Below are 140,844 nucleotides of genomic sequence, written 5' to 3'. Positions count from 1 at the left end.
CCCAGCCGGGGCAGGCCCACGTGTGATGCTGACGACGACAGTGTCACCAGCTGGGGGGGCCTCTGGCTGCCTGGACCCCTGAATGACCGTGTGGCACCGGCCCCCTGCACAGGCTCCCAGGGTAGGGCTGCTGCTGCTAAGTCGCTTCAGTTGTGTCCGACTCTGTGTAACCCCATAGACAGCAGCCCACCATGCTCCCGCGTCCCTGGGATTCTCCAGGCAGGAACACAGGATAGGGCTGGCGGCCCCTGTTTCCACAGATCCCCCACTGCAGACCGTCACCAGGAGGCCACTCTTCCAACAGAGGGCACGGGCAGCCACGGGGAGACCAGGTCAGGTGCATATGTGCGCAGGGGATCACCCACACATGACTCTCCCTCACCGTGAGCAGAGCCCCAGACCAGGCCCCCCAGGCGTGCTGACTCAGACCTGCCAACAAGGGGCCAAGTTCAGAATCGTATTCCACCCCTCCTCCACCCAACAGCAGCTTCCTTCAAGGCCTGTCCAGTTAGAGCCAGACATGACACAACGGACTGGTTCCTTATTGGGAAAGGAGTATGTCAAGGCTGCATATTGTCACCTGCTTATTTAACTTATATGCAGAGTACATTGTGCAAAATGCTGGGCTGGTTGAAGCACAAGCCAGAATCAAGATTGCTAGGATTAACATCCATAATCTCAGCTATGCAGATGACACCACCGTTATGGCACAAAGCGAACGGGAACTAAAGAGCCTCTTGATGAAAGTGAAAGAAGAGAGTGAAAAAGCTGGCTTAAAACATGACATTCAAAAGACTAAGATCATGGCATCCGGAACCATCAGTCCAGTTCAGTTCAGTTGCTCAGTCGTGTCTGGCTCTTTGCGACCCCATGGACAGCAGCATTCCAGGACTTCCTGTCATTCACCAACTCCCAGAGTTAACTCAAACTCATGTCATTTGAGTCGGTAATGCCATCCAACCATCTCATCCTCTGTCATCGCCTTCTCCTCCTGCCTTCAATTTTTCCCAGGTTGAGGGTCTTTCAAATGAGTCAGCTCTTTGCATCAGGTGGCCAAAGTATTGGACTTTCAGCTTCCACATCAGTCCTCCCAATGAATAGTCAGGACTGATTTCCTTTAGGATGGTCTGGTTGGATCTGCTTACAGTCCAAGGGACTTTCAAGAGTCTTCTCCAACACCACAGTTCAAAAGCATCAATTCTTCTGCACTCAGCTTTCTTTATAATCCAACTTTCACATCCATACATGACCACAGGAAAAACCATAGCCTTGACTAGATGGACCTTTGTTGGCAAAGTAGTGTCTCTGCTTTTTCATATACTGTCTAGCTTAGTCATAACTTTTCTTCCAAGGAGTAAACATCTTTTAATTTCCAGGCTGCAGTCACTGGTCCCATCACTCATGGCAAATCGATGGGGAAACAATGGAAACGGTGACAGACTTTATTTTCTTGGGCTCTACAATCACTGTAGATGGTGACTGCAGCTGTGAAATTAAAAGACATTTGCTCCTTGAAAGAAAAGCTATGACCAACCTAGACAGCATATGAAAAAGCAGAGACATTACTTTGCCAACAAAGGTCCATCTAGTCAAAGCTATGGTTTTTCTAGCAGTCATGTATGGATGTGAGAGTCGGATCATAAAGAAAGCTGAGCACCAAAGAATTCATGCTTTTGAAGTGTGATGATGAGAAGACTCTTGAGAGTCCCTTGAACTGCAAGGACATCCAACCAGTCCATCCTAAAGGAAATCAGTCCTGAATATTCATTGGAATAACTGATTCTGAGGTTGAAGCTCCAACACTTTAGCCCCTTGATGCTAAGAGTTAGTTCTTTTCTGGGAAAGATTGAAGTCAGGAGGAGAAAGAGACAACAGAGGATGAGATAGTTGGATGGCATCACCGACTCCATGGAAATGAGTTTGAGCAAGCTCTGGGATTTGGTGATGGACAGGGAAGCCTGGCACACTGCAGTCCGTGGGGTCACAAAGAGTCAGACACGACTGAGTGACTGATCTGGTCCTGAGAAGGCCTGCCTGGGTGGTAGGGGCCTCCTCCAGTGAACCTGGTCCCCATCTGGGCTCACAGCCTGAACACCCAGCACCTGCATCCTCGAGCAGGTGCCCACATTTCCAGCTTCTTCTGATTTTAGGCGTGAGGACACAGACAGCCTGTCAGACGAGAACTGTTTCCCAGAACAGTGGGCACAGTTCAGGGCAGCATGGTGAGCCTGGGGGAGGCAGGAAGAGGCTGTCCGGCTGACTCAGCTCTTCTGTGCAGATGCTGCTGAGGCTCGGCTCTACAAGGAAACATGGACCAGTTGTAAACAGTGAGGGAGGAACTCACCAGCACCCCACCCTGACAGATCTCCTCACCTGCCTCCCAGTCGTCTCAGCTTTCTGGCAGGATAGCCCTCACGGGCACACGGAGACAGGAGGCTGGGCTGCTCCGCAGGCTGGCCGTTCTGTCAAGGCCTCTGCCTAGTCCCTAGTCTGGCTTCTGAGACAGGATGACCTCCTGCTCCCGACAAGTGCCTTCCCCACCCACCTCCCCTCCCCCTCAGATCAGATCATATCAGATCAGTCACTCAGTCGTGTCCGACTCTTTGCGACCCCATGAATTGCAGCATGGCCTCCCTGTCCATCACCAACTCCCAGAGTTCACTCAGACTCACGTCCATCAAGTCAGTGATGCCATCCAGCCATCTCATCCTCTGTCTTCCCCTTCTCCTCTTGCCCCCAATCCCTCCCAGCATCAGAGTCTTTTCCAATGAGTCAACTCTTCCCATGAGATGGCCAAAGTACTGGAGTTTCAGCTTTAGCATCATTCCTTCCAAAGAAATCCCAGGGCTGATCTCCTTCAGAATGGACTAGTTGGATCTCCTTGCAGTCCAAGGGACTCTCAAGAGTCTTCTCCAAGACCACAGTTCAAAAGCATCAATTCTTCGGCTCTCAGCCTTCTTCACAGTCCAACTCTCACATCCATACATGACCACAGGAAATACAGAATGAAGCAGGGCAAAGACTAATAGAGTTTTGCCAAGAAAATGCACTGGTCATAACAAACACCCTCTTCCAACAACACAAGAGAAGACTCTATACATGGACATCACCAGATGGTCAACACCAAAATCAGATTGATTATATTCTTTGCAGCCAAAGATGGAGAAGTTCTATACAGTCAGCAAAAACAAGACCAGGAGCTGACTGTGGCTCAGACCATTAACTCCTTATTGCCAAATTCAGACTTAAATTGAAGAAAGTAGGGAAAACCACTAGGCCATTCAGGTATGACTTAAATCAAATCCCTTATGATTATACAGTGGAAGTGAGAAATAGATTTAAGGGACTAGATCTGATAGATAGAGTGCCTGATGAACTATGGAATGAGGTTCATGACATTGTACAGGAGACAGGGATCAAGACCATTCCCTCCCCCTAGCAGAGTGCAAGCCAGAGTCCTGCAGGAGTGATGAGTATTCCAGGCCCAAGGCCACGTCATTGGTTCCAGGTCCACATGTTCCTCTGTGTGTGTGTGAGTCGCTCAGTCATGTACAACTCTTAGTGACCCCATGAAATATCGCCCACCAGGCTTCTCTGCCTACGGAGTCCTCCAGGCAAGAATACTGGAGTGGGTTGCCATTCCCTCTTCCAGGGGTTCTTCCCGACCCAGGGATGGAAACTGGGTCTCCTACATTGCAGGCAGATTCTTTACCATCTGAGCCACCAGGGAATCCCATCTGCTCCTTTAGTAGCAAACAATCCCCACATTTTTTTAGCTTCTGAATGCTTTTTTGAACCCTTTATCAGCTGAGCCAGTGAAAATCAAACAGCAAAATGGCAGCAGGGTGGCCGATACTCCATGCGCGAAAATGATGGAGTGAAGGAGTGTGGGGCCTCCATTCACATGCCACCAGTCAAGTCCCGAGATTTTGTGCCAAATGGCAACAAACCGGGATTTGTGACTAGTGTGCATATTTTATGAAGCAGGTGGGACTCAGTGCTCTTCGAAAACCATACTCACCTCCTTAATTTAGCAGTCTGCCTCCAAAAGCTTCCCAGGTGACTCAGAGATAAAGAATCTGTCTACCCAGCAGGAGAGGCAAGTTTGGCCCCTGGGTGGAGAAGAACCCTGGAGAAGGGAATGGCAACATACTCCAGGATTCTGCCTGGGAAATCTCAGGGATGGAGGAGCCTGATGGTCTACCGTCCATGACATCGTAAAACAGTTGGACTCAACTCAGCAAATAAAAGAGCAGCAGCCACCTCCAAAGTGGGGAGGGGCTGGGGAGCCGGTTCTGTAAACACTTGTTCCTCTGTCTCAGGGACACCCATGGCTGTTGAGCAACATTTACGGAGAACCCACTGTGTTAGGAATGGTTGGCCTTCACACCATGGAAGAGCAGGGACCTCGTCAGAACAAAACACCCTTGTTTACTGACCCCTCGAAGAAGGGAACTGCACGCTCTCTCCCTCCCTCACCCCCACCCCAGGGGGCCCAGCCTCAGTGTGGACAGTCCCCTGGGGTTCCCATGAAGCCTGAGTAGCTGGCTGGGCTCTGTTCTCAGCCTGTGGACTCCCCCTCAGGCTGACTCTGGCACATTCCGGAAGGTGGGGACCTGAACCCTCAGGTGTGTGCTGACCAGCTGACGCCCAGGCTTCTGGACCTGTCCCCTGGGCACCTGCCCTCAGCCTCCTGCTCACAGCCCTCCTCGGGGTCCCTTGTGGGAAAACACCCAATTTTAAACTTTGACCCTCAGTCACTCTCAGACCTGGTGGCCTCTGGCCTGTATTCTAGCCCTGGGCCTGGAAGCCTCTACCAGGAGAGGAGGTCAGAGTTCAGATGAGGATGCAGAGGAAGAAAGCACTGCCCCAGGGTTGGGGTGAGGAGGGGGAGGACAGGAGGGGCATCTGTGCTTCTGGAGTGTCCTGGTGCTGGGGGCCAATCTTCTCAGGCCAGGAGGATGGGAAGACCCTTGAACCTTCTGACCCCTACTCAAGGCTGAGTGAGCCTCTGAACAGGGTGGCGTTGGAGGAGTGTTCTGGGGGGATGCAGTTGACTAAAAGAAAACCACACAGTGAGAGAGCTATGATGGAGTGAGAGAATCCGTCCCAAGACACGGGGGAGGCCAGTTCGTGGGGCTTCTGGCCAGGAGTACAGGTGGGCTTTCCTGGTGCTCTAGTGGTAAAGAACCCGCCTACCAATGCAGGAACCGTAAGAGATCTGGGTTCCATCTCTGGGTTAGGAAGATGCCCTGGAGGAGGGCATGGCAACCCACCCCAGTATTCTTGCCTGGAGAATCCCATGGACAGAGGAGCCTGGCGGGGTACAGGCCATAGGGTCACAGAGTCGGAGACGACTGAAATGACTTGGCACATACAGATGGTCAAGGATACATCTGGGCGAAGGTACTCTACTGCTTGCCACAGAGAACAGATATATCACAAGTTAAGGGTGAGGGTGCTTTTCTTTTTGTGGGAAATGCAAGCAGGTGGGGTCAGTGAAATTCTTCCTGAGTCACGCACCTAATCATCTGACAGGCTGCTTGTCTGGATACACAGAGTCCGTTAACGTCTCTAATTCCTGTCTGAGCACAGAAGTACACGGTGAGTCCTCGGCTGCAGCAGATCAACCTTTGCAGAACAGGACAGTGAGCAAGACACTCTGTGCTCCTCTTTTGTGTGCAGGGTCAAGCCCAGCAGGCTGCAGCCCTCAGCTGAGTCACTCAGGGATGGCCCCTCGGCTTTGGTGACCATCCAGGAGCCCCTGGGAGCTCCCTCTCTTCTCCAGATGGTCTTTAGATAACCTTCCACCCAGGAAAGGCAGCATGGTGGTGCCAGGGTTCCACAGCCCCTCCCTTGCGAAAGGCCAGGGATGGGTCAGAAGGGGGAGATGATGGCCTTCAAAGGACCCAGGGTTTTGCACTTAGAGCCCGTGGGCATTTCAGCCTGGTCCCAGCCCTTCCACCCACCACCTCGGGGCCTTGGGGAAGCCGGAGATAGCCAAGGAGGGGTCATTCTACTGTCCCTTCTCCTCCCATCAACTCTGCTCTCTCTAACCCAATAAAAATTGCTGTTTATTCTTAAAGAACACGATATTCTCTGATTACTTGAGCACAGGACTTTTGTAGAAATTCTGGAGGAAAAAAAGTTGAAGAAACTGTAAAAACCTTTAGTTCCCAGACTCAGACTTACTTCCTGATGACATTCTATGTTCGTCTAGCTTTTCTGGAAGTATATGTTTCTATGGATTCAAAAGGAAGGGGCTTCCCAGGTGGCACTAGAACCTGCTGCCAATTCAGGAGCTATAAGCACATGCAGGCTCGATCCCCGGATCGGGAAGATCTCCTGGAGGATCGCATGGCAACCCACTTCAGAATTCATGCCTGGGAAATCCCATTACAGAGGAGCCTGGCAGGCTACACGCCAGTGGATCCCAAAGAGTCAGACACCATTGAAACGAGTTAGCATGCAGGCAGGTACGCATTCAAAGGGAAATTGGGACGATGCTGTCTGCACAGTTGGGGGTTTAACCTGCCTGGTTCTGCTGATGCCCCGACTACTGTCAGGCATGCCCAGCCTCACCACAGCCCCTCAGTCCACACCAGACACGTCCACACACAGGAGCTGTGTATGGAACCTGTAACTGATGCAGCTGCAGTCACAGGAGCACCCCAACCAGATCCTCTGCTTCCCCGCAGACCCTCAGGTGGTCCCAGGAGCACTGGCTCCTCCAGGCTCAGCGGCACTTCCAGGACCAGGGCCCCTCTCTGCCACACGACAGACCCCAGGGGCCCTCCCCCTCGATGACCATTTCAAGCAGCCCCTGAAGAAGGTCTTTCCCAGCTCCTGCCTCCCCCAGGAACAGCTGAGAAGTCCCCGTCTGTCCCAAGCGCTCTTTCTGAGGTGTCTCTTGGAAACTCCCGTGGAGGAAAGGTGTCTCTGGGGATCAGAAGGAGCCGCATCGTGGGCCCTGGCCTGCCCTCTCTTTGGTCTGGGGTTAGAGTCTTCCCAGAGAAGGGTCTGGATTCTCGGCTAATTCTGGGAATGGAGGCAGAAAGTTGAAAGGAGAGAGCAGACTCTGTGTGTGAAGGTTCCTCCACCACCTTCTCTGGGGGTCACATGGGGTGACTGGGCCAAGAGAGACCCAGAAGTTGGGGCATGTGGGCCACTCTCAGGCTCAGTGGGATGAAGGGAAGCCTCTTTGAAGGGCTCTAACTTTTATGTATGTTTTTGTAACTGCATGTCCCTCTCGGGCCTGCTGGTCCAGGGACTTCCCAGGATTGGGGCATTAGCCTTACCCTTCCGGGCACTGGTTCCCACTCAGGCCTCCACAAATGTTTGTTGAATAAACAAGAGTTGATTTGGGAAAGAATTCACATTGTTAGAACAGAGTACTGTAAACAAATCAATAAATAACAACACAAAATGAACCAACCAACACAAAAATGGACTTATCCTACGCCCAAAATTCCCTTGCTAGGGATGCCTCTCACCTTACAGGTGAGGATGGTGTGGGGAGCAGGTGTGAACACCCCAAGTCATCTGGCACCCTGGCAGTTTTCGAGGATGCTCCCCCAGGGCCCAGAGTAGCCAGGCCAGTCCTCCAGGAAGGTGTGAGTCAGCTCAGGGACTCACGTCCGGTATCCCCAGCTCCTGTGCCTGCAGCCCCACCGGTGACCTTCCTGCCACAACCCTGGGTGATGCCAGGGAGCTCGTCACACTTGCACAGGACTTGCCTTTCAAGGTAAACACCCGACTGGGCCCCACCGGGGGAAGGACACCCACTCTGCGCTCAGAGGCACTAGAACAAGGGGGACCTTGCTCTTTGGGGACCAGGGGGAAGCGCAGGCTGGTAAGCCTGTTTGGAGGCAGGGGGACAGCAGCAGGATGGGTGCTTAACTGAGGAAAGCGGGCAGGCGGTGCCTCAGTCAGGGACAGATGTGAGAGCTGGACCATAAAAAGCTGAGTGCTGAAGAATTGATGCTTTTGAATGGTGGTGCTGGAGAAGACTCTCGAGAGTCCCTTGGACAGCAAGGAGATCAAACCAGCCAATCCTAAAGGAAATCAACCCTGAATATTCACTGGAAGGACTAATGCTGAGCTGAAGCTCTATTATATCGGCCACTTGATGAGAAGAGCTGACTCACTGGAAAAGACCCTGATGCTGGGAAAGATTGAAGTCAAAAGGAGGAGGCAGCAGAGGATGGGGTGGTTGGACAGCATCACTGACTCAATGGACACAAATCTGAGCAAACTCTGGGAGACAGTGAATGACAGGGGAGCCTGGCATGCTGCTGCCCACGGGGTCACAGTCAGGCACAACTTAGCAACCCAACAACAACAGCTTTTGTAAATGCTGGGCAATGAACAGGTTGTCAGGATAAGGGGGAAACAGTGCTCTAATGTTTAAATCACCTAGTGAGCCCTTCCCCTTCCAGGCAGAGCTGCCTCCCCCTGGCTACTGTGGCCACTGAATCTCCATTCCTGTTGCCCCATCAGCAAGGTGACCTAAGGTACACTGACAGGGCTCGTCCCCAGAGGGGAGAGGAGAGTGTCCAGTCGGCGGTGGCCTGCGTGCCAGGGTCTGGGCAGCCCGGAAGCATCAGGGACCCTGGAGGGAGCTGTGGGGACCACGTGGCTCAGCCAGACTGGCGGAGCCCACCTCCTCCCTGACTCTGAGGGGCCACTGCAGGAGTTAGACCCTCAGGACCGAGTTACTCAATGCAGGGCGGGGTTGGGTACCCAGACCAACCTCCCGTTCCCTGAAGCAGCAACAAGCACCCCAGTTATAAGCACTTCCATAAGTAAAATGTTATACTATGTTGAAGAAAATAAAAGAACGTTCAGATAAAGGGAAAGGCATATCTGGGTGTTGGTTGAGGAAGGATGAATACTGAAAATGTGATTCTTTCAAAAAATGAAGTGTAAAGACAAATAATTCCAAAGAGCACTGAAGGCTGGGGCAGCTGGGGACAAAATAACCTGATGTTGGAGGAATGCAGCCATTTCAGAAAGCAAACATCATGCTTCCGGGTGACTCCATCAGAAAGAGAAATACTAACGGGTCAAGAATTTTAGTCTTACATTTTAAAACTTAGAAATGTCTAAAACAAGAAAGTTCCCTGGTCTCTAGTGATAAGGATTTGACACTTTCCCTGCCGTGGCCTGGGTCCAATCGCTACTTGAGGAACTGAGATCCCACAAGCCACGTGGCACGGCCAGCTTAGCTGAAAACATTCTGGACCTGAGACTGAAAAGACTGTGACGTGAATGCTGACATCTGGACTGCAGGAGCCATAGGGAGATCACTCAAAAGGAAGAGGAAGGATGTGCATTTCTTGGAGTTTAGAAAAAAGAAGAAAAGGAAATGCAAGATTTTGGTTGGAAGGGGGATATAGGCACTAGGGTGAGGAAGTAAGTAAAACACTCCCCTCCCCTAACCAAGGGCTTCCCAGGTGGCTCAGTGGTAGAGAAGCTGCCTGACAAAGCAGGAGATGCAGGAGGCATGGGCTCAATGCCTGGGTCAGGACGATCCGCTGGCCGAGGACATGGCAACCCACTCCAGTATTCCTGCCTGGAGAATCCCATGGATAGAAGAGCCTGGTGGGCTGCAGTCCACGGGGTCGCAAAACACCAGACACGACTCAGCAACTGAGCCCAGCACAGCACTCCTAACCAGAGACAAGAGGAAAAGTTTAAATCTTCCCCACAAGGATGATGTACGTAGGAATGAGCACAAGCGGATTCTTCCTCAGCTGCTCTGGAAATAAGGCGACACTGGACCAGGGCTTTCGAAATATCGAGGAAACGAGAAGCCAGGATTCTGGGGCTGTGAACCCAGCCTCAAAGCTCACAAACACAAAGCCCTGTTTAAACACACCCTTAGGCCCATGAGCCCTTGGAGGGTCTGCACTCCGAGACCTGCCCTTCAGTGGGGGTGCCGAGTGTCTGAGATGCCAGCAGACATGTGTTCATGAACGTGGCCACATGCCTCGGGGAAGCTGCTCAACCAGAAAGAGAGAATACAAGTCTACACATGTCAGCATAGGATGGGTGAGGGCTGGTCCACAAGGATCCCACCCACACCAGCACTGTCTCTGCCCACCTGCCGAGGATTTGCCCAGCCTGGGTCCACAGCCTATGGGACCTCTCCCCTAGTGGCCACAGATACCTCTTTGCCCCTTACTCTGCTCTACACCTTGCCAGCAGGTCACTTTAGGTTCTAGTGGTAGGGGACAGTCCACATGGCACTCAGTTGGCACTATGGACCTCTGGGCTTCCTTACCCCACCTCCAAACCACTGATATCCGTGGGGTCTCCCTTCTCCATACACCTTCGAGGCTTCTGCTCCCTCATGGAAGGACCTTCAGATGTACTGCCCCCACCCCACTCCTGCCTTCCAGGGGGCTTTATTGGAAGTGCAGGTCTGATGAGGGACGTCCTACACTGAACAGAAACAAACTCTTTCTCCTGCCCCCAACCCCTGCCACAGCATCCCTGCTGGGTCTCTCTCTCCAAGCCTCTCTTCTCCGGGGAATGGGAACAGAGCCAGGCCCAGGCCTGCATGTGCCCCTTTGTCTCTGGTCACCCTTGACTCATGACTCGCTCCCCCTGGTGTGAGCTCCCAGGACACATGCTGCCCACAGCTGAGGCTGCACACCTGGCCCTCTGCCACAAGGAAAATGGAGCTGGGAGGGTGTACGCAGGCAGGCTAGGCAGCGGGATGATGACAGCAGCCTTCCTCTGGGTCTGCAGGAAATTTGGGTGCTGCTGGCGAGAGCCTGGAAGCTAGCGAGGCTGGACAGGGACCAAGGACTCTGGGTTCAACTCAACAACAGCCGCTTGCCTCCAGCAATTTGAAAAAAACGGAGCCTGGAGTCAAACAAAGAACAAAGAGTCGAAACACCTCTGTCCTTCCCCGCCCTTGTGACTCTCACACATTGCCCTTATTCCCCACTTTCAGAGTCTCAAAGAGAGACTTCTACCTTAGTGATTTTTATAAGCACCAAAACCATTTGTACAAGAGAAACATACATACCCCTGCAAGGGCACTCCCGGGTTCCAGCACTTCTCTGAGGTCAGCATCTATTGGACTCCACCCTCTGGGAATGAGGGCACTCAGGTATGCCCCAGTTTTGGCCACAGAGTGTCTCTATACCCAGCCTGCTAGGACCCTCCATGGAGAGGGAGCCGGGAAGAGGGGCTCCTTCTGCTCAAGGGCTAATGAAGGACAATTTATAGTTTAAACTCTTTACCACTTGCTCCTACTTACTCTCGCTCCTTATCCCTGCCTGTGTCCCCAGCATGACTTCTATCTAGGTGGACCCAACTTGCATTTCTGAAAGCTGGAATCAGGCTCTGAGGATTCTCAATGGGCAGAGCTCGGCCCAGTGTCTGTGTGGGGGTGATGCACACAGCAGGGGACTGGCAGGTTCCCAGATCCACACAACGGGGTGAACACACCCGGCTCCCCAAAGGAGGATCTGTTCAGACGTAGCTTGAAAGGGGAGAACTCAGGCACTGGCTCTCCTGGAAAACTGCCACCTACCGTTTTCTTTACAACGATCATCTAATGCCCTGAGCCTAATAAAAATATAATAAGGAATGCACTGTCAAGAAACTCATCTTTTCCCCTGAACTCAGGGCAGTTTCTGAAATTCAAGTTCAGTTCAGTTCAGTTCACTCACTCAGTCGTGTCCGACTCTTTGCCACCCCATGAACCGCATTTGCCAGGCCTCCGTGTCCATAACCAAGTCCCAGAGTCCACCCAAACCCATGTGCACTGTGTCGGTGATGCCATCCAAGCATCTCATCCTCTGTCGTCCCCTTTTCCTCCTGCCTTCAATCTATCCCAGTATCAGGGTCTTTTCAAATGAGTCAGCTCTCTACATCAGGTGGCCAAAGTATTGGAGTTTCAGCTTCAACATCAGTCCCTCCAATGAACACCCAGGAATGATCTCCTTTAGGATGGACTGGTTGTATTTCCTTGACATTCAAGGGACTTTCAAGAGTCTTCTCCAACACCACAGTTCAAAAGTATCAATTCTTCTGCACTCAGCTTTCTTTATAGTCCAACTCTCACATCCATACATGACTACTGGAAAAACCATAGCGTTGACTAGTCAGACCTTTCTTGACAAAGTAATGTCTCTGCTTTTATGCGAAACTCGAGTGACTTCCCATAACTTGAGGTTTCTTTCCTGAATACAGGACCTGGGTATCAGAACTGAGGTGCATGGATTCTGAATCCTCCCCGCTTCCTCCTTTCCTGGCTCCGCCCTGGAATCATCATTAGGGTTTAATACAGGAGCTCGGACCTGTACACAGACAGCCTGCAGCTTCAGGCGTGGAGGAGCCGATTACCCGGTCCAGGTGAGAGCTGGAGGGGTGGTGGCCGGGGCTCCTGGTGTAGGATCGCACTCAAATAGGGGCTGGGTTGATGCAGATGGAGCGCTGAGATCCCAGGCTCTGTGCTCTGCCTTTCCACTGAAGGAGGGAAAAAGACAAAGGCTTCCTGACCTGGTGGGGAACTGCGTCTCTGAGGGGCAGCTCCAGGCTTGACTCTGCCCTTGTCAGGAGGGGCAGAGAGTTGGCTTCTTGAGCTCCCGGATGTCCACCCATCTGCACAAAACCTACGTCCCGGACCACACCTGGGAACACCGGGACACCTGCTGTCCCTGACCACATCTGGCGTGAAACACTTTCATGTCCAGGCCAATGCTGCCACTCTCATACTTGCGCACACACACTCACTTTCATGCACATACACACTTGTGTGCACTGACAAGGGGCACACATGCACACTCAGCCCATTCTCTCATAAACACTCATTAAAACAGAGGAAACCTGGAGAGGGGCACTCCACTGACTCGTTCTATGCTCTCCTTTCATTTTTGGTTAAGCTGCAGCAGCAATCTAAATTCAATTCACCATCCACTACTGGTGAATAATCTGCAATTTGAAAGCCAATTTCCACTCCCAGTGCCTGGGGAGCCAGAGCCCCTGGGAGGCCCTCATCCCCTGGAACTAAATAGTGAAGGTGGTGGGGAGGTACAGGCCCCCACCTGCCCGCGGAGGGTGCCACCAGCTGGTGCTTTTCAGAGGAAGTGCCTTGTGAAAGAGAGTGAGAAGTAGCCCAGCTGATGGGCTGGCAGGTACTGATGGCCCGAGGGAGCCGCAACGGTTTACAGAGTCAGCCCTCAGGCCTGCAGGAACTTATTACTGCCCAGTAGGGATCCCTCCAGAGAAGGCAATGACAACCCAGTCCAGTAATCTTGCCTGGAAAATCCCATGGACGGAGGAGGCTGGTGGGCTGCAGTCTATGGGGTCGCACAGAGTCGGACACGACTGAAGTGACTTAGCAGCAGGGGCAGCAGCAGCACCAGGGACACTCCCTTCTGGCCATAGCAGCAGGGACAGGACACAGCAAAGGCTCCCTGGACTGGGGCATCCCTTCCCTCTGAGCCAGGGTTGGGGCTCCGTTTCAGTGTCTCCTGAAGGTGGTTGGTCGCCTCCCTGCACACTGTTGGTCAAAGGCCTGCCTGGACAGCAGGGTGCTCACCCTCCCATGTAAATATCCAGGTACATACACGTTACCACTGAGCCTTTACGTGGGAAACCTGGTCCAGCTTCTCCTGGTGCTGCAGGAATGGAGATCCCTGCTGACCGAGAACTCCTGTGCCCCTGGTCAGCTGATAAGCCTCAAAGCCACATACCTGCTGCTTCAGTTTCCCCAAGGTCCTGTGGCAGGACAAAGTGCTGGCAATGGCATGCACTTTCCAAGGTGTTCCACTGACTCCCAAATGTGATCATGTCCCCAGTGACAGCACAAATCCCAGCTGTGTGCCCCAGCTTAATACATGGAGATACCAGCAGCTGTGACAGTGATATGAGAGAATGGCGAATTGTTGCCTCACTTTTCCCAACTCCAGAAACCTCAGGGCCCCTCCAGCTCTTGCCCCATCATGCAGTCTTCCTGTACCACTCCCGACCCTCTGCCTTCTCATCCCTCTCTTCCCCTGTTCTGCCCTGGCCTCTCTCTCTCCCATTTTCCTGTCCTTTGCAGCATGAGAGAAAAGAGGAGGGACTCAGGCAGAGGAGTGGAAATGCCAAACTTAAAAACCCATCTGAATTTCAGATAACGAATCACTTTGAAATGTAAATATGTGGCAAATACTGCACAAAATACGCCTAAATTTAAAAATAAGACAGCAGTGGAACCCCAGACTGATAAGGCCGGCCAAGGTGCCTGAGGACAAGGGGAGCTCCTCCCATCCCCAGTCCAGCTCCTCCAGCCCAGACCAGCTCCCACATGCCCATTCCAGCTCATCCATGCTCAGACCAGCCCTTCTGCACTCAATAAGGTGGAAAAGTCTGTGTCTCCGATGTACAGATTTGGTTTAGTTGAGACTGGTCTATGGTTTCAAGGATCTACCCCAACCTGGAGTTCTTCCCAGCTCCTAGGCTGTATCATCTGACAATGAGGAGCCAGGCCCAGGGTGGTTGGAGTTTGGGGGCAGAGACTGGTGGGAAGGGACCCTGGCATCCCTGTCCAGATTCTAGAACCCTCCAGAGCCCTTCCTGGTGAGAACCTCAGTGAGCTCATGAAGTTGGACTGAGAGGTTCGTGTCGTGTGTGTGAGGGCAGAGCCCCGCCATGGCCTGGGGAAGGCTAAGGAAAGACTGGATGTTTGGGGGCAGCGGGAAGAGTGGCAGGGAGTCCCCACCAGTGCCCGTCTGGGAGCCCACACTTTCAGCAACCTTGGATAACATGACAAAAGATGGCCAGGGGTCACCTGTGCACAGGCCATACTCCCTCAGGAGGACTCCAAGTGGTGGTAGAAAGTCTGTGAGTCTCAGCACTGCTACAGGGAAATATCCTTCCTTATCTCTTCCAGCTTCTGGCGGCTCTGGCATCCCTTGGCTTGTGGCTACATCCCTTCAGTCTGTGCCTCTGTCAGTTCCGGGCCTCTCCCTTGTCTGTTTCTGAAAATTTTCTCTCTTCTTACAAGAAAGCCTGACACATTACACTGGGGCCCACACTGCTCTAATACAACTTCCTCTTTATTTATGGCTGCAAAGGCTCTATTTCCAAGTAAGGTCACCTTCACAGATTCTGGGTGGACATGTGTTTTGGGGCCACCTTTCACCCTTCCCTGATGGATCAGTGGTAAAGAAAGTGCCTGCCAACAACGGAGAGGTGAGTTTGATCCCTGAGTCGGGAAGATCCCCTAGAGAAGGAAATGGCAACCCACTCCAATATTCTTGCAAGGGAATTCCCATGGACAGCAGAGCCTGGTGGGCTCCAGTACATGGGGTGGCAAAGAGTCAGACACGGCTTAGTGACTAAAGAGTAGCATTCAGCCTAGTACATACAGTACAGAGGGTGAGAAGAGAGAGACAGTAGTGGGCTGTCTAACCTGATTCCACGTATGTAAAATCACATACATGTGTGTGCACAGAACACATGTCTCTCACGTGACGTCTTTCTTCCTCAACTACAAATGTTGTACTTATGTGAGAAAAGAAGGCTGTCCTTCTGACCGTAAATTAGGAATAGAAGCAAGTTTAGAAAATCAAGGGAAGCCAGAGACAGCAGCACTGTCACAGGGGTCTGGGGGCTGAGACTGTCCTTCGTCATGTCATTCTCCTTGTTTGACCCAGAGTCTCCTGGAGTCAGGACTGGGGCTGGTCACCAATGGCCCTCAGCTCCTGGAAGCGATTACATCCACACTTTCCTTTGCTCCTGGCCCTTCTGCCCAGTACCCCACAAAGTGGAAAAGGAAAATCAGACACTGAATTCAAAACCAGAGGGTACCAAGTCCATGGCATTCTGGAAAAGGCAAAACTCTGGACACAGTAAAAAGATCAATGATTGTCAGGAGTTGGGGGGAAGGATGGATGAATGGATGGAACACAGAGGATTTTCCAGCAGTGAAGCAACTTTTTGTTGTTGAGTCGCTAAGTCACATCCCATTCTTTGTAACTCCATGGATTGTAACCTGCCAGGCTCCTCTGTCCTCCACTATCTCCTGAGTTTGCTCAAATTCATGTCCATTTAGTTGGTGATACTATCTAACCATCTCATCCTCTGTGTAGTACCTAATGGTAGCTACATGTCATTATGAAAAGTGAAAGTGTTAGTCACTCAGTCGTGTCTGAGTCTGTCCATGGAATTTGCCAGGAAAGGCTACTGGAGTTGGTTGCCATTTCCTACTCCAGAGGATCTCCCTGACCCAGGATTGAACCCTCATCTCTTGTGTCTCCTGCATCGGCAGGCAGATTCTTTACCACTGTGCCGTCTGGGAAGCGCAAATATCAGTTTTACTGGATGCCAAAGCCTGAGATGAGCATTTGTTTCAGAGGAAGTGAAAGTTCAGCTTTTTGGACTGTAACTCACGAGTTTCACAACACTCTTGTTGTTGATACAAGCAAATCTGGAGAGTGGACCAAATGTCCCCAAATGCCAATCCTCAGAATGCAAGAGCCGAAAAGGGGCAAGGAGCATCCAAGGTGGTCTTAGGCTGGTGTCAGGTTCAAGTGGCCACACGAGATTCTGTGTGTCACGACCGTCTCTACAGGACACATGGCTCAGGAGTTTTTCATGTTTTATATAAAATTCAAGGTAACCCCAGCAATATAAATGGACTTTTCTCCCAGGGACTTGTTTCCTGTCTCATCTGTCTTTCTCATCCGTCTGACAGTGGTCCCACTGCAGACATTATAAAGGTGTCGAGAAGGGTCATGACACAGTTGGGTCAGGGGAGGAGCTTGGGGACCCTCACCCACCCTGGCCAGGCTGCAGCCCCTCTCACTGGCTTCCCAAGGAGCCTAAGGGAACTCTGACTCATCAGCTTTCCTTCTTCCAGGGAGTGTCCCAGAAACCAGTAAGGAGGACGAGGGACCCCTTAAAACTCATCCACGTCCTGCTGGCCATGCTGACGTCGGCATCCACTCTCCTCGCTCCCAGGATGTTCTGGGTCCTCTTGTTGTTGGCGGCCTTCAGGAGTGCTCAGAGTGGAAGTAAGTGGCATGGTCCCAACTCTGCCTTCGGGGGAAGGGGGTGGGGGGAGGGGGCGGGGAATGCAGCAGGGGCAAGATGGGTGTGGGAGGAGAGACCTAGATCAGGCCAGGAGGGGCCCAGGCTCCAGGTAGTGCCAGTGACCCCAGGAAGGGCAGCCACTGGATGTCCTGAGGTCCAGCCATGACCCACACGTGTGACTTTCCCCGCACAGCCTGGGACAACCCCAAGTGCACCAGGGGTGTGGTTTCTGTGCCGAGGGGCAAGCCAGCCACGATGAGCTGCGGCATCTCCAATGCCTTCTCCCACATCAACGTCTCCGTGAAAGTGAACCACACAGCACCCTGGAAGCTCATCTGCAGTGTAAAGCCGCCAGGAGACTTCTGCCAGGATGGATGGGATCTCTGGATTTGGGAGGGCCAGGCATACCTAGTAACTGATAAAGCCCGGGACACCCAGGCAGGGCAGTACAAGTGGACTCTGCAGGGACGCCAGATAAATACCGAAATCACCACACTGACCGTCGTAGGTGAGCAGGGCGGGGTGGGGGGTATTGACCCCAAGAGCTTCTCTTTTTGGCGGGCAGGAGTGCGGAGCAACTAGGGAGGAGTGACTCCTGCCCACCTGAGGTGGCCAGAGCCACGGAGATGAGGCCTGAAGAGGACTTCCACCCTGCCCCACGCACGCCACGGCTATGCCCTCTCTGAGCTTCTCAGGCCAGCCCCGGCACATGTGCCTGCTTACTGTCCCCGTGTTCTCAGGGAGCTGGCACCCCCTCCCTAAACACTGCCTATCCCCCCACCTCCACCCCTTGCTGTGCTGCAAACTCCCCAAGTCACCGTCGCTCCCTCCCTGCCCTCGCCTGTTCATACACAGTCAGAGTCACCCTGAGCACTGGGGACAGGAAGCAGGGCTCCAGCTTTGCCCCAGACAAGGAACAGTGGGAGGGGCTGAGAGGCACCCCTCAGCCTAGCCGGGCCCTGGGCGGGGAACTCAGTGGGGCCTTTTTGAGCTGCTGTATCAAGGGCTCATCTGATACCTGGGGCGGACGGGCTGTGTCAGGGCAGGCCCTGGGCAGCCCCCCGCCAACCTGCCCTGTGTCTCTTTGGCAGACTCGCATTGCCTGCCTCTCACACCTTCCGCAGGTAGGTGTTCCTATCTTCATCCTGGGCTACAGGAGGGGAGCCCCCAGAAAGCCCCCTTGGGTCTTCCGTCCACAGACACCCTCACCCTCTGTGCCTGGAGCCCTGCCCATCCCATGCACCCGTGCCCCTGTCATTCTCCCACCCATGGGCTTCCCAACCACAGGTGATGTCCCCCTCGAGGGTGCCCCCAAGGTGATGGGGGCTCCTGCACAGGTGAACAAAGGAGGGAGGGCCCGATCACCCATTTTTCGCAGGTTGGCAGGTGAACATACCCCATTCGGATCTTAATCTTGAATACACTGAGCCAGATCCGGTTAATCTTCCCGATCCTTGCCCTGGGTGTCCTCCTCAGCCTGCTGATCTGCACACTGGCGTGGTGCCAAAGGCCTGGCTCCCTGAACTTCAAGCTCCAGAAGGTATTGGCCGCTGAGCCTAGTCTGTGGGCTGGGGAGAGGCGGGGTCATCTCGGACATGGCATAGACACTCTGCCCCATGGTCTCATACCCACCGAGACCAGTGAGAGAGTGGGGGGAATCTGAGGTCCCAGAGAGCCAGAACACCTGCCCCAGAGGACCCCAGCCAGCAAATGCAGTCCTAGTCCCAGAACGCAGATGCCCCACCGCAGACAGGCCACAGAGTCCACACCACCCCTAGGACCCCCTAGGGGATGGCATGGGGGCTTTCTGCTTCTTCCAGGAGACCTAAGATGTGTGGGTGGGGGATGTTCCCAAAGGACGCACTTGTAGGCAAAGGTGTCTTGCATGGCTCTCATCCCCCCCATCCTCCCCACTTCCCCAAGTAAGGAGGCTCTGAGCCTGGGGTGGGGAGCTGAGTGCACCGTGCCCACTGGACTCTGCAGAGGGGACATGCAGCGAAGAGCAGGCTGAAGACTAGGAAGCTTGGCCACTTCCTGGCGTCTTCCTGATGGACATGCCAGGGAGGGCTCCTTAGCAGGTTCTGGGGCCCAAAGTGCAAAAATCTCACGTTCCATAACACTTGACCTAACGGGACCCTCCCCTTCTCCACCCCACCCAGGCCTGGGCTCCTCCCCAGGGCAGGAGTGCCATGCTGTGGTCACCTGGGAGATGCCCCAGTCTGGGGTCCTCAGCTGATCGTGGACACCCTCTTGTCTTTAGAACATGAATAAGAACCAGTTTGAGGGACCTTCAGAGAAGCACTTGAGGAACCAAAATGAGGAAATCAGTGGCCTGAGATGATGCATGAAGCCTCCTCCACCACCGCCACAGGGTAGAGCAGCCCCTCTGGATGGGAGGCTGGACAGGTGGCTGCTGGTGGAATCTCTGTCCAACCTCCCTGGTCTCCCCCAGCCCTGGGGCTCCCCTCTCTGCCACCTGCCCCACGTGCTGCCCCTTCCTGTTCCCAAACCACATCCCAAACCATATATGCCAGATGTCTTTACAAGCAAAGCTGTGCAACCCCACTGAGTGTATTCTTTGTCATTTTTTTGGAGGTGGGCTGGCACGTCTTTTTCTCTTCCTTTCCTCTTTTGTTCCCTTATGATTTGATGACTTTCGTGATGCACTTGAACTGCTTTCTCTTTTGTGTGTGTATACCTATGATAATAGACTTCCGGTTTGTGGTGACCATGAGATTTCGATACAGCAGTCTACATATACGTGCATGAGTGTTTTCAGTTGCTGATCTCTTCTTTCCAGTGCATTCCGAATGTCCTGCGTGCGTCCTCTCCTCCTCTGCTGATTCCTGGTTTTGACCTCCTGTTTGTGTGCGTGGATGGTGTCCTACTTCTACTGCGTGTTTGCCTTTACTGGTGAGCCCTCTTATTTCATCCTTTTCCTGTTTCTTGTTGTGGCCTTTTCTTTTCAGCATAGAGAAGTTCCTTTAAAGATGGAGCTGGTTGGTGGTTCATTGAATATGTTCCTAAAAGGTACATATAATGTGATAAAAAGAAGGTTTTTCTAGAAGTGCTACCTTCTGTGCTTTTCAAAACATCCACATTGCTAATCCTCAAGATGACTACACTAAACCTAGTTAGCGAATCATCGAATGAGCTGAGAAATATATCCTTAAGTGAAGAAAATAAAAATCTGAAAGAAGCTGCTGTGAGTCTTACAAGCGGAAAAGCCCAACGAGGGCTTCCCTGGTGGTCCAGTGGTTAAGAATTCGCCTTGCAATGCAGGGGACGCGGGTTCGATCCCTGGTGAGGGAATTAGGATCCCAAGTGCTGTGTGGCAGCTAAGCCTACATGCCACAACTACAGAGCCCATGAGACCCAACACAGCCAAATAAATATATATTAAAAAAAAAAAAAGTAGTCCAAGTACATGCAGAAGGCCAGATATCTGGGAGTCCTCACTCACCATGAAGAATCTCAGATTGGATCAATGCACGGTGCCTGGCGACTGTCCTCACAGGAGGGTAACGATCCCAGAACAGCTTCGCTGGCACCCAGAGTCCAGGTCTAGAACTGACTGCATTTGCATCTCCAGGTTAAAGAAAGGTTCGTGCCAGAAATGCTGGGTTTCTTCCACCCCCTGGGCCAGGCCCCTCAGACACAGTGGGCACGGCACGTGGGACCGCCAGGCTTTGGGGGCCGTGGAAATCTGTTCCGTTTTGCCTAAAACACACCAAAGGTGTTGATGCTTTGAAAGTCATTCAAAGGTCATTTTAATATTGCTATTACGGTGGGACGGGCTCACTTTAGGTCATTCAGCCCCTGCACACCCAAGGCAGGAAACCTAGAAAGAAATACTGTGTCTAGGTCTTTGACTAATTTTAATTTTCTACTTGTTGCTTATCTGTACGTTCAAGGATTTCTCTAAAGGAAGTTTAGCTCTGAGTCCTTGCACTGCCCTAGAGACCCTTCCCCCCAGACCCCCCTTGCTCATCCTCAGCCACACTGGCCCTCTTGCAGGCCCTCAGAAACTCCAGGCATTCTCTGGCCCTGGGGACCATGCGTGTGCTGATGCCTCTGCTTGGAACCCTGTTCCCAGATATGCCACCTGACCCTCTCTCACCTCCTGTCCTTTACTCCTGTGGCCCCTGAGGTTCGGCACCCCTCTCCCAACAGGTGCTGTGTGTCCTGCCGCAGGTCTGCTCGTCCTTCCCTGGAGTCGTCCCCAGTCCCCGGACCTCTCGTTCATCTCACCCTCTGCCCTTGGCACTGGCGCTGGCACACGCGGGCGCCCAGGGAGTGCTGGTGATGAACAAAGGCAGGATGAGGTTAGAATGGGGTGAGTTTGACAAGCCTGATGTTTTATTGGTTCCTGCCAACAGTTTTGTTAGGATCCTCTGGGCCTTTGGCAAGATCTGCCCCTGAAATAGATACACCCTCACTCAAGAAGTGTCTGTAGGTAGGTGGACAGCCCCTGCCAGGGGCAGGCACCCAGCAAACCTAATCTGCCCCCACCCCAAACCCCACCCAGGACCCTGAACTATCAGCAGAGGAGCGTCCAGTCAGAGGAGGGGGTCTCTAGGGAGGAAATCTCTTAGGGCTGTCTGGCCACACTTGGTCCACGCGTGAACCACACGCACACGCCCGGCACACCCACATGTGGCTTTGGGCCAACACTGGAAGCTTGGCCCTCTAGCCCAAGGCTGCCAGGACAGAGAAATGTCTTCCTCTTCCTGGTTGCCCAGAGTCTGTCTCCTCTTCAAGCACCGCTGAGCCCTTGGGGTCAGGGTCCAGGCATGGGTGTCCCTCTGCCCTGAGGGCTGCTCACCAGGACCCTGGTGCACCAACATACTGGATGGTAGCCCAGCTGAGCAGTTCCAGCCCTCGCACCCACAGGAAAGAGAATTGTGAGCCACTCGGGCAGCCACAACCTGGGCACATGCCCCGGGCCTTTCCCCCAATGAAAGGGTGACTGACTTGATACTCCAAGTTTCTGGACATAAATCGGGTCCCAGCAGAAAGTGAACCAGAAGACCCGGGCATCTGGAAGCGGACCCCCATCCCCACCTGGGGACCCCCTTGTCCTTCTCCTGGTCCTGCCCCTGCCCATTCTTGCCCTCCTTTCTCCTCTCCCTGGTGTCCAAGTGGGACAGAGTGGCAGGATCACGGGGCTACCAGTGTTATCTTAACTAGACACTCCTGTGAGAAAGTCAGCCCTGAGCTTCTGAGGGGGGCAGGGGCAGCTTGTGAGTTACCCTGGATGATCTGGAGGGGTCTCTGACGGGGACTCGACCTGAAGGCCATGTGGCTGGCCCCCAGCTCCTCCCCAGGCTCGCCCTAGAGTGTGGCAGGAAGGCTCACTCCAACCTGGAGCTCATCCACACCAAGAGGGGCTCTCTAAGGAAATTAACACAAAATCACCAGTACAAGTCCTGGGACAGAAGCAAATGCTTATTTGGAATGAGAAAAGAAATCACACATTTTATAAAGCATCCAAAATATCCAGGAAGTAACAATATTTTAAAATTAACTGACACCACAGACCATTCTTTTTTTTTTTTTTTTGGCTGCATAATTTCACTGTCTCCTCTTTGGTGGCCTCTTCAGACGACCACAAAAGAGCACAGAGAAATGTCATTCTTATGAAAGCACAAGTCTGGCCGGAACAAGACGTTTATGATGGAGCAGGATGGGCTTGGCCTGCTGGGGTGTGAAACAAGTGCCTTGGCGCCCTACAAACACAGGAATTTCAGGAAATTCTAGTTTTCAAAGTCTCACACAGAAAGAAAGATGGGCAGCAGAGGGTGGGGGTGGGGGTGGAGTTGGTGCTGTTATAATTGTGTCTGACTGCATTGTGGAGAGCACTCCCGAAAGGGAAATGTGTGTTGACCAGCATGGGCGAGTACCACAGCCTCTGCCAACAATCTCACATCTTATACACCTCAGCTGATGCTGCCAGGCACCGAAGGACACAGGTCCCTTTCGTCCACCCCTTGAACCACACATCTCACAGCTTCCTGTGATGAAGCCAGAGAGCCCGCCCAGAGCAGGGGGCGTGTAGGGAAGAAATCTGTACCTGGAGGCCAGAATGATTGCAAATGTAGTGGTTTAAAACAACAGCAATTAATTTTTTCACAATTCTGGAGGCCAGAAGTTCAAAACCAGCGTAGGGTCAGTGCTTCCTGGAGGCTCCGAGGGAGAACCTGCCCCAGGCTTCTTCCAGCTCCTGGTGGTGCCAGCGATGCGTGCTTCCTGGGCTTGTGGCCACGTCTCCACACTCTCTGCCCCGTCACCGCATGACCTTCTCCCAGTATCCAAAATCGTCTCTCCTTGTAAGCACATCAGTCGTATCAGGATTAAGGCCAGACAGGATGGTTTTGTCTTGACTACATCTGCAAAGACCCTGACTCCAAATAAGGTTCCGTTCACAGGTCCGGGTGGATGAATTTGGGGGAGTACCATTCACCCTTGGCCTTTCCTGGTCCCTTAGCAGTAAAGAACCCTCCTGCAACGCAGGAGCCGTAGGAGACATGAGTTCGATCCCTGGGTCAGGAAAATCCCCTGAAGGAGAGCATGGCAATCCACTCCAGTATTCTTGCCTGGAGAATCCCATGGACAGAGGAACCTGGTGGGCTACGGTCCATGGGGTCACAAAGAGTCAGACATGACTGAAGTGACTAAGCACATACGTTTTCAACCTCAGCTCACCATTCCTCTCCCAGATAGATAGCAAAACCTTCATTGATCTTAGAGACACTGGCACACCCATCAATAGACCTATCAAATCAACCAAATGTATTGTCAGGTCAATTTGCTCTTAACCAAGTCTCAGAGATGCTCTGGGCCAGACTGAGGCCTCCTGACACGCAAGCAGACTGGAGAGAGACAGGGGTCCGGATCACTGCGCTTACACATCTTCACCAAGTTTTACATCATATGCGATGCCCCAGGCCTTGGGAGCCTCTGAGGCCTGATTGTCAGAACCACATAGTAAAACCGCCTTGGCCCACTGGATAGGATGTTTCCAGGAGATGTTGTCCTTCCTGTGTTCCAGCTCAAACCCCCTACACACAACTTCTAGACACCGAGAGTGGATGGTTATTCCTATACAGCAGGTGTGATGGGGCCCAGTTCCTTGCAGGGCAGCACAGATCCCAGGTCAAAGACCCACCTCAGCCCCACACCCTGAAGCTTCTCTGAGAGTCTGCTGCGGGTCTCTCAACCATCAGAGCTGAGACCACCCCAGGCCTCTACCCCACAGTGGATCTTTCCAGCCCTACCTCATACCACATTGCTGTGGGGTCAGCTCTGGGCTCTACAAGGAGGGCATGCCCAGTTCAGGGTCAGTGGGTGCTCAGCCTGAAGAACACATCAGGCAGTGCCCTACAGATGCCTGACTGATGTAACCACATTAAGATCGAAAGACCCATGGACACCCCAGACTCAGTCCTGCTTAAGAGGAGATTTACCATCCTCTTTTATCCACCCTGGGCCAAGAGGAAGGCAGAGGAGGGGACTCAGCCTCCAGGCCACAGTCCTCCAAACAAGGAGGGGATGCCAGCCCCAGTGGGCCCAGAACGTCTGGGGAGAACCTGGCTGCTGTGGGAGCCTCGGCCCTGGGACAGCTGCCACGCTTCCAGCCCCTCAACCCAGGGTCCCACAACTACAGACTGAGGCCCATGTGGTCACCATTGTCCTGGCCTCCCTACAACACCCCAGGCTGGGAAGCACTGACCTCTCCACAACAGCCCCGGTAGCCATTAACAATGAATGAGGCCTTGGGCCTGGAGAGGAACAATGGTGAGTGGCCCAGAGACTGAGACATGGGGCCCACTGCAGCATCAGGAGAAAGGGACACAAATACCTATAAGTGAGAGGGAAGTTCTCTGTCAGATGGATTTTTTCCCATCTGAGACTCCAGGGAAGCCATAGAGTGACCCTCAAACATGCCTTTGCATCTGGCTGACCCTCCTCCAGTGTCTGGGTTTCCCAGCCACATCCCATGGCCACACAGACCAACTGGGTTTAACCCATTCATTTCCCTGGAATGTAGCAATTTTTTTTCTTTCATAAAGTCTATGTGGGCAGCTATCAGCTGAAACCAGATATAGCAAAATGTCCATCTTCCCATCACGGCTGAAAGCCACCTATTCTTGCAAAGGGTTCTGGTTTCAGACCACCTGCCCTCCCAGTTCATGCTGAGCGTGTCCTCATGTAGGAAGAGAGTGGCTGTGGGGTCACGCCCCTTGTCTCACGGGTGCCTCAGGCAGGCAGGGTCACTGCAGGCTGGGTGGAGGGTGGCAAGTGAGGGGGCTGAAGGGACTGGGCGCCTGTCAGCACTGTCACTGAGAGTTGTTTGCCATCGATGGCTCCCTGCTCCCACCACTGGCAGAAAGCTCAGTCTTGTCACTTCAGCAAGAGTCAGGCCGTGACCTCTGCCAGCAGTCCAGTGTGCCCCTGGGCGTGGCCCTGTCGGTGCTCCCCGCCCTGCTGCCTAGAGACATGTGGAAGTCGGGGTGCCTGTGGAGTTGGGGCCACAGACTCCCCTGCTGGAAGGTTCCCAGGGAGGGAAGGCAGCAGCACGCCTCTGCTTAGATTCCCTCTGACTCACGCCCGCTGCCTCCCCAGTGCGCAGGTTGGGGGAGGCACACCTTCCACCCTGGCTTTCAGGTCTCCGCAGGTCCCCCTGCCACCACCTGCAGGAACGGATGCTGCCCTGTGAGCCAGACTGGGGTTCCCCTGGTTCCCGTGAGGCAGAGAGAGGGCCTGAGCCCTGTGACCTGGGCCCAGCTCCCCACCCCTGCCTACCAGGCCACCAAGGGGACTTAGGATTCATGCTTCTGGGGTGCATGGGTTAAGGAAAGTCTCTGATCCTAAAGGCCTGAGTGATGCTGATCTGGTGAAACCTCTCACTCTGGCCCCACCTGAGAAACAGAGGTGGCCCCTCGGATATGGAATCCATTAGCCATAGACCTTCGCTTAAATACACCAAGCACCAAAGACGTAAACCTGGGTGCTTCTGGTAGACTTTCTTTTTTTCTCTCACCACCTGTAAAAAGAGCATCTCCTTCAAAACACACATTCCAGGAAGCTAATAGAAAAGGCTGAGGATTAAACATTCTGGGCAAACCATAGCAATGCGGCCTCAGTGACTGGCGACCTGCCCTCATGGAGACCGGGCTCGTCACTGGCTGTCATCTGAGTGAACGGCTGAGGCGCTTGATGAATAACACGTGTTTTCAGTTTAAAACCATTTCTAAGGTTTATTTCAGTTTGTTTGTTTTGAAGTCAGAGAAAACCCCAACTCATACGGAGAATGAGCTGGGAGGTTCAAACATTCGACACAGGCACAGGTCACACTCACTCAGCTTGCGCTCCGTGACGGTCCTGTCCACAGGCTGTAGACGGGCCTGCACTGGAGAAACCGCAGGACGTATGTGGGCAGCTCTCGTCACCGCCACGGACCCCGCTGCTGGACACGGTGCGGGATGCCATGAGGGGACATCCTGAAGGGAATCACGAGGGGCCCAAATAAGAGACACTACGAAGCGATAATCATGAGAGGATGCCACGAGGAGACACCATGAGGGAAACATCATCAGGGGATGTCATGAGAGGACACCATGAGGGCAGCCGTGAAGGGAACATCATGAGGAGCCGCCATGGGGAAACCGTTGGGTACACTATGAGGGGAACAGGATCAGGGACGCCACGAGGGGATAGTAAGGAGGAGACCCTGCGAGGAAAGAAACATCATCCGGGGAAGCCAGGAGGGAACAACCTGAGGAGATGCCATGAGGAGAATTTCAAGGGGAACAGCCATGTGGGGATCTTGAGGGGAACTGTGAGAGGATTCTCTGAGGGGATATCAGGGGAGTGTGCCATGAGGGGACATTGACAGATACACAAACGGCCCCACAGAGGCATAGCCACGCCTCCTACTTTATGCCCCTGTTCCTGCTGTGCGTTGCACTTTTGTTTAAAGACCCACGACTAGACAAAACCAGCACGTAAACACAAGACTGAATCACACCCATAAATCTTTGGGTGGTGGGAGGATTATGGAAACTGAGGGATTCCAGGAACCCTTGGCCTGCCCCACTGGCCTGTGGCAGGGCCCCTCAAGTTCCTGGGGAACCCAATGACATGGAGGAGCAGCCCTGGGGCTGCAACATCCGCTCCCAGGCCTGGGACTCTGGTACTGACTTACTGTTTGCCAATGGCATCCCCTGGTGGTGACTTCAGGCTGCATGGATGGGTGTGTCCCCACCCCAAACTGCAGCCTCCAGAAAGGAGCCCCAGCCCAATGCCAGCCTGGCTCTCATCAAAACCGAAACTAAGCGCCCATCCTTGGAAACGCTGAGAACTCCCGACTCTTATCTGTGTGGCCTCTGTTTTCTGATCTGTGGAATCAGGATGCTGCGTCCTCAGCGTCCATTGTTCTCTCCCGGCAGAGCCCTGTCTGGTAGGTTGGGAACATGTGGAAGCCATCCCCAGGCCAGCTCTGCTGCATCAGCAGCCCCACAGACCTGCTGTGAGTGTGCAGGTGTGTCACGTCTGTGAGTGCGGGTGTGCAGTGTCTAAGTGTGCATGCATGTGCCCCCGGTGTCAGGTGTGTTCCCAGGGCCCTTGGAGCAGGTACCATGGTTCCTGGATCCCTCGTGCCTCGGCCAGGTCTAGTGACTGCAAGTCAATAGAAGACCTGATTAATAACCACAGGACCTTGAGAGGCAGAGGGCTGGACCCCAAAGGCAGGAAACCACACACTTAGAGGACTGAGAATCAGATGTTGGCTAAGGCCGCTTTTGGGAAGGATTTTCTGCTTATCTGCGATTTCCAAGGCTTCTAAAATGAACATGAAGTTCTGTGGAAATAAGAAAACACACAACTGTAACATTCTCAGCCAGTCTGTAGCCTATGTCCACAGTCTGGGTGAAGCAGAGACACGGAGAAGCATCAAGAAGGGCAGAGGGGCGACCCATCCAGCCTTCCCCTGCAGATGGAAACCCCAGGCGGTGCAGAAGCCTGTGAGTGGGGTGCGGGTGTGTGGGTGCTATGTCTCTGTTCTGGTTCGACAGCAAAGGGGCGGGGGCGGTGTTAGGGAAATGACAATGGAGGAAGGCTTGTTCAGGTTTCAGTGTCCGGAGAACAGGCCTCTGACTGACTTCTGATCTTGCCTGGGCTATGTGCCTGCTGGCAAACACACCAATTGTTACCAGTAAGTAAGGGGCACTTTGGATAAGAAAGGGCATGGGGCTTGGATTTTCTTGAGCCCCTGGAGTTCTGGCCAACTCCCTGGGGTCTGGAAAATCTCGTGACTCACAAGGTGAAACAAACAACAATGTAAAAGGTGAAGGAAAACCAGAGCTGCATTGTTGCACACCCACGGATGATGGTGTCAGCTGCACCCTGGGATTCCAAGTGGGAGCCTCCAAAACCGCAACTTGAAGTCTCCCCTGCGTGATGCGGACCTTTTCCCAACTGGGACTCCATATGGCTGTTACCGAGGGACCTTCCAGCTCTGTTTACATCTGGATGTTGGTTGGCCCCATGTGGTGATGTATGTGCTGTTACTTTTCTCTATGGTTTCTATTTCTCTTCTTTTAAGGGCTGTATATTGAAATTAAGCCAAATATTCTTCTAGTAAATATTGAAAATGTTTATTGTGTGAAAAGTGGTTTCTTTTGTTAATGAATCCTTTGAACCAAAAACAAAAGTAAATCAGCAAAATGGTGAGGGGCGGGGATGGCTCCAAGGTCACCCAGCCAGATGTGATGCGGCACCATCCTTGAGGACTGTTTTACCTCTCTGTGACAATTGAGATTCTCTGCAATCTCAACAGACTGTCCTGGCAGAATTGGTGCCCATGAACACTCCCTATGATGCCGAAAAAAGTGATACTGCGGCAGGAGATGGTTTCCAAATTGGGTCCTGGAGCTCATCTTTGTACTAAGACTCCAGGAACAGTCATGCTTGTCTGGGGTTCATCCCGTGCCAGGCCGCACAGGACATGTGTGTACTTACCACAGGGCATCCAACCCCGAGACAGTGTGAGGCCAGTGCTGAGAAACTTCAAAACAGCCGAGTTCATGCCAGACTGCTGGGGCTCAGGGCCCCCACAGCTGGGTGTGGCCTCTCAGTGGACTCCAGCCTGGGTCAGGCCCCCTGAGAACTGGAGAAACAGAAGGTGCCGTGTCAGAGTCCAAGGCCCCGAATCCTCAGCCAAAGGTCACTCTCATGTGGAGAAACCTCTGCAGCCTGTTCAGGGTCTGGCGTTGACTGGTTCACACCCTGGGCATCTTGCCCTGAAAATGACACTCTCTGCTCTAGCTTTTCGGTCACCACCAGAAACATCCACGACTGAGCATCGTTTCTGCTTTGGCTCAGTCTCTTCATTCTTTCTGGAGCTGTTAGTAATTACCCTCTGCTGGTCCTGCTCTTGCCCAGTATCATATTGGACACCTTCTGATCTGGGGGCGGGGTCGGGTGGGGGGCTCATCGGGTATCATACTTTTTGCCTTTGCATACTGTTCATGGGGTTCTCATGGTAAGAATACTGGGAGGAGTTTCCATTTCCTCCTCCAGTGGACCAATTTTGTCAGAACCCTTCACTATGTCCTGTCTCTCTTGGGTGGCCCCATGTGGCATGACTCACAGCTTCACTGAGTTACACAAGCCCCTTCACCACGACAGGGCTGGGATCCATGAAGGGGTTAAGAAGGTGTATGTGCCATAATCACGATGCTGGAGATTCTTAAAGGTGCTTTCTCAAACCCCTCAGCAGAGGCAGTGGCTGGTGTGCGCTCTTTTGGTGGAGTATGCTTCTTGGGATTTGGTGGCAATTCCTTTTCATTCTTTCCTGATTCTGCAGAAAGAGAAATTGTAGGAGCAAGTCCTCGGAACACTCCAGCTTTTAGAAACACAGTCTTCAGTACCCCGGCTCGTTTTTGCTGCCGTAGAAAGGAGGTCACTATAGCAGTGACTCGGGAGTGGGCTGGGTAATTGGCCTGGTGGATGGAGGTCACACCCTAAAACACAATCTCTTCACATCCAAGCCTTTCGAATAGATCGAGTAATGGGGCAGAGTGACACGCTTCCCTGTGGAGGGATGGGGCCTGCCTGGGGAGGAGGAAACGTGCCTTGTGCCAGCCACCCCACGCACGGCCCTTGCTTAAAGCTGCACATTCTGCCTCTTTTTGAAAAGCAAGACTGTGGATGTTGGACTCTCCGGACATTTGGGCTAAAATGTACTCACACACTCAGACCCAGACGACGCAGGAATTCTCTGTCAATTTAAATGCCATTTCTCAAGAATCGAAGTTTAAAAGTCGTTTATATCAATGGCTTAGGGAAATAGGAGTTGTGGGTTGTAGAAGATGTTTCCCCTTTTGCAACAGTCTTATAATTAGGAAGGAGAAGGCAATGGCACCCCTCTCCAGTACTCTTGCCTGGAAAATCCATGGACAGAGGAGCCTGGTAGGCTGCAGTCCATGGGGTCGATAAGAGTCAGACACGACTGAGCGACTTCACTTTCACTTTTCTCTTTCATGCATTGGAGAAGGAAATGGCAACCCACTCCATTATTCTTGCCTGGTTAATCCCAGGGACGGCGGAGCCTGGTGGGCTGCCGCCTATGGGGTCACACAGAGTCGGACACAACTGAAGTGACTTAGCATAAAATTAGGAAAAACGCTAAGAAAGAAGCTATTAAACCATGTACGTGGTCTCCAATCTAAGCTACAGACAAATGAGACAAGGAAGCTCATTGCTCAGGTGTTAGGAAACCAATACCGAGAGGACCAGGAATGCGGTGCAGGAGGTAATAGAATCACTCACTAATTAAAGCCATTGCTGTCCCCCACCCCCCAGGCTTGGCTTCCAAGCCACTGCTGGAGGAAACAGGAGAGACAGGGTGGAAATGGCAAAAAGGGGCCAGGCTAGTTGCTGCCCTGATTCTGGTCACTTGTGTTTGAAGGAGGAGGAGGAACTTGCTGCTTTCGCAATATGTTGCCAAGCTCCACATTTCTTCCCTGTGATCTTGACACTCCAATGTATCCTGATCCCAATGTATCACGGTGGATCACTGTGGATTTTTTTAGACACTCATCCTAAGGCCTCCCATTCTCTGGAAACCCATCCACACCTGTGCCATAGGCGCCCTCTGCAGGGTGACTTACAGGTTCATCATGCCCTCGCCCCGGGGGACAGGTGTGCTTTCCAGGCTCCCCTAAGGAAACTGGTCAAAGGAGTATCCCAAAATAAAACCTGGCAGGGAAAGTGCATCAGATGTCGGGTGGGTGAGCTGTAGAAGGAGAGAGAGATGAAGAAAGTTTGTGAGTTGATGGCCAGGGCAGGACGGTGGCAGCAGCCAGCCCGAGGAATCACAGGAGACCTCACAGAGGGGCCTCAGCCCTGACGACCCCTTTTCCCTGGCCAGCAGGTGGGGGCCCATTCCTCCAGCTCTGGTTTCCTTTTGTGTGTCCTGAGGCTCCAGTATCTTCCATCCCTCCAACCACTGGGACTCAGAACTGAAATAGAAACCCAAATCTCACTTTTCCACCATGAGGACAGGTTAACCTGAAGCCCCTCAAAGGAAACACGAATCAGAAAGTCAGAATGCTTTAGCTCTAATGAAAGAAAAATGTGAGTCCTCTGGGCGTCTCAGGCCTTGATACCCCAGTGCTGTGCTGTGATCTGCCCTGACTGTGTGTCCTGCAGGGTGATAGAGAGAGCTCTGGCCACTGATCAGCCCTTGAAGCTGGGGGCCCCTCTCCCTCTGGGTTCCAGCCACAGGGGAAGGTTTTGCCCCTGGGAGGGCTGGCCCTAGACCTACCTGTGGAGTGGGGTTGGACCCACCTGAAACAAATCCGTGGCCACCAGGTTTGTGAGGTGTGGGCCAGCATGTGGCATGGCTCCTGGACACCTCCCCCCGTGCGGTCCAGGAGCAGCAGCAGCTGGTGAGCAGCACACAGCATCGCCGCTGTCCAGACCTGAAGAACAAAGCCACATGTGACCAGGTGCTCCAGGGATGCACAGGCAGGAGACAGGTTGATCACAGCAGGCACGGTCCTGAGATCTGATGTGGTCTCCTGTGTGTTTATGAGTGGTGGACTGCCCTCTCTTCTGCAGCAGTGCTTAATTCTAAAACAAATTCTAAAGTTCTCCTGACAATTTTAACTCTAAACCTGTCATGGAGCTTTATTCATTGTCTGACTCCAGGATAGCAGGGATTGCTCCCAGCCCCGTGGCTCCATGGCATGCACCATGTGAGCCTACGTGAGCCCGTGTTTGTGAGAGCGCCCGGCTGTGGGTCAAGTCGAGCCCGAGGGCAGTGGCCACCGTCATGGGGCAGGTGGGCTAACGGAAGTGCACGGTGAGCCCAGCAGGACAGCACCGGGTGCTTTGGGGCAGCCTCCAGCCACACTGAGCTCCAAGGTCTAGTCACTCTGCAGAGTCTCAAAGCTATCTAAGTAAAGACTAAAGAAAAGACAAAAAAGAAAAAGATACATGCAAGTTGTGTTGAAGTCTGTTTTGAGAAAAAGGTGTAGATCTGGGTTGGAAGGAGACACAGGGCAAAAGTGACCCAGGCACTCCCTATCCTCCATGAACTGCCCTGCAACACGACAGCGACACATGCAGCCAGAGCAAGCCCTGTAAGGTATAGTTCAGGCCAAGGCAGAAAAAGGAAAGACGACCTCAACAGACATTCAGTTCAGGTCAGTTGAGTCGCTCAGTCGTGTCCAACTCTCTGCGACCCCATGAATCGCAGCACGCCAGGCCTCCCTGTCCATCACCAACTCCCGGAGTTCACTGAGACTCAGGTCCATTGAGTCAGTGATGCCATCCAGCCATATCATCCTCTGTCGTCCCTTTCTCCTCCTGCCCCCAATCTCTCCTAGCATCAGTCTTTTCCAATGAGTCAACTCTTCACATGAGGTGGCCAAAGTACTGGAGTTTCAGCTTCAGCATCATTCCCTTCAAAGAAATCCCAGGGCTGGTCTCCTTCAGAATGCACTGGTTGGATCTCCTTGCAGTCCAAGGGACTCTCAAGAGTCTTCTCCAACACCACAGTTCAAAAGCATCAATTCTTCGGTGCTCAGTCTTCTTCACAGTCCAACTCTCACATCCATACATGACCACAGGAAAAACCATAGCCTTGACTAGATGGACTTTGTTGGCAAAGTAATGTCTCTGCTTTTGAATATGTTATCTAGGTTGGTCATAACTTTGCTTCCAAGGAGTAAGCGTCTTTTAATTTCATGGGTGCAGTCACCATCTGCAGTGATTTTTGAGCCCAGAAAAATAAAGTCTGACACTGTTTCCACTGTTTCCACATCTATTTCCCATGAAGTGATGGGACCGGATGCCATGATCTTCGTTTTCTAAATGTTGAGCTCTAAGCCAACTTTTTCACTCTCCACTTTCACTTTCATCAAGAGGCTTTTTAGTTCCTCTTCACTTTCTGTCATAAGGGTGGTGTCATCTGCATATCTGAGGTTATTGATAATTCTCCCGGCAATCTTGTTTCCAGCTTGTGTTTCTTCCAGTCCAGTGTTTCTCATGATGTACTCTGCATGTAAGTTAAATAAGCAGGGTGACAATATACAGCCTTGACATACCTCCTTTTCCTATTTGAAACCAGTCTGTTGTTCCGTATCCAGTTCTAACTGCTGCTTCCTGACCTGCATACAGATTTCTCAAGAGGCAGGTCAGGTGGTCTGGTATTCCCATCTCTTTCAGAATTTTCCACAGCCTATTGTGATCCACACAGTCAAAGGCTTTGGCATAGTCAATAAAGCAGAAATAGATGTTTTTCTGGAACTCTCTTGCTTTTTCCATGATCCTGCAGATGTTGGCAATTTGATCTCTGGTTCCTCTGCCTTTTCTAAAACCAGCTTGAACATTAGGAGGTTCATGGTTCACATATTGCTGAAGCCTGGCTTGGAGAATTTTGAGCATTACTTTACTAGCATGTGAGATGAGTGCAATTGTGCAGTAGTTTGAGCATTCTTTGGCATTGCCTTTCTTTGGGATTGGAATGAAAACTGACCTTTTCCAGTCCTGTGGCCACTGCTGAGTTATCCAAATTTGCTGGCAGATTGAGTGCAGCACTTTCACAGCATCAGGTTACCTTTATTCAGGCAAGGACGGGCGAAGTCGGACTAACGACCAGGCTGAGCTTGGAGAGGGATCAGGGAGGCTCCATATTTATAGGGAGGTTTGTGCAGGTGATAAGGGAAACGTTCATCAGCCGGGATGTTTTGGGTAGTTTTTGGTTGAGATGGCATTGCAGTTGGGCAGGGGGTGATAAGTCTTCTGGGCAGGTGTAGGGGGTGGAAGGTTTCTGGACAAGGGGTGATAAGTCCCAGATAGATGCAACCAGCCTGGAGCATCAGGGCGGGACCTAAAGTTCTGTTTTGTTTTCTCTGAAGTTAGATGATTCAGCAAGGGCCTTTGAGACTCTTGTTTTCTTTTCTTGGCCCAAAAGACTCCTTCATTCCAGACCTGAAATCATTGTAAAAAAATGGGAAAAAGGTGCCATATCTCTCTGGCTACTTCTTGCTGGATTGGGGCAACGAGTTGGGTCTGGAATGGAGGATCGTCCTAGGGCCCAGGGTCTCCTTTTTCTGAGCTTGGGGTGAGGCTCTCGAGAAGAAAAATGGTCTTGACCTGATCTTGAGAGATGGCCCGAATCCGTTCTTGGAGAAACCTTTGAAAGAGATTGAAGAAACAGGGTCCAAATAAGAGGAATAGAATGATAAGTACCAGTGGTCCCAGGAGGGAGCAACCAAGGGAACTGCTTTCAGGGACTGTAAAGGTTTTGTAACTCTTTTCTGCGGCGTTCAATTCTGTCTAAGTTCTTTGACTCTGTCCTGGACTACACCCGTTTCATTAACAAAATAGCAGCACACTTCTCCTAGGAAAAGGCAGGGCCCTCCCTTTTCTGCGGTGAGAAGGTCCAGGGCTCGCCTATTTTGAAGAGCCACAGAAGCTAATGAGTTAATTGGTCTTTGGATTGAAAGGAAGGACTCCACTCCCTGCTCCATGTCTTCATTAAGTTCTTGGGACAGCTTGTAGTAGAATTGGGCAGAGGTCGAGCTGCCTCCAATCCTGGTGCCTACGGCTGCTGCTCTGCCAGTCCCAATCAGGAGGGGGGCTATGACGGCTCGTCTTTTCCTGGGTAAAGTTCCCCTTGTGGGGAGACTCTTCTTCTCCCTCTTCTTCTTTGAGGAATGTTAGGCCCGGGGTCAGGAAGACCAAGATGCAAGGTCCAGGGGGTCCAACGGGAGACACGAGTATGTGCAGGTCCCGCAGAGAGTGAGGATTCCCGGATGGTGCAATTGTTTGTGCTGTTCCAGAGAACCCAAGTGGAACAGAAGGAGGGAGTGGAGTTTGTAAGACCAGTGTAGTTGGGACTAGACTAGTTGATACAGGTTAGGTGTGAAGAGGCTGAGAGAAGGACATTGTCAGAGACTGGCCCAATGAGTTGTGTAGTTTTTTGTTGGGAAGGGGAGGTGTAGTTGCCCTGTAAAAGCCAGGTTGAATGTAAAGGAATTGTTATGACGGTGAGGGAGACAGTGACATGCATATCTTAGACTGGGATGTGTGTTGTGTGTACTGGAAGAATTGGAAGGAAGAGTTGAGAAGGCAGGTAAGGTGTTGGTTGCCAGAGGGAGGTTTTAGGACAGGCCGTAATTGGGAAAGGAGGTCTAGGCATTTATAAGGCTCAGGAGTCGCCTGTACCTGGGAAATTATGTTCTTGATGACTTGTTCTTGTTTCTTTTCCCGATTTTGATCTAGTACCCCGCCCCCGACTGAGTATCCCCAGTGAGTAATGGGATAGAAACATATGTTTCTTCCATTTGGCTTATGGCAGGTACTAATGAAATTCCCTCTCTGTTGTACTTGAATAGTGAGTAGGGATTTGGACTTCCTGCCCCTGAGGTTCATGGTGCATGGTTTTGGAGCTGTATTATAACATGAGGAATGTACATAGGAATAAATGTCAGAGCAGGGGCAGGGAGTAGCCAGAAGGCTGGGGAGTGCAGCAAGGATGAGGAGCAGAGGAATCATGGGCTGTTAGTTAGGCAGTGCAGAGGAAATAGCACCCTGGGAGTAGAACACAGCTAGCAACGTAGGCGATACCCACGGAAAGACGAAGGCTAGGTGGCCAGTCCTGAGGGAGACAGTTACTAGGCCTACAGCAAGGATTAAGCTTAAGAGTGCTGTTATAGTTAGAGAGACAGGGAGAGGCCAGTGAGGGCGAGGGGAAAGGCCCCAAGTTGGTGGTGGTTTGAGTCTGAGGAGGAACACTGTTTATTAGGATGTAGAATGATGTAGAGAATGAGAGTAAAGAAATCAATTTCGTCTGGAGTCAGGTTGCAGAAGGTTCCCTGGAGCCACAGTTGAGACACCAGTGTAGTCAGGTCTTTGGAGGAGGTTCCTGTCGGGGCGCTGGTCCAGAGCTCTTGTAGTAGTTGGGTCAGGAACAGTTGCAGGCTGAGAGTCCAGGTCATTCAGTGCCTTCTTGGATGGTGGACAGAGGTTGTCGCTGGGTGAATTTTAAGGAGGTGGGTTCTGTGAGGGAGACCCGATAGGTGTCATTTAAGGAGGGCAGTGCAGGATCGGAGGTGACCCACTTTAGGCGAGACGGGTGTACCCAGGAGGTGACCTCGAGTTTATCTGCAGTTGGGGTGAGGAGGATGATTTTGAATGGTCCCTGCCACTTTGGGGTTAGGTCACCCTGGGGATTATCAGACAGACAGACTGTGTCCCCAGTTTGTAAAGGGGGCAGGAGGACTTGGGGATCAGGGGCAGGCAAGAAGTGGTTGACGTATTTCCAGAGGCCATTGCGGAGTTCTGCCAGCAGAGGGGAGTGTAAGAAGCTTGGTATGGGAGGGGGTTCACGGCTGCGTCCAGGAGGGAGCACGGGCCTTCCACACATCACCTCAAAGGGGCTCAGCCCCAGGGGCTTTTTCGACAAAGCCCGTATTCAGAGGAGAACACTTGGCACAAGTTTAGTCCAATCCAGATGTACTTCGAGGGTTAGTTTGGTAAGGGTTTCTTTGATTTTTCTATTCATCCTTTCTACCTTTCCTGAGGACTGGGGACAGTATGTAATGTGAAATTTCCAGGGTATCTGTAAGAATTGGACAAGTTGTTGGGTGACCTCGGATGTAAATTCCGGGCCGTTATCAGACTGTAGGGATGAAGGCAGGCCAAACCTGGGGATAATTTTTGTGAGGGGGATTTGGGCCCCGGTGTGGGCTCTTGTGTTTGTGGTGGGAAATGCTTCTACCCACCCCGAAAAGGTGTCCACAAGGTCCAGGAGGTATCTGACTCTCCGGACCGGGGGCATATGAGTACAGTCTATCTGCCAATCCTGTGTTGGGAGGCTGCCTCGCATCTGATGGGTTGGAAAGGATGTCAGTTTAAGGTTGGAATTGGGGTTAGTACGTTGACATGTTTGACAGGAGCAGGTAAGGTTATCTAAATATTGTTGGTCAGCATTGGATATGGGGAAGTGGTTACGGAGGAACTGTCGGAGTGTCTTGGATGAGGGAGGAAAAAGTGAGTGTAGATAAGAGAGGATTTCTGTGGTGGAGGGAGGGTCGGGTGGAGTCAGAGCTAGGATGACAGGGGACTGGAGGGAAGGATGGGACAGGGCTGTCTCCTTTCCTTCTGGTCTGCAGCATTGTTATAGCTGATACGACACTTCCCTTTTGATGCCCCTACAGTGGAGGATGGCGGCTTTGTTTGCTAAGAGTGCTGCCTCTAGGAGTTTGTGGATCAGGTCTGAATTAATAATGGGGGGTCCCTTTTGGGTTAGGAAACCTCTTTCCCTCCATATTAGGATGTTTGAGTGAAGTACGTTATAGGCATATTTGGAGTCTGTGTGGATGTTAACCCTTAGATTTTTAGCCAGAGTTAAAGCTCTGGTGGCTTCCCAGTTAAAGGCTTTCCTGGTGGCTCAGAGGATAAAGCGTCTGCCTGCAAAGCAGGAGACCCAGGTTTGATCCCTGGGTTGGGAAGATCCCCTAGAGAAGGAAATGGCAACCCACTCCAGTATTCTTGCTTGGAGAATCCCATGGACAGAGGAGCCTGGCGGGCTACAGTCCACGGGGTCGCAAAGAGTCAGACAGGACTGAGCGACTTCACACACACACACTCAAAGCTCTGGTGAGAGCTATCAGTTCTGCCTGTTGGGAGGTGGTGTGAGGTGGCAGAGGTGAAGCTTCAGTTGTCTGGGTTCCGTGATTGTGACAAAGGTCCCCTGGATGATGGCGTATTCTGCTGCAAAGGGTGGGATTTTTGAGAGCTGCCATCAATGAACCAGTGTTGGGTGTCTGGGTCTAGGATGGGCTGATCTGTTAAATGTTGGAAGGGGTTTTGGGTAAGATCTACTGTTAGGCTGCAGCTATGTAGGAGGGAGTCTGTTGTAGAGGACGTGGGTAATAAGCTGGCGGGGTTAAGGGGAGAGCAGGGGGAGAATGAGAGCTGAGGGTCGAGGAGAAAAGTATGTAGGACCTGTACCCTGGAAGGGGGAAGGGAGAGGAAAGCCCGATGTGATAGTAAGTCTCCGAAGGTGTGTGGAGAACAGACTGTTAAAGGGGCATGCCTAGAGGGTTTATTTGCTTCGGGTACGAGGGCTGCGATAGCAGCCATGGCCTGTATACTGGGAGGCCAGCCCTTGGTCACCATGTCAGCTGTTTTGATAGATAGGCTATGGGAGCCCAGGTGTCTCCGGCCCGCTGACACAGAAGTCACAGGGCCTGTCCTTGGTTGGAGTGTGCAAAGAGAAAGAATGGTCTGGTGTGATCTGGCAGGTGGAGAGTTGGCACTCGGAGGAGGCTCTGGGTGAGCTGGCGAAGAGGATTGGCCAGTGAGGAGGGGTTAAAAAGGGGCTCATCCGGACATCCTTTAGTTGCCTCACAGAGAGGCTTTGCAAGGAGGGAGAAGTTAGGGATCCAGATACAGAAAAAGTTGAGGAGGCCGAGGGTAGACAGAAGCTCCCTTTTTGTTTTTGGAAGTGGACAGTTAATCAAGGCCTGGATTCTATCTGGCGGAATCGTTCTTTGTTGATGGGATATGGAGAGCCCCAGGTAGGTGATCTTTGTCTGGGCTATTTGGGCCTTAGATTGGGATACCCGATAACCCCAGGATCCCAGGGCCCCAAGGAGTTTGGCAGTATGTTGGAGGCAGAGTTTTCGGGTTGGGCTACAAAGGAGGAGGTCATCTACGTATTGCAGGAGATGACTCAGGGCTAGGTCGAGTGTCTGTAGGTCCTTTTGTAAATCCTGTCCAAAAAAGTGGGGACTGTCTCTGAACCCCTGGGGGAGAACTGTCCATGTTAGTTGTTGGGAAACGTGAGTCTCGGGATCTTGCCAGGTGAAGGTGAAAAGGGGTTGGGAGAGGGGGTGGAGCAGGATGGTGAAAAAGGCATCTTTGAGATCTAATATCGTGAAGTGGGTTGCAGTCAGGGGTATGGCGGAGAGAAGGGTATAAGGGTTAGGGACTACTGGGAATGTCGATGTGATGGCCTCAATGACTTTCACAGATCCTGGTTCAGGATCCTGGACCTGATCCTGGTCCCTTCCTTACTGCCAGAGTAGGGGTGTTGTGTGGTGAATGGGTAGGAATTAGGATAGAGGCTTGAAGAAGACAGTCTATGATAGGCTTAAGTCCCTTGTGGGCCTCCGGGGTGAGAGAGTACTGTTGTTGGGTGATTATAGTCAAGGGGTCTTTTAGGGTAATGTGGACTGGGGGATGATGTTTGGCTATGGATGGGTGATCAGTGTCCCAGACTTGGGGGTCTGAGGTGGGTAGATCCAAGGGAAGGTCAGGGTGAGGGATAGGGACCGTCCAGGTGCCATCTGCATGCAGAATATAGAGACTGTATCGAGAGGGGTATGGTCATAAAGACTCCCAATTTGGATAACAAACCTCCCCCTAGGCGTGCCATCGGGCACTGAAGCATTATGAGGAATGAGTGTATAAGGGTCGGTTTTCCAAATTGACAGAGTAATAAAGGGCTGATTTTTGGCCTTAGGGGAACTCCAGAGACCCCCTTGACTGTGAGTTCTGAGTCTTGAGTTGGGCCAGAATAGGAAGTTAAGAGAGAGAAAGTGGCTCCAGTGTCTACTATAAAAGAGGTCTTTTTTCCAGCCAGTACCCCATCTACCCTAAGTTCCGAGCTCATGTTTGAGACACGGGCCGGGGGGCTGGAACCTGGGCCCCATCATTGGAACAACTCTCGTAGGGTTGGGCTGGGGTTCTGGGGAGAAGTGGGGATTTCCCCAGAGTCGCCAGGGCGTCCCTGGGGACAGTCCATCTTCCAGTGTCCCCATTGGCCACAGGTTGGGCATGCTTTTGGGGGGGCCGCGGGTGTGGGCATGCCTTTGCCCAGTGTCCTGAACTCGTTGCATCGGAAGCAGGGTCCCGGGATGGGAGGTCTTAAATCTCGTTCTGGGATGACGTGGGCCAGGTTGATCTCTTCCCTTAATTGCTGCCGCCAAAAGGGCATATTTAGCTTTTCTCTCACGTTCCTTTTCTCTCTTAGCCTCCTCCTCTCTATTAACACCTTGAAGCCTACTTCTAGAAAGTCTCTTTGGGGGGGTCTCAGGGCCCTTTTCTAGTTGTCGAAGCTTGCGTCTGATGTCAGGGGCGGACTGGCCGATGAATTGAATGTGAAGGTAGAGTAAGCCAGCAGGGGTGGTGATATCTAGGTTGGTATACTTCTGGACTGCCTCTGTGAGGCGGGCTGAGAATAAGGCTGGATTTTCGTCTTCCCCTTGGGTGATTTCCCTGACTTTATCATAACTGACATGGATATGAGTATTTTCCTGCATCCCTTCTAGAATGCAGGTAATCATATGATTCTCCTGATACCTGGGTCACCAGGCTGGTAAGTCCAGTGGGGATCTAACGGAGGCACCGCCTCATCAGCACCTGGGTTCTCCCGATCTTGGTTATGTAAATGATCAGCATGGACTTTTGCAGCTTGCCAGATATGGTCTTTTTCATCAGGGGTGAGAGTGGCATTTAGGATATAATAGACATCACTCCATGTGAGGTTATAGGCCTGTGAGAGTCTCAGGAATTCTTTGCTGGATCTGGTAGGATTTTCAGAAAATGATCCTAACTTTTCTTCTATCTGGCTCATATCTGACCATGAAAATGGTACGTGGACTCGGGTGGGGCCCTCTGGTCCTGCCACCTCTCTCAGGGGATCGTGTTGGGTACATGACCGTGTGGCAGTGGGGGAAGGAAGTGGGGAGGGGGTGTCGGGGAGATGGAGTAGTTGGGTTGAGGGGGAGTCAGAGAGGTTTCTGGGCCAGTAGGAGAGTTGGATGAAGGGGAAGGAGAGGGTTGGCGGGTGGCGGGTAGAGAGGGTCTCTCCGTAGGTCGAACTCCTGGGGCGGGCGCGGAAGGTCTCAGTCTGCGGTTAATTGAGGAAGAGCCCATTTGCTTGGGAGGCAAGGTGCATAGAAGGATCTCGTGGGTGGAGCGGGCCTTGCATAGGGAGGGCCTGCTCCAAAGGGCCCAAAAGGCTTGGGCATATGGGACCTCCGACCACTTGCCATTCTGTTTAAGGAAGTTGATGAGATTTTGAAGAATGTTGAAGTCAAATGTGCCGACTACAGGCCAGTGGTCTTGATTGTCTAATTGGTATTGAGGCCACATCTGTGTACAGAGTTGTTTTAAATGGTTAGCTTTGAGTTCAGTGAGTGACAGTGGTTTGAGATTTTTGAGAACGCAGGTCAGAGGGGAATCTTTTGGGACGGATTGGCCAGACCCCATAATTGAAAGGCAAGCAGAGGCTCCTATTGAGAGCTCGAGTCCTCACCCGTAGTCGCAATAGGAGTTATGAGAAGAGAGCTCTGTGTTGAGGTGGAGCATCCCCCACCGTCACCTACAGACTGCCCCTGGGCTGGGGGTCCCCGGGACCTGAAGAGGACTGAGTTCTAGGGCACCTCCTGAACCGTCCGGATCTTACCTTAATCTAGGGGCCAGCTTGAGTGGAGTGTTGCATGTAGAGCAGTCGAATGGCAGGAGTTCCCTATTCTGGAGGTCGTCAGAAAGAGAGAGAGAGGGAAAGGGGGTAGAGTCGAGGCCTGGGGGTACGCAAAGCACCAATAAAGCCTTAGGCCAAGGCTTGCACCACTCACGAAGGCACTAGTGTCCCGGAGGGGAACTTGAGCCCTGGCAGAAAAGTGAGCTCGGAGGATGTTCGAGCTCCCAGATTCCTGGAAAAGGGAAAACATGAGAATGAGGGAGAGTGAGAGGGAGTGAGACGAGTGCCTCGCCCCTTCCAGGTTTCGGCACCAAGAACGTAAGGTATAGTTCAGGCCGAGGCAGAAAGAGGAAAGACGAGCTCAACAGAAGTAGGTTACCTTCATTCAGGCAAGGAGGGGCGACAGTCGGCCTAAGGACCAGGCTGAGAGCCAGAGGGACCAGGGAGGCTCCATATTTATAGGGAGGTTTGTGGAAGCGATAAGGGAAACGTTAATCAGGCGGGATGTTTTGGGTGTTCTTTAGTTGAGATGGCATTTGTAGTTGGGCAGGGGGTGATAAGTCTTCTGGGCAGGTGTAGGGGGTGGAAGGTTTCTGGACAGGGGGTGATAAGTCCCAGATAGATGCAACCGGCCTGGAGCATCAGGGCGAGACCTAAAGTTCTGTTTGTTTTCTCTGAAGTTAAATGATTCAGCAAGGGCCTTTGAGACTCCTGTTTTCTTTTCTAGGCCCAAAAGACTCCTTCAGGCCCAAGTGTGATTCTGATGACGACAGTGTCACCAGCTGGAGGGGCCTCTGGCTGCCTGGACCCCTGAATGACCGTGTGCCACAGGCCCCCTGCACAGGCTCCCAGGGTAGGGCAGCTGCTGCTGCTGCTGCTAAGTCGCTTCAGTTGTGTCCGACTCTGTGCGACCCCATAGACAGCAGCCCTCCAGGCTCCCCCGGTCCCTGGGATTCTCCAGGCAGGAACACAGGGTAGGGCTGGAGGCCCCTGTTTCCACGGATCCCCCACCGCAGACCATCACCAGGAGGCCCCTCTTCCAACAGAGGGCATGGGCAGCTGAGAGGAGACCTGGTCAGGTGTATATGTGCCTGGGGATCACCCGCATATGAGTCTCCCTCACCCTGAGCAGACCCTCAGACCAGGGCCCCCAGGCATGCTGACTCACACCTGCCAACTTGGGGCCCAGTTCAGAATGGTATTCCGCCTCCCCCTGACCACCCCCGAGAGCAGCTGCCTAGGAGGCCTGTCCAGTTAGAGCCAGACATGAAACAATGGACTGGTTCCAAATTGGGAAAGGAGTACGTCAAGGCTATATATTGTCACCCTGCTTATTTAACTTATACGCAGAGTACATAGAGCAAAATGCTGGGCTGGTTGAAGAACAAGCCGAAATCAAGATTGCCGGGAGAAATATCAATAATCTCAGATATGCAGATGATATCACCCTTATGGCAGAAAGCGAACAGGAACTAAAGAGCTTCTTGATGAAACTGAAAAAGAGAATGACAAAGCTGGCTAAAAACACGACATACAAAAAACTAAGATCTTGCCTGCCTCCCAGACATCTCAGCTTTTCGGCAGGATAGCCCTCACGGGGACAAGGAGGCAGGAGGCTGGGCTGCTCCCTGGGCTGGTCATTCTGTCAAGGCCCCTGCCTAGTCCCTAGTCTGGCTCCTGAGACAGGATGACCTCCCCCTCCCCACAAATGCCTTCCCCACCCACCTACCCTCCCCCCAGCAGAGTGCAAGCCAGAGACGTGCACGAGTGATGAGTATTCCAGCCCCAAGGCCACGTCATTGGTTCCAGGTCCACGTGTTCCTCTGTGTGTGTGAGTTGCTCAGTCATGTACAACTCTTAGTGACCCCATGGACTGTAGCCTGCCAGGCTTTACTGCCCACGGAGTTCTCCAGGCAAGAATACTGGAGTGGGTTGCCATTCCCTCTTCCAGGGGTTCTTCCCGACCCAGGGATGGAAACTGAGTCTCCTACATTGCAGGCAGATTCTTTACCGTCTGAGCCACCAGGGAATCCCATCTGCTCCTTTAGTAGCAAACAATCTCCACATTCTTTTAGCCTCTGAATGCTTTTTTGAACCCTTTATCAGCTGAGCCAGTGAAAATCCAACGGCAAAATGGCAACTGGGTGGCCGATACTCATTGCACGAAAACGATGGAGTGAAGGAGTGTGGGGCCTCCATTCACATGCCACCAGTCAAGTCCCGAGATTTAGTGCCAAATGGCAACAAACCGGGTTTTGTGACTAGTGTGCATATTTTATGAAGCAGGTGGGACTCAGTGCTCTTCGAAAACCATACTCATCTCCTTAATTTAGTAGTCTGCCTCCAAAAGCTTCCCAGGTGACTCAGAGATAAAGAATCTGTCTACCCAGCAGGAGAGGCAAGTTTGGTCCCTGGGTGGAGAAGAACCCTGGAGAAGGGAATGGCAACATACTCCAGGATTCTGCCTGGGAAGTCTCAGGGACGGAGGAGCCTGATGGTCTACCGTCCATGACATCGTAAAACAGTTGGACTCAACTCAGCAAATAAAAGAGCAGCAGCTACCTCCAAAGTGGGGAGGGGCTGGGGACCCGGCTCTGTAAACAGGTGATCCTCAACCCCAGGGACACCCATGGCTGTTGAGCAACATTCACGGAGAACCAACTGTGCTCAGAATGGCTGACCTTCACACCATGGGAGAGCAGGGACCTCGTCAGAACAAAACACCCTTGTTTACTGACCCCTCGAAGAAGGGAACTGCACGCTCTCTCCCTCCCTCACCCCCACCCCAGGGGGCCCAGCCTCAGTGTGGACAGTCCCCTGGGGTTCCCATGAAGCCTGAACAGCCGGCTGGGCTCTGCTCTCAGCCTGTGGACCTCCCCCTCAGGCTGACTCTGGCACATTCCGGAAGGTGGGGACCTGAACCTTCAGGTGTGTGCTGACCAGCTGACGCCCAGGCTTCTGGACCTGTCCCCTGGGCACCTGCCCTCAGCCTCCTGCTCACAGCCCTCCTTGGGGCCCCTTGTGGGAAAACACCCTGTTTTAAACTTTGACCCTCAGTCACTCTCAGACCTGGTGGCCTCTGGCCTGTATATTCTAGCCCTGGGCCTGGAAGCCTCTACCAGGAAAAGAGGTCAGAGTTCAAATGAGGATGCAGAGGAAGTAAGCACTGCCCCAGGGTTGGGGTGAGGAGGGGGAGAACAGGAGGGGCATCTGTGCTCCTGGAGTGTCCTGGCACTGAGGGCCAATCTTCTCAGGCCAGGAGGGCGGGAAGACCCTTGAACCTTCTGACACCTACTCAAGGCTGAGTGAGCCTCTGAACAGGGTGGCTTTGGGGGAGTGTTTTGGGGGGATGCAGTTGACTAAAAGAAAACCACACAGTGAGAGAGCTATGATGGAGTGAGAGAATCTGTCCCAAGAGATGGGGGAGGCCAGTTCGTGGGGCTTCTGGCCAGGAGTACAGGTGGGCTTTCCTGGTGCTCTAGTGGTAAAGAACCCGCCTACCAGTGCAGGAACCGTAAGACACCTGGGTTCGATCTCAAGATCCCCTGAGGAGGGCGTGGCAACCCACCCCAGTATTCTTGCCTGGAGAATCCAATAGCTACAGGCCATAGGGTCGCAGAGTTGGACACGACTGAAATGACTTGGCACGTACAGATGGTCAAGGATACTTCTGGGTGAAGCTGACTCTACTGCTTGCCACAGAGAACAGATATATCACAGGATAAGGGTGAGGGTGCTTTTCTTTTTGTGGAAAACGCAAGCAGCTGGGGTCAGTGAAATTCTTCCTGAGTCACACATCTAATCATCTGAGGGGCTGCTTGTCCAGATACACAGAGTCCGTTAACGTCTCTAATTCCTGTCTGAGCACAGAAGTACACTGTGAGTCCACGGCTGCAGCAGATCAACCTTTGCAGAACAGGACAGTGAGCAAGACACTCTGTGCTCCTCTTTTGTGTGCAGGGTCAAGCCCAGCAGGCTGTAGCCCTTAGCTGAGTCACTCAGGGATGGCCCCTCGGCCTTGGTGACCATCTAGGAGCCCCTGGGAACTCCCCCTCTTCTCCAGATGGTCTTGGGGTGACCTACCACCCAGGAAAGGCAGCATGGTGGTACCAGGGTCCCACAGCCCTCCCCTGGGAAAGGCCAGGGATGGGTCAGAAGGGGGAGATGATGGCCTTCAAAGGACCCAGGGTTTTGCACTTAGAGCCTGTGGGCATTTCAGCCTGGCCCCAGCCCTTCCACCCACCACCCCGGGGCCTTGGGGGAAGCCCGAGATAGCCAAGGAGGGATCATTCTACTGTCCCTTCTCCTCCCATCAACTCTGCTCTCTCTAACCCCCCCAAAATTGCTGTTTATTCTTAAAGAACACAGTATTCTCTGATTACTTGAGCACAGGACTGTTGTAGAAATTCTGGAGGAAAAAAAGTTGAAGAAACTGTAAAAACCTTTAGTTCCCAGACTCAGACTTACTTCCTGATGATATTTTATGTTCGTCTAGCTCTTCTGGAAGTATATGTTTCTATGGATTCAAAGGAAGGGGCTTCCCAGGTGGCAGCAGTGGTAAAGAACCTGCCTGCCAATTCAGGAGCTATAAGCACATGCAGGCTCGATCCCCAGATCGGGACGATCTCCTGGAGGATCGCATCGCAGCTCACTTCAGAATTCTTGCCTGGGAAATCCCATGGACAGAGGAGCCTGGCGGGCTGCACGTTAGTGGGTCCCAAAGAGTCAGACGCCATTGAGTTAGCATGCAGGCAGGTGTGCATTCAAAGGGAAATTGGGACGATGCTGTCTGCACAGTTGAGGGTTTAGGCTGCCTGATTCTGCTGATGCCCCAACAGTACTGTCAGGCGTGCACAGCCTCACCACAGCCCCTCAGTCCACACCAGACACGTCCACACACAGGAGCTGTGTAATGAACCTGTAACTGATGCAGCTGCGGTCACAGGAGCGCCCCAACCAGATCCTCTGCTTCCCCGCAGACCCTCAGGTGGTCCCAGGAGCACTGGCTCCTCCAGGCTCAGCGGCACTTCCAGGACCAGGGCCCCTCTCTGCCACACGACAGACCCCAGGGACCCTCCCCCTTGATGACCATTTCAAGCAGCCCCTGAAGAAGGTCTTTCCCAGCTCCTGCCTCCCCCAGGAACAGCTGAGGAGTCTCCCTCTGTTCGCAGTGCTCTTTCTGAGATGCCTCTCAGAAACTCCTGTGGAGGGAGGGTGTCTCCGGGGATCAGAAGGAGCATCATCTCGGGCCCTGGACTGCCCTCTCTTTGGTCTGGGGTTAGAGTCTTCCCAGAAGAGCATCCTGATTCTCGGGTAATTCTGGGAATGGAGGCAGAAAGTTGAAAGGAGAGAGCACTCTGTTTGTGAAGGTTCCTCCACCACCTTCTCTGGTGGTCACGCAGGGTGACTGGGGCAAGACAGAGCTAGAAGCCGGGGCATGTGGGCCACTCTGAGGCTCAGTGGGATGAAGGGAAGCCTTTTTGAAGGGCTCTAACTTTTATGTATGTTTTTGTTACTGCATGTCCCTCCCGGGCCTGCTGGTCCAGGGACTTCCGGGGCAAAGTATTGGAGTTTCAGCTTCAACATCAGTCCCTCCAATGAACACCCAGGAATGATCTTTAGGATGGACCAGTTGGATCTCCTTGACGTCCAAGGGACTTTCAAGAGTCTTCTCCAACACCACAGTTCAAAAGTACCAATTCTTCTGCACTCAGCTTGCTTTATAGTCCAACTCTCACATCCATACATGACTACTGGGAAAACCATAGCGTTGACTAGTCAGACCTTTCTTGGCAAAGTAATGTCTCTGCTTTTATGGGAAACTCGAGTGACTTCCCATAACTTGAGGTTTCCTTCCTGAATACAGGACCTGGGTATGAGACCTGAAGTGCATGGATTCTGAATCCTTCCCGCCTCCTCCTTTCCTGGCTCCGCCCTGGAATCATCATTTGGGTTGAATGCAGCAGCTCAGATCTGCACACAGACAGGCTGCAGCTACACGCGTGGAGGAGCCGGTTACCAGGTTGCAGGTGAGAGCTGGAGGGGTGGTGGCTGGGGCTCCTGGTGTAGGATCGCACTCAAATAGGGGCTGGGTTGATGGAGATGGGGCGCTGTGCTCTCAGGCCCTGCGCTCTGCATCTCCACTGAAGGAGGGATAAAGACAAAGGCTTCCTGACCTGGTGGGCAACTGTGTCTCTGAGGGGCCGCTCCAGGCTGACTCTGCCCTTGTCAGGAGGGGCAGAGAGTTGGCATCTCGAGTTCCCGGACGTCCACACATACGCACAAAACCTGCGTCCCGGACCAAACCTGGGAACACCGGGACACCTGCTGTCCCGACCACATCTGGCGTGAAACACTTTCATGTCCAGGCCAACACTGCAACTCTCATACTTGTGCACACACACTCACTTTCATGTACATACACACTTGTGTGCACTGACAAGGGGCACACACGCACACTCAGCCCATTCACTCACAAACACTCATTAAAACAGAGGAAACCTGGAGAGGGGCACTCCACTGACTCGTTCTATGCTCTCCTTTCATTTTTGGTTAAGCTGCAGCAGCAATCTAAATTCAATTCACCTCCCACTACTGGTGAATGATCTGCAATTTGAAAGCCAATTTCCACTCCCAGTGCCTGGGGAGCCAGAGCCCCTAGGAGGCCCTCATTCCCTGGGACTAAACAGTAAAGGCGGTGGGGAGCTACAGGCCCCCACCCGCCCGCGGAGGGTGCAACCAGCAGGTGCAAGGAGGGGGAGGATTCTCAGAGGAAGTGCCTTGTGAAAGAGAGTGAGAAGTGGCCCAGCTGATGGGCTGGCAGGTACTGATGGCCCATGAGAGCAGCAATGGTTTACAGACTCAGCCCCCAGGCCTGGAGGAACTTATTACTGCCCGGTAGGGATCCCTCCAGAGAAGGCAATGACAACCCAGCCCAGTAATCTTGCCTGGAAAATCCCATGGACAGAGGAGGCTGGTGGGCTGCAGTTCATGGGGCCTCACAGAGTCGTAGATGACTGAGCGACTTCACTTTCACTTTTCACTTTCATGCATTGGAGAAGGTAATGGCAACCCACTCCAGTGTTCTTGCCTGGAAAATCCCAGGGACGGGGGAGCCTGGTGGGCTGCAGTCTTTGGGGTCACACAGAGTCGGACACGACTAAAGGGACTTAGCAGCAGCAGCACCAGGGACCCTTCCTTCTAGCCATAGCAGCAGGGACGGGACACAGCAAAGGCTCCCCAGACTGGGGCATCCCTTCTCTCTGAGCCAGGGTTGGGGCTCCGTTTCAGCTGTCTTCTGAAGGTGGTTGGTCACCTCCCTCCACACTGTTGGTGAAAGGCCTACCTGGACAGCAGGGAGCTCACCCTTCCATGTAAATATCCAGGTACATACACGTTACCACTGAGCCTTTGTGTGGAAAACCTGGTCCAGCTTCTCCTAGGTGCTGCAGGAATGGAGATCCCTGCTGACCGAGAACCCCTGTGCCCCTGGTCAGCTCATAAGCCTCGAGCCACATACCTGCTGCCTCAGTTTCCCCAAGGTCCTGTGGCAGGACAAAGTGCTGGCAACGGCATGCACCTTCCAAGGTGTTCCACTGACTCCCAAATGTGATCATGTCCCCAGTGACAGCACAAACCCCAGCTGTGTGCCCCAGCTTAATACATGGAGATACCAGCAGCTGTGACAGTGATCTCAGAGAATGATGAATTGTTGCCTCACTTTCCCAACTCCAGAATCCTCAGGACCCCTCCAGCTCTTGCCCCATCATGCAGTCTTCCTGTAGCACCCCCGACCCTCTGCCTTCTCACCCCGCTCTTCCTCTGTTGTGCCCTGGCCTCTCTCTCTCCCTTTTTCCTGTCCTTTGCAGCATCAGAGACAAGAGGAGGGACTCAGGCAGAGGAATGGAAATGCCAAACTTAAAAACCCATATGAATTTCAGATAACGAATCACTCTGAAATGTAAATATGTGGCAAATATTGCACAAAATATACCTATATTTAAAAATAAGACAGCAGTGGAACCCCAGACTGATAAGGCCGGCCAAGGTGCCTGAGGACACGGGGAGCTCCTCCCATCCCCAGTCTAGCTCCTCCAGCCCAGACCAGCTCCCACCATCCCCATTCCAGTTTGTCCATCCTCAGACCAGCCCCTCCATCCCAGTCCAACTCCTCGACCCTCAGACCAGAAGCTCCTTCCCAGTCCAGCTCATCCATCCCCAGTCCAGCTCTTTGCAGACAGTCCTTCCGCACTCTATAAGGTGGAAAAGTCTGTGTCTCCGATGTACAGATTTGGTTTAGTTGAGACTGGTCTATGGTTTCAAGGATCTACCCCAACCTGGAGTTCTTCCCAGCTCCTAGGCTGTATCATCTGACAATGAGGAGCCAGGCCCAAGGTGGTTGGAGTTTAGGGGCAGAGACTGGTGGGAAGGGACCCTGGCCTCCTTGTCCAGATTCTGGAACCCTCCAGAGCCCTTCCTGGTGAGAATCTCAGTGAGCTCATGAAGTTGGACTGAGAGGTTCGTGTGTGAGGGCAGAGCCCCGCCATGGCCAGGGGAAGGCTCAGGGAAGACTGGAGATTTGGGGGCAGCAGAAAGAGCAGCAGGGAGTCCCCACGGGTGCCCATCTGGGAGCCCGCACTTTCAGCAACCTTGGATAACATGAGAGAAGATGGCCAGCAGTCACCTGTGCACAGGCCATACTCCCTCAGAAGGAGTCCAAGTGGTGGTAGAAAGTCTGTGAGTGTTAGCACAGCTGCAAGGAAATATCCTTCCTTGTTTCTTCCAGCTTCTGGCGGCTCTGGTGTCCCTTGGCTTGTGGCCACATCCCTTCAGTCTGTGCCTCTGTCAGCTCCGGGCCTCTCCCTTGTCTGTTTCTGACAAATTTCTCTCTTTTTACAAGAAAGCCAGACACGTTGCTTTGGGGGCCACACTGCTCTACTACAACTTCCTCTTTATTTATGGCTGCACAGTCTCTATTTCCAAGTAAGATCACCTTCACAGATTCTGGATAGACATGTGTTTTGCGGCCACCTTTCACCCTTCCCTGATGGATCAGTGGTAAAGAAAGTGCCTGCCAACGAGGAGAGGTGAGTTTGATCCCTGAGTCGGGAAGATCCCCTAGAGAAGAAAATGGCAACCCACTCCAATAGTCTTGCAAGGGAAATCCCATGGACAGCAGAGCCTGGTGGGCTCCAGTACATGGGGTTGCAAAGAGTCAGACACGGCTTAGTGACTAAAGAGCAGCATTCACCCTTGTACATACAGTACAGAGGGCGAGAAGAGAGAGACAGTAGTGGGCTGTCTAACCTGATTCCACATATGTAAAATCACATACATGTGTGTGCACAGAACACATGTCTCTCAGGTGACATCTTTCTTCCTCAACTACAAATGTTGTACTTATGTGAGAAAAGAAGACTGTCCTTCTGATGGTAAATTAGGAATAGAAGCAAGTTTAGAAAATCAAGGGAAGCCAGAGACAGCAGCACCGGTCACAGGGGTCTGGGGGCTGAGACTGTCCCTCGCCATGTCATTCTCCTTGTTTGACCCAGAGTCTCCTGGAGTCAGGACGAGGGCTGGTCACCAAAAGGCCTCAGCTCCTGGAAGCGATTACATCCACACTTTCCTTTGCTCCTGGCCCTTCTGCCCAGTACCCAGCAAAGTGGAAAAGGAAAATCAGACACTGAATTCAAAACCAAAGGGTACCAAGTCCATGGTATTCTGGAAAAGGCAAAACTCTGGACACAGTAAAAAGATCGATGGTTGTCAGGAGTTGGGAGGAAGGATGGATGAATGGATGGAACACAGAGGATTTTCCAGCAGTGAAGCTACTTTTTGTTGTTGTTCAGTCGCTAAGTCACATCCCATTCTTTGTAACTCCATGGATTGTAACCCGCCAGGCTCCTCTGTCCTCCACTATCTACTGCGTTTGCTCAAATTCATGTCCATGGAGTTGATGATACTATCTAACCATCTCATCCTCTGTGTAGTACCTAATGGTAGCTACATGTCATTATGAAAAGTGAAAGTGTTAGTCACTCAGTCGTGTCTGAGTCTGTCCATGGAATTTGCCAGGAAAGGCTACTGGAGTTGGTTGCCATTTCCTACTTCAGAGGATTTCCCTGACCCAGGATTGAACCCTCATCTCTTGTGTCTCCTGCATCGGCAGGCAGATTCTTTACCACTGTGCCGTCTGGGAAGCCCAAATGTCAGTTTTACTGGATACCAAAGCCCGAGATGAGCATTTGTTTCAGAGGATGTGAAAGTTCAGCTTTCCAGACTGTAACTCACGAGTTCCACAGGAAGACTCTTGTTGTTGATAAAAGCAAATCTGGAGAGTGGATCAAATGTCCCCAAATGCCAATCCTCAGAATGCAAGAGTGGAAGAGGGGCTGGGAGCATCCAAGGTGGTCCTAGGCTGGTGTCAGGTTCAAGTGGCCACACGAGATTCTGTGTGTCACGACCGTCTCTACAGGACACATGGCTCAGGGAGTTTTGCATGTTTTATATAAAATTCAAGATAACCCCAGCAATATAAAGGGACTTGTGTCCCAGGGACTTGTTTCCTGTCTTATCTGTGTTTCTCATCTGTCTGACAGTGGTCCCACTGCAGACATTATAAAGGTGTCGAGAAGGGTCATGACACAGTTGGGTCAGGGAGGAGCTTGGGGACCCTCACCCACCCTGGACAGGGTGCAGCCCCTCTCACTGGCTTCCCAAGGAGCCTAAGGGAACTCTGACTCATCAGCTTTCCTTCCTCCAGGGAGTGTCCCAAAAACCAGTAAGGAGGACGAGGGACCCCTTAAAACTCATCCACGTCCTGCTGGCCATGCTGATGTCAGCATCCACTCTCCTCGCTCCCAGGATGTTCTGGGTCCTCTTGTTGTTGGCGGCCTTCAGGAGTGCTCAGAGTGGAAGTAAGTGGCATGGTCCCAACTCTGCCTGCAGGGGAAGGAAGGGAGGGGGGAAGGGGCGGGGAATGCATCAGGGGCAAGATGGGTGTGGGAGGAGAGACCTAGATCAGGCCAGGAGGGGCCCAGGCTCCAGGTAGTGCCAGTGACCCCAGGAAGGGCAGCCACTGGATGGCCTGAGGTCCAGCCATGACCCACACGTGTGACTTTCCCCGCACAGCCTGGGACAACCCCAACTGCACCAGGGGTGTGGTTTCTGTGCCGAGGGGCAAGCCAGCCATGATGAGCTGCCGCATCTCCAATGCCTTCTCCCACATCAACATCTCCCTGAAAGTGAACCCCACGGCACCCTGGAAGCTCATCTGCAGTGTAAAGCCCCCAGGAGACTTCTGCCAGGATGGATGGGGTCTCTGGGTTTGGCAGAGCGAGGCGTACCTAATAACTGATAAAGCCCAGGACACCCAGTCAGGGCTGTACAAGTGGACTCTGCAGGGACGCCAGATAAATACCGAAATCACCACACTGACCGTCGTAGGTGAGCAGGGCGGGGTGGGGGGTATTGACCCCAAGAGCTTCTCTTTTTGGCGGGCAGGAGTGCGGAGCAACTAGGGAGGAGTGACTCCTGCCCACCTGAGGTGGCCAGAGCCACGGAGATGAGGCCTGAAGAGGACTTCCACCCTGCCCCACCCATGCCGAGGCTGTGCCCTCTCTGAGCTTCTCTGGGCAGCCTGGCACATGTGCCTGCTCACTGTCCCCCTGTGCTCAGGGAGCTGGCACCTCCCTCCCTAAACACCGCCTATCCCCCCACCCCCACCCCTTGCTGTGCTGCAAACTCCCCAAGTCACTGTCGCTCCCTCTCCCTCTTTGACTGTTCATACGCAGTCAGAGTCACTCTGAGCGCTGGGGACAGGAAGCAGGGATCCAGCTTTGCCCCGAACAAGGAACAGTGGGAGGGGCTGAGAGGCACCCCTCAGCCTAGCCGGGCCCTGTGCGGGAAACCCAGTGAGGCCTTCATGATCTCCTGTATCCAGGGCTCATCTGACACCTGGGGTGGAGGGGCTGTGTCAGGGCAGGCCCTGGTCAGGCCCCCACCAACCTGCCCTGTTTCTCTTTGGCAGACCCGCATTACCTGCCTCTCACACCTCCCACAGGTAGGTGTTTCTATCTTCATCCTGGGCTACAGGAAGGGAGTCCCCAGAAAGCCCCCTCGGGTCTTCCCTCCGCAGACACCCTCACCCTCTGTGCCTGGAGCCCTGCCCATCCCATGCACCCATCCCCCCTGCCATTCTCCCACCCATGGGCTTCCCAATCACAGGCGATGTCCCCCTCCAGGGTGCCCCCAAGGTGGTGGGGGCTCCTGCACAGGTGAACAAAGGAGGGACGGCCTGCCCACCCATTTATCGCAGGTCAGCAGAGGAGCACACCCCGTTCCGATCATAATCCTGAACACACTGAGCGAGATGCTGGTAATCTTCCCCATCCTTGCCTCGTCGTCCTCCTCAGCCTGCTGATCTCCACACTGGCCTAGTGCCGAAGGTGTGGCTCCCTGAACTTCAAGCTCCAGAAGGTATTGGCCGCTGAGCCTGGTCTGTGGGCTGGGGAGGGGTAGGGTCATCCCAGACCCGGCATAGACACTCTGCCCCATGGTCTCGTACCCACCGAGACCAGTGAGAGAGTGGGGAGATTTGGGGTCCCAGAGAGCCAGAACACCTGCCCAAGAGGACCCCAGCCAGCAAATGCAGTACTAGTCCCAGAACGCAGATGCCCCAACGCAGACAGGCCACGGAGTCCACACCACCCCTAGGACCCCCTAGGGGATGGCATGGGGGCTTCCTGCTTCTTCCAGGAGACCTAGATGTGTGGGTGGGGGATGTTCCTACAGGACGCACTTGTAGGCAAAGGTGTCTTGTGTGGTTCTCACCCCCCCATCCTCCCCACTTCCCCAAGTAAGGAGGCTCTGAGCCTGGGGTGGGGAGCTGAGTGCACCGTGCACACTGGACTCTGCAGAGGGGACGTGCGGGGAAGAGCAGCTGAGGACTAGGAAGCTTGGCCACTTCCTGGCGTCTTCCTGATGGACATGCCAGGGAGGGCTCCTTAGCAGGTTCTTGGGCTCAAAGTGCAAAAATCTCACGTTCCATAGCACTTGACCTAATGGGACCCGCCCCTCCTCCACCCCACCCACGCCTGGGCTCCTCCCCAGGGCAGGAGTGCCATGCTTCGGTCACCTGGGAGATGCCCCAGTCTGGGGTCCTCAGCTGATCATGGACACTCTCTTGTCTTTAGAACATGAATAAGAACCAGTTTGAGGGACGTTCCAGGAAGCACCTGTGGAACCAAAATGAGGATATCAGTGGCCTGAGATGATGCATGAAGCCTCCTCCACCACCGCCACAGGGTAGAGCAGCCCCTCTGGATGGGAGGCTGGACAGGTGGCTGCTGGTGGAATCTCTGTCCAACCTCCCTGGTCTTCCCCAGCCCTGGGGCTCCCCGCTCTGCCACCTGCCCCACGTGCTGCCCCTTCCTGTTCCCAAACCGCATCCCAAACCATATATGCCAGATGTCTTTACAAGCAAAGCTGTGCAACCCCACTGAGTGTATTCTTTGTCGTTTTTTTGGAGGTGGGCTGGGACGTCTTTTTTTCTTCCTTTCCTCTTTTGTTCCCTTATGATTTGATGACTTTCGTGATGCACTTGAACTGCTTTCTCTTTTGTGTGTGTATACCTATGATAATAGACTTTTGGTTTGTGGTGACCATGAGATTTCGATACAGCAGTCTACATATACGTGCATGAGTGTTTTCAGCTGCTGATCTCTTCTTTCCAGTGCATTCCGAATGTCTCGCATGCGTCCTCTCCTCCTCTCGTGATTACTGGTTTTGACCTCTTGTTTGTGTGCGTGGATGGTGTCCTACTTCTACTGCATGTTTGCATTTACTGGTGAGCCCTCTTATTTCATCCTTTTCCTGTTTCTCGTTGTGGCCTTTTCTTTTCAGCATAGAGAAGTTCCTTTAAAGATAGAGCTGGTTGGTGGTTCACAGAATATGTTCCTCAGATCAGATCACATCAGATCACTCGCTCAGTCGTGTCCGACTCTTTGCGACCCCATGAATCGCAGCACGCCAGGCCTCCCTGTCTATCACCAACTCCCGGAGTTCACTCAGGCTCACGTCCATCGAGTCAGTGATGCCATCCAGCCATCTCATCCTCTGTCGTCCCCTTCTCCTCTTGTCCCCAATCCCTCCCAGCATCAGAGTCTTTTCCAATGAGTCAACTCTTCGCATGAGGTGGCCAAAGTACTGGAGTTTCAGCTTTAGCATCATTCCTTCCAAAGAACACCCAGGGCTGATCTCCTTCAGAATGGACTGGTTGGATCTCCTTGCAGTCCAAGGGACTCTCAAGAGTCTTCTCCAACACCACAGTTCAAAAGCATCAATTCTTTGGTGCTCAGCCTTCTTCACAGTCCAACTCTCACATCCATACATGACCACAGGAAAAACCATAGCCTTGACTAGACAAACCTTTGATGGCAAAGTAGTGTCTCTGCTTTTGAATATGCTATCTAGGTGGGTCATAACTTTCCTAAAAGGTACATATAATGGGAAAAAAGAAGGTTTTTCTAGAAGTGCTACCTTCCGTGCTTTGCAAAACGTCCACATTGCTAATCCTCAAGATGACTACACTAAACCTAGTAGCGAATCATCAAATGAGCTGAGAAATATATCCTTGAGTGAAGACAATAAAAATCTGAAGAAGCTGCTGTGAGTCTCATAAGCTAAAAAGCCCAACGAGGGCTTCCCTGGTTGTCCAGTGGTTAAGAATCTGTCTTGCAATGCAGGGGATGCGGGTTTGATCCCTGGTGAGGGAATTAAGATCCCAAGCACTGTGTGGCAGCTAAGTCTACATGCCACAACTAGAGAGCCCATGAGACCCGACACAGCCAAATAAATATATATTAAAAAAAAAAAAAAGGAGTCCAAATACATGCAGAAGGCCAGATATCTGGGAGTCCTCACTCACCTTGAAGAATCTCAGATTGGATCAATGCACGGTGCCTGGCGACTGTCCTCACAGGAGGGTAACGATCCCAGAACAGCTTCGCTGGCACCCAGAGTCCAGGTCTAGAACTGACCGTATTTGCATCTCCCAGGTTAAAGAAAGGTTCGTGCCAGAAATGCTGGGTTTGTTCCACCCCCTGGGCCAGGTCCCTCAGACACAGTGGGCATGGCACGTGGGACCGCCATGCTTTGGGGGCCGTGGAAATTGGTTCCATTTTGCCTAAAACAAACCAAAGGTGTTGATGCTTTGAAAGTCATTCAAAGGTCATTTTAATATTGCTATTACGGTGGGACGGGCTCACATTAAGTCATTCAGCCCCTGCACACCCAAGGCAGGAAACCTAGAAAGAAATACTGTGTCTGGGTCTTTGACTAATTTTAATTTTCGACTTGTTGCTTATCTGTACGTTCAAGGATTTCTCTAAAGGAAGTTTAGCTCTGAGTCCTTGCAGTGCCCTAAAGACCCTTCCCCCCAGGCCCTCCTTGCTCCTCCTCAGCCACACTGGCCCTCTTTCAGGCCCTCAGAAACCCCAGGCATTCTCTGGCCCTGGGGACCATGTGTGTGCTGATGCCTCTGCTTGGAACCCTCTTCCCAGATATGCCACGTGTCCCTCTCTCACCTCCTGTCCTTTACTCCTGTGGCCCCTGAGGTTCGGCACCCCTCTTCCAACAGGTGCTGTGTGTCCTGCCGCAGGTCTGCTCGTCCTTTCCTGGAGTCGTTTCCGTTCCCCAGGGCTCTCGTTCATCTCACCCTCTGCCCTTGGCACTGGCGCTGGCACGCGCGGGCGCCCAGGGAGTGCTGGTGATGAACAAAGGCAGGACGAGGTTGGAATGGGGTGTGTTTGACAAGTCAGACGCTCTTATTGGTTCCTGCCAACAATTTTGCTAGGATCCTCTGGGCCTTTGGCAAGATTCTGCCCTTGAAATAGATACACCCTCATGCAAGAAGTGTCTGTAGGTAGGTGGACAGCCCAGGGGCGGTCACTCAGCAAACCTAATCCACCCCAACCCAAAACCCCACCCAGGACCCTGAACCATCAGCACAGGAGTGTCCAGTCAGAGGAGGGGGTCTCCAGGGAAGAAATCTCTTGGGGCTGTCTGGCCGCACTTGGTCCACGCGTGAACGACACGCACACACCCGGCACACATGCATGTGGCTTTGGGCCAACACTGGAAGCTTGGCCCTCTAGCCCAAGGCTGCCAGGACAGAGAAACATCTTCCTCTTTCTGGTTGCCCAGATCTGTCTCCTCTTCAAGCACCTCTGAGCCCTCGGGGTCAGGGTCCAGGCTTAAGGGAGATTTACCATCCTCTTTTATTCGCCATGGGCCAAGAGGAAGGCAGAGGAGGGGACTCAGCCTCCAGGCCACAGTCCTCCAAACAAGGAGGGGATGCCAGCACCAGTGGGCCCAGAACGCCTGGGGAGAACCTGGCTGCTGTGGGAGCCTCGGCCCTGGGACAGCTGCCACGCTTCCAGCCCCTCAACCCAGGGTCCCACAACTATAGACTGAGGCCCATGTGGTCACCATTGTCCTGGCCTCCCTACAACACCACAGGCTGGGAAGGACTGACCTCTCCACAACAGCCCCGGTGGCCATTAACAATGAATGAGGCCTTGGGCCTGGAGAGGAACAATGGTGAGTGGCCCAGAGACTGAGACATGGGGCCCACTGCAGCATCAGGAGAAAGGGACACAAATACCTATAAGTGGGAGGGAAGTTCTCTGTCAGATGGATTTTTTCCCATCTGAGCCTCCAGGGAAGCCACAGAGTGACCCTTGAACATGCCTTTGCATCTGGCTGACCCTCCTCCAGTGTTTGGGGTTCCCAGCCACATCCCATGGCCACACAGACCAACTGGGTTTAACGCATTCATTTCCGTGGAATGTAGCAATTTGTTTTTCTTTCATAAAGTCTATGTTGGCAGCTAGCGGCTGAAACCAGATATATCAAAATGTCCATCTACCCTTCACGGCTGAAAGCCACCTATTCTTGCAAAGAGTTCTGGTTTCAGACCACCTGCCCTCCCAGTTCATGCTGAGCCTGCCCATCTCCCCATGTAGGAAAAGAGTGGCTGTGGGGTCACGCCCCTTGTCTCACGGGTGCCTCAGGCAGGCAGGTCACTGCAGGCTGGGTGGGGGGTGGCAAGTGAGGGGGCTGAAGGGACTGGGCGCCTGTCAGCACTGTCACTGAGAGTTGTTTGCCATCGATGGCTCCCTGCTCCCACCACTGGCAGATAGCTCAGTCTTGTCACTTCCAGCAAGAGTCAGGCCGTGACCTCTGCCAGCAGCCCAGTGTGCCCCTGGGCGTGGCCCTGTTGGTGCTCCCCGCCCTGCTGCCTAGAGACATGTGGAAGTCGGGGTGCCTCTGGAGTTGGGGCCAGAGGCTCCCCTGCTGGAAGGTTCCCAGGGAGGGAAGGCAGCAGCACACCTCTGCTCAGATTCCCGCTGACTCGCGCCCGCTGCCTCCCCAGTGCACACGCGGGGGGAGGCACACCTTCCACCCTGGCTTTCAGGTCTCTGCGTGTCCCCCTGCCACCACCTGCAGGAACGGATGCTGCCCTGTGAGCCAGGCTGGGGTTCCCCTGGTTCCCATGAGGCACAGAGAGGGCCTGAGCCCTGTGACCTGGGCCCAGCTCCCCACCCCTGCCTACCAGGCCACCGACGGGGACTTAGGGTTCATGCTTCTGGGCTGCATGGGTTAAGGAATGTCTCTGATCCTAAAGACCTGAGGGATGCTGATCTGGATGACACCTCCCACTCTGGCCCCACCTGAGAAACAGAGAGGGGGCCCCGCGTATATGGAATCCATCAGCCATAGACCTTTGCTTAAATACACCAAACACCAAAGACGTAAACCTGGGTGCTTCTGGTAGACTTTCTTTTTTTCTCTCACCACCACAGAAATCCTCTCTTATCTACACTCACTTTTTCATCCCTCATCCAAGACACTCCGACAGTTCCTCCGTAACCACTTCCCCATATCCAATGCTGACCAACAATATTTAGATAACCTTACCTGCTCCTGTCAAACATGTCAATGTACTAACCCCAATTCCAACCTTAAACCGACATCCTTTCCAACCCATCAAATGCAAGGCAGCCTCCCAACACAGGAATGGCAGATAGACTTTACTCATATGCCCCCGGTCCAGAGTCAGATACCTCCTGGTCCTTGTGGACACCTTTTCGGGGTGGGTAGAAGCATTCCCCACCACAAACACAAGAGCCCACACAGGGGCCCAAATCCTCCTCACAAAAATTATCCCAGGTGTGGCCTGCCTTCATCCCTACAGTCTGATAATGGCCCGGAATTTACGTCCGAGGTCACCCAACAACTGGTCCAATTCTTACAGATACCCTGGAAATTTCACATTCCATACAGTCCCCAGTCCTCAGGAAAGGTAGAAAGGATGAATAGAAAAATCAAAGAAACCCTTACCAAACTAACCCTCGAAGTACATCTGGATTGGACTAAACTTGTGCCAAGTGTTCTCCTCTGAATACAGGCTTTGTCCAGAAAGCCCCTGGGGCTGAGCCCCTTTGAGGAGATGTGTGGAGGCCCATGTTCCCTCCTGGACGCCACCCTGAACCTCCTCCCATACCAAGCTTCTTACACGCCCCTCTGCTGGCAGAACTCCGCAATGGCCTCTGGAAATACGTCAACCACAACTTTCCTGCCCCTGACCCCCAAGCCTCCCTGCCTCCTTTACAAATTGGGGACACGGTCTATCTGTCTGATAATCCCCAGGGTGACCTAACCTCAAAGTGGCAGGGACCATTCAAAATCATCCTCCTCACCCCAACTGCAGATAAACTCGAGAAGGTCACCTCCTGGGTACACCCGTCTCGCCTAAAACGGGTCACCTCCGATCCTGCGCTGCCCTCCTTAAATGACACCTATCGGGTCTCCCTCACAGGACCCACCTCTTTAAAATTCACCTGGCGACAACCTCTGTCCACCATCGAAGAAGACACTGAATGACCTGGACTCTCAGCCTGCAACTGTTCCTGACCCAACAAGACCTCTGGACCAGCGCCCCAACAGGAACCTCCTCCAAAGACCTGACTACACTGGTGTCTCAACTGTGGCTCCAGGGATCCTCCTACAACCTGACTCCAGACGAAATTGATTTCTTTACTCTCATTCTCTACATCATTCTACATCCTAAAAAACAGTGTTCCTCCTCAGACTCAAACCACCACCAACTTGGGGCCTTTCCCCTCGCCCTCACTGGCCTCTCCCTGTCTCTCTAACTATAACAGCACTCTTAAGCTTAATACTTGCTGTAGGCCTAGTAACTGTCTCCCTCAGGACTGGCCACCTAGCCTTCGTCTTTCCGTGGGTATCGCCTACGTTGCTAGCTGTGTTCTACTCCTAGGGTGCTATTTCCTCTGCACTGCCTAACTAGCAGCCCATGACTCCTCTGCTCCTCATCCTTGCTGCACTCCCCAGCCTTCTGGCTACTCCCTGCCCCTGCTCTGACATTATTCCTATGTACATTCCTCATGTTATAATACAGCTCCAAAACCATGCACCATGAACCTCAGGGGCAGGAAGTCCAAATCCCTACTCACTATTCAAGTACAACAGAGAGGGAATTTCATTAGTACCTGCCATAAGCCAAATGGAAGAAACATATGTTTCTATCCCATTACTCACTGGGGATACTCAGTCGGGGGCGGGGTACTAGATCAAAATCGGGAAAAGAAACAAGAACAAGTCATCAAGAACATAATTTCCCAGGTACAGGCGACTCCTGAGCCTTATAAACGCCTAGACTTCCTTTCCCAATTATGGCCTGTCCTAAAACCTCCCTCTGGCAACCAACACCTTACCCGCCTTCTCAACTCTTCCTTCCAATTCTTCCGTACACACAACACACATCCCAGTCTTAGATATGCATGTCACTGTCTCCCTCACCGTCATAACAATTCCTTTACCTTCAACCTGGCTTTTACAGGGCAACTACACCTCCCCTTCCCAACAAAAAACTACACAACTCATTGGGCCAGTCTCTGACAATGTCCTTCTCTCAGCCTCTTCACACCTAACCTGTATCAACTAGTCTAGTCCCAACTACACTGGTCTTACAAACTCCGCTCCCTCCTTCTGTTCCACTTGGATTCTCTGGAACAGCACAAACAATTGCACCATCCGGGAATCCTCACTCTCTGCGGGACCTGCACATACTCGTGTCTCCTGTTGGACCCCCCTGGACGTTGCATCTTGGTCTTCCTGACCCCGAGCCTAACATTCCTCAAAGAAGAAGAGGTAGAACAAGAGTCTCCCCATAAGGGGAACTTTCCCACAGGAAAAGACGAGCCGTCATAGCCCCCTCCTGACTGGGACTGGCAGAGCAGCAGCCCTAGGCACCGGATTGGAGGCAGCTCAACCTCTGCCCAATTCTACTACAAGCTGTCCCAAGAACTTAATGAAGACATGGAGCAGGGAGTGGAGTCCTTCGTTTCAATCCAAAGACCAATTAACTCATTAGCTTCTGTGGCCCTTCAAAATAGGCGAGCCCTGGACCTTCTCACCGCAGAAAAGGGAGGGCCCTGTCTTTTCCTAGGAGAAGAGTGGTGCTATTTTGTTAATGAAACGGGCGTAGTCCAGGGCAGAGTCAAAGAACTTAGACAGAATTGAACGCCGCAGAAAAGAGTTACAAAACCTTTACCGTCCCTGAAAGCAGTTTCCTTGGTTGCTCCCTCCTGGGACCACTGGTACTTATCATTCTATTCCTCTTATTTGGACCCTGTTTCTTCAATCTCTTTCAAAGGTTTCTCCAAGAATGCATTCGGGCCATCTCTCAAGATCAGGTCAACACCATTCTTCTTCTCGAGAGCCTCACCCCAAGCTCAGAAAAAGGAGACCCTGGGCCCTAGGACAATCCTCCATTCCAGACCCAACTCGTTGCCCCAATCCAGCAAGAAGTAGCCAGAGAGATACGGCACCCTTTTTCCCATTTTTTTACAATGATTTCAGGTCTGGAATGAAGGAATCTTTTGGGCCAAGAAAAGAAAACAAGAGTCTCAAAGGCCCTTGCTGAATCATCTAACTTCAGAGAAAACAAAACAGAACTTTAGGTCCCGCCCTGATGCTCCAGGCTGGTTGCATCTATCTGGGACTTATCACCCCCTGTCCAGAAACCTTCCACCCCCTACACCTGCCCAAAAGACTTATCACCCCCTGCCCAACTGCAATGCCATCTCAACTAAAAACTACCCAAAACATCCCGCCTGATTACCGTTTCCCTTATCACCTCCACAAACCTCCCTATAAATACAGAGCCTCCCTGATCCCTCTCCAAGCTCAGCCTGGTCGTTAGGCCGACTGTCGCCCGTCCTTGCCTGAATAAAGGTAACCTGATGCTGTGAAAGTGCTGCACTCAATATGCCAGCAAGTTTGGAAAACGCAGCAGTGGCCACAGGACTGGAAAAGGTCAGTTTTCATTCCAGTCCCAAAGAAAGGCAATGCCAAAGAATGCTCAAACTACTGCACAATTGCACTCATCTCACATGCTAGTAAAGTAATGCTCAAAATTCTCCAAGCCAGGCTTCAGCAATATGTGAACCATGAACCTCCTAATGTTCAAGCTGGTTTTAGAAAAGGCAGAGGAACCAGAGATCAAATTCCAACATCTGCTGGATCATGGAAAAAGCAAGAGAGTTCCAGAAAAACATCTATTTCTGCTTTATTGACTATGCCAAAGCCTTTGACTGTGTGGATTACAACAGACTGTGGAAAATTCTGAAAGAGATGGGAATACCAGACCACCTGACTTGCCTCTTGAGAAATCTGTATGCAGGTCAGGAAGCAGCAGTTAGAACTGGACATGGAACAACAGACTGGTTCCAAATAGGACAAGGAGTACGTCAAGGCTGTATATTGTCACCCTGCTTATTTAACTGATATGCAGAGTACATCATGAGAAACGCTGGACTGGAAGAAACACAAGCTGGAATCTAGATTGCTGGGAGAAATATCAATAACCTCAAATATGCAGATGACACCACCCTTATGGCAAAAAGTGAAGAGGAATTTAAGAGCCTCTTGATGAAAGTGAAAGTGGAGAGTGAAAAAGTTGGCTTAAAGCTCAACATTTAGAAAACGAAGATCATGGCATCCGGTCCCATCACTTCATGGGAAATAGATGTGGAAACAGTGGAAACAGTGTCAGACTTTATTTTTTGGGCTCCAAAATCACTGCAGATGGTGACTGCAGCCATGAAATTAAAAGACGCTTACTCCTTGGAAGGAAAGTTATGACCAACCTAGATAGCATATTCAAAAGCAGAGACATTACTTTGCCAACAAAGGTCCATCTAGTCAAGGCTATGGTTTTTCCTGTGGTCATGTATGGATGTGCGAGCTGGACTGTGAAGAAGACTGAGCACCGAAAAATAGATGCTTTTGAACTGTGGTGTTGGAGAAGACTCTTGAGAGTCCCTTGGACTGCAAGGAGATCCAACCAGTTCATTCTGAAGGAGATCAGCCATGGGATTTCTTTGGAAGGAATGATGCTAAAGCTGAAACTCTAGTACTTTGGCCACCTCACGCGAAGAGTTGACTCATTGGAAAACACTCTGATGCTGGGAGGGATTGGGGGCAGGAGGAGAAAGGGATGACAGAGGATGAGATGGCTGGATGGCATCACTGACTCAATGGACCTGAGTCTCAGTGAACTCCGGGAGTTGGTGATGGACAGGGAGGCCTGGTGTGCTGCGATTCATGGGGTCGCAAACAGTCGGACACCACTGAGCAACTGAACTGACCTGAACTGAACGTCTGTTGAGGTCGTCTTTCCTTTTTCTGCCTTGGCCTGAACTATACCTTACAGGGCCTGCCCTGGCTGCACGTGTCGCTGTCATGTTGCAGGGCAGTTCACGGAAGATAGGGAGCGCCTGGGTCACTTTTGCCCCGTGTCTCTTCCAACCCAGATCTACAGCTTTTTCTCAAAACAGACTTCAGCACAACTTGCATGTATCTTTTTCTTTTTTGTCTTTTGTTTAGTCTTTACTTAGATAGCTTTGAGGCTCTGCAGAGTGACTAGACCTTGGAGCTCAGTGTGGCTGGAGGTTGCCCCAAAGCACCCGGTGCTGTCCTGCTGGGCTCACCGTGCACTTCCGTTAGCCCACCTGGCCCATGACGGTGGCCACTGCCCTCGGGCTCGACTTGACCCACAACCGGGCGCTCTCACAAACACGGGCTCACGTAGGCTCACATGGTGTATGCCATGGAGCCACAGGGCTGGGAGCAATCCCTGCTATCCTGGAGTCAGACAATGAATAAAGCTCCATGACAGGTTTAGAGTTAAAATTGTCAGGAGAACTTTAGAATTTAATTTTAGAATTAAGCACTGCTGCAGAAGAGAGGGCAGTCCACCGCTCAAAAACACACAGGAGACCACATCAGATCTCAGGACCGTGCCTGCTGTGATCAACCTGTCTCCTGCCTGTGCATCCCTGGAGCACCTGGTCACATGTGGCTTTGTTCTTCAGGTCTGGACAGCGGCGATGCTGTGTGCTGCTCACCAGCTGCTGCTGCTCCTGGACCGCACGGGGGGAGGTGTCCAGGAGCCATGCCCCATGCTGGCCCACACCTCACAAACCTCGTGGCCAAAGATTTGCTTCAGGTGGGTCCAACCCCACTCCACAGGTAGGTCTATGGCCAGCCCTCCCAGGGGTAAAACCTTCCCCTGTGGCTGGAACCCAGAGGGAGAGGGGCCCCCAGCTTCAAGGGCTGATCAGTGGCCAGAGCTCTCTCTATCACCCTGCAGGACACACAGTCAGGGCAGACCACAGCACAGCACTGGGCGAGTCAAGGCCAGAGACGCCCAGAGGACTCACATTTTTCTTTCATTAGAGCTAAAGCCTTCTGACTTTCTGATTCGTGTTTCCTTTGAGGGGCTTCAGGTTAACCTGTCCTCATGGTGGAAAAGTGAGATTTGGGTTTCTATTTCAGTTCTGAGTCCCAGTGGTTGGAGGGATGGAAGATACTGGAGCCTCAGCACACACAAAAGGAAACCAGAGCTGGAGGAACGGGCCCCCACCTGCTGGCCAGGGAAAAGGTGTCGTCTGGGCTGAGGTCTCTCCGTGAGGTCTCCTGCGATTCCTCGGGCTGGCTGCTGCCACCGTCCTGCCCTGGCCATCAACTCACAACCTTTCTTCATCTCTCTCTTCTCCTCCTACTCACCCACCCGACATCTGATGCACTTTCCCTGCCAGGTTTTATTTGGAGACATTCCTTTGACCAGTTTCCTTAGGGGAGCCTGGAAAGCACACCTGTCACCCGCGGGGCGAGGGCATGATGAACCTGTAAGTCACTGAGCTAGCCTGCAGAGGGCGCCAACGGCACAGGTGTGGAAGGGTTTCCAGAGACAGGGAGGCCTTATCATGAGGGTCTAAAAAAATCCACCGTGATCCACCAGGATACATTGGGATCACGATACATTGGAGTGTCAAGATCACAGGGAAGAAATGTGGAGCTTGGCAACCTATTGCGAAAGCAGCAAGTTCCTCCTCCTCCTTCAAACACAAGTGACCAGAATCAGGGTAGTAGCTTGCCTGGCCCCTTTTTGCCATTTCTATTCTGTCTCCTGTTTCCTCCAGCAGTGGCTTGGAAGCCAAGCCTGGGTGTCGGGTGGCAGCAATGGTTTTAATTAGTGAGTGATTCTATTACCTCCTGTACCGCATTCCTGGTCCTCTCCCTTTGGGTTTCCTAGCATCTGGGCAATGTGCTTCCTTGTCTCATTTGCCCGCAGCTTAGATTGGAGACCACGTACATGGTTTAAAAGCTTCTTTCTTAGCGCTTTTCCTAATTATGAGACTGTTGCTAAAGGGGAACATCTTCGATGACCCACAAATCCTATTTCCCTAAGCCATTGATATAAATGACTTTTAAACTTTGATTCCTGAGAGAATGGCATTTAAATTGACAGAGAATTCCTGTGTCGTCTGGCTCTGAGTATGTGAGTACATTTTAGCCCAAAAGTCCAGAGAGTCCAACATCCACAGTCTTACTTTCCAAAAAGAGGCAGAATTTGCAGCTTTAACCAAGGGCTGTATGTGGGGTGGCTGGCACAAGGCACTTTTCCTCCCACCCAGGCAGGCCCCATCCCTCCACAGGGAAGCATGTAACTCTGCCCCATTACTCAGCCTGTTCGAAAGGCTTGGATGGGAAGAGATTGTGTTTTAGGGTGTGACCTCCACCCACCAGGCCGATTACCCAGCTCACTCCTGAGTCACCACTATGGTGCGCTCCTTTCTACTGTGGCAAAGACGAGCCGGGGTACTGAAGACTGTGCTTCTAGAAGCTGGAGTGTTCCGAGGACTTGCTCCTACAATTTCTCTTTCTGCAGAATCAGGAAAGAATGAAAAGGAATTGCCACCAAATCCCAAGAAGCAAAGTCCACCAAAAGAGCGCACACCAGCCACTGCCTCTGCTGAGGGGTTTGAGAAACCACATTTAAGAATCTCCAGCATCATGATTATGGCACATACACCTTCTTAGCCCCTTCATAGATCCCAGCCCTGTCGTGGTGAAGGGGCTTGTGTAACTCAGTGAAGCTGTGAGTCATGCCACATGGGGCCACCCAAGAGAGACAGGACATAGTGAAGGGTTCTGACAAAATTGTTCCATGGAGGAGGAAATGGAAACTCCTCCCAGTATTCTTGCCATAGGACCCCATGAACAGTATGCAAAGGCAAAAGATATGATACCAGATGAGCACCCCACCCCACCCCGCCCCCAGATCAGAAGGTGTCCAATATGATACTGGGCAAAAGCAGGACGAGCAGAGGGCAATTACTAACAGCTCCAGAAAGAATGAAGCGACTGGGCCAAAGTGGAAACGACACTCAGTCGTGGATCTATCTGGTGGCGACCGAAAAGCTAGGGCAGAGACTGTCATTTTCAGGGCAAGATGCCCAGGGTGTGAACCAGTCAACGCCAGACCCTGAACAGGCTGCAGAGGTTTCTCCACATGAGAGTGACCTTTGGCTGAGGATTCGGGGCCTTGGACTCTGACACGGCACCTTCTGTTTCTCCAGTTCTCAGGGGGCCTGACCCAGGCTGGAGTCCACTGAGAGGCCACACCCAGCTGTGGGGGCCCTGAGCCCCACCAGTCTGGCATGAACTCGGCTGTTTGAAGTTTCTTGGCACTGGCCTCCCACTGTCTTGGGGTTGGATGCTCTGTGGTAAGCACACACATGTCCTGTGCAGCCTGGCACGGGATGAACCCCAGACAAGCATGACTGTTCTTGGAGTCTTAGTACAAAGATGAGCCCCAGGACCCAGTTTGGAAATCACCCCCTGCCGCAGTGTCACTTTTCCCGGCATTGCAGGGAGTGTTCGTGGGCACCTATGCTGCCAGCTCGGTCTGTTGAGATTGCAGAGAATCTCAATTGTCACAGAAAGAGGTAAAACAGTCCTCAAGGATGGTGCCGCATCACATCTGTCTGGGTGACCTCGGAGCCACCCCCCCTCCTCAACATTTTGCTGGAAGTTTTACTTTTCTTTTTGGTTCGAAGGATTCATTAACAAAAGAAACCACTTTTCACACAATAAACAATTTCAACATTTACTAGAAGAATATTTGGCTTAATTTCAATATACAGCCCTTAAAAGAAGAGAAATAGAAACAATAGAGAAAAGTAACAGCACATACATCACCACATGGGGCCGACCAACATCCAGACTTAAACAGAGCTGGAAGGTCCCTCGGTAATAGCCATACGGAGTCCCAATTGGGAAAAGGTCCGCATCTCGCAGGTGAGACTTCAAGTTGCGGTTTTGGAGGCTCCCGCTTGGAATCCCAGGGTGCAGCTGATACCATCATCCGTGGGTGTGCAACAATGCAGCTCTGGTTTTCCTTCACCTTTTACATTGTTGTTTGTTGCACCTTGTGAGTCAGGAGATTTTCCAGACCCCAGGGAGTTGGCCAGAACTCCTGGGGCTCAAGAAAATCCAAGCCCCGTTCCCTTTCTTATCCAAAGTGCCCCTTGACTTGCTGGTAACAATTTGTGTGTTTGCCAGCAGGCACATAGTCCAGGCAAGATCAGAAGTCAGTCAGAGGCCTTCTCTCCAGCCTCTGAAACCTGAACAAGCCTTCCTCCGTTGTCATTTCCCTAACACCGCCCCCCGCCCCTTTGCTGTCGAACCCAGCACAGAGACATAGCACCCACACACCCCTCCCCACACAGGCTTGTGCATGGCCTGGGGTTTCCATCTGCAGGGGAAGGCTGGATGGGTCGCCCCTCTGCCCTTCTTGATGCTTCTCCGTGTCTCTGCTTCACCCAGACTGTGGACATAGGCTACAGACTGGCTGAGAATGTTACAGTTGTGTGTTTTCTTATTTCCACAGAACTTCATGTTCATTTTAGAAGCCTTGGAAATCACAGATAAGCAGAAAATCCTTCCCAAAAGTGGCCTTGGCCAACATCTGGTTCTCAGTCCTCTGAGTGTGTGGTTCCTGCCTTTGGGGTCCAGCCCTCTGCATCTCAAGGTCCTGTGGTTATTAATCAGGTCTTCTATTGACTTGCAGTCACTAGACCTGGCCGAGGCACGAGGGATCCTGGAACCATGGTACTTGCTCCAAAGGCCCTGGGAACACACCTGACACCGGGGGCACATGCATGCACACTTAGACACTGCACACCCGCACTCACAGACATGACACACCTGCACACTCACAGCAGGTCTGTGGGGCTGCTGATGCAGCAGAGCTGGCCTGGAGATGGCTTCCTCATGTTCCCAACCCACCAGACAGGGCTCTGCCGGGAGAGAACAATGGACGCTGAGGATGCAGCATCCTGATTCCACAGACCAGAAAACAGAGGCCAGACAGATCAGAGTCGGGAGTTCTCAGCGTTTCCAAGGACAGGCTCTTAGTTTTGGTTCTGATGAGAGCCAGGCCGGCATTGGGCTGGGGCTCCTTTCTGGAGGCTGCAGTTTGGGGTGGGGACACACCCATCCATGCAGCCTGAAGTCACCACCAGGGGATGCCATTGGCAAACAGTAAGTCAGCACCAGAGTCCCAGGCCTGGGAGCAGATGCTGCCGCCCCAGGGCTGCTCCTCCGTGTCTTTGGGATCCCCAGGAACTTGAGGGGCCTGCCACAGGCCAGTGGGGCAGGCCAAGGGTTCCTGGAAGCCCTCAGCTTCCATAATCCTCCCACCACCCAAAGATTTATGGGTGTGATTCAGTCTTGTGTTTACATGCTGGTTTTGTCTAGTCGTGGGTCTTTAAACAAAAGTGCAACGCACAGCAGGAACAGGGGCATAAAGTAGGAGGCGTGGCTATGCCTCTGTGGGGCCGTTTGTGTATCTGTCAATGTCCCCTCATGGCACACTCCCCTGATATCCCCTCAGAGAATCCTCTCACGGTTCCCCTCAAGTCGCCACATGGCTGTTCCCCTTGATATTCTCCTCATGGCATCGCCTCAGGTTGTTCCCTCCTGGCTTCCCCGGATGATGTTTCTTTCCTCGCGGGGTCTCCTCCTTACTATCCCCCCGTGGCGTCCCTGATCCTGTTCCCCTCATAGTGTACCCAACGGTTTCCCCCATGGCGGCTCCTCATGATGTTCCCTTCACAGCTGCCCTCATGGTGTCCTCTCATGACATCCCCTCATGATGTTTCCCTCATGGTGTCTCCTTGTGGCATCCTCTCATGATTATCCCTTCGTGGTGTCTCCTCTTTGGGTCCCCTTGTGATTCCCTTCAGTATGTCCCCTCATGGCATCCCGCAGCGTGTCCAGCAGCAGGGTCCGTGGCGGCGACGAGAGCTGCCCACATACGTCCTGCGGTTTCTCCAGTGCAGGCCCGTCTACAGCCTGTGGGCAGGACCGTCATGGAGTGCAAGCTGAGTGAGTGTGACCTGTGCCTGTGTCGAATGTCTGAACCTCCCAGCTCATTCTCCGTACGAGTTTGGGTTTTCTCTGACTTCAAAACAAATAAACTGAAATAAACCTTAGAAATGGTTTTTAACTGAAAACACGTGTTATTCATCAAGCGCCTCAGCCATTCACTCAGATGACAGCCAGTGACGAGCCCGGTCTCCATGAGGGCAGGCCGCCAGTCACTGAGGCCGCATTGCTATGGTTTGCCCAGAATGTTTAATCCTCAGCCTTTTCTATTAGCTTCCTGGAATGTGTGTTTTGAAGGAGATGCTCTTTTTACAGGTGGTGAGAGAAGAAAAGAAAGTCTCCCAGAAGCACCCAGGTTTACGTCTTTGGTGTTTGGTGTATTTAAGAGAAGGTCTGTGGCTAATGGATTCCATATCCACGGGGCCCCCTCTCTGTTTCTCAGGTGGGGCCAGAGTGGGAGGTTTCACCATTAACCATCACTCAGGCCTTTGGGATCAGAGACTTTCCTTAACCCATGCAGCCCAGAAGCATGAACCCTAAGTCCACTCGGTGGCCTGGTAGGCAGGGGCAGGGAGCTGGGCTCAGGTCACAGGGCTCAGGCCCTCTCTGTGCCTCATGGGAACCAGGGGAACCCCAGCCTGGCTCACAGGGCAGCATCCGTTCCTGCAGGTGGTGGCAGGGGGACGCATGGCCACCTGAAAGCCAGGGTGGAAAGTGTGCCTCCCCCCGCCTGCGCACTGGGGAGGCAGCGGGCGCGAGTCAGCGGGAATCTGAGCAGAGCTGTGCTGCTGCCTTCCCTCCCTGGGAACCTTCCAGCAGGGGAGTCTGTGGCCCCAACTCCAGAGGCACCCCGACTTCCACATGTCTCTAGGCAGCAGGGCAGGGAGCACCGACAGGGCCACGCCCATGGCACACTGGGCTGCTGGCAGAGGTCACGGCCTGACTCTTGCTGAAGTGACAAGACTGAGCTTTCTGCCAGTGGTGGGAGCAGGGAGCCATCGATGGCAAACAACTCTCAGTGACAGTGCTGACAGGCGCCCAGTCCCTTCCACCCCCTCACTTGCCACCCCCCACCCAGCCTGCAGTGACCCTGCCTGCCTGAGGCACCCGTGAGACAAGGGGCGTGACCCCACAGCCTCTCTCTTCCTACATGGGGAGATGGGCAGGCTCAGCATGAACTGGGAGGGCAGGTGGTCTGAAACCAGAACCCTTTGAAAGAATAGGTGGCGTTCAGCCATGATGGGAAGATGGACATTTTGCTATATCTGGTTTCAGCTGATAGCTGCCCACATAGACTTTATGAAAGAAAAAAAAATTGCTACATTCCAAGGAAATGAATGGGTTAAACCCAGTTGGTCTGTGTGGCCATGGGATGTGGCTGGGAACCCCAAACACTGGAGGAGGGTCAGCCAGATGCAAAGGCATGTTCGAGGGCCACTCTGTGGCTTCCCTGGAGGCTCAGATGGGAAAAAATCCATCTGACAGAGAACTTCCCTCCCACTTATAGGTATTTGTGTCCCTTCCTCCTGATGCTGCAGTGGGCCCCATGTCTCAGTCTCTGGGCCACTCACCATTGTTCCTCTCCAGGCCCAAGGCCTCATTCATTGTTAATGGCTACCGGGGCTGTTGTGGAGAGGTCAGTCCTTCCCAGCCTGGGGTGTTGTAGGGAGGCCAGGACAATGGTGACCACGTAGGCCTCAGTCTGTAGTTTTGGGACGCTGGGTTGAGGGGCTGAAGCGTGGCAGCTCTCCCAGGGCGGAGGCTCCCACAGCAACCAGGTTCTCCCCAGGCGTTCTGGGCCCACTGGGGCTGGCATCCCCTCCTTGTTTGGAGGACTGGGGCCTGGAGGCTGAGTCCCCTCCTCTGCCTTCCTCTTGGCCCACGGTGAATAAAAGAGGATGGTAAATCTCCTCTTAAGCAGGACTGAGTCTGGGGTGTCCATGGGGCTTTGGATCTTAACGTGGTTAGATCAGTCAGGCATCTGTAGGGCACTGCCCGGCGTGTTCTTCAGGCTGAGCACCCACTGACCCTGAATTGGGTGTGTCCTCCTTGTAGAGCCCAGAGCTGACCCCACAGCAATGTGGTATGAGGCAGGGCTGGAAAGTTCCACTGTGGGGTAGAGGCTTGGGGTAGTCTCAGCTCTGATGGTCGAGAGACCCACAGCAGACTCTCGGGGAAGCTTCAGGATGTGGGGCTGAGGTGGGTCTTTGACCTGGGATCTGTGCTGCCCTGCAAGGATCTGGGCCCATCGCACCTGCTGTATAGGAATAACCATCCACTCTCGATATCTAGAAGTTGTGTGTAGGGGGTTTGAGCTGGAACACAAGGTGGACACCATCTCCTGGAAACATCCTATCCAGTGGGCCGAGGAGGTTTTACAATGTGGTTCTGACAATCAGGCCTCAGACGCTCCCAAGGCCTGGGGCATCGCATATGAGATAAAACTTGGTGAAGATGTGTAAGCGCAGTGATCCGGACCCCTGTCTCTCTCCAGTCTGCTTGCGTGTCAGGCGGCCTCAGTCTGGCCCAGAGTATCTCTGAGGCCTGGCTCAGAGGAAATTGACCTGACGATACATTTAGTTGATTTGATAGGTCTATTGATGGGTGTGCCAGTGTCTCTAAGATCGATGAAGGTTTTGCTGTCTAACTGGGAGAGGAATGGTGAGCTGAGGTTGAAAACGTATGTGCTTAGTCACTTCAGTCGTGTCTGACTCTCTGTGACCCCATGGACCGTAGCCCACCAGGTTACTCTGTCCATGGGATTCTCCAGGCAAGAATACTGGAGTGGATTGCCATGCTCTCCTCCAGGGGATTTTCCTGACCCAGGGATCGAACTCACGTCTCCTACGGCTCCTGCGTTGCAGGAGGGTTCTTTACCTCTGAGGCACCAGGGAAGCCCAAGGGTGAACGGTACTCCTCCAAATTCATATCCACCCGGAATGTGAATGGAACCTTATTTGGAGTCAGGGTCTTTGCAGATGTAGTCAAGACGAAACCATCCTGTCAGGCCTTAATCCTGTTACGACTGATGTCCTTATAAGGAGAAACGATTTTGGATACTGGGAGAAGGCCATGCGGGGACGGGGCAGAGAGTGTGGAGACGTGGCCACAAGCCCAGGAAGCACGCATCGCCGGCACCACCAGGAGCTGGAAGAAGCCTGGGACAGGTTCTCCCTCGGAGCCTCCAGGAAGCACCAACCCTACGCTGGTTTTGAACTTCTGGCCTCCAGAATTGTGAAAAAATTAATTGCTGTTTTTTTAGACCACTACATTTGCAATCCATTCTGGCCTCCAGATACAGATTTCTTCCCTACCCGCCCCCTGCTCTGGGCGGGCTCTCTGGCTTCATGACAGGAAGCTGTGAGATGTGTGGTTCAAGGGATGGACGAAAGGGACCCATGTCCTTCGGTGCCTGGCAGCGTCAGCTGAGGTGTATAAGATGTGAGATTGTTGGCAGAGGCCGTGGTACTCGCCCATGCTGGTCAACACACATTTCCCTTCCGGGACTGCTCTCCACGATGCAGTCAGACACAATTATAGCTGCACCAACTCCACCCTCACCCCCACCCCCTGCTGCCCATCTTTCTTTCTGTGTGAGACTTTGAAAACTAGAATTTTCTGAAATTCCTGTGTTTGTAGGGAGTCAAGGCACTTGTTTCACACCCCAGCAGGCCAAGCACATCCTGGTCCATCATAAACATCTTGTTCCAGCCAGGCTTGGGCTTTCATAAGAATGACATTTCTCTGTGCTCTTTTGTGGTCATCTGAAGAGGCCACCAAAGAGGAGACAGTGAAATTATGCAGTCAAAAAAAAAAGAGAATGATCCATGGTGTCAGTTAATTTTAAAATATTGTTACTTCCTGGATATTTTGGATGCTTTATAAAATGTGTGATTTCTTTTCTCATTCCAAATAAGCATTTGCTTCTGTCCCAGGACTTGTACTGGTGATTTTGTGTTAATTTCCTTAGAGAGCCCCTGTTGGTGTGCATGAGCTCCAGGTTGGAGAGAGCCTTCCTGCCACACTCTAGGGCGAGCCTGGGGAGGAGCTGGGGGCCGGCCACATGGCCTTCAGGTTGAGTCCCCGTCAGAGACCCCTCCAGATCATCCAGGATAACTCACAAGCTGCCCCTGCCCCCCTCAGAAGCTCAGGGCTGACTTTCTCACAGGAGTGTCTAGTTAGGATAACACTGGTAGCCCCGTGATCCTGCCCCTCTGCCTCACTTGCACACCAGGGAGAGGAGAAAGGAGGGCAAGAATGGGCAGGGGCAGGACCAGGAGAAAGACAAGGGGGTCCCCAGGTGGGGATGGGGGTCCGCTTCCAGATGCCCCGGTCTTCTGGTTCACTTTCTGCTGGGACTTGATTTATGTCCAGAAACTTGGAGTATCAAGCCAGTCACCACTGCCCCCTGGGGGCTGGGTGTGGTCGTAGGGAAAGGCCCGGGGCATGTGCCCAGGTTGTGGCTGCCCGTGTGGCTCACGATTCTCTTTCCTGTGGGTGCAAGGGCTGGAGACCGCTCAGCTGGGCTACCATCCAGTATGTTGGTGCACCAGGGTACTGGTGAGCAGCCCTCAGGGCAGAGGGACACCCATGCCTGGACCCTGACCCCGAGGGCTCAGAGGTGCTTGAAGAGGAGACAGACTCTGGGCAACCAGGAACAGGAAGACGTTTCTGTCCTGGCAGCCTTGGGGTAGAGGGCCAAGCTTCCAGTGTTGGCCCAAAGCCACATGTGCGTGTGCCGGGTGTGTGTGTGTGGTTCACGCGTGGACCAAGTGTGGCTAGACAGCCCTAAGAGATTTCCTCCCTAGAGACCCCCTCCTAACAGGGCGTTCCTGTGCTGATGGTTCGGGGTCCTGGGTGGGGTTTGGGGTGGGGGCGGATTAGGTTTGCTAGGTGACCGCCCCTGGCAGGGGCTGTCCACCTACTTACAGACACTTCTTGCGTGAGGTGTATCTAGTTCAGGGGCAGTATCTTGCCAAAGGCCCAGAGGATCTTAGCAAAATTGTTGGCAGGAACCAATAAAAGCATCAGGCTTGTCAAACACACCCCATTCCGACCTCGTCCTGCCTTTGTTCATCACCAGCACTCCCTGGGCGCCCACGCGTGCCAGCGCCAGTGTGAAGGGCAGAGGGTGAGATGAACAAGAGGCCCGTGGTCTGGAGACAACTCCAGGAAAAGACGAGCAGACCTGCGGCAGGACGCACAGCACCTGTTGGGAGAGGAGTCCAAATACACGCAGAAGGCAGTATCTGGGAGTCCTCACTCACCATGAAGAATCTCAGATTGGATCAATGCACGGTACCTGGCGACTGTGTTCTCACAGGAGCGTAATGATCCCAGAACCTCAGGGGCCACAGGAGTAAAGGACTCAGGAGGTGAGAGAGGGTCAGGTGGCATATCTGGGAACAGGGTTCCAAGCAGAGGCATCAGCACACACATGGTCCCCAGGGCCAGAGAATGCCTGGGGTTTCTGAGGGCCTGAAAGAGGGCCAGTGTGGCTGAGGACGAGCAAGGGAGTCTGGGGGGAAGGGTCTCTAGGGCACTGCAAGGATTCAGAGCTAAACTTCCTTTAGAGAAATCCTTAAACGTACAGATAAGCAACAAGTTGAAAATTAAAATTAGTCAAAGACCCAGACACATTATTTCTTTCTAGGTTTCCTGCCTTGGGTGTGCAGGGGCTGAATGACTTAATGTGAGCCCGTCCCACCATAATAGCAATATTTGAATGACTTTCAAAGCATCAACACCTTTGGTTTGTTTTAGGCAAAATGGAACCAATTTCCACGGCCCCCAAAGCATGGCGGTCCCACGTGCCGTGCCCACTGTGTCTGAAGGGCCTGGCCCAGGGGGCGGAACAAATCCAGCACTTCTGGCATGAACCTTTCTTTAACCTGGAAGATGCAAATTCGGTCAGTTCTAGACCTGGAGTCTGGGTGCCAGCGAAGCTGTTCTGGGATTGTTACGCTCCTATGAGAACACATTCGCCAGGCACCGTGCACTGATCCAATCTAAGATTCTTCATGGTGAGTGAGCACTCCCAGATATTGCCTTCTACATGTATTTGGAATCCTTTTTTTTTTTAAATATATGTTTATTTGGCTGTGTCGGGTCTCATGGGTCTCTAGTTGTGGCATGCAGACTTAGCTGCCACACAGCACTTGGGATCTTAATTCCCTCACCAAGGATCGAACCCGCGTCCCCTGCATTGCAAGGCAAATTCTTAACCACTCGACCACCAGGGAAGCCCTCATTGGGACTTTTTAGCTTGTGAGACTCACAGCAGCTTCTTTCAGATTTTTATTTTCTTCACTTAAGGATATATTTCTCAGCTCATTCGATGATTTGCTACTAGGTTTAGTGTAGTCATCTTGAGGATTAGCAATGTGGATGTTTTGCAAAGCACGGAATGTAGCACTTCTAGAAAAACCTTCTTTTTATCACATTATATGTACCTTTTAGGAACATATTCAATGAACCACCAAGCAGCTCCATCTTTAAAGGAACTTCTCTATGCTGAAAAGAAAAGGCTACAACGAGAGACAGGAAAAGGATGAAATAAGAGGGCTCATCAATAAAGGCAAACATGCAGTAGAAGTAGGACACCATCCACGCACACAAACAGGAGGTCAAAACCAAGAATCACGAGAGGAGGAGAGGACGCACGCAGGACATTCGAAATGCACTGGAAAGAAGAGATCAGCAACTTAAGACACTCATGCACGTATGTGTAGACTGCTGTATCGAGATCTCATGGTCACCACAAACCGGAAGTCTATTATCATAGGTATACACACACAAAAGAGAAAGCAATTCAAGTGCATCACGGAAGTCATCAAATCATAAGGGAACAAAAGAGGAAAGGAAGAAAAAAAGACATCCCAGCCCACCTCCAAAAAAACAACAAAGAATACACTCAGGGAGTTGCACAGCTTTGCTTGTAGACACATCTGGCATATATGGTTTGGGATGCGGTTTGGGAACAGGAAGGGGCAGCACGTGGGGCAGGTGGCAGAGTGGGGAGCCCCAGGGCTGGGGAAGACCAGGGAGGTTGGACAGAGATTCCAGCAGCAGCCACCTGTCTGGCCTCCCATCCAGAGGGGCTGCTCTACCCTGTAGGGGTGGTGGAGGATGCCCCATGCATCATCTCAGGCCACTGATATCCTCATTTTGGTTCCACAGGTGCTTCCTGGAACGTCCCTCAAACTGGTTCTTATTCATGTTCTAAAGACAAGAGAGTGTCCATGATCAGTTGAGGACCCCAGACTGGGGCATCTCCAAGGTGACCGAAGCGTGGCACTCCTGCCCTGGGGAGGAGCCCAGGCCTGGGTGGGGTGGAGGAGGGAAGGGTCCTGTTAGGTCAAGTGCTATGGAACATGAGATTTTTGCACTTTGGGCCCCAGAAACTGCTAAGGAGCCCTCCCTGGCATGTCCATCAGGAAGACGCCAGGAAGTGGCCAAGCTTCCTAGTCCTCAGCTGCTCTTCCCCGCACGTCCCCTCTGCAGAGTCCAGTGTGCACGGTGCACTCAGCTCCCCACCCCAGGTTCAGAGCCTCCTTACTTGGGGAAGTGGGGAGAGTGGGAGGGATGAGAGCCACGCAAGACACCTTTGCCTACAAGTGCGTCCTTTGGGAATATCCCCCACCCACACATCTAGGTCTCCTGGAAGAAGCAGGAAGCCCCCATGCCATCCCCTAGGGGGTCCTAGGGGTGGTGTGGACTCCATGGCCTGTCTGCGGTGGGGCATCTGCGTTCTGGGACTAGTACTGCATTTGTTGCCTGGGGTCCTCTGGGGCAGCAGTTCTGGCTCCCTGGGACCTCAAATGCTCCCCAATCTCTCACTGGTCTCGGTGAGTATGAGACCATGGGGCAGAGTGTCTATGCCGGGTCTGGGATGACCCTACCCCTCCCCCACCCACAGACCAGGCTCAGCGGCCAATACCTTCTGGAGCTTGAAGTTCAGGGAGCCACACCTTCAGCACTAGACCAGTGTGCAGATCAGCAGGCTGAGGAGGACGACGAGGCAAGGATGGGGAAGATTACCAGCACCTCGCTCAGTGTGTTGAGGATTATGATTGGAACGGGGTGTGCTCCTCTGCCGACCTGCGATAAATAGGAGGGACTGGGCCCTTCCTCCTTTGTTCACCTGTGCAGGAGCCCCCACCACCTTGGGGGCACCCTCGAGGGGGACATCGCCTGTGGTTAGGAAGCCCATGGGTGGGAGAATGGCAGGGGGATGGGTGCATGGGATGGGCAGGGCTCCAGTAACAGAGGGTGAGGGTGTCTGCAGAGGGAAGACCCGAGGGGGCTTTCTGGGGGTTCCCTCCTGTAGCCCAGGATGAAGATAGGAACACCTACCTGTGGGAGGTATGACAGGCAGGTAATGTGACCCTGCAAAGAGACACAGGGCAGGTTGGCGGGGGCCTGCCCAGGGCCTGCCCTGACACAGCCCGTCTGCCCCAGGTATCAGATGAGCCCTGGATACAGGAGTTCATGAAGGCCTCACTGGGTTCCCCGCCCAGGGCCCGGCTAGGCTGAGGGGTGCCTCTCAGCCCCTCCCACTGTTCCTGGTCCGGGGCAAAGCTGGAGCCCTGCTTCCTGTCCCCAGCGCTCAGGGTGACTCTGACTGCGTATGAAAGGCAAAGCGGTAGAGGGAGCGACGGTTGACTTGGGGAGTTTGCAGCAAAGCAATGGGTGGGGGTAGGGGGATAGGCGGTGTTTAGGGAGGGAGGTGCCAGCTCCCTGAGCACACGGGGACAGTGAGCAGGCACACGTGCCGGGGCTGCCCTGAGAAGCTCAGAGAGGGCACAGCCGCGGCGTGGGAGGGGCAGGGTGGAAGTCCTCTTCAGGCCTCATCTCCGTGGCTCTGGGCACCTCAGGTGGGCAGGAGTCACTCCTCCCTAGTTGCTCCGCACTCCTGCCCGCCAAAAGAGAAGCTCTTGGGGTCAATAACCCCCACCCCGCCCTGCTCACCTACAACGGTCAGTGTGGTGATTTCGGTATTTATCTGGCGTCCCTGCAGAGTCCACTTGTACAGCCCTGACTGGGTGTCCTGGGCTTTATCAGTTACTAGGTATGCCTGGTCCTTCCAAATCCAGAGCTCCCATCCATCCTTGCAGAAGTCTCCTGGGGGCTTTACATTGCAGATGAGCTTCCAGGGTGCCGTGGGGTTCACTTTCAGGGAGATGTTGATGTGGGAGAAGGCATTGGAGATGCTGCAGCTCATTGTGGCTGGCTTGCCCCTCGGCACAGAAACCACACCCCTGGTGCAGTTGGGGTTGTCCCAGGCTGTGCGGGGAAAGTCACACGTGTGGGTCATGGCTGGACCTCAGGCCATCCAGTGACTGCCCTTCCTGGGGTCACTGGCACTACCTGGAGCCTGGGCCCCTCCTGGCCTGATCTAGGTCTCTCCTCCCACACCCATCTTGCCCCTGCTGCATTCCCCGCCCCCTCTCCCCCTCCCCTTCTTCCCATGCAGGCAGAGTTGGGACCATGCCACTTACTTCCACTCTGAGCACTCCTGAAGGCCGCCAACAACAAGAGGACCCAGAACATCCTGGGAGCGAGGAGAGTGGATGCTGACATCAGCATGGCCAGCAGGACGTGGATGAGTTTTAAGGGGTCCCTCGTCCTCCTTACTGGTTTTTGGGACACTCCCTGGAGGAAGGAAAGCTGATGAGTCAGAGTTCCCTTAGGCTCCTTGGGAAGCCAGTGAGAGGGGCTGCACCCTGTCCAGGGTGGGTGAGGGTCCCCAAGCTCCTCCCTGACCCAACTGTGTCATGACCCTTCTCGACACCTTTATAATGTCTGCAGTGGGACCACTGTCAGACAGATGAGAAACACAGATGAGAAAGACAGATGAGACAGGAAACAAGTCCCTGGGACACAAGTCCCTTTATATTGCTGGGGTTATCTTGAATTTTATATAAAACATGCAAACTCCCTGAGCATGTGTCCTGAGAGATGGTCATGACACACAGAATCTCGTGTGGCCACTTGAACCTGACACCAGCCTAGGACCACCTTGGATGCTCCCAGCCCCTCTTCCACTCTTGCATTCTGAGGATTGGCATTTGGGGACATTTGGTCCACTCTCCAGATTTGCTTTTATCTACAACAAGAGTCTTCCTGTGGAACTCGTGAGTTACAGTCTGGAAAGCTGAACTTTCACTTCCTTTGAAACAAATGCTCATCTCGGGATTTGGCATCCAGTAAAACTGACGTTTGGGCTTCCCAGACGGCACAGTGGTAAAGAATCTGCCTGCCGATGCAGGAGACACAAGAGATGAGGGTTCAGTCCTGGGTCAGGGAGATCCTCTGGAGTAGGAAATGGCAACCAACTTCAGTAGCCTATCCTAGGGAATTCCATGGACAGACTCAGACCTGACTGAGCAACTAACACTTTCACTTTTCATAATGACAGGTAGCTACCATTAGGTACTACACAGAGGATGAGATGGTTAGATAGTATCACCAACTCAATGGACATGAATTTGAGCAAACTCAGGAGATAGTGGAGGACAGAGGAGCCTGGCAGGTTACAATCCATGGAATTACAAAGAATGGGATGTGACTTAGCAACTGAACAACAACAAAAAGTAGCTTCACTGCCCGAAAATCCTCTGTGTTCCATCCATTCATTCATCCTTCCCCCCAGCTCCTGACAACCATCGATCTTTTTACTGTGTCCAGAGTTTTGCCTTTTCCAGAATGCCATGGACTTGGTACCCTTTGGTTTTGAATTCAGTGTCTGATTTTCCTTTTCCACTTTGCTGGGTACTGGGCAGAAGGGCCAGGAGCAAAGGAAAGTGTGGATGTAATCGCTTCCAGGAGCTGAGGGCCATTGGTGACCAGCCCCAGTCCTGACTCCAGGAGACTCTGGCTCAAACAAGGAGAATGACATGGCGAGGGACAGTCTCAGCCCCCAGACCCCTGTGACTGGTGCTGCTGTCTCTGGCTTCCCTTGATTTTCTAAACTTGCTTCTATTCCTAATTTACCGTCAGAAGGACAGCCTTCTTTTCTCACATAAGTACAACATTTGTAGTTGAGGAAGAAAGACGTCACCTGAGAGACACGTGTTCTGTGCACACACATGTATGTGATTTTACATACGTGGAATCAGGTTAGACAGCCCACTACTGTCTCTCTCTTCTTGCCCTCTGTACTGTATGTACAAGGCTGAATGCTGCTCTTTAGTCGCTAAGCCGTGTCTGACTCTTTGCAACCCCATGTACTGGAGCCCAGGCTCTGCTGTCCATGGGAATTCCCTTGCAAGAATATTGGAGTGGGTTGCCATTTCCTTCTCTAGGGGATCTTCCCGACTCAGGGATCAAACTCACCTCTCCTGCATTGGCAGGCACTTTCTTTACCACTGATCCATCAGGGAAGGGTGAAAGGTGGCCCCAAAACACATGTCCACCCAGAATCTGTGAAGGTGACCTTACTTGGAAATAGAGCCTTTGCAGCCATAAATAAAGAGGAAGTTGTATTAGAGCAGTGTGGGCCCCAGTGTAATGTGTCAGGCTTTCTTGTAAAAAGAGAGAAATTTGTCAGAAACAGACAAGGGAGAGGCCCGGAGCTGACAGAGGCACAGACTGGAGGGATGTGGCCACAAGCCAAGGGATGTCAGAGCCGCCAGAAGCTGGAAGAGACAAGGAAGGATATTTCCCTGCAGCTGTGCTGACACTCACAGACTTTCTACCACCACTTGGAGTCCTCCTGAGGGAATATGGCCTGTGCACAGGTAACCCCTGGCCATCTTCCGTCGTGTTGTCCAAGATTGCTGAAGTACAGGCTCCCAGATGGGCACCCGTGGGGACTCCCTGCTGCTCTTTCCGCTGCCCTCAAACCTCCAGTTTTCCCCAAGCCTTCCCCAGGCCATGGCGGGGGTCTGCCCTCACACACACGAACCTCTCAGTCCAACTTCATGAGCTCCCTGAGGTTCTCACCGGGAAGGGCTCTGGATGGTTCCAGAATCTGGACAGGGATGCCAGGGTCCCTTCCCACCAGTCTCTGCCCCCAAACTCCAACCACCTTGGGCCTAGCTCCTCATTGTCAGATGATACAGCCTAGGAGCTGGGAAGAACTCCAGGTTGGGGTAGATCCTTGAAACCATAGAGCAGTCTCAACTAAACCAAATCTGTACATTGGAGACACAGACTTTTCCACCTTATAGAGTGCAGAAGGGGTGTCTGCAAAGAGCTGGACTGGGGATGGATGAGCCGGACTGGGAAGGAGTGTCCTGTCTGAGGATGGAGGAGTTGGACTGGGATGCAGGGGCTGGTCTGAGGATGGATGAGCTGGAATGGGGATGGGGGGAGCTGGTCTGGGCTGGAGGAGCTAGACTGGGGATGGGAGGAGCTCCCCTGTCATCAGGCACCTTGGCAAGACTTATCAGTCTGGGGTTCCACTGCTGTCTTATTTTTAAATATAGGCATATTTTGTGCAGTATTTGCCACATATTTACATTTCAAAGTGATTCGTTATCTGAAATTCAGATGGGTTTTTAAGTCTGGCATTTCCACTCCTCTGCCTGAGTCCCTCCTCTTGTCTCTCATGCTGCAAAGGACAGGAAAATGGGAGAGAGAGAGGCCAGGGCACAACAGGGGAAGAGCGGGGTGAGAAGGCAGAGGGTGGGGGGTGCTACAGGAAGACTGCATGATGGGGCAAGAGCTGGAGGGGCCCTGAGGTTTCTGGAGTTGGGAAAAGTGAGGCAACAATTCACCATTCTCTCAGATCACTGTCACAGCTGCTGGTATCTCCATGTGTTAAGCTGGAGCACACAGCTGGGATTTGTGCTGTCACTGGGGACCTGATCACATTTGGGAGTCAGTGGAACACCTTGGAAAGTGCATCCCATTGCCAGCACTTTGTCCTGCCACAGGACCTTGGGGAAACTGAGGCAGCAAGTATGTGGCTCGAGGCTATTCAGGTGACCAGGGGCACAGGGGTTCTCGGTCGGCAGGGATCTCCATTCCTGCAGCACCTAGGAGAAGCTGGACCAGGTTTCCCACGCAAAGGCTCAGTGGTAACGTGTATGTACCTGGATATTTACATGGGAGGGTGAGCACCCTGCTGTCCAGGCAGGCCTTTGACCAACAGTGTGGAGGGAGGCGACCAACCACCTTCAGGAGTCACTGAATCGGAGCCCCAGCCCTGACTCAGAGGGAAGGGATGCCTCAGTCCTGGGAGCTTTTGCTGTGTCCTGTCCCTGCTGGGATGGCCAGAAGGGAGGGTCCCTGGTACTGCTGCTGCTGCTGCTGCTATGTCGCTTTAGTCTTGTCCACTCTGTGTGACCCCATAGACGGCAGCCCACCAGGCTCCCCCATCCCTGGGATTTTCCAGGCAAGATTACAGGAGTGGGTTGTCATTGCCTACTCTGGACGGATCCCTACTGGGCAGTAATAAGTTCCTGCAAGCCTGGGGGCTGAGTCTGTAAACCATTGCGGCTCTCATGGGCCATCAGTACCTGCCAGCCCATCAGCTGGGCTACTTCTCACTCTCTTTCACAAGGCACTTGCTCTGAGAATCCTCCCCTCCTTGCACCTGCTGGTTGCACCCTCAGGGGGCACCTCCCCACCACCTTCACTATTTAGTCCCAGGCGATGAGGGCCTCCCAGGGGCTCTGGCTCCCCAGGCACTGGGAGTGGAAATTGGCTTTCAAATTGCAGATCATTCACCAGTAGTGGGAGGTGAATTGAATTTAGATTGCTGCTGCAGCTTAACCAAAAATGAAAGGAGAGCATAGAACGAGTCAGTGGAGTGCCCCTCTCCAGGTTTCCTCTGTTTTAATGAGTGTTTATGAGAGAATGGGCTGAGTGTGCATGTGTGCCCCTTGTGAGGTCACACAAGTGCATACGTGCATGAAAGTGAGTGTGTGTGCACAAGTATGAGAGTCGCAGCGTTGGCCTGGACGTGAAAGTGTTTAAACCTAGATGTGGTCCGGGACAGCAGGTGTCCTGGTGTTCCCAGGTGTGGTCTGGGACGCAGGTTTTGTGCGTATGGGTGGACATGCAGGAGCTCAAGACGCCAACTCTCTGCCCATCCCAACAATGGCAGAGTCAAGCTTGGAGCGGCCCCTCAGAGACGCAGTTCCCCACCAGGTCAGGAAGCCTTTGTCTTTTTCCCTCCTTCAGCGGAGAGGCAGAGCACAGAGCCTGGGAGCTCAGCGCTCCATCTCCATCAACCCAGCCCCTATTTGAGTGCGATCCTACACCAGGAGCCCCAGCCACCATCCCTCCAGCTCTCACCTGCGACCCGGTAACCGGTAACCGGCTCCTCCACGCCTGCAGCTGCAGCCTGTCTGTGCGCAGGTCTGAGCGGCTACATTCAACCCAAATGATGATTCCAGGGCGGAGCCAGGAAAGGAGGAGGCGGGAAGGATTCAGAATCCATGCACCTCAGGTCTGATAGCCAGGTCCCGTATTCAGGAAGGAAACCTCAAGTTATGGGAAGTCACTCGAGTTTCCCATAAAAGCAGAGACATTACTTTGACAAGAAAGGTCTGACTAGTCAACGCTATGGTTTTTCCAGTAGTCATGTATGGATGTGAGAGTTGGACTATAAAGAAGGCTGAGTGGAGAAGAATTGATACTTTTAACTGTGGTGTTGACAAGACTCTTGAAAGTCCCTTGGATGCAAAGGAGATCCAACCAGTCCATCCTAAAGGAGATCAGTCCTGGGTGTTCATTGGAGGGACTGATGTTGAAGTTGAAACTCCAATACTTTGGCCACCTGATGTGGAGAGCTGACTCATTTGAAAAGACCCTGATACTGGGAAAGATTGAAGGCAGGTGGAGAAGGGGACGACAGAGGATGAGATGCTTGGATGGCATCACCAACACAGTGAACATGGGATTGGGTGGACTCCGGGACTTGGTTATGGACAGGGAGGCCTGGCAAATGCGGTTCATGGGGTCGCAAAGAGTCAGACACAACTGAGCAACTGAACTGAACTGAACTGAACTTGAATTTCAGGAACTGCCCTGAGTTCAGGGGAAAAGATGAGTTTCTTGACAGTGAATTCCTTATTATATTTTTATTAGGTGTAGGGCATTAGATGATCATTGTAAAGAAACCGGTAGGGGGCAGTTTTCCAGGAGAGCCAGTTCTTGAGTTCTCCCCTTTCAAGCTCCGTCTGAATAGATCCTCCTTTGGGGAGCCGGGTGTGTTCACCCCCCTGCATGGATCTGGGGACCTGCCTGTCCCCTGCTGTGTGTATCACCCCCACACAGACACTGGGCTGAGCTCTGCCCATTGAGAATCATCAGAGCCTGATTCCAGCTTTCAGAAATGCAAGTTGGGTCCACCTAGATAGAAATCATGCTGGGGACACAGGCAGGGATAAGGAGCGAGAGTGAGTAGGAGCAAGTGGTAAAGAGTTTAAACCATAAATTGTCCTTCATTAGCCCTTGAGCAGAAGGAGCCCCTCTTCCCGGCTCCCTCTCCATGGAGGGTCCTAGCAGGCTGGGTATAGAGACACTCTGTGGCCAAAACAGGTGTCCCTGGGGCATACCCGAGTGCCCTCATTCCCAGAAGGTAGAGTCCAATAGGTGCTGACCTCAGAGAAGTGCTGGAACCCGGGAGTGTCCTTGCAGGGGTGTGTATGTTTCTCTTGTACAAATGGTTTTGGTGCTTATAAAAATCACTAAGATAGAAGTCTCTCTTTGAGACTCTGAATGTAGGGAATAAGGGCAATGTGTGAGAGTCACAAGGGCGGGGAAGGACAGAGGTGTTTCAACTCTTTGTTCTTTGTTCGACTCCAGGCTCCATTTTTTTCAAATTGCTGGAGGCAAGCAGCTGCTGTTGACTTGAACCCGGAGTCCTTGGTCCACGTCCAGCCTCGCTAGCTTCCAGGCTCTCGCCAGCAGCGCCCAGATTTCCTGCAGACCCGGAGGAAGGCTGCTGTCGTCATCCCGCTGCCTAGCCTGCCTTCGTACACCCTCCCAGCTCCGTCTTCCTTGTGGCAGAGGGGCAGGTGTGCAGCCTCAGCTGCGGGCAGCATGTGTCCTGGGAGCTCACACTTGGGGCAGCGGAGTCATGAGCCAAGGGTGACCAGAGACAAAGGGGCACGTGCAGGGCTGGGCCTGGCTCTGTTCCCGCACCCCCGAGGAGAGAGCCTGGGAGAGAGAGACCCAGCAGGGATGCTGTGGCAGGGGTTGGGGGCAGGAGAAAGAGTTTGTCTCTGTTCAGTGTAGGACGTCCCTCATCAGACCTGCACTTCCAATAAAGCCCCCTGTAAGGCAGGAGTGGGGTGGGGACAGTGAGTCTGAAGGTCCTTCCATGAGGGAGCAGAAGCCTCGAAGGTGTATGGAGAAGGGAGACCCCATGGTTATTGATGGTTTGGAGGTGGGGTGAGGAAGCCCAGAGGTCCGCAGTGCCAACTGAGTGCCATGTGGACTGTCCCCTTCCACTAGAACCTAAAGTGACCTGCTGGCAGGGTGTAGAGCAGAGTAAGGGGCAAAGAGGTATCTGTGGCCACTAGGGGAGAGGTCCCATAGGCTGTGGACCCAGGCTGGGCAAATCCTCCGCAGGTGGACAGAGACAGTGCTAGTGTGGGTGGGATCCTTGTGGACCAGCCCTCACCCATCCTATGCTGACATGTGTAGACTTGTATTCTCTCTTTCTGGTTGAGCAGCTTCCCCGAGGCATGTGGCCACGTTCATGAACACATGTCTGCTGGCATCTCAGACACTCGGCACCCCCACTGAAGGGCAGGTCTCGGAGTGCAGACCCTCCAAGGGCTCATGGGCCTAAGGGTGTGTTTAAACAGGGCTTTGTGTTCGTGAGCTTTGAGGCTGGGTTCACAGCCCCAGAATCCTGGCTTCTCGTTTCCTTGATATTTCGAAAGCCCTGGTCCAGTGTCGCCTTATTTCCAGAGCAGCTGAGGAAGAATCCGCTTGTGCTCATTCCTATGTACATCGTCCTTGTGGGGAAGATTTAAACTTTTCCTCTTGTCTCTGGTTAGGAGTGCTGTGCTGGGCTCAGTTGCTGAGTCGTGTCTGGTGTTTTGCGACCCCGTGGACTGCAGCCCACCAGGCTCTTCTGTCCATGGGATTCTCCAGGCAGGAATACTGGAGACAGTTGCCATTTCCTCGGCCAGCAGATCGTCCTGATCCAGGCATTGAGCCCATGCCTCCTGCATCTCCTGCTTTGTCAGGCAGCTTCTCTACCACTGAGCCACCTGGGAAGCCCTTGGTTAGGGGAGGGGAGTGTTTTACTTACTTCCTCACCCTAGTGCCTATATCCTCCTTCCAACCAAAATCTTGCATTTCCTTTTCTTCTTTTTCTAAACTCCAAGAAATGCACATCCTTCCTCTTCCTTTTCAGTGATCTCCCTAGGGCTCCTGCAGTCCAGATGTCAGCATTCACGTCACAGTCTTTTCAGTCTCAGGTCCAGAATGTTTTCAGCCAAGCTGGCCGTACCATGTGGCTTGTTGGATCTCAATTCCTCAGATAGTGATGGACCCAGGCCATGACAGTGAAAGTGCCAAATCCTTATCACTAGAGACCAGGGAACTTTCTTGTTTTAGACATATTTATGTTTTAAAATGTAAGACTAAAATTCTTGACCTGTTAGCATTTCTCTTTGTGATGGAGTCACCCGGAAGCATGATGTTTGCTTTCTGAAATGGCTGCATTCCTCCAACATCGGGTTATTTTGTCCCCAGCTGCCCCAGCCTTCAGTGCTCTTGGGAATTATTTGTCTTTACACTTCATTTTTTGAAAGAATCACATTTTCAGTATTCATTCTTCCGCAACCAATTCCCAGATATGCCTTTCCATTTAACTGAACGTTCTTTTATTTTCTTCAAAATAGTATGACACTGTACTTATGGAAGTGCTTATAACTGGGGTGCTTGTTGCTGCTTCAGGGATCATGAGGTAGGTCTGGCTCTGGCCCCGCCCCCACCATGCATTGAGTAACTTGGTCCTGAGGGTCTAACTCCTGCAGTGGCCCCTCAGAGTCAGGGAGGAGGCGGGCTCCGCCAGTCTGGCTGAGCCACGTGGTCCCCACAGCTCCCTCCAGGGTCCCTGATGCCTCCGAGCTGCCCAGACCCTGGCGCGCAGGCCACCACCGACTGGATGCTCTCCTCTCCCCTCTGGGGACGAGCCCTGTCAGTGTACTTGAGGTCACCTTGCTGATGGGGCAACAGGAACGGAGATTCAGTGGCCACAGTAGCCAGGGGAAGGCAGCTCTGCCTGGAAGGGGAAGGGCTCACTAGGTGATTTAAACATTAGAGCACTGTTTCCCCCTCATCCTGACAACCTGTTCATTGCCTAGCATTTACAAAAGCTGTTGTTGTTGGGTTGCTAAGCTGTGTCTGACTCTGTGACCCCCATGGGCAGCAGCATGCCAGATTCCCCATCCTTCACCATTTCCCAGAGCTCGATCAGATTTGTGTCCATTGAGTCAGTGATGCTGTCCAAACACCGCATCCTCTGCTGCCTCCTCCTTTGACTTCAGTCTTGCCCAGCATCAGGGTCTTTTCCAGTGAGTCAGCTCTTCCCATCAGGTGGCCAATGTATTAGGGCTTCAGCTCAGCATTAGTCCTTCCAGTGAATATTCAGGGTTGATTTCCTTTAGGATTGGCTGGTTTGATCTCCTTGCTGTCCAAGGGACTCTCAACAGTCTTCTCCAGCACCACCATTCAAAAGCATCAATTCTTCAGCACTCAGCTTTTTATGGTCCAACTCTCACATCTGTCCATGACTACTGAAAAAAACATAGTTTTGACTATATGGAACTTTGTCAGCAAGTGATGTCTCTGCTTTTGAACATGCTGTGTAGGTTGGGCATAGCTTTCCTTCCTTCTGAAAGAAGCAAGTGTCTTAATTTCATGGCTGCAGTCACCATCAACAGTGAATTTGGAGCCCAAGAACAGAAAATCTGTCATTGCTTCCATTTTTTCCCTTTCTTTGCCATGAAGTGATGGGATCAGATGCTATGGTCTTAGTTTTATGAAAATTGAGTTTTAAGCCAGCTTTTTCACTCTCCTCTTTCACCCTCATCAGGAGGCTCTTTGGTTCCTCTTCACTTTCTGCCATTTAGAGTGGTATTGTCTGCATCTATGAGGTTGTTGGTATTTCTTCCAACAGTCTTGACTCCAGCTTGTGCTTCATCCAGCCCGGCAATTAGCATGATGTACTGTGCATAGAAGTGAAATAAGAGGTAAACAGAAAGTAAGTCTCCGGGGATGGTATCCCGAGAGGGAATCCTCTGGTGTGCTCACAAGCAGTGCGTTTATGTACAGGATGCACAGTGCCATGAGGGGGTTAGTGGCCCCATCCCTCGGTGGCCCTGACTGAGGCACTGCCTGCCCACTTTCCTCAGTTAAACACCCATCCTGCTGCTGTCCCCCTGCCTCCAAACAGGCTTACCAGCCTGAGCTTCCCCCTGGTCCCCAAAGAGCACAGTCCCCCTTATTCTAATGCCTCTAAGCTCAGAGTGGGTGTCCTGCCCCCGGTGGGGCCCAGTCGGGTGTTTACCTCGGAAGGCAAGTCCTGTGCAAATGTGACAAGCTCCCTGGCATCACCCAGGGTTGTGGCAGGAAAGTCACCGGTGGGGCTGCAGGCATAGGAGCTGGGGATACCAGATGTGAGTTCCTGAGCCGACTCAGACCTTCCTGGGGGACTGGCCTGGCTGCTCTGGGCCCTGGGGAACACCCTCAGAAACTGCCAGGGTGCCAGATGACTTGGGGTGTTCAAACCTGCTCCCCACACCATCCTCACCTGTAAGGTGAGAGGCATCCCTGGCACGGGAACTTGGGGGGCAGGATAAGTCCATTTTTGTGTTGATTTGTTGATTTTGTGTTGTTATTTATTGATTTGTTTAAAGTACTCTGTTCTAACATTGTGAATTCTTTGCCAAATCAACTCTTGTTTATTTAACAAACATTTGTGGAGGGCTGAGTGGGAATCAGTGCCAGGAAGGGTGAGGCTTATGCCCCAATCCCGGGAAGTCCCTGGACCAGCAGGCCCGGGAAGGACATGCAGTTACAAAAACATACATAAAAGTTAGAGCCCTTCAAAGAGGCTTCCCTTCATCTCACTGAGCCTGAGAGTGGCCCACATGCCCCAGCTTCCGGCTCTCTCTTGGCCCAGTCACCCCGCGTGACCCCCAGAGAAGGTGGTGGAGGAACCTTCACACACAGAGTCTGCTCTCTCCTTTCAACTTTCTGCCTCCATTCCCAGAATTACCCGAGAATCAGGATGCTTCTCTGAGAAGACTCGAAACCCAGACCAAAGAGAGGGCAGGCCAGGGCCCAAGATGTGGTTCCTTCTGATCCCGGGACATGCCCTCCCTCCACGGGAGTTTCCGAGAGGCATCTCAGAAAGAGCACTGCAGACAGAGGGAGACTCCTCAGCTGTTCCTGGGGGAGGCAGGAGCTGGGAAAGACCTTCTTCAGGGGCTGCTTAAAATGGTCATCTAGGGGGAGGGTCCCTGGGGTCTGTTGTGTGGCAGAGAGGGGCCCTGGTCCTGGAAGTGCCGCTGAGCCTGGAGGAGCCAGTGCTCCTGGGACCACCTGAGGGTCTGTGGGGAAGCGGAGGATCTGGTTGGGGCGCTCCTGTGACCACAGCTGCATCAGTTACAGGTGCCATACACAGCTCCTGTGTGTGGACGTGTCTTGTATGGACTGAGGGGCTGTGGTGAAGCCTGGGCACATCTGACAGTACTGTCGGGGCATCAGCAGAAGCAGGCAGCCCAAACCCCCATCTGTGCAGACAGCATCGTCCTGTTTTTCCTTTGAATGAGCACCTGCCTGCATGCTAAGTCGTTTCAATGGCGTCTGACTCTTTGGGACCCACTGGCATGCAGCCTGCCAGGCTCCTCTGTCCATGGGACTTCCCAGGCAAGAATTCTGAAGTGGGTTTCCATGAGATCCTCCAGGAGATCTTCCCGATCCGGGAAGCCTGCATGTGCTTGTAGCTCCTGAATTGGCAGGCAGGTTCTAGTGCCACCTGGGAAGCCCCTTCCTTTTGAATCCATGGAAACATATACTTCCAGAAAAGCTAGACCAACATAGAATGTCATCAGGAAGTAAGTCTGAGTCCGGGAACTACAGGTTTTTACAGCTTCTTCAGCTTTTTTTCCTCCAGAATTTCTACAACAGTCCTGTGCTCAAGTAATCAGAGAAAACTGTGTTCTTTAAGAATAAACAGCAATTTTTATTAGGTTAGAGCATGGTTGACGGGAGGAGAAGGGACAGTAGAATGATCCCTCCTTGGCTATCTCAGGCTTCCCCAAGGCCCCGGGGCAGTGGGTGGAAGGGCTGGGGCCAGGCTGAAATGCCCACGGGCTCTAAGTGCAAAACCCTGGGTCCTTTGAAGGCCATCATCTCCCCCTTCTGACCCATCCCTGGCCTTTCCCAGGGGAGGGCTGTGGGACCCTGGCACCACCATGCTGCCTTTCCTGGGTGGAAGGTCACTCCAAGACCATCTGGAGAAGAGGAGGGGCTCCTGGATGGTCACCAAGGCTGAGGGGCCATCCCTGAGTGACTCAGCTGAGGGCTGCAGCCTGCTGGGCTTGACCCTGCACACAAAAGAGCAGCACAGAGTGTCTTGCTCACTGTTCAGTTCTGCAAAGGTTGATCTGCTGCAGCCCCGGACTCACAGTGCACTTCTGTGCTCAGACAGGAATTAGAGACGTTAACGGACTCTGTGTATCTGGACAAGCAACCCCTTAGATGGTTAGATGTGTGTCTCAGGAAGAATTTCAATGACCCCAGCTGCTTGCGTTTTCCCACAAAAGAAAAGCACCCTCACCCTTAACTTGTGATATATCTGTTCTCTGTGGCAAGCAGTAGAGTCACCTTCACCCAGATATATCCTTGACCATCTGTATGTGCCAAGTCATTTCAGTCGTGTCCGACTCTGCGACCCTATGGCCTGTACCCCGCCAGGCTCCTCTGTCCATGGGATTCTCCAAGCAAGAATACTGGGGTGGGTTGCCATGCCCTCCTCAGGGGATCTTCCTAACCCAGAGATCGAACCCAGGTCTCGTACGGTTCCTGCACTGGTAGGCGGGTTCTTTACCACTAGAGCACCAGGAAAGCTCACCTGTACTCCTGGCCAGAAGCCCCACGAACTGGCCTCCCCCATCTCTTGGGATGGATTCTCTCACTCCATCATAGCTCTCTCACTGTGTGGTTTTCTTTTAGTCAACTGCATCCCCCCAAAACACTCCCCCAAAGCCACCCTGTTCAGAGGCTCACTCAGCCTTGAGTAGGTGTCAGAGGGTTCAAGGGTCTTCCCATCCTCCTGGCCTGAGAAGATTGGCCCTCAGCGCCAGGACACTCCAGGAACACAGATGCCCCTCCTGTCCTCCCACTCTTCACCCCAACCCTGGGGCAGTGCTTACTTCCTCTGCATCCTCATTTGAACTCTGACCTCCTCTCCTGGTAGAGGCTTCCAGGCCCAGGGCTAGAATATACAGGCCAGAGGCCACCAGGTCTGAGAGTGACTGAGGGTCAAAGTTTAAAATTGGGTGTTTTCCCACAAGGGGCCCCGAGGAGGGCTGTGAGCAGGAGGCTGAGGGCAGGTGCCCTGGGGACAGGTCCAGAAGCCTGGGCGTCAGCTGGTCAGCACACACCTGAGGGTTCAGGTCCCCAACTTCCGGAATGTGCCAGAGTCAGCCTGAGGGGGAGGTCCACAGGCTGAGAGCAGAGCCCAGCCGGCTGTTCAGGCTTCATGGGAACCCCAGGGGACTGTCCACACTGAGGCTGGGCCCCCTGGGGTGGGGGTGAGGGAGGGAGAGAGTGTGCAGTTCGCTTCTTCGAGGGGTCAATAAACAAGGGTGTTTTGTTCTGACGAGGTCCCTGCTCTCCCATGGTGTGAAGGCCAGCCATTCTGAGCACAGTGGGTCCTCCGTGAATGTTGATCAACAGCCATGGGTGTCCCTGGGGTGGAGGATCACGTGTTTACAGAGCTGGGTCCCCAGCCCCTCCCCACTTTGGAGGTGGCTGCTGCTGTTTTACTTGCTGAGTTGGGTCCAACTCTTTTAAGACGCCATGGACGGTAGACGATCAGGCTCCTCCATCCCTGAGATTTCCCAGGCAAGAATCCTGGAGTGTGTTGCCATTCCCTTCTCCAGGGGTCTTCCCCACCCAGGGACGAAACTTGCCTCTCTTGCTGGGTAGACAGATTCTTTATCTCTGAGTCACCTGGGAAGCTTTTGGAGGCAAACTGCTAAATTAAGGAGGGGAGTAAGGTTTTTGGAGAGCACTGAGTCCCACCTGCTTCATAAAATATGCACACTAGTCACAAAACCCGGTTTGTTGCCATTTGGCACAAAATCTCAGGACTTGACTGGTGGCATGTTATTGGAGGACCCACACTCCTTCACTCTGCCGGGGTCCAGCCCCAGCAGGATCCAGGGGTACCCTCAGGATGATGGCCTAGGCAATAAGGATAGCAAAGTGGAGAGCAGGGCTTGATCTTCCTTGATAAACACAGAAAGCCAATAAAGTTCCTGTGTTCCAAGGAGTCATCCTGAAAGAACAACAGAGAGAAACGGAGGGAAAAGGAAAAAAAAAAACGACACAGGGAGACCAAGCTTCTGTGAGCGAGGCCCATAACTTTATTTTCAAAAGGAACTTTTATACCTTGACTTGTACATAGAAGGAAATGAAAGATGCAAAGTCATACAGAGTCAGCCCAAACATTACATCTGTTTTGTCTTTATCAAAACCAGGATTTTTTCTGCACACCTTTCCCATAAACAATGTTGTGTACAATATCTTCTGGCCTTGGAGGCACGTGGACATTTTATGACCCTTTTTTGATAAAGGCTGCTCAGCCAGAAAACTTATTTTCCCTTGAAGTGTTTTTTCTTTATATTTCTCCCAGCCTCAGAAAATACTAAACAGAGTTACATTCTCACGGAGCAAAGGTGCAGTGGGTCACAACAAAGAAAGAACCAGTTAGCTCAAAGGTCTGATGTGGGTAATTCCAAGGCTGCTGCTTGTTTTTCTTACATTCCAACTACGTTAACCAATCACTCCCAGGTGCACAGTGGATAAGGGATATGGGCACTCGGCAGCAAGCACTGGCCCGATAATGAAGCCCTTTACCAGTACTATCTATTCTAATAATTGTTCACCCCTTAAAGGACTCTATGCTCATTAGGACTTTTAGAATGTTTTGGCTTCCCGTGCCTTTCAAGGTTGGGGAGTTGTGAACAATCATGTGTGTTAATTGCAAGAGTATGGATAAACCTGTCAGGCAAGCTAGAATGCCAACAGAGGGGTTAAAATAGAAATATTCCTTTTGTGTCCAAGAGACTTCTTAACTAAAGCCCTAAGTTGACTTTTTGCAGAGAAAGGTGATCGGGGATGACCTCCTGTTAATGTCAGAAGAGTTGGTGAAAGGCACAAAATAGTAAGGCAGACAGATTCTGGTTTTGGGGTAGATGCTCCAGCAGGTTCAGGGGGTCCCTTGAGGCCCGATCCGCCTTTGCCTGTCAGGTCTCTTCCGCATGACCTTTGTCATGGGTGGGGTCTCCCATGGAGGCTCCCGGCATCATTCCATAGTTGTTGGGCATGGAGTATCAGCCACCCAGTTGTCATTTCCTCGTTGGATTTTCACTGCCTCAGCTGATAAAGGGTTCAAAAAAGCATTCAGAGACTAAAAGAATGTGGGGATTGTTTGCTACTAAAGGAGCAGATGGGATTCCCTGGTGGCTCAGGTGGTAAAGACTCTGCCTGCAATGTAGGAGACTCAGTTTCCCTCCCTGGGTCGGGAAGAACCCCTGGAAGAGGGAATGGCAATCCACTCCAGTATTCTTGCCTGGAGAAGTCTGTGGGCAGAGAAGCCTGGCAGGCGACAGTCCATGGGGTCACTAAGAGTTGGACATGACTGAGCGACTCACACACACACAGAGGAACATGTGGACCCGCAACCAATGAAGTGGTCTTGGGCCTGAAATAGTCATCCCTCCTGCACGTCTCTGGCTTGCACTCTGCTGGGGGGAGGGGAGGTGGGTGGGGAAGGCACTTGTCGGGAGCAGGAGGTCATCCTGTCTCAGAAGCCAGACTAGGGACTAGGCAGGGGCCTTGACAGAATGGCCAGCCCTCGGAGCAGCCCAGCCTCCTGCCTCCTTGTCCCTGTGAGGGCTATCCTGCGAAAAGCTGAGACGTCTGGGAGGCAGGCAAGATCTTAGTTTTTTGTATGTCTTGTTTTTAGCCAGCTTTTTCATTCTCTTTTTCAGTTTCATCAAAAGCCTCTTTAGTTCCCGTTTGCTTTCTGCCATAAGGGTAATGTCATCTGCATATCTGAGATTATTGATACTTCTCCCCGGAAATCTTGATTTCGGCTTGTGCTTCAACCAGCCCAGCATTTTGCTCTATGTACTCTGCGTATAAGTTAAATAAGCAGGGTGACAATATACAGCCTTGACGTACTCCTTTCCCAATTTGGAACCAGTCTGTTGTTTCATGTCTGGCTCTAACTGGACAGGCCTTCTAGGCAGCTGCTATCGGGGGTGGTCGGGGGAGGCGGAATACCATTCTGAACTGGGGCCCAAGTTGGCAGGTGTGAGTCAGCATGCCTGGGGGCCCTGGTCTGAGGGTCTGCTCAGGGTGAGGGAGACTCATATGCGGGTGATCCCCGGGCACATATACACCTGACCAGGTCTCCTCTCAGCTGCCCATGCCCTCTGCTGGAAGAGGGGCCTCCTGGTGATGGTCTGCGGTGGGGGATCCGTGGAAACAGGGGCCTCCAGCCCTACCCTGTGTTCCTGCCTGGAGAATCCCAGGGACGGGGGAGCCTGGAGGGCTGCTGTCTATGGGGTCGCACAGAGTCGGACACAACTGAAGCGACTTAGCAGCAGCAGCAGCAGCAGCAGACCTACCCTGGCAGCCTGTGCAGGGGGCCTGTGCCACATGGTCATTCAGGGGTCCAGGCAGCCAGAGGCCCCTCCAACTGGTGACACTGTCATCGTCAGAATCACACTTGGGCCTGAAGGAGTCTTTTGGGCCTAGAAAAGAAAACAACAGTCTCAAAGGCCCTTGCTGAATCATCTAACTTCAGAGAAAACAAACAGAACTTTAGGTCCCGCCCTGATGCTCCAGGCCAGTTGCATCTATCTGGGACTTATCACCCCCTGTCCAGAGACCTTCCACCCCCTACACCTGCCCAGAAGACTTATCACCCCCTGCCCAACTACAAATGCCATCTCAACTAAAGAATACCCAAAACATCCCGCCTGATTAACGTTTCCCTTATCGCTTCCACAAACCTCCCTACAAATATGGGGCCTCCCTGGTCCCTCTGGCTCTCAGCCTGGTGCTTAGGCCAACTGTCGCCCCTCCGTGCCTGAATGAAGGTAACCTACTTCTGTTGAGCTCGTCTTTCCTCTCTCTGCCTCGGCCTGAACTATACCTTACGTTCTTGGTGCCGAAACCTGGAAGGGGCGAGGCACTCGGCTCACTCCCTCTCACTCTCCCTCATTCTCATGTTTTCCCTTTTCCGGGAATCCGGGAGGGCGAACATCCTCCGAGCTCACTTTTCTGCCAGGGCTCAAGTTCCCCTCCGGGACACTAGTGCCTTCGTGAGGGGTTCAAGCCTTGGCCTAAGGCTTTATTGGTGCTTTGCGTACCCCCAGGCCTCGGCTCTACCCCCTTTCCCTCTCTCTCTCTCTCTCTGGTGACCTCCGGAATAGGGAACTCCTGCCATTCACCTGCTCTACATGCAACACTCCATTCAAGCCGGCCCTAGATTAAGGTAAGATCCGGACGATGTTCAGGAGGCGCCCTAGATCTCAGTCCTCTCCGGGTCCCGGGGACCCCCAGCCCAGGGGCAGTCTGTAGACGACAGTGGGGGACGCTCCACCTCGACACAGAGCTCTCTTCTCATAACTCCTATTGTGACTACCGGGTGAGAATCAAGCTCTCAATAGAAGCCTCTGCTTGCCTTTCAATTATGGGGTCTGGCCAATCCGTCCCAAAAGATTCCCCTCTGACCTGTGTTCTCAAAAATCTCAAACCACTGTCACTCACTAAACTCAAAGCTAACCATTTAAAACAACTCTGTACACAGACTTGGCCTCAATACCAATTAGACAATCAAGACCGCTGGCCTGAAGTCGGCACATTTGACTTGAACATTCTTCAAAATCTCACCGACTTCCTTAAACAGAATGGCAAGTGGTCGGAGGTCCCATATGCCCAAGCCTTTTGGGCCCTTTGGAGCAGGCCCTCCCTATGCAAGGTCTGCTCCACCCACGAAGTCCTTCTGTGCACCTTGTCTCCCAAGCAAAAGGGCTCTTCCTCAACTAACCGCAGACCGTGACCTTCCGAGCCCCTTCTCTACCCACCACCTGCCAACTCTCCTTCCCCTACATCAAACTCTCCTACTGGCCCAGAAACCTCTCCTGACTCGCCCTCAACCCCAGTACCCCATCTCCCCTCCCCCCCTCCCCCCTTGCTTCCCCCCCCCGCCACACGGTCATGTACCCAACACGATCGCCTGAGAGAGGTGGCAGGACCAGAGGGCCCCACCTGAGTCCACGTGCCATTTTCATTGTCAGATATGAGCCAGATAGAAGAAAAGTTAGGATCGTTTTCTGAAAATCCTACCAGATCCAGCAATGAATTCCTGAGACTCTCCCAGGCCTATAACCTCACATGGAGTGGCGTCTATTATATCCTAAGTGCCACTCTCACCCCTGATGAAAAAGACCATATCTGGCAAGCAGCAAAAGCCCATGCTGATCATTTACATAACCAAGATCGGGAGAGCCCAGGTGCTGATGAGGCGGTGCCTCCGTTAGATCCCCACTGGACTTACCAGCCTGGTGACCCAGGTATCAGGAGAATCATATGATTACCTGCATTCTAGAAGGGATGCAGGAAAATACTCATATCCATGTCAATTATGATAAAGTCAGGGAAATCACCCAAGGGGAAGACGAAAATCCAGCCTTATTCTTGGCCCGCCTCACAGAGGCAGTCCAGAAGTATACCAACCTAGATATCACCACCCCTGCTGGCTTACTCTACCTTCACATTCAATTCATCAGCCAGTCAGCCCCTGACATCAGACGCAAGCTTCGACAACTAGAAAACGGCCCTGAGACCCCCCAAAGAGACCTTCTAGAAGTAGGCTTCAAGGTGTTCAATAATAGAGAGGAGGAGGCTAAGAGAGAAAAGGAACGTGAGAGAAAAGCTAAATATGCTTTTTGGCAGCAGCAATTAAGGGAAGAGATCAGCCTGGCCCAAGTCATCCCAGAACGGGATTTAAGACCCCCCATCCCCGGACCCTGCTTCCGATGCAACGAGTTCAGGACACCCGGCAAAGGCATGCCCACACCCACGGCCCGCCAAAAGCATGCCCAACCTGTGGCCAATGGGGACACTGGAAGATGGAGTGTCCGCAGGGATGCCCTGGCGACTCTGGGGAAATCCCCACTTCTCCCCAGAACCCCAGCCCAACCCTACGAGAGTTGTTCCAATGATGGAGCCCAGGTTCCAACCCCCCGGCCCGTGTCCCAAACATGAGCTCGGAACTTAGGGTGGATGGGGTAGTGGCTGGAAAAAAGACCTCTTTTATAGTAGACACAGGAGCCACTTTCTCTCTCTTAACTTCCTACTCTGGCCCAACTCAAGACTCAGAACTCACAATCAAGGGGGTCTCTGGAATTCCCCTAAGGCCAAAAATCAGCCCTCTATTACTCTGTCAATTTGGAAAACCGACCCTTATACACTCATTCCTCATAATGCCTCAGTGCCCGATGGCACTCCTAGGGAGAGGTTTGTTATCCAAATTGGGGGTCTTTATGACCATACCCTTCTCGATACAGTCTCTATATTCTGCATGCAGATGGCACCTGGACGGTCCCTATCCGTCACCCTGACCTTCCTTTGGATCTACCCACCTCAGAACCCCAAGTCTGGGACACTGTTCATCTATCCATAGCCAAACATCATCCCCCAGTCCACATTACCCTAAAAGACCCCTTGACTATAATCACCCAACAACAGTACTCTCTCACCCCGGAGGCCCACAAGGGACTTAAGCCTATCGTAGACCGTCTTCTTCAAGCCTCTATCCTAATTCCTACCCATTCACCACACAACACCCCTACTCTGGCAGTAAGGAAGGGACCAGGATCTGCGAAAGTCATTGAGGCCATCACATCGACATTCCCAGTAGTCACTAACCCTTATACCCTTTGTCTACCATACCCCCGACTGCACCCACTTCACGGTATTAGATCTCAAAGAGCCTTTTTCACCATCCTGCTCCACCCCGTCTCCCAACCCCTTTTCACCTTCACCTGGCAAGATCCAGAGACTCACGTTTCCCAACAACTAACATGGACAGTTCTCCCCCGGGGGTTCAGAGACACTCCCCCCTTTTTTGGACAGGCTTTACAAAAGGACCTACAGACACTCGACCTAGGCCCTAGTCATCTCCTGCAATACGTAGATGACCTCCTCCTTTGCAGCCCAACCCAAAAACTCTGCCTCCAACATACTGCCAAACTCCTTGGGGCCCTGGGATCCTGGGGTTTTCGGGTATCCCAATCTAAGGCCCATATAGCCCAGACAAAGATCACCTACATGGGGCTCTCCATATCCCATCAACAAAGAACGATTCCCCCAGATAGAATCCAGGCCTTGATTAACTGTCCACTTCCAAAAACAAAAAGGGAGCTCCTGTCTATCCTCGGCCTCAACTTTTTCCATATCTGGATCCCTAACTTCCCCCTCATTGCAAAGCCGTTCTATAAGGCAACTAAGGGATGTCTGGATGAGCCCCTCTTTAACCCCTCCTTGCTGGCCAATCCTCTTCGCCAGCTCACCCAGAGCCTCCTCCGAGTGCCAACTCTCCACCTGCCAGATCATACCAGACCATTCTTTCTCTTTGCACACTCCAACCAAGGACAGGCCCTGGGACTTCTGTGTCAGCGGGCCGGAGACACCTGGGCTCCCATAGCCTATCTGTCAAAACAGCTTGACATGGTGACCAAGGGCTGGCCTCCCTGTATACAGACCATGGCTGCTATCGCAGCCCTCGTACCCAAAGCAAATAAACCCTCTAGGCATGCCCCTTTAGCAGTCTGTTCTCCACACACCTTCGGAGACTTACTATCACATCCGGCTTTCCTCTCCCTTCCCCCTTCCAGGGTACAGGTCCTACATACTTTTCTCCTCGACCCTCAGCTCTCATTCTCCCCCTGCTCTCCCCTTAACCCCGCCAGCTTATTACCCACGTCCTCTACAACAGACTCCCTCCTACATAGCTGCAGCCTAACAGTAGATCTTACCCAAAACCCCTTCCAGCGTTTAACAGATCAGCCCATCCTAGACCCAGACACCCCACACTGGTTCGTTGATGGCAGCTCTCAAAAATCCCCACCCTTTGCAGCAGAATACGCCATCATCCAGGGGACCTTTGTCACAATCACTTAACCCAGACAACTGAAGCTTCACCTCTGCCACCTCACACCACCTCCCAACAGGCAGAACTGATAGCTCTCACCAGAGCTTTGAGTGTGTGTGTGAAGTCGCTCAGTCCTGTCCAACACTTTGCAACCCCGTGGACTGTAGCCCACCAGGCTCCTCTGTCCATGGGATTCTCCAAGCAAGAATACTGGAGTGGGTTGCCATTTCCTTCTCCAGGGGATCTTCCCAACCCAGGGATTGAACCCTGGTCTCCTGCATTGCAGGCAGACACTTTATTCTCTGAGCCAACAGGGAAGCCTTTAACTGGGAAGCCACCAGAGCTTTAACTCTGGCTAAAAATCTAAGGGTTAACATCCACACAGACTCCAAATATGCCTATAACGTACTTCACTCAAACATCCTAATATGGAGGGAAAGAGGTTTCCTAACCCAAAAGGGACCCCCCATTATTAATTCAGACCTGATCCACAAACTCCTAGAGGCAGCACTCTTAGCAAACAAAGCCGCCATCCTCCACTGTAGGGGCATCAAAAGGGAAGTGTCGTATCAGCCACAACAACGCTGCAGACCAGAAGGAAAGGAGACAGCCCTGTCCCATCCTTCCCTCCAGTCCCCTGTCATCCTAGCTCTGACTCCACCCGACCCTCCCTCCACCACAGAAATCCTCTCTTATCTACACTCACTTTTTCCTCCCTCATCCAAGACACTCCGACAGTTCCTCCGTAACCACTTCCCCATATCCAATGCTGACCAACAATATTTAGATAACCTTACCTGCTCCTGTCAAACATGTCAACGTACTAACCCCAATTCCAACCTTAAACTGACATCCTTTCCAACCCATCAGATGCGAGGCAGCCTCCCAACACAGGATTGGCAGATAGACTTTACTCATATGCCCCCGGTCCGGAGAGTCAGATACCTCCTGGACCTTGTGGACACCTTTTTGGGATGGGTAGAAGCATTCCCCACCAGAAACACAAGAGCCCACACCGGGGCCCAAATCCTCCTCACAAAAATTATCCCCAGGTTTGGCCTGCCTTCATCCCTACAGTCTGATAATGGCCCAGAATTTATGTCCAAGGTCACCCAACAACTTGTCCAATTCTTACAGATACCCTGGAAATTTCACATTCCATACAGTCCCCAGTCCTCAGGAAAGGTAGAAAGGATGAATAGAAAAATCAAAGAAACCCTTACCAAACTAACCCTCGAAGTACATCTGGATTGGACTAAACTTGTGCCAAGTGTTCTCCTCTGAATATGGGCTTTGTCCAGAAAGCCCCTGGGGCTGAGCCCCTTTGAGGAGATGTGTGGAAGGCCCATGCTCCCTCCTGGACGCCACCCTGAACCTCCTCCCATACCAAGCTTCTTACACGCCCCTCTGCTGGCAGAACTCCGCAATGGCCTCTGGAAATACTTCAACCACAATTTGCCTGCCCCTGACCCGCAAGCCTCCCTGCCTCCTTTACAAACTGGGGACATGGTCTGTCTGTCTGATAATCCCCAGGGTGACCTAACCCCAAAGTGTCAGGGACCATTCAAAATCATCCTCCACACCTCAACTACAGATAAACTCGAGAAGGTCACCTCCTGGGTACACCCATCTCGCCTAAAACGGGTCACCTCCGATCCTGCGCTGCCCTCCTTAAATGACACCTATCGGGTCTCCCTCACAGGACCCACCTCCTTAAAATTCACCCGGCGACAACCTCTGTCAACCATCCAAGAAGGCACTGAATGACCTGGACTCTCCTCAACCTACAGCTGTTCCTGACCCAAATACTACAAGACCTCTGGACCAGCGCCCCGACAGGAACCTCCTCCAAAGACTTGACTACACTGGTGTCTCAACTGTGGCTCCAGGGAACCTTCTGCAACCTGACTCCAGACGAAACTGATTTCTTTACTCTCATTCTCTACATCATTCTACATCCTAATGAACACTGTTCCTCCTCAGATTCAAACCACCACCAACTTGGGGCCTTTCCCCCTCGCCCTGACTGGCCTCTCCCTGTCTCTCTAACTATAACAGCACTCTTAAGCTTAATCCTTGCTATAGGCCAGGTAACTGTCTCCCCTCAGGACTGGCCACTTAGCCTTCGTCTTTCCGTGGGTATCGCCTACGTTGCTAGCTGTGTTCTACTCCAAGGGTGCTATTTCCTCTGCACTGTCTAACTAACAGCCCATGACTCCTCTGTTCCTCATCCTTGCTGCACTACCCAGCCTTCTGGCTACTCCCTGCCCCTGCTCTGACATTTATTCCTATGTACATTCCTCATGTTATAATACAGCTCCAAAACCATGCACCATGAACCTCAGGGGCGGGAAGTCCAAATCCCTACTCACTGTTCAAGTACAACAGAGAGGGAGTTTCGTGAGTACTTGCCATAAGCCAAATAGAAGAAACGTATGTTTCTATCCCATTACTCACTGCGGGTATTTAGATGGGGGCGGGGTACTAGATCAAAATCGGGAAAAGAAACAAGAACAAGTCATCAAGAACATAATTTCCAGGTTACAGGCGACCCCTGAGCCTTATAAATGCCCAGACCTCCTTTCCCAATTATGGCCTGTCCTAAAACCTCCTCTGGCAACCAACACCTTACCCGCCTTCTCAACTCTTCCTTCCAATTCTTCCAGTACACACAACACACATCCCAGTCTTAGATATGCATGTCACTGTTTCCCTCACCGTCATAACAATTCCTTTACCTTCAACCTGGCTTTTACAGGGCAACTATACCTCCCCTTCCCAAAAAAAGCTACACAACTCATTGGGCCAGTCTCTGACAATGTCCTTCTCTCAGCCTCTTCAAACCTAACCTGTATCAACTAGTCTAGTCCCAACTACACTGGTCTTAGAAACTCTGCTCCCTCCTTCTGTTCCACTTGGGTTCTCTGCTAAGTCTGCTATGTCACTTCAGTTGTGTCCGATTCTGTGCAACCCCATAGACCGCAGCCCACCAGCTTCCCCCGTCCCTGGGATTCTCCAGGCAAGAACACTGGAGTGGGTCTCCATTTCCTTCTCCAATGAATGTAAGTGAAAAGTGAAAGTTACTTGCTCAGTTGTGTCCGACTCTTAGCGACCCCATGGACTGCAGCCTACTAGGCTCCTCCATCCATGGGATTTTCCAGGCAAGAGTATGGAGTGGGGTGCCATTGTCTTCTCTGGAACAGCACAAACAATTGCACCAATCCAGGAATCCTCACTCTCTGCAGGACCTGCACATATTCGTGTCTCCCGTTGGACCCCCTGGACCTTGCATCTTGGTCTTCCTGACCCTGGGCCTAACATTCCTCAAAGAAGAAGAGGTAGAACAAGAGTCTCCCCACAAGGGGAACTTTCCCACAGGAAAAGACGAGCCGTCATAGCCCCCTCCTGATTGGGACTGGCAGAGCAGCAGCTCTAGGCACCGGATTGGAGGCAGCTCGACCTCTGCCCAATTCTACTACAAGCTGTCCCAAGAACTTAATGAAGACATGGAGCAGGGAGTGGAGTCCTTCCTTTCAATCCAAAGACAAATTAACTCATTAGTTTCTGTGGCCCTCCAAAATAGGCGAGCCCTGGACCTTCTCACCACAGAAAAGGGAGGGACCTGCCTTTTCCTAGGAGAAGTGTGCTGCTATTTTGTTAATGAAACGGGCATAGTCCAGGGCAGAGTCAAAGAACTTAGAGACAGAATTGAACGCCGCAGAAAAGAGTTACAAAACCTTTACAGTCCCCGAAAGCAGTTCCCTTGGTTGCTCCCTCCTGGGACCACTGGTACTTATCATTCTATTCCTCTTATTTGGACCCTGTTTCTTCAATCTCTTTCAAAGCTTTCTCCAAGAACGGATTCGGGCCATCTCTCGAGATCAGGTCAACACCATTTTTCTTCTCGAGAGCCTCACCCCAAGCTCAGAAAAAGGAGACCCTGGGCCCTAGGACGATCCTCCATTCCAGACCCAACTCGTTGCCCCTATCCAGCAAGAAGTAGCCAGAGAGATACGGCACCCTTTTTCCCATTTTTTTAAATGATTTCGGGTCTGGAACGAAGGAGTCTTTTGGGCCTAGAAAGGAAAACAAGAGTCTCAAAGGCCCTTGCTGAATCATCTAACTTCAGGGAAAACAAAACAGAACTTTAGGTCCCCCCCTGATGCTCCAGGCTGGTTGCATCTATCTGGGACTTATCACCCCCTGTCCAGAAACCTTCCACCCCCTACACCTGCCCAGAAGACTTATCACCCCCTGCCCAACTGCAATGCCATCTCAACTAAAAACTACCCAAAACATCCCGCCTGATTACCGTTTCCCTTGTCACCTCCACAAACCTCCCTATAAATACGGAGCCTCCCTGATCCCTCTCCAAGCTCAGCCTGGTCGTTAGGCTGACTGTCGCCCCTCCTTGCCTGAATAAAAGTAACCTGATGCTGTGAAAGTGCTGCACTCAATATGCCAGCAAATTTGGAAAACGCAGCAGTGGCCACAGGACTGGAAAAGGTCAGTTTGCATTCCAATCCCAAAGAAAGGCAATGCCAAAGAATGCTCAAACTACCGCACAATTGCACTCATCTCACAGGCTAGTAAAGTAACACTCAAAATTCTCCAAGCCGGGCTTCAGCAATATGTGAACCGTGAACTTCCTGATGTTCAAGTTGGTTTTAGAAAAGGCAGAGGAACCAGAGATCAAATGCCAACAGCCGCTGGATCATGGAAAAAGCAAGAGAGTTCCAGAAAAACATCTATTTCTGCTTTATTGACTATGCCAAAGCCTTTGACTGCGTGGATCACAATAGACTGTGGAAAATTCTGAAAGAGATGGGAATACCAGACCACCTGACTTGCCTCTTGAGAAATCTGTATGCAGGTCAGGAAGCAGCAGTTAGAACTGAACATGGAACAACAGACTGGTTCCAAATAGGACAAGGAGTACATCAAGGCTGTATATTGTCACCCTGCTTATTTAACTGATATGCAGAGTACATCATGAGAAACGCTGGACTGGAAGAAACACAAGCTGGAATCAAGATTGCCGGGAGAAATATCAATAACCTCAGATATGCAGATGACACCACCCTTATGGCAGAAAGTGAAGAGGAACTAAAAAGCCTCTTGATGAAAGTGGAAGTGGAGAGTGAAAAAGTTGGCTTAAAGCTCAACATTCAGGAAACGAAGATCATGGCATCCGGTCCCATCACTTCATGGGAAATAGATGTAGAAACAGTGGAAACAGTGTCAGACTTTATTTTTTGGGCTCAAAAATCACTGCAGATGGTGACTGCACCCATGAAATTAAAAGACGCTTACTCCTTGGAAGCAAAGTTATGACCAACCTAGATAGCATATTCAAAAGCAGAGACATTACTTTGCCAACAAAGTCCATCTAGTCAAGGCTATGGTTTTTCCTGTGGTCATGTATGGATGTGAGAGTTGGACTGTGAAGAAGGCTGAGCGCCGAAGAATTGATGCTTTTGAACTGTGGTGTTGGAGAAGACTCTTGACAGTCTCTTGGACTGCAAGGAGATCCAACCAGTCCATTCTAAAGGAGATCAGTCCTGGGTGTTCTTTGGAAGAACCGATGCTAAAGCTGAAACTCTAGTACTTTGGCCGCCTCATGGTAAGAGTTGACTCATTGGAAAAGACTCTGATGCTGGGAGGGATTGGGGGCAGGAGGAGAAGGGGAGACAGAGGATGAGATGGTTGGATGGCATCACTGACTCGATGGACGTGAGTCTGAGTAAACTCCGGGACTTGGTGATGGACAGGGAGGCCTGGTGTGCTGCGATTCATGGGGTCACAAAGAGTTGGACACGACTGAGTGACTGAACTGACCTGAACTGAATGTCTGTTGAGGTCGTCTTTCCTTTTTCTGCCTTGGCCTGAACTATGCCTTACAGGGCCTGCCCTGGCTGCACGTGTCGCTGTCATGTTGCAGGGCAGTTCACGGAAGATAGGGAGCGCCCTGGGTCACTTTTGCCCCGTGTCTCTTCCAACCCAGATCTACACCTTTTTCTCAAAACAGACTTCAACACAACTTGCATGAATCTTTTTCTTTTTTGTCTTTTGTTTAGTCTTTACTTAGATAGCTTTGAGGCTCTGCAGAGCAACTTGACCTTGGAGCTCAGTGTGGCTGGAGGTTGCCCCAAAGCACCCAGTGCTGTCCTGCTGGGCTCACCGTGCACTTCCGTTAGCCCACCTGGCCCATGACGGTGGCCACTGCCCTCGGGCTCGACTTGACCCACAACCGGGCGCTCTCACAAACACGGGCTCACGTAGGCTCACATGGTGTATGCCATGGAGCCACAGGGCTGGGAGCGATCCCTGCTATCCTGGAGTCAGACAATGAATAAAGCTCCAAGACAGGTTTAGAGTTAAAATTGTTAGGAGAACTTTAGAATTTAATTTTAGAATTAAGCACTGCTGCAGAAGAGAGGGCAGTCCACCGCTCATAAACACACAGGAGACCACATCAGATCTCAGGACTGTGCCTGCTGTGATTGACCCTGTCTCCTGCCTGTGCATCCCTGGAGCACCTGGTCACACGTGGCTTTGTTTTTCAGGTCTGGACAGCGGCGATGCTGTGTGCTGCTCACCAGCTGCTGCTGCTCCTGGACCACACGGGGGGAGGTGTCCAGGAGCCATGCCACATGCTGGCCCACACCTCACAAACCTGGTGGCCACAGACTTGTTTCAGATGGATCCAACCCCACTCCACAGGTAGGTCTATGGCCAGCCCTCCCAGGGGCAAAACCTTCCCCTGTGGCTGGAACCCAGAGGGAGAGGGGCCCCCAGCTTCAAGGGCTGATCAGTGGCCAGAGCTCTATCACCCCGCAGGACACACAGTCAGGGCAGACCACAGCACAGCACTCGGGAATCAAGGCCAGAGACGCCCAGAGGACTCACGTTTTTCTTTCATTAGAGCTAAAGCCTTCTGACTTTCTGATTCGTGTTTGAGGGGCTTCAGGTTAACCTGTCCTCATGGTGGAAAAGTGAGATTTGGGTTTCTATTTCAGTTCTGAGTCCCATTGTTTGGAGGGATGGAAGATACTGGAGCCTCAGGACACACAAAAGGAAACCAGAGCTGGAGGAATGGGCCCCCACCTGTTGGCCAGGGAAAAGGGGTCGTCAGGGCTGAGGCCCCTCTGTGAGGTCTCCTGTGATTCCTCGGGCTGGCTGCTGCCACCGTCCTGCCCTGGCCATCAACTCACAACCTTTCTTCATCTCGCTCTCCTCCTAGAACTCATCCATCCGACATCTGATGCACTTTCCCTGCCAGGTTTTATTTTGGGACACTCCTTTGACCAGTTTCCTTAGGGGAGCCTAGAAAGCACACCTTTACCCCCAGGGCGAGGGCATGATGAACCTGTAAGTCGCTGAGCCACCCGGCAGAAGGCACAAATGGCACAGGTGTGGAAGGGTTTCCAGAGACAGGGAGGCCTTAGGATGAGTGTCTAAAAAAATCCACCGTGATCCACCAGGATATATTGGGATCACGATACATTGGAGTGTCAAGATCACAGTGAAGAAATGTGGAGCTTGGCAACCTATTGCGAAAGCAGCAAGTTCCTCCTCCTCCTTCAAACACAAGTGACCAGAATCAGAGCAGCAGCTAGCCTGGACTCTTTTTGCCATTTCCACCCTGTCTCTCCTGTTTCCTCCAGCCGTGGCTTGGAAGCCAAGCCTGGTGGGAGGGGGAGCAGCAATGGCTTTAATTAGTGAGTGATTCTATTACCTCCTGCACCGCATTCCTGGTCCTCTCGGTATTGGTTTCCTAACACCTGGGCAATGAGCTTCCTTGTCTCATTTGCCTGTAGCTTAGATTGGAGACCACGTACATGGTTTAATAGCTTCTTTCTTAGCAATTTTCCTAACTATATGCTAAGTTGCTTCAGTCGTGTCCGGCTCTGTGTGACCCCATAGACGGCAACCCACCAGGCTCCGCCGTCCCTGGGATTCTCCAGGCAAGAATACTGGAGTGGGTTGCCATTTCCTTCTCCAATGCATGAAAGAGAAAAGTGAAAGTGAAGTCGCTCAGTCGTGCCGACTTAGCGACCCCATGGACTGCAGCCTACCAGGCTTCTCTGTCCATGGATTTTCCAGGCAAGAGTACTGGAGTGGAGTGCCATTGCCTTCTCCTTCCTAATTATAAGACTGTTGCAAAAGGGGAAACATCTTCTACGACCCACAAATCCAATTTCCCTAAGCCATTGATATAAATGACTTTTAAACTTCGATTCCTGAGAGAATGGCATTTAAATTGACAGAGAATTCCTGCGTCGTCTGGGTCTGAGTATGTGAGTACGTTTTAGCCCAAAAGTCCAGAGAGTCCAACATCCACAATCTTGCTTTCCAAAAAGAGCCAGAATTTGCAGCTTTAACCAAGGGCCGTGCGTGGGTTGGCTGGCACAAGTCATGTTTCCTCCTCCCCAGGCAGGCCCCATCCCTCCACAGGGAAGCGTGTCACTCTGCCCCATTACTCGATCTGTTCGAAAACTTGGGTGTAAAGAGATTGTGTTTTAGAGTGTGACCTCCATCCACCAGGCCAATTACCCAGCCCACTCCCAAGTCATCACTATGGTGGCCTCCTTTCTACTGTGGCAAAGACGAGCCGGGGTACTGAAGACTGTGCTTCTAGAAGCTGGAGTGTTCCAAGGACTTGCTCCTACAATTTCTCTTTCTGCAGAATCAGGAAAGAATGAAAAGGAATTGCCACCAAATCCCAAGTAGCATAGTCCACCAAAAGAGCGCACACCAGCCACTGCCTCTACTGAGGGTTTGAGAAAGCACCTTTAAGAATCTCCAGCATCAGGATTATGGCACATACACCTTCTTAGCCCCTTCATGGATCCCAGCCCTGTCGTGGTGAAGGGGCTTGTGTAACTCAGTGAAGCTGTGAGTCATGCCACATGGGGCCACCCAAGAGAGACAGGACATAGTGAAGGGTTCTGACAAAATTGGTCCACTGGAGGAGGAAATGGAAACTCCTCCCAGTATTCTTAGCATGAGAACCCCATGAACAGTATGCAAAGGCAAAAAGTATGATACCCAATGAGCGCCCCACCCCACCCCGCCCCCAGATCAGAAGGTGTCCAATATGATACTGGGCAAGAGCAGGACCAGCAGAGGGCAATTACTAACAGCTCCAGAAAGAATGAAGAGACTGAGCCAAAGCAGAAACGATGCTCAGTCGTGGATGTTTCTGGTGGCGACCGGAAAGCTGGAGCAGAGAGTGTCATTTTCAGGGCAAGATGCCCAGGGTGTGAACCAGTCAACACCAGACCCTGAACAGGCTGCAGAGGTTTCTCCACATGAGAGTGACCTTTGGCTGAGGATTCGGGGCCTTGGACTCTGACACGGCACCTTCTGTTTCTCCAGTTCTCAGGGGGCCTGACCCAGGCTGGAGTCCACTGAGAGGCCACACCCAGCTGTGGGGGCCCTGAGCCCCACCAGTCTGGCATGAACTCGGCTGTTTTGAAGTTTCTCAGCACTGACCTCGCAGTGTCTCGGAGTTGGATGCCCTGTGGTAAGTACACACATGTCCTATGCGGCCTGGCAAGGGATGAACCCCAGAGAAGCATGACTGTTCCTGGAGTCTTAGTACAAAGATGAGCTCCAGGACCCAATTTGGAAACCATCCCCCGCCGCAGTATCACTTTTCCCGGCATTGCAGGAAACGTTCATGGGCACCAATTCTGCCAGGACAGTCAGTTGAGATTGCAGAGAATCTAAATTGTCACAGAAAGAGGTAAAACAGTCCTCAAGGATGGTGCCGCATCACATCTGGCTGGGTGACCTTGGAGCCATCCCCGCCCCTCACCATTTTGCTGATTTACTTTTGTTTTTGGTTCGAAGGATTCATTAACAACAGAAACCACTTCTCACACAATAAACATTTTCAATATTTACTAGAAGATTATTTGGCTTAATTTCAATATACAGCCCTTAAAAGAAGAGAAATAGAAACAATAGAGAAAAGTAACAGCACATACATCACCACAGGGGGCCGACCAACATCCAGACGTAAACAGAGCTGGAAGGTCCCTTGGTAACAGCATATGGAGTCCCAGTTGGGAAAAGGTCCGCATCACCCAGGTGAGACTTCAAATTGCAGTTTTGGAGGCTCCCGCTTGGAATCCCAGGGTGCAGCTGATACCATCATCCGTGGGTGTGCAACAATGCAGCTCTGGTTTTCCTTCATCTTTTACATTGTTGTTTGTTTCACCTTGTGAGTCAGGAGATTTTCCAGACCCCAGGGAGTTGGCCAGAACTCCAGGGGCTCAAGAAAATCCAAGCCCCGTTCCCTTTCTTATCCAAAGTGCCACTTGACTTGCTGGTAACAATTTGTGTGTTTGCAAGTATGCACATAGTCCAGGCAAGATCAGAAGTCAGTCAGAGACCTTCTCTCCAGCTTTTGAAACCTGAACAAGACTTCCTTCTTCTTAATTTCCCTAACACCGCCCCCCGCCCCTTTGCTGTCCAACCAGCACAGTGACACAGCATCCACACACCCACACCCCACTCACAGGCTTGTGCATGGCCTGGGGTTTCCATCTGCAGGGGAAGGCTGAATGGGTCGCCCCTTTGCCCTTCTTGATGCTTCTCCGTGTCTCTGCTTCACCCAGACTGTGGACATAGGCTACAGACTGGCTGAGAATGTTACAGTTGTGTGTTTTCTTATTTCCACAGAAGTTCATGTTCATTTTAGAAGCCTTAGAAAACACAGATAAGCAGAAAATCCTTCCCAAAAGTGGCCTTGGCCAACATCGGGTTCTCAGTCCTCTAAGTGTGTGGTTCCTGCCTTTGGGGTCCAGCCCTCTGCATCTCAAGGTCCTGTGGTTATTAATCAGGTCTTCTATTGACTTGCAGTCACTACACCTGGCCAAGGCACGAGGGATCCAGGAACCATGGTACCTGCTCCAAGGGCCCTGGGAACACACCTAACACCAGGGGCACATGCATGCACACTTAGACACTGCACACCCACACTCACAGACGTGACACACCTGCACACTCACAGCAGGTCTGTGGGGCTGCTGATGCAGCAGAGCTGGCCTGGGGATGGCTTCCACATGTTCGCAACCCACCAGACAGGGCTCTGCCGGGGGAGAACAATGGATGCTGAGGATGCAGCATCCTGATTCCACAGATCAGAAAACAGAGGCCACACAGATAAGAGTCGGGAGTTCTCAGCGTTTCCAAGGACAGGCTCTTAGTTTTGGTTCTGATGAGAGCCAGGCCGGCATTGGGCTGGGGCTCCTTTCTGGAGGCTGCGGTTTGGGGTGGGGACACACCAGTCCATGCAGCCTGAAGTCACCACCAGGGGATGCCATTGGCAAACAGTAAGTCAGTACCAGAGTCCCAGGGCTCGAGTGGATGCTGCCGCCCCAGGGCTGCTCCTCCGTGTTGTTGGGATCCCCAGGAACTTGAGGGGCCTGCCACAGGCCAGTGGGGCAGGCCGAGGGTTCCTGGAAGCCCTCAGCTTCCATAATCCTCCCACCACCCAAAGATGTATGGGTGTGATTCAGTCTTGTGTTTACATGCTGGTTTTGTCTAGTCGTGGGTCTTTAAACAAAAGTGCAACGCACAGCAGGAACAGGGGCATAAAGTAGGAGGCGTGGCTATGCCTCCATGGGACAGTTTGTGTATCTGTCAATGTCCCCTCATGGCACACCCCACTGATATCCCCTCAGAGAATCCTCTCACGGTTCCCCTCAAGTCACCACATGGCTGTTCCCCTTGATACTCTCCTCATGGCTTCTCCTCAGGTTGTTCCCTCCTGGCTTCCCCGGATGATGTTTCTTTCCTCTCGTGGTCTCCTCCTTACTACCCCCCCGTGGCGTCCCTGATCCTGTTCCCCTCATAGTGTACCCAACGGTTTCCCCCATGGCGGCTCCTCATGATGTTCCCTTCACGGCTGCCCTCATGGTGTCCTCTCGTGACATCCCCTCATGATGTTTCCCTCATGGTGTCTCCTTGTGGCATCCTCTCATGATTATCCCTTCGTAGTGTCTCCTCTTTGGGTCCCCTCATGATTCCCTTCAGGATGTCCCCTCATGGCATCCCGCAGCGTGTCCAGCAGCAGGGTCCGTGGCGGCGACGAGAGCTGCCCACATACGTCCTGCGGTTTCTCCAGTGCAGGCCCGTCTACAGCCTGTGGGCAGGACCGTCACGGAGTGCAGCTGAGTGAGTGTGACCTGTGCCTGTGTCGAATGTCTGAACTTCCCTGGGTTTTCTCTGACTTCAAAACAAATAAACTGAAATAAACCTTAGAAATGGTTTTAAACTGAAAACACGTGTTATTCATCAAGCTCCTCAACCATTCACTCAGATGACAGCCAGTGACGAGCCCGGTCTCCATGAGGGCAGGCCGCCAATCACTGAGGCCGCATTGCTATGGTTTGCCCAGAATGTTTAATCCTCAGCCTTTTCTATTAGCTTCCTGGAATGTGTGTTTTGAAGGAGATGCTCTTTTTACAGGTGGTGAGAGAAAAAAAGAAAGTCTCCCAGAAGCACCCAGGTTTACGTCTTTGGTGTTTGGTGTATTTAAGCGAAGGTCTGTGGCTAATGGATTCCATATCCGCGGGGCCCCCTCTCCGTTTCTCAGGTGGGGCCAGAGTGGGAGGTTTCACCAGATCAGCATCCCTCAGGCCTTTAGGATCAGAGATTTCCTTAATCCATTCACCCCAGAAGCATGAATCCTAAGTCCCCGTCGGTGGCCTAGTAGGCAGGGGCGGGGAGCTGGGCCCAGGTCACAGGGCTCAGGCCCTCTCTGTGCCTCACGGGAACCAGGGGAACCCCAGTCTGGTTCACAGGGCAGCATCCGTTCCTGCAGGTGGTGGCAGGGGGACCCGCGGAGACCTGAAAGCCAGGGTGGAAGGTGTGCCTCCCCCCACCTGCACACTGGGGAGGCAGCGGATGCGAGTCAGCGGGAATCTGTGCAGAGGAGTGCTGCTGCCTTCCCTCCCTGGGAACCTTCCAGCAGGGGAGCCTGTGGCCCCAACTCCAGAGGCACCCCGACTTCCACATGTCTCTAGGCAGCAGGGCGGGGAGCACTGACAGGGCCACGCCCAGGGGCACACTGGGCTGCTGGCAGAGGTCACGGCCTGACTCTTGCTGAAGTGACAAGACTGAGCTTTCTGCCAGTGGTGGGAGCAGGGAGCCATCGATGGCAAACAACTCTCAGTGACAGTGCTGACAGGCGCCCAGCCCCTTCCGCCCCCTCACTTGCCACCCCCCACCCAGCCTGCAGTGACCCTGCCTGCCTGAGGCACCCGTGAGACAAGGGGCGTGACTCCACAGCCTCTCTCTTCCTACATGGGGAGATGGGCAGGCTCAGCATGAACTGGGAGGGCAGGTGGTCTGAAACCAGAATGCTTTGCAAGAATAGGTGGCTTTCACCCATGATGGGGAGATGGACATTTTGATATATCTGGTTTCAGCTGCCAGCTGCCCACATAGACTTTACGAAGGAGAAAAAAAAAATCGCTACGTTCCAGGGAAATAAATGGGTTAAACCCAGTTGGTCTGTGTGGCCATGGGATGTGGCTGGGAAACCCAAACACTGGAGGAGGGTCAGCCAGATGCAAAGGCATGTTCGAGGGTCACTCTGTGGCTTCCCTGGAGGCTCAGATGGGAAAAAATCCATCTGACAGAGAACTTCCCTCCCACTTATAGGTATTTGTGTCCCTTTCTCCTGATGCTGCAGTGGGCCCCATGTCTCAGTCTCTGGGCCACTCACCATTGTTCCTCTCCAGGCCCAAGGCCTCATTCATTGTTAATGGCTACCGGGGCTGTTGTGGAGAGGTCAGTCCTTCCCAGCCTGGGGTGTTGTAGGAAGGCCAGGACAATGGTGACCACGTGGGCCTCAGTCTGTAGTTGTGGGACCCTGGGTTGAGGGGCTGGAAGCGTGGCAGCTCTCCCAGGGCCGAGGCTCCCACAGCAGCCAGCTTCTCCCCAGGCGTTCTGGGCCCACTGGTGCTGGCATCCCCTCCTTGTTTGGAGGACTGTGGCCTGGAGGCTGAGTCCCCTCCTCTGTCTTCCTCTTGGCCCAGGGTGAATAAAAGAGGATGGTAAATCTCCTCTTAAGCAGGACTGAGTCTGGGGTGTCCATGGGTCTTTGGATCTTAACGTGGTTACATCAGTCAGGCATCTGTAGGGCACAGTCCGGTGTGTTCTTCAGGCTGAGCACCCACTGACCATAAGTTGGGCATGCCCTCCTTGTAGAGCCCAGAGCTGACCCCACAACAATGTGGTGAGGCAGGGCTGGAAAGTTCCACTGTGGGGTAGAGGCTTGGGGTGGTCTCAGCTCTGATGGTCGAGAGACCCTCGGGGAAGCTTCAGGGTGTGGGGCTGAGGTGGGTCTTTGACCTGGGATCTGTGCTGCCCTGCAAGGATCTGGGCCCCATCACTCCTGCTGTATAGGAATAACCATCCACTCTCGGAATCTAGAAGTTGTGTGTAGGGGGTTTGAGCTGGAACACAGGGTGGACACCATCTCCTGGATACATCCTATCCAGTGGGCCGAGGTGGTTTTACTATGTGGTTCTGACAACCAGGCCTTAGAGGCTCCCAAGGCCTGGAGCATCGCATATGATGTAAAACTTGGTGAAGATGTATAACCGCAGTGATCCGGACCCCTGTCTCTCTCCAGTCTGCTTGTGTGTCAGGTGGCCTCAGTCTGGCCCAGAGTATCTCTGAGGCCTGGCTCAGAGGAAATTGACCTGACAAAACATTTAGTTGATTTGATAGGTCTATTGATGGGTGTGCCAGTGTCTCTAAGATCAATGAAGGTCTTGCTATCTATCTGGGAGAGGAATGGTGAGCTGAGGTTGAAAACGTATGTGCTTAGTCACTTCAGTCGTGTCTGATGTCTGACTCTTTGTGACCCCGTGGACCGTAGCCCACCAGGTTCCTCTGTCCATGGAATTCCCCAGGCAAGAATACTGGAGTGGATTGCCATGTTCTCCTCCAGGGGATTTTCCTGACTCAGGGATCGAACTCACATCTCCTACAGCTCCTGCGTTGCAGGAGGGTTCTTTACTGCTGAGGGACCGGGGAAGCCCAAGGGTGAATGGTACTCCCCCAAATTCGTATCCACCCGGACCTGTGAATGGAACCTTATTTGGAGTCAGGGTCTTTGCAGATGTAGTCAAGACAAAACCATCCTGTCTGGCCTTAATCCCGAAACAACTAATGTCCTTATAAGGAGAGACGATTTTGGATACTGGGAGAAGGCCACGTGGTGACGGGGCAGAGAGTGTAGAGATGTGGCCACAAGCCCAGGAAGCACGCATCGCCAGCACCACCAGGAGCTGGAAGAAGCCTGGGGCAGGTTCTCCCTCGGAGCCTCCAGGAAGCACCGACCCAACGCTGGTTTTGAACTTCTGGCCTCCAGAGTTGTGAAAAAATTAATTGCTGTTGTTTTAAACCACTACATTTGCAATTCATTCTGGCCTCCAGATACAGATTTCTTCCCTACCCGCCCCCTGCTTTGGGCGGGCTCTCTGGCTTCATGACAGGAAGCTGTGAGATGTGTGGTTCAAGGGGTGGACGAAAGGGACCCGTGTCCTTCGGTGCCTGGCAGCGTCAGCTGAGGTGTATAAGATGTGAGATTGTTGGCAGAGGCCGTGGTACTCGTCCTTGCTGGTCAACACACATTTCACTTCCGGGAGTGCTCTCCACGATGCAGTCAGACACAATTATACCTGCACCAACCCCACCCTCACCCCCACCCCCTGCTGCCCATCTTTCTTTCTGTGTGAGACTTTTCAAAACTAGAATTTTCTGAAATTCCTGTGTTTGTAGGGAGCCAAGGCATTTGTTTCACACCCCAGCAGGCCAAGCACATCCTGGTCCATCATAAACGTCTTGTTCCAGCCAGGCTTGTGCTTTCATAAGAATGACATTTCTCTGTGCTCTTTTGTGGTCATCTGAAGAGGCCACCAAAGAGGAGACAGTGAAATTACGCATTCAAAAAAAAAAAAGAATTGTCTGTGGTGTCAGTTAATTTTAAAATATTGTTACTTCCTGGATATTTCGGATGCTTTATAAAATGTGTGATTTCTTTTCTCATTCCAAATAAGCATTTGCTTCTGTCCCAGGACTTGTACTGGTGATTTTGTGTTAATTTCCTTAGAGAGCCCCTCTTGGTGTGGATGAGCTCCAGGTTGGAGCGAGCCTTCCTGCCACACTCTAGGGTGAGCCTGGGGAGGAGCTGGGGGCCAGCCACATGGCCTTCAGGTTGAGTCCCTGTTAGAGACCCCTCCAGATCATCCAGGATAACTCACAAGCCTCCCCTGCCCCGCTCAGAAGCTTAGGGCTGACTTTCTCACAGGAGTGTCTAGTTAGGATAACACTGGTAGTCCCGTGATCCTGCCCCTCTGCCCCACTTGCACACCAGGGAGAGGAGAAAGGAGGGCAAGAATGGGCAGGGGCAGGACCAGGAAAACAAGGGGGTCCCCAGGTGAGGATGGGGGTCAGGTTCTAGATGCGCTGGTCTTCTGGTTCACTTTCTGCTGGGACTTGATTTATGTCCAGAAACTTGGAGTATCAAGTCAGTCACCACTGCAGCCTGGGGGCTGGGTGTGGTTGTAGGGAAAGGCCCAGGGCATGTGCCCAGGTTGTGGCTGCCCGAGTGGCTCATGATTCTCTTTCCTGTGGGTGCGAGGGCTGGAACTGCTCAGCTGGGCTACCATCCAGTATGTTGGTGCACCAGGGTCCTGGTGAGCAGCCCTCAGGGCAGAGGGACACCCATGCCTGGATCCTGACCCTGAGGGCTCAGAGGTTCTTGAAGAGGAGACAGACTCTGGGCAACCAGGAAGAGGAAGACGTTTCTCTGTCCTGGCAGCCTTGGGGTAGAGGGCCAAGCTTCCAGTGTTGGCCCAAAGCCACTTGTGCGTGTGCCGGGTGTGTGCGCATGGCTCATGCATGGCCACACAGCCCTATTAGATTTCCTCCCAGGAAACCCCCTCCTCTGACTGGAGGCTCCTATGCTCATGGTTTGGGTTCTGCGGTGGGGTTTGGGGTGGGGGCAGATTAGGTTTGCTGGGTGGCCGCCCCAGGCAGGAGCTGTCCACCTACCTACAGACACTTTTTGCACAAGGGGGTATCTATTTCAGGGGCAGAACCTTGCCAAAGGCCCAGAGGATCTTAGCAAAACTGTTGGCAGGTAGCAATAAAAGCATCAGTGTTGTCAACCTGCCTTTGTTCATCACCAGCACTCCCTGGGCGCCCACGTGTGCCAGGGCCAGTGCCAAGGGCAGAGAGTGAGACGAACGAGAGGCCCGTGGCCTGGAGACGACTCCAGGGAAGGACGAGCAGACCTGCGGCAGGACACACAGCAACTGCTGGGAGAGGGGCGCCGAACCTCAGGGGCCACAGGAGTAAAGGACAGGAGGTGAGAGAGGGTCAGGTGGCATATCTGGGAACAGGGTTCCAAGCAGAGGCATCAGCACACGCATGGTCCCCAGGGCCAGAGAATGCCTGGGGTTTCTGAGGGCCTGAAAGAGGGCCAGTGTGGCTGAGGAGGAGCAAGGAGGGCCTGGGGGGAAGGGTCTTTAGGGCACTGCAAGGACTCAGAGCTAAACTTCCTTTAGAGAAATCCTTGAACGTACAGATAAGCAACAAGTCAAAAATTAAAATTAGTCAAAGACCCAGACACATTATTTCTTTCTAGGTTTCCTGCCTTGGGTGTGAAGGGGCTGAATGACTTAATGTGAGCCCGTCCCACCATAATAGCAATATTAAAATGACCTTTATTAAATGACTTTCAAAGCATCAACACCTTTGGACTGTTTTAGGCCAAATGGAACAGATTTCCACGGCCCCCAAAGCATGGCGGTCCCACGTGCCGTGCCCACTGTGTCTGAGGGGCCTGGCCCAGGGGGTGGAAGAAACCCAGCATTTCTGGCACGAACCTCTCTTTAACCTGGGAGATGCAAATGCAGTCAGTTCTAGACCTGGACTCTGGGTGCCAGCGAAATGGTTCTGGGATCGTTACCCTCCTGTGAGGACAGTCGCCAGGCACCGTGCATTGATCCAACCTGAGATTCTTCGTGGTGAGTGAGGACTCCCAGATATCTGGCCTTCTGCATGTATTTGGACTCCTATTTTTTTTTTAGTATTTATTTTTTGGCTGTGTCGGGTCTCATGGGCTCTCTAGTTGTGGCATGTAGGCTTAGCTGCCCCACAGTGCTTTGGATCCTAATTCCCTCACCAGGGATCGAACCCGCGTCCCCTGCATTGCAAGGCAAATTGTTAACCACTCGACCATCAGGGAAGCCCTCGTTGGGCTTTTCCGCTTGTAAGACTCGCAGCGCTTCTTTCATATTTTTATTTTCTTCACTTAAGGATATATTTCTCAGCTCATTTGATGATTCGCTACTAGGTTTAGTGTAGTCATCTTGAGGATTAGCAATGTGGACGTTTTGCAGAGCACGGAAGGTAGCACTTCTAGGAAAACCTTCTTTTTATCACATTATATGTACCTTTTAGGAACATATTCAATGAACCACCAACCAGCTCTATCTTTAAAGGAACTTGTTTACAATGAAAAGAAAAGGCCACAGCGAGAAACAGGAAAAGGATGAAATAAGAGGGCTCACCAATAAAGGCAAACATGCAGTAGAAGTATGACACCATCCACGCACACAAACAAGAGGTCAAAACCAGGAATCAGCAGAGGAGGAGAGGACGCACGCAGGACATTCGAAATGCACTGGAAAGAAGAGATCAGCAACTTAAGACACTCATGCACGTATATGTAGACTGCTGTATCGAGATCTCATGGTCACCACAAACCGGAAGTCTATTATCATAGGTATACACACAAAAAAGAGAAAGCAATTCAAGTGCATCACGGAAGTCATCAAATCATAAGGGAACAAAAGAGGAAAGGAAGAAAAAAAGACGTCCCAGCCCACCTCCAAAAAAACAACAAAGAATACACTCAGTGGGGTTGCACAGCTTTGCTTGTAAAGACATTTGGCATATATGGTTTGGGATGTGGTTTGGAAACAGGAAGGGACTGCACGTGGGGCAGGTGGCAGAGAGGGGAGCCCCAGGGCTGGGGAAGACCAGGGAGGTTGGACAGAGATTCCACCAGCAGCCACCTGTCCGGCCTCCCATCCAGAAGGGCTGCTCTACCCTTTGGGGGTGGTGGAGGAGGCTTCATGCATCATCCCAGGCCACTGATATCCTCATTTTGGTTCCTCAAGTGCTTCCTGGAACGTCCCTCAAACTGGTTCTTATTCATGTTCTAAAGACAAGAGGGTGTCCATGATCAGCTGAGGACCCCAGACTGGGGCATCTCCCAGGTGACCCAAGCGTGGCACTCCTGCCCTGGGGAGGAGCCCAGGCCTGGGTGGGGTGGAGGAGGGGAGGGTCCCGTTAGGTCAAGTGCTATGGAACGTGAGAATTTTGCACTTTGGGCCCCAGAACCTGCTAAGGAGCCCTCCCTGGCATGTCCATCAGGAAGACGCCAGGAAGTGGCCAAGCTTCCTAGTCCTCAGCCTGCTCTTCCCCGCACGTCCCCTCTGCAGAGTCCAGTGTGCACGGTGCACTCAGCTCCCCACCCCAGGCTCAGAGCCTCTTACTTGGGGAAGTGGGGAGGGTGGGAGGGATGAGAGCCTCGCAAGACACCTTTGCCTACAAGTGCGTCCTTTAGGAACATCCCCCACCCACACATCTAGGTCTCCTGGAAGAAGCAGGAAGCCCCCATGCCATCCCCTAGGGGGTCCTAGGGATGGTGTGAACTCCGTGGCCTGTCTGCATTGGGGCATCTGCTTTCTGGGACTAGGACTGCATTTGCTGGCTGGGGTCCTCTGGGGCAGGTGTTCTGGCTCTCTGGGACCTCAAACGCTCCCCACTCTCTCACTAGTCTCGGTGGGTACGAGACCATGGGGCAGAGTGTGTATGCCGGGTCCGAGATGACCCTACCCCTCCCCAGCCCACAGACCAGGCTCAGCGGCCAATACCTTCTGGAGCTTGAAGTTCAGGGAGCCACACCTTCGGCACCATGCCAGTGTGCAGATCAGCAGGCTGAGGAGGACACCCAGGGCAAGGATGGGGAAGATTACCAGCATCTCGCTCAGTGTGCTCAGGATTAAGATCGGAATGGGGTATCTTCATCTGCCGACCTGCAAAAAATGGGAAGGGCCGGACCCTCCCTCCTTTGTTCACCTGTGCAGGAGCCCCCACCACCTTGGGGGCACCCTTGAGGGGGACATGGCCTGTGGTTGGGAAGCTCATGGGTGGGAGATGGCAGGGGCATGGGTGCATGGGATGGGCAGGGCTCCAGGCACAGAGGGTGAGGGTGTCTGCGGAGGGAAGACCCGAGGGGGCTTTCTGGGGGCTCCCCTCCTGTAGCCCAGGATGAAGATAGGAACACCTACCTGCAGAAGGTGTGAGGTGCAGGTAATGCGGCCCTGCCAAAGAGACACAGGGCATGTTGGCAGGGGCCTGCCCAGGGCTTACCCTGACACAGCCCGTCTGCCCCAGGTATCAGATGAGCCCTGGATACAGGAGATCATGAAGACCTCACTGGGTTCCCCGCCCAGGGCCCGCTAGGCTGAGGGGTGCCTTCTCAGCCCCTCCCACTGTTCCTGGTCCGGGGCAAAGCTGGAGCCCTGCTTCCTGTCCCCAGCGCTCAGGGTGACTCTGACTGCGTATGAACAGGTGAAGGGTTGGGGGGAGGGAGCAATGGTGACTTGGGGAGTTTGCAGCAAAGCAAGGGGTGGGGGTGGGGGGATAGGGGATAGGGAGGGAGGCGCCAGCTCCCTGAGCACAGGGGGACAGTGAGCAGGCACACGTGCCGGGGCTACCCTGAGAAGCTCAGAGAGGGCACAGCCGCGGTGTGAGTGGGGCAGGGTGGAAGTCTTCAGGCCTCATCTCCGTGGCTCCGGGGACCTCAGGTGGGCAGGAGTCACTCCTCCGTAGTTGCTCCGCACTCCTGCCCCTCAAAAAGAGAAGCTCTTGGGGTCAATATCCCCCACCCTGCCCTGCTCACCTAAGACGGTCAGTTTGGTGATTTCAGTATATAACTGGCGCCCCATCAGACTCCACTTGTACTGCCCTGCTTGGGTGTCCTGGGCTTCTTCAGTTATTAGGTACGCCTCGCCATCCCAAATCCAGAGCTCCCATCCATCCTGGCAGAAGTTTCCTGGGGGCTTTACACTGCAGATGAGCTTCCAGGGTGCCGTGGGGTCTGCTCTCTGGGAGATGTTGATGTGGGAGAAGGCATTGGAGATGCTGCAGCTCATCGTGGCTGGCTTGCCCCTGAGCACAACAACTGCACCCTTGGTGCACTTGGGGTTGTCCGAGACTGTGTGGGGGAAAAGTCACATGAATCGGTCATGACTGGACCTCAGGACATCCAGTGACTGCCCTTCCTGGGGTCACTGGCACTACCTGGAGCCTGGGCCCCTCCTGGCCTGATCTAGGTCTCTCCTCTCACACCCATCTTGCCCCTGCTGCATTCCCCACCCCCTCCCCACCTCCTTCCCCCGCAGGCAGAGTTGGGACCATGCAACTTACTTCCACTCTGAGCACTCCTCAAGGTGGTCAACAACAAGAGGACCCAGAACATCCTGGGAGCGAGGAGAGTGGATGCTGAGGTCAGCATGGCCAGCAGGACGTGGATGAGTTTTAAGGGGTCCCTTGTCCTCCTTACTGGTTTTGGGGACACTCCCTGAAGGACGGAAAGCTGATGAGTCAGAGTTCCCTTAGGCTCCTTGGGAAGCCAGTGAGAGGGGCTGCAGCCTGTCCAGGGTGGGCGAGGGTCCCCAAGCTCCTCCCTGACCCAACTGTGTCATGACCCTTCTCGACACCTTTATAATGTCTGCAGTGGGACCACTGTCAGACAGATGAGAAACACAGATGAGACAGGAAACAAGTCCCTGGGACACAAGTCCATTTATATTGCTGGGTTTATCTTGAATTTTATATAAAACATGCAAAACTCCCTGAGAATGTGTCCTGTAGAGACAGGTCATGACACACAGAATCTCGTGTGGCCACTTGAACCTGACACCAGCCTAGGACCACCTTGGATGCTCCCAGCCCCTCTTCCACTCTTGCATTCTGAGGATTGGCATTTGGGGACATTTGGTCCACTCTCCAGATTTGCTTTTATCAACAACAAGAGTCTTCCTGTGGAACTCGTGAGTTACAGTCTGGAAAGCTGAACTTTCACTTCCTCTGAAACAAATGCTCATCTCGGGCTTTGGTATCCAGTAAAACTGACATTTGGGCTTCACAGGTGGCACAGTGGTAAAGAATCTGCCTGCCGATGCAGGAGACACAAGAGATGAGGGTTCAATCCTGGGTCAGGGAGATCCTCTGGAGTAGGAAATGGCACCAACTCCAGTAGCCTTTCCTGGCAAATTCCATGGACAGACTCAGACATGACTGAGTGACTAACACTTTCACTTTTCATAATGACATGTAGCTACCATTAGGTACTATACAGAGGATGAGATGGTTAGATAGTATCACCAACTCAATGGACATGAATTTGAGCAAACGCAGGAAATAGTGGAGGACAGAGGAGCCTGGCGGGTTACAATCCATGGAATTACAAAGAATGGGATGTGACTTAGCAACTGAACAACAAAAAGTAGCTTCACTGCCTGAAAATCCTCTGTGTTCCATCCATTCATCCATCCTTCCCCCAAGCTCCTGACAACAATTGATCTTTTTACTGTGTCCAGAGTTTTGCCTTTTCCAGAATGCCATGGACTTGGTACCCTTTGGTTTTGAATTCAGTGTCTGATTTTTCTTTTCCACTTTGCTGGGTACTGGGCAGAAGGGCCAGGAGCAAAGGAAAGTGTGGATGTAATTGCTTCCAGGAGCGGAGGGCCATTGGTGACCAGCCCCAGTCCTGACTCCAGGAGACTCTGGGTCAAACAAGGAGAATGACATGGCGAGGGACAGTCTCAGCCCCCAGACCCCTGTGATGGTGCTGCTGTCTCTGGCTTCCCTTGATTTTCTAAACTTGCTTCTATTCCTAATTTACCGTCAGAAGGACAGTCTTCTTTTGTCACATAAGTACAACATTTGTAGTTGAGGAAGAAAGATGTTACCTGAGAGACACGTGTTCTGTGCACACACGTGTATGTGATTTTACATACGTGGAATCAGGTTAGACAGCCCACTACTGTCTCTCTCTTCTCGCCCTCTGTACTGTATGTACAAGGGTGAATGTTGTTGCTCTTTAGTCGCTGAGCCATTTCTGACTCTTTGCAACCCCATGTACTGGAGCCCACCAGGCTCTGCTGTCCATGGGATTTCCCTTGCAAGAATATTGGAGTGGGTTGCCATTTCCTTCTCAGGGATCTTCCTTTCTCAGGGATCAAACTCACCTCTCCTGCATTGGCAGGCACTTTCTTTACCACTGATCCATCAGGGAAGGATGAAAGGTGGCCCCAAAACACATGTCCACCCACGATCTGTGAAGGTGACCTTACTTGAAAACACAGCCTTTGCAGCCATAAATAAAGAGAAGGTTGTATTAGGGCAGCGTGGGCCCCAAGGTAATGTGTCTGGCTTTCTTGTAAGAAGAGAGAAATCTGTCAGAAACAGACAAGGGAGAGGCCTGGAGCTGATAGAGGCACAGACTGGAGGGATGTGGCCATAAGCCAAGGGACGCCAGAGCCGCCAGAAGCTGGAAGAGACAAGGAAGGATGTCTCCCTGCAGCCGTGCTGACAGCTTGATTTTGGACTTCCGGCTCCAGACTGGAAGAGGGCAAACTTTGCTTCTTTTGATTCCTTGTTTGTGGTGCTTGGTCACGGCTGCCCCAGGACACTCACACTGGCCCCTCCCTCTTTCCCCAGACCCCAGCTTTCCCATCACTGGAATAATCAGGCACAAACCCCAACACTGGAGGGAGTGTTCTGGGGTCACGTTCTGTCCACTTCTCTGTGTCTGGTTCTCACTTTGTAGTGTGCTGCTGGTGAGGTCTGCCTCCCCCGATCCTGAAAGCTTGACTTCAGTGGCTGCAAGGATTCCCTTTGTCTTAGCTTGTGAGCTGCCCTGTCCCCTTGGCTTCTAGCTCCGCCTCTTCCTGGTGACACCTGGTGCTGTGGAGGGCTGACCAGCTCATCCTGTTTCTGGCCCTTCGGATTTCCACATTGTCACTGCCTTTGCAAACCCTTTGCTCCTCCTCCTGGGAGTGTCTGTCTTCTCCTTACAGCTTCATAAGACTTTCACCCCTTAAAGAAACAAACTGCCTTCCAGGGTAAGTACGTTTCCATTGTCATTTCTCCCCAGATTGTCTTTGGAATAAGGACTCCACGTGTTTATGTCGTCCTGTCTGTCTTTTCCTTCAAAGCTTCAGGGTTTTGTTTTAAAGTAGTTTTTGTTTGTTTGTGTAGAGTATCCTTTTTAAAAGGCTTCCCAATTGGTGGAATATCCATCACGGTCAAATTTTGTCTATTTTTATGCTCAAATCTTGAATATTCCTCAAGGTGTGTTTGCAAGTGGCATGTCACAGGTCTAATGTTGCTCCTTTCAGGAGGACAAGTGGTGCCTGAGGCACTGAAGAGTGAAGCACCCTGTCGCCCTGGCCAAGGCACCCCCACCACGTGGGGCCATTCAGGCCCTGCCAGCCGCAGGGTACAGGCCACTATGCTGTCCATCATGCGTTTTCACCCCAAGAAGGCAGGTTCTCTCTATGGCTATTTATCTTTCCTTGGACATTCGTTTTTTGCAAGAACGTTAACATGGTTTTAATCAATTTTTTTTTAACAGAGACTTGGTGATTAAGTGAAGAGAGGCAGCTTGCCCTGATCCTGCCCTAACCTGCTCAGCATAATGCAAGAGAGGCTGAGATTTCACAGGTGGACACAACCCAGTATACTGCTGCCTTTCAGCAATTGCCAGGATGGGGCACAGAGAGCTCATCACTATTACTTGCTGCTGAGAACCTCATGTGATGGAATGTTCTAGAAAGATTTATTGCAACTTCCTGTGCTGGGGCTTTTCCTGGCACCTTAGATAAGATCTGCTCAATTCTTTTCCTGAGTATTTTTTATAAAATAACTTTTCTTAAATTGGAAGGTTCTCATACACAGAATGGTGCCCAGTGACCCATCGGGCCCAAAGGCACCCTTGCTGGTGGTCGACAGTGACTCCTGGCCTCCTAGCCAGAGCCCTCAGGGCTGCCTGAAGGGAGACCCTTGCCCAGGGATGTCCTCCCCTGAGGCTGCCTGAGCAGGCAGGAGATTGATCTTGTGTGCTCATCTCTGGCCACTGACCCGTCCTGGAGGAAGCCTTGGGCAGGACCCCCAGCGTTTCCAGTCTCCTCAAGGTCTCCGATCGAACCCCAGCCACTCTGCTGCTTCCACTGACCTTGGAACAGGCTTTGCCCCCCTGTTCCCCATCAAACATGGGCCTGGGTGTCCTATCGATGGGGAGGCAAGCCAAGTCTCCCCAGGGCGAAGAATACATTCCCAGGGAGGCCTGCCCACTGGCCCCAAGGCTGGAGCAGACAGGTGTCCTCAGGGTCACATGGAGGGCTAACCCCCCAGGGACCCAAAGGAAGAATGCCACCTAAGCCTGTGCTCTGAGAGCAGTGATCCCTCACGTGTGAGAGGGGGAGCCTCCTGCTGGTGACCTGGCATCATCACCGAATGCCCAGTGCGACCAGGAGACTTAGTGGGAAGGGCAGCTGTGGTCTCTCTGGGAGGGAGACAGCCAGGGGTCTACAGTATCCAGAGGGAAACTCACTCCTCAAAACCTTTCCTCATCACGTTTTCCTGACCATTGTCCAGCTTTCATCCTTCCCATAAATTTAGGAGTCGTGTTTCAAGTTCCTAGTGCACTTTCTGGGATGCTGAGTGAAAGTGAAAGTGAAAATCACTCAGTCCTGTTCAACTGTTTGTGACCCCAAGGACTGTAGTCTGCCAAGGTCCTCTGTCCATGGGATTTTCCAGGCAAGAATACTGGAGTAGGTTGCCCTTCCCTTCTCCAGGGGATTTTCCCGACCCAGAGATCGAACCTGAGTCTCCCACCTTGGAGGCAGATTCTCTGAGCCACCAGGACGTTGATTGAAAGTAAATGAATGAGTGGGTTCATTCACAGTCCTGAACCACGCAGGGTCTCACTCCATGTGGAGCCAGGACAAGCTAGGCTGGCAAAGCCATCCCCTCTTCAGAAGCTTCCAGGATCCTACTCCCACTCCCTGGGAGAACACCCTGTCCCTGCACACAGCACACACAGACACACACACACACAGACACACACAGAGACACACACACACACACAGAGAGACACACACACACAGATACACACACACACACAGATGCACACACAAACACACACACAGACGCACACACAGACACCCAGACACACACACAGACACACACAGACACACACAGACACACACACACACACACACACAGTGCTGGGGGGAGGGCCCCTAGGGCCCCCACATCCTCTGCCTACAATAGGTGCTCAGTCCCTAGACCTGCTCAGAATTCCCTGCAGGGCCGATGCCACACGAAGGGTGCGGTCAGTCCCCTCCAGTGAGCTCTGGGCAGGGGCCCGGCAGAGCTGAATGAGTCAAAGGTCAACCTTGGTCTGCACCCGGACCAGGTGACATGGAGAGGGGTGACCTCAGCAAAACGGTGTTTTTGTAACACACGCTGACCTGTCCGACTGGACTCTGGGAGGGAGCGTGTGTTGACAAGTAAAAGGAAAGCAAAAGGGACGAAGCAGGCTGAAGTCCAGAGGTCGGGTGGGAGGGCGGATGGTGTCTTCCAGCAGCGAGCGCGTGGCCCCCTGGGAAAGGTGTGTGGGGTTCTTTGAGCCTACGTCAGGCTCACCAAACCACCCTCTGCTCTCAATATCTCATATTTTGTCTACCTGCCAGGAAAACACCCCAGAGAGCCTGTCTCACCAGCCTCCCCACCCTAACCTCTGTACTTTTCACAACACTACATATCCCTATGTGTTGGGGGCCAGAGTGAGGTACTCTGCCCGTGACAAAGGTCATGAGGAAGGAGGCTCGACATACGCAAAGGCGGGATCGAGCCTCAGGAGTCCCCCTGGAAATCCTCAAGCATCTACCCCCATAACCAGAGCCTGCCTACTTTACTACTTTGTGCTCTCACCTACATCTCTGACTTTACGGGGGGCTGTCCCCCACCACCTCTTTCGGAGAAGGAGTTAACTTAGAGCTCCAGTTAATAATAATTCCTGGGCGTGATAAGAGTGTTTTAACCTACAAACTCCTCTGAAGGTTCTCTAGCCTGCCTGACAGGCTTGTCCAGCCACATGTGATTGCTCACAGCCTCCCAACCGTGAGAGGCACGAGATGCTTTAAACCTTCTAAAAACAGGTTCCTTAGAAAAGTTAGAAAACTATTAGTATAAGTATAATGGGCTGATTAGAAATTGTGTTGGTGAAGGGTTTTTCATTTGTTGAGCTAATGTTTGTTGCTAAGTCTCCACATCCCCTGCCCTTACACACATTAATGAATATATAGAAGAAATAAGTATTAACCTTTGATATTAATCACGTTAGACCTTAGGCTAAGTAAATTCTTTCCTTAACTAAAACCCACTACACCCTCACCCTATAGGAATGTAACTTTATTTGGGTGGCGTCTGTTTTAAGAATAATCACCCCTGGAGAAATAAGTGTCCTGGTTGACTGACCATTGTCACAAGGAGAGGGTCATAAATTGTCAGCAGGCCCCCTGGCCAGAAGATGATGTAACACCCCTAAGACCTCTGTATGCATTTGCGTGAAGCATCTGACTTTGATAAAAGTCACGACTGCTGTCCCCACGTGACTTTTGTATAACATCTCAGTGTATAAAAACAGACTCTGGAAAATAAAGAATTGGGATCAGTTTCTCGAAATACTGGTCTCCCCATGTCGCTCTCTCTCACTCCAGTCTCCATCTGGAGCGCGGAACCCGCCATGCTTACTAATTATGCCTGGGCTTCTAAGATCCGACTGGGGAGGCCTCAGTGTCTCCTCTCCTTCGGGAGAACAGAAGGATGCCTGCGGCCTACGTAAATTGGTACACAATTCTTGTTCTTGAAGTTTATTGGCTCCGGCGTAAACCAAGCTAACCTCAGCCTCTTTTCTCCACTGAACTTTCTCCTACTGGCTATCCTCAGCCTATTACTCTGTATATCTTTGAATAAAATATTTAAATAAATAGGTCGGCCGACGCCGTCCCCAACTTCGAAGTACCTGGATCAGCCGGGCAGGAGACCCCGGCACCTATGTCCTAAAAATTAGTTCTTCCCGGTAGCTCAGCTGGTAAGAATTCCCTGCAATGCAGGAGCCCGGTTCAATCCTGGGTTGGGGAAGACCCCCTGAAGGAAGGAATAGGCTACCCACTCCGTATTGGTGGCGTTCCTCTGGTGGTTCAGACAGTAAAAGAATCTGCCTGCAAGGTGAGGGAGACGTGGGTTTGACCCCTGGGTCGGGATGATCCCTTGGAGGAGGGCATGGCAACCCACTTCAGCAGTCTTGCCTAGAGAATCCCATGGATGCAAGAGCCTGGTGGGTTACAGTCCATGGGGTCACAAAGAGTCAGACATGACAGAGCGACTAACACTTTCACTTTTCACATACCCTTATGTCCTAAAAATTATTTTACACTGACTCATTTTTTAAACATTAGTATCTGTTTTAGCTTCACCTTAAATACCCATTTGTAGTCACTAGATGTGCTATTTATACGTATGTTCTCACAGATAATGAAATGACCAGAAGACTATGAAAGCAGGAAGTGTCACAGACTTTCTATCACCACTTGGAGTCCTCCGCAGGGAGTATGGCCTGTGCACAGGTGAGCCCTGGCCATCTTCTGTCATGTTGTCCAAGGTTGCTGAAGGTGTGGGCTCCCAGACGGGCACTGGCTGGGACTCCCTGCCACTCTTCCCGCTGCCCCCAAACCTCCAGTCTTCCCTGAGCCTTCCCCAGGCCATGGTGGGGGTCTGCCCTCACACACACGAGCCTCTTAGTCCAACATCATGAACTCCCTGAGGTTGTCATCACCAGGAAAGGCTTTGGGGGTTCCAGAATCTGGACAAGGATGCCAGGGTCCCTTCCCACCAGGCTCTGCCCCCAAATTCCAACCACCGTGGGCCTGGCTCTTCATCATCAGATGATAAAGCCTAGGCGCTGGGAAGAACTCCAGGTTGGGGCAGATCCTTGTAACCATAGACAGTCTCAACTAAACCAAATCTGTACATGGGAGACACAGACTTTTCCACCTTATAGAGTGCAGAAGGGGTGTCTGCAAAGAGCTAGACTGGGGATGGAGGAGCTGGACTGGGATGGAGGGGCTGGATTGGGATGGAGAAGCTAGACTGAGGGTGGAGGAGCTGGTCTTGGATGGAGGAGCTGGACTGGGAAGGAGAAGCTGGACTGAGGGTGGAGCAGCTGGTCTGGGATGGAGGAGCTGGACTGAGGGTGGAAGAACTGGTCTGGGATGGAGGAGCTGGACTGGGAAGGAGGAGCTGGACTGAGGGTGGAGCAGCTGGTCTGGGATGGAGAAGTTGGACTGAGGATGGAGGAGCTGAACTGGGGATGCGGGGAGCTGGACTGAGGATGGAGGAGCTGGACTGGGGGTGGGAGGAGTTCCCCGTGTCCTCAGGCACCTTTGCCGGCCTTATCAGTCTGGGGTTCCACTGCTGTCTTATTTTTAAATATAGGTATATTTTATGCAATATTTGCCACATATTTACATTTCAAAGTGATTCGTTATCTGAAATTCAGATGGGTTTTTAAGTCTGGCATTTCCACTCCTCTGTTTGAGTCCCTCCTCTTGTCTCTGATGCTGCAAAGGACAGGAAAATGGGAGAGAGAGAGGCCAGGGCACAACAGGGGAAGAGCGGGGTGAGAAGGCAGAGGGTCGGGGGTGCTACAGGAAGACTGCATGATGGGGCAAGAGCTGGAGGGGCCCTGAGGTTTCTGGAGTTGGGAAAAGTGAGGCCACAATTCACCATTCTCTCAGATCACTGTCACAGCTGCTGGTATCTCCATGTATTAAGCTGGGGCACACAGCTGGGATTTGTGCTGTCAATGGGGACATGATCACATTTGGGAGTCAGTGGAACACCTTGGAAAGTGCATGCCATTGCCAGCACTTTGTCCTGCCACAGGACCTTGGGGAAACTGAGGCAGCAGGTATGTGGCTCAAGGCTTATCAGCTGACCAGGGGCCAGGGGTTCTCCATCAGCAGGGATCTCCATTCCTGCAGCACCTAGGAGAAGCTGGACCAGGTTTTCCACGCAAAGGCTCAGTGGTAACGTGTATGTACCTGGATATTTACATGGGAGGGTAAGCACCATGCTCTCCAGGTAGGCCTTTCACCAACAGTGTGGAGGGAGGCAACCAACCACCTTCAGGAGACACTGAAATGGAGCCCCAACCCTGGCTCAGAGGGAAGGGATGCCCCAGTCCAGGGAGCTTTTGCTGTGTCCTGTCTCTGCTGCTATGGCCAGAAGGAAGGGTTCCTGGTGCTGCTGCTGCTAAGTCGCTTCAGTCGTGTCTGACTCTGTGCGACCCCATAGACGGCAGCCCACCAGGCTCCCCCATCACTGGGATTCTTCAGGCAAGAACACTGGAGTGTGTTGCCATTTCCTTCTCCAATGCATGAAAGTGAAAAGTGAAAGTGAAGTCGCTCAGTCATCTCCGACTCTGTGCGGCCCCATGAACTGCAGCCCACCAGCCTCCTCCATCCCTGGGATTTTCCAGGCAAGATTACTGGACTGGGTTGCCATTGCCTTCTCTGGAGGGATCCCTACTGGGCAGTAATAAGTTCCTGCAAGCCTGGGGGCTGAGTCTGTAAATCATTGCGGCTCTCTCGGGCCATCAATACCTGCCAGCCCATCAGCTGGGCCACTTCTCACTCTCTTTCACAAGGCACTTCCTCTGAGAATCCTCCCCTCCTTGCACCTGCTGGTTGTACCCTCCAGGGGCGGGTGGGGTCCTGTACCTCCCCACCACCTTCACTATTTAGTCCCAGGGGATGAGGGCCTCCCAGGGGCTCTGGCTCCCCAGGCACTGGGAGTGGAAAGTGGCTTTCAAATGGCAGATCATTCACCAGTAGTGGGTGGTGAATTGAATTTAGAGACTGCTGCTGCAGCTTAACCAAAAATGAATGGAGAGCATAGAAAGAGGCCGTGGAGTGCCCCTCTCCAGGTTTCGCTCTGTTTTAATGAGTGTTTGTGAGTGAATGGGCTGATTGTGCTTGTGTGCCCCTTGTGAGTGCACACAAGTGCATATGTGCATGAAAGTGAGTGTGTGTGCACAAGTATAAGAGCCGCAGTGTTGGCCTGGACGTGAAAGTGTTTAACCCCAGATGTGGTCCAGGACAGCAGGGGTTTTTTGCGTATGGGTGGACATCCGGGAGCTCGAGATGCCAACTCTCTGCCCCTCCAGATAAGGGCAGAGTCAAGCCTGGAGCTGCCCCCGCAGAAACGCAGTTCCCCACTAGGTCAAGAAGCCTTTGTCTTTTTCCCTCCTTCAGCGGAGAGGCAGAGCGCAGAGCCTGGGAGCTCAGCGCTCCATCTCCATCAACCCAGCCCCTATTTGAGTGTGATCCTACACCAGGAGCCCCGGCCACCACCCCTCCATCTCTCACCTGCGACCTGGTAACCGGCTCCTCCACGCCTGCAGCTGCAGCCTGTCTGTGCACAGGTCGGAGCTCCTGTATTAAACCCGAATGATGATTCCAGGGCGGAGCCAGGAAAGGAGGAGGTGGGAAGGATTCAGAATCCATGCACCTCAGGTCTGACACCCAGGTCCTGTATTCAGGAAGGAAACCTCAAGTTATGGGAAGTCACTCGAGTTTCCCATAAAAGCAGAGACATTACTTTGCCAAGAAAGGTCCGACTAGTCAACACTATGGTTTTTCCAGTGGTCATGTATGGATGTGAGAGTTGGACTATAAAGAAAGCTGAGCGCAGAAGAATTGATGCTTTTGAACTGTAGTGTTGGAGAAGACTCTTGAGAGTCCCTTGGACTGCAAGGAGATCCAACCAGTCCATCCTAAAGGAAATCAGTCCTGGGTGTTCATTGGAGGAACTGATGTTGAAGCTGAAACTCCAATACTTTGGCCATCTGATGTGGAGAGCTGACTCATTTGGAAAGATCCTGATGCTGGGAAAGATTGAGGGCAGGAGAAGAAGGGGATGAAAGAGGATGAGATGCTTGGATGGCATCACCGACACAGTGGACATGGGTTTGGGTGGACTCCAGGACTTGGTGATGGACAGGGAGGCCTGGCATACTGCAGTTCATGGGATCACAAAGAGTCGGACACGACTGAGCAACTGAACTGAACTGAACTGAACTCGAGTTTCAGGAACTGCCCTGAATTCAGGGCAAAAGATGATTTTCTTGAAAGTGAATCCCTTATTATATTTTTATTAGACACAGGGCATTAGATGATCATTGTAAAGAAAACAGTAGGTGGCAGTTTTTCAGGAGAGCCAGTTCCTGGAGTTCTGCACTTTCAAGCTCCATGTGAACAGATCGCATTGCTCAGGATTGGACAATCGGATTGAATTGTGGGATCTCAATTCTTCAACTAACGATTGGACCCAGACCACGGCAGTGAAAGTGCAAAATCCAAACCATTAGAAACCAGGGAATGTCCATGTTTAGAAATTTTAAGTTTTAAAATGTAAGACTAAAATTCTTGACCCATTAATATTTCTCTTTCTGATGGAGTCACCCGGAAGTATGATGTTTGCTTTCTGAAATGGCTGCATTCCTCCAACATCTTGTTATTTTGTCCCCAGCTGCCCCAGCCCTCAGTGCTCTTGGGAATTATTTGTCTTTACACTTCATTTTTTGAAAGAATCACATTTTCAGTATTCATCCTTCCTCAACCAACACCCAGATATATCTTTCCATTTAACAGAACGTTCTTTTATTTTCTTCGAAATAGTATAACATTTTACTTATGGAAGTGCTTATAACTGGGGTGCTTGTTGCTGCTTCAGGGATCATGAGGTAGGTCTGGCTCTGGCCCCGCCCCCGACGTGCATTGAGTAACTCGGTCTTGAGGGCCTAACTCCTGCAGTGGCCCCTCAGAGTCAGGGAGGAGGTGGGCTCCGCCAGTCTGGCTGAGCCACGTGGTCCCCACAGCTCCCTCCAGGGTCCCTGATGCCTCCAAGCTGCCCAGACCCTGGTGCGCAGGCCACCGCCGACTGGATGCTCTCCTTTCCCCTCTGGGGACGAGCCCTGTCAGTGTAACTTAGGTCACCTTGCTGATCGGGCAACAGGAACGGAGATTCAGTGGCCACAGTAGCCAGGCGGAGGCAGCTCTGCCTGGAAGGGGAAGGGCTCACTAGGTGATTTAAACATTAGAGCACTGCTTCCCCCTCATCCTGACAACCTGTTCATTGCCCAGCATTTACAAAAGCTGTTGTTGTTGGGTTGCTAAGTTGTGTCTGACTCTGTGACCCCCATCGGCAGCAGCATGCCAGGCTCCCCGTCCTTCACTGTCTCCCAGAGTTTGCTCAGATTTGTGTCCATCAACAAACATTTGTGGAGGGCTGAGTGGGAACCAGTGCCAGGGAGTGTGAGGCTTATGCCCCAATCCCGGGAAGTCCCTGGACCAGCAGGCCCGGGAGGGACATGCAGTTACAAAAACATACATAAAAGTTAGAGCCCTTCAAAGAGGCTTCCCTTCATCCCACTGAGCCTGAGAGTGGCCCAAACGTCCTGGCTTCCAGCTCTCTCTTGCCCCAGTCACCCCACGTGACCTCCAGAGAAGATGCTGGAGTAACTCACACACAGAATCTGCTCTCTCCTTTCGCCCCAATCCTGGGAAATCCCTGGACCAGGAGGCCCGAGAGGGACATGTAGTTACAAAAACATACATAAAAGTTAGAGCCCTTCAAAGAGGTGTCCCTTCATCCCACTGAGCATGAGACTGGCCCACACGTCCCGGCCTATGACTCTCTCTTGCCCCAGTCACCCCATGTGACCCCCAGAGAAGTGGTGGAGGAACCTTCACACACAGAGTCTGCTCTCTCCTTTCAACTTTCTGCCTCCATTCCCAGAATTACCGGAGAATCAGGATGCTTCTCTGAGAAGACTCGAAACCCAGACCAAAGAGAGGGCAGGCCAGGGCCCAGGATGCGGCTCCTTCTGATCCCGGGAGATGCCCTCCCTGCGCGGAAGTTTACAAGAGGCATCTCAGAAAGAACACTGCGGACAGAGGGAGACTCCTCAGCTGTTCCTGGGGAGGCAGAAGCTGGGAAAGACCTTCTTCAGGGGCTGCTTGAAATGGTCGTCTAGGGGGAGGGTCCCTGGGGTCTGTCGTGTGGCAGAGAGGGGCCCTGGTCCTGGAAGTGCCGCTGAGCCTGGAGGAGCCAGTGCTCCTGGGACCACCTGAGGGTCTGCGGGGAAGCAGAGGATCTGGTTGGGGCGCTCCTGTGACCGCAGCTGCATCAGTTACACGTTCCATAACAGCTCCTGTGTGTGGACGTGTCTGGTGTGGACTGAGGGGCTGTGGTGAAGCCTGAGCACGTCTGACAGTACTGTCAGGGCATCAGCAGAACCAGGCAGCCCAAAACCCCCAACTGTGCAGACAGCATCGTCCCAATTTCCCTTGGAATGCGTACCTGCGCACATGCTAACTCGTTTCAATGGCGTCTGACTCTTTGGGACCCACTGGCGTGCAGCCTGCAAGGCTCCTCTGTCCATGGGATTTTCCAGGCAAGAATTTGAAGTGGGTTGCCCTGCGATCCTCCAGGAGATCTTCCCGATCCGGGGATCGAGCCTGCATGTGCTTATAGCTCCTGAATTGGCAGGCAGGTTCTAGTGCCACCTGGGAAGCCCCTTCCTTTTGAATCCATAGAAACATACACTTCCAGAAAAGCTAGACGAACATAAAATGTCTTCAGGAAGGTAAGTCTGAGTCTCAGAACTACAGTTTTTAATCTTCTTCAACTTTTTTGCCTCCAGAATTTCTACAACGATCCTGTGCTCAAGTAATCAGGGAATACTGTGTTCTTTAAGAATAAACAGCAGTTTTTATTAGGTTAGAGAGAGCAGGGTTGATGAGAGGAGAAGGGACAGTAGAATGACCCCTCCTTGGCTATCTTAGGCTTCCCCAAGGTCCCGGGGCAGTGGGTGGAAGGGCTGGGGCCAGGCTGAAATGCCCACGGGCTCTAAGTGCAAAACCCTGGGTCCTTTGAAGGCCATCATCTCCCCCTTCTGACCCATCCCTGGCCTTTCCCAGGGGAGGTGTTCTGGGACCCTGGCACCACCATGCTACCTTTCCTGGGTGTAAGGTCACCCCAAGACCACCTGGAGAAGAGAGGGGGCTCCCAGGGGCTCCTGGATGGTCACCAAGGCTGAGGGGCCATCCCTGAGTTACTCAGCTGAGGGCTGCAGCCTGCTGGGCTTGACCCTGCACACGAAAGAGGAGCACAGAGTGTCTTGCTCACTGTCCAGTTCTGCAAAGGTTGATACACTGCAGCCGCGGACTCACAGTGCACTTCTGTGCTCAGACAGGAATTAGAGACGTTAACGGACTCTGTGTATCTGGACAAGCAACCCCTTAGATGGTTAGATGCGTGTCTCAGGAAGAATTTCACTGACCCCACCTGCTTGCATTTTTCCAGACAAAGAAAAGCACCGTCACCCTTAACTTGTGATATATCTGTTCTCTGTGGCAAGCAGTAGAGTCACCTTCACCCAGATGTATCCTTCATCATCTGTGCATCATGCCAAGTCATTTCAGTCGTGTCCGACTCCGCGACCCTATGGCCTGTAGTCATGGGATTCTCCAGGCAAGAATACTGGGGTGGGTTGCCATGCCCTCCTCCAGGGCATCTTCCTAACCCAGAGATCGAACCCAGGTCTCGTACGGTTCCTGCACTGGTAGGCGGGTTCTTTACCACTAGAGCACCAGGAAAGCCCACATGTACTCCTGGCCAGAAGCCCCACAAACTGGCCTCCCCCATCTCTTGGGACAGATTCTCTCACTCCATCATAGCTCTTTCACTGTGTGGTTTTCTTTTAGTCAACTGCATCCCCCCAGGACACTCCCCCAATGCCACCCTGTTCAGAGGCTCACTCAGCCTTGAGTAGGGGTCAGAAGGTTCAAGGGTCTTCCCACCCTCCTGGCCTGAGAAGATTGGCCCTCAGGGCCAGGACACTCCAGGAGCACAGATGCCCCTCCTGTCCTCCCCCTCCTCACCCCAAGCCTGGGGCAGTGCTTTCTTCCTCTGCATCCTCATTTGAACTCTGACCTCCCCTCCTGGCAGAGCGTCCTGACCCAGGGCTAGAATATACAGGCCAGAGGCCACCAGGTCTGAGAGTGACTGAGGGTCAAAGTTTAAAATTGGGTGTTTTCCCACAAGGGGCCCGAGGAGGACTGTGAGCAGGTAGGGCAGGTGCCCAGGGGACAGGTCCAGAGCCTGGGCGTCAGCTGGTCAGCACACACCTGAGGGTTCAGGTCCCCACCTTCCGGAATGTGCCAGAGTCAGCCTGAGGGGGAGGTCCACAGGCTGAGAACAGAGCCCAGCCAGCTACTCAGGCTTCATGGGAACCCCAGGGGACTGTCGACACTGAGGCTGGGCCCCCTGGGGTGGGGGTGAGGGAGGGAGAGAGCGTGCAGTTCCCTTCTTTGAGGGGTCGGTAAACAAGGGTGTTTTGTTCTGACGAGGTCCCTGCTCTTCCAGCAGGGTGAAGGCCAGCCATTCCAAACACAGTGGGGTCTCCGTGAAGGCTGCTCAGCAGCCATGGGTGTCCCTGGGGCAGAGGAACATATGTTTACAGAGCCAGCCCCCCAGCCCCTCCCCACTTTGGAGGTAGCTGCTGCTGTTTTATTTGCTGAGTTGAGTCCAACTGTTTTACGATGTCATGGACGGTAGACCATCAGGCTCCTCCATCCCTGAGATTTCCCAGGCAGAATCCTGGAGTATGTTGCCATTCCCTTCTCCAGGGGTCTTCTCCACCCAGGGACCAAACTTGCCTCTCTTGCTGGGTAGACAGATTCTTTATCTCTGAGTCACCTGGGAAGCTTTTGGAGGCAAACTGCTAAATAAAGGAGGGGAGTAAGGTTTTTGGAGAGCACTGAGTCCCACCTGCTTCATAAAATATGCACACTAGTCACAAAACCCGGTTTGTTGCCATTTGGCACAAAATCTCGGGACTTGACTGGTGGCATGAGAATGGAGGCCCCACACTCCTTCACTCCATCGTTTTCACGCATGGAGTATCGGCCACCCAGTTGCCATTTTGCCGTTGGATTTTCACTGGCTCAGCTGATAAAGGGTTCAAAAAAGCATTCAGAGGCTAAAAGAATGTGGAGATTGTTTGCTACTAAAGGAGTAGATGGGATTCCCTGATGGCTCAGATGGTAAAGAATGTGCCTGCAATGTAGGAGACTCAGTTTCCCTCCCTGGGTCAGGAAGAATCCCTGGAAGAGGGAATGGCAACCCACTCCAGTATTCTTGCCTGGAGAACTCCGTGGGCAGTAAAGCCTGGCAGGCTACAGTCCATGGGGTCACTAAGAGTTGTACATGACTGAGCGACTCACACACACAGAGGAACACGTGGACCTGGAACCAATGACATGGCCTTGGGCCTGGAATACTCATCCCTCCTGCACGTCTCTGGCTTGCACTCTGCTGGGGGGAGGGGAGGTGGGTGGGGAAGGCACTTGTCGGGAGCGGGAGGTCATCCTGTCTCAGAAGCCAGACTAGGGACTAGACAAGGGCCTTGACAGAATGGCCAGCCTGCGGAGCAGCACAGCCTCCTGCCTCTGTGTGCCCGTGAGGGCTATCCTGCCAGAAAGCTGAGACGACTGGGAGGCAGGTGAGGAGACCTGTCAGGGTGGGGTGCTGGTGAGTTCCTCCCTCACTGTTTACAACTGGTCCATGTTTCCTTGTAGAGCCGAGCCTCAGCAGCATCTGCACAGAAGAGCTGAATCAGCCGGACAGCCTCTCCCTGCTTCCCCCAGGCTCACCATGCTGCCCTGAACTGTGCCCACTGTTCTGGGAAACAGTTCTCGTCTGACAGGCTGTCTGTGTCCTCATGCCTAAAATCAGAAGAAGCTGGAAATGTGGGCACCTGCTCGAGGATGCAGGTGCTGGGTGTTCAGGCTGTGAGCCCAGACAGGGACCAGGCTCACTGGAGGAGGCCCCTACCACCCAGGCAGGCCTTCTCAGGATCAGATCAGTCACTCAGTCGTGTCTGACTCTTTGTGACCCCATGGACTGCAGTGTGCCAGGCTTCCCTGTCCATCACCAAATCCCAGAGCTTGCTCAAACTCATTTCCATGGAGTCGGTGATGCCATCCAACCATCTCATCCTCTGCTGTCTCTTTCTCCTCCTGACTTCAATCTTTCCCAGAAAAGAACTGACTCTTAGCATCAAGGGGCAAAAGTGTTGGAGCTTCAGTTTCAGCATCAGTCCTTCCAATGAATATTCAGGACTGATTTCCTTTAGGATGGACTGGTTGGATGTCCTTGCAGTTCAAGGGACTCTCAAGAGTCTTCTCCAACATCACAGTTCAAAAGCATCAATTCTTTGGTGCTCAGCTTTCTTTATGATCCAACTCTCACATCCATACATGACTGCTAGAAAAACCATAGCTTTGACTAGATGGACCTTTGTTGGCAAAGTAATGTCTCTGCTTTTTCATATGCTGTCTAGGTTGGTCATAGGTTTTCTTTCAAGGAGCAAATGTCTTTTAATTTCACGGCTGCAGTCACCATCTACAGTGATTGTAAAGCCCAAGAAATAAAGTCTGTCACTGTTTCCATTGTTTCCCCATCGATTTGCCATGAGTGATGGGACCAGTGACTGCAGCCTGGAAATTAAAAGATGTTTACTCCTTGGAAGAAAAGTTATGACTAAGCTAGACAGCATATGAAAAAGCAGAGACACTACTTTGCCAACAAAGTCAAGGTTATGGTTTTTCCAGTAGTCATGTATAGATGGGAGGGTTGGATCATAAAGAAAGCGGAGTGCCAAGGAATTAATGCTTTTGAACTCTGGTGTTGAAGAAGACTCTTGAGAGTCCCTTGGATTGCAAGGAGATCCAACTAGACCATACTAAAGGAAATCAGTCCTGAATATTCATTGGAAGGACTAATGTTGAAGCTGAAAGTCCAATACTTTGGCCACCTGATGTGAAGAGCTGACTCATTTGAAAGACCCTGAACCTGGGAAAAATTAAAGACGGGAGGAGAAGGGGATGACAGAGGATGAGATGGTTGGATGGCATCACCAACTCAAATGACACGAGTTTGAGTTAACTCTGGGAGTTGGTGAATGACAGGAAGTCCTGGAATGCTGCTGTCCATGGGCTCGCAAAGAGCCAGACACGACTGAGCAACTGAACTGAACTGGACTGATGGGACCAGATGCCATGACCTTAGTCTTTTGAATAGCGTGTTTAAGCCAGCTTTTTCACTCTCTTCTTTCATTTTCATCAAGAGGCTCTTTAGTTCCCATTCACTTTCTGCCATAAGGGTGGTGTCATCTGCATAGCTGAGATTATTGATGTTAATCCTGCTGCTGCTGCTAAGTCACTTCAGTCATGTCTGACTCTGTGTGACCCCATAGACGGCAGCCCACCAGGCT

The 140,844-nt window shown here is 52.5% G+C and overlaps 3 protein-coding genes, 1 long non-coding RNA gene and 1 pseudogene across 10 annotated transcripts; 2 read left to right on the top strand and 3 right to left on the bottom strand.

Moving 5' to 3' along the window:
* Positions 1–12,326: 12,326 nt before the first annotated feature.
* On the top strand, positions 12,327–19,605 carry SECTM1 (secreted and transmembrane 1). The gene is given in 6 exon segments (NM_001083787.1): positions 12,327–12,372; positions 16,868–17,021; positions 17,234–17,548; positions 18,132–18,164; positions 18,419–18,580; positions 19,301–19,605. Coding segments are annotated over 5 exon segments (609 nt in total). The 5' UTR covers positions 12,327–12,372; positions 16,868–16,933; the 3' UTR covers positions 19,312–19,605.
* Positions 19,606–27,953: 8,348 nt separating this feature from the next.
* SECTM1A (secreted and transmembrane protein 1A) lies at positions 27,954–55,550 on the top strand. 3 transcript variants are annotated; one of them, XM_059878277.1, is made up of 8 exons: positions 28,100–28,597; positions 42,780–42,905; positions 47,919–48,081; positions 52,815–52,968; positions 53,183–53,497; positions 54,081–54,113; positions 54,369–54,529; positions 55,246–55,550. In XM_059878277.1, the coding sequence occupies exons 3-7, from the start codon at positions 48,010–48,012 to the stop codon at positions 54,488–54,490; spliced, it is 696 nt and encodes a 231-aa protein (XP_059734260.1). In that variant the 5' UTR covers positions 28,100–28,597; positions 42,780–42,905; positions 47,919–48,009; the 3' UTR covers positions 54,491–54,529; positions 55,246–55,550. The 3 variants fall into 3 exon arrangements, with proteins under 3 accessions (NP_001422010.1, XP_059734260.1, NP_001422011.1); NM_001435081.1 differs by lacking the exons at positions 28,100–28,597; positions 42,780–42,905 and adding an exon at positions 27,954–28,064; NM_001435082.1 differs by lacking the exon at positions 42,780–42,905 and having other exon boundaries at positions 28,427–28,597.
* On the bottom strand, positions 52,904–70,414 carry LOC112442692 (uncharacterized). The gene is made up of 5 exons (XR_003030943.2): positions 68,682–70,414; positions 57,637–57,815; positions 56,979–57,236; positions 55,188–55,287; positions 52,904–52,993 (listed from the first exon to the last, which is right to left on the bottom strand). It is a non-coding gene; the product is annotated as an uncharacterized lncRNA (long non-coding RNA).
* A 6,725-nt stretch (positions 70,415–77,139) lies between these two features.
* On the bottom strand, positions 77,140–112,816 carry LOC100300442 (secreted and transmembrane protein 1A-like). Of its 5 annotated transcripts, XM_015458950.3 has the most exons (6): positions 111,254–111,777; positions 80,377–80,530; positions 79,847–80,161; positions 79,232–79,264; positions 78,816–78,976; positions 77,140–78,097 (listed from the first exon to the last, which is right to left on the bottom strand). In XM_015458950.3, the coding sequence occupies exons 1-5, from the start codon at positions 111,347–111,349 to the stop codon at positions 78,855–78,857; spliced, it is 720 nt and encodes a 239-aa protein (XP_015314436.2). In that variant the 5' UTR covers positions 111,350–111,777; the 3' UTR covers positions 77,140–78,097; positions 78,816–78,854. The 5 variants fall into 5 exon arrangements, 1 of the variants encoding a protein (XP_015314436.2); XR_009491789.1 differs by lacking the exons at positions 77,140–78,097; positions 78,816–78,976; positions 79,232–79,264; ... (1 more) ...; positions 80,377–80,530; positions 111,254–111,777 and adding exons at positions 94,430–95,467; positions 96,724–96,849; positions 102,482–105,334; positions 111,788–112,816; XR_009491791.1 differs by lacking the exons at positions 77,140–78,097; positions 78,816–78,976; positions 79,232–79,264; positions 79,847–80,161; positions 80,377–80,530 and adding exons at positions 94,430–95,467; positions 96,724–96,849; positions 102,482–105,334 and having other exon boundaries at positions 111,254–111,342.
* Positions 112,817–119,584: 6,768 nt separating this feature from the next.
* On the bottom strand, positions 119,585–125,740 carry LOC112442691 (secreted and transmembrane protein 1A-like; annotated as a pseudogene).
* Positions 125,741–140,844: the final 15,104 nt, after the last annotated feature.

Source organism: Bos taurus, chromosome 19 (assembly GCF_002263795.3).
Source record: "Bos taurus isolate L1 Dominette 01449 registration number 42190680 breed Hereford chromosome 19, ARS-UCD2.0, whole genome shotgun sequence".
Taxonomy (NCBI): Eukaryota; Metazoa; Chordata; class Mammalia; order Artiodactyla; family Bovidae; genus Bos; species Bos taurus.
Note: the sequence above shows the minus strand (reverse complement) of the source record. Positions and strands in the feature narration are given on the sequence as shown.

Coding starts and splice junctions, on each gene's coding strand:
- SECTM1A (NM_001435081.1), top strand. CDS start 48,010: ATGCAGCAGCTCAGATCTGCACACAGACAGGCTGCAGCTACACGCGTG. Junction 52,969..53,182: donor CAGGAGTGCTCAGAGTGGAA/GTAAGTGGCATG, acceptor TTCCCCGCACAG/CCTGGGACAACCCCAACTGC. Junction 53,498..54,080: donor CACCACACTGACCGTCGTAG/GTGAGCAGGGCG, acceptor TCTCTTTGGCAG/ACCCGCATTACCTGCCTCTC.
- LOC100300442 (XM_015458950.3), bottom strand. CDS start 111,349: ATGCGGACCTTTTCCCAACTGGGACTCCATATGCTGTTACCAAGGGAC. Junction 80,162..80,376: donor CAGGAGTGCTCAGAGTGGAA/GTAAGTGGCATG, acceptor TTCCCCGCACAG/CCTGGGACAACCCCAACTGC. Junction 79,265..79,846: donor CACCACACTGACCGTTGTAG/GTGAGCAGGGCG, acceptor GTCTCTTTGCAG/GGTCACATTACCTGCCTGTC.